The sequence below is a fragment of the Hyla sarda genome, chromosome 2, assembly GCF_029499605.1.
Source record: "Hyla sarda isolate aHylSar1 chromosome 2, aHylSar1.hap1, whole genome shotgun sequence".
In the NCBI taxonomy this organism is placed as follows: Eukaryota; Metazoa; Chordata; class Amphibia; order Anura; family Hylidae; genus Hyla; species Hyla sarda.
In genome coordinates this window covers 114,440,003-114,584,181 of record NC_079190.1, presented here as the reverse complement: position 1 = coordinate 114,584,181, position 144,179 = coordinate 114,440,003, and the positions used below count along the sequence as shown (strand labels likewise).

The window sequence follows — 144,179 nt, the reverse complement described above, 5'->3', positions numbered from 1 at the left end:
TTATTACATTCCGTGAGGGGTGTAGTTTCCAAAATGGGTTCACATGTGGGGGGGTCCACTGTTCTGGCACCACGGGGGGGCTTTGTAAATGCACATGGCCCCCAACTTCCATTCCAAACAAATTATCTCTCTAAAAGCTCAATGGCACTCCTTCTCTTCTGAGCATTGTAGTGCGCTCGCAGTGCACTTGACATCCAAACATGAGGTATTTCCATACTCAGAAGAGATGGGGTTACAAATTTTGGGGGGCATTTTCTCCTATTACCCTTTGTAAAAAAGTAAAATTTGGGGAAAAACCAGCATTTTAGTGGAAAAATATTTTTTTTTCATTTACACATCCGACTTTAACAAAAAGTTGTCAAACACCTGTGGGGTGTTAAGGCTCACCGTACCCCTTGTTACGTTCCTTGAGGGGTGTCGTTTCCATAATAGTGTGCGATGTGGTTTTTTTTGCTGTCCTGGCACCATAGGGGCTTCCTAAATGGGACATGCCCCCCAAAAACCATTTCAGAAAAACTCACTCTCCTAAATCCCATTGTTGCTCCTTCCCTTCTGAGCCCTCTACTGCGCCCGCCGAACACTTTACATACACATATGAGGTATTTTCTTACTCGAGAGAAATTGGGTTACAAATTTTGAGAGGATTTTTTTCCTTTTACCCCTTGTAAAAATTCAAAAACTGGGTCTACAAGAACATGCCAGTGTAAAAAATGAAGATTTTGAATTTTCTCCTTCACTTTGCTGCTATTCCTGTGAAACACCTAAAGGGTTAACACACTTACTGAATGTCCTTTTGAATACTTTGAGGGGTGCAGTTTTTATAATGGGGTCATTTATCGGGTATTTCTAACCAGAAGACCCTTCAAATCCACTTCAAACCTGAACTGGTCCCTGAAAAATTCCGATTTTGAAAATTTTGCGAAAAATTGGAAAATTGTTGCTGAACTTTGAAGCCCTCTGGTGTCTTCTAAAAGTAAAAACTCATCAATTTTATGATGCAAACATAAAGTAGACATATTGTATATGTGAATCAATACATAATTTATTTGGAATATTCATATTCCTTATAAGCAGAGAGCTTCAAAGATAGAAAAATGCTAAATTTTCAAATTTTTCATGAAATTTTCAAATTTTTCACCAAGAAAGGATGCAAGTATCACCGAAAATTTACCACTAACATAAAGTAGAATATGTCACAAAAAAACTATCTCGGAATCAAATTTATAATTAAAAGCATTCCAGAGTTATTAATGCTTAAAGTGACAGTGGTCAGATTTGCAAAAAATGCTCCCGTCCTTAGGGTCATAATGGGCTCTGTCCCCAAGGGGTTAAGAAGGTAATTGTTGCGCTGATCCACTGGATTTAGGCATTTACATTCGGTCCAGTAATCACGCTTGCTTTAGCGGGGATTGAGATTTTAACTCACGGTTTAGTTTCAGGCTGAGGCCGCAGGCTCTGGCCTAGCTTATCTTTCTAAATTGCGCAGATCCGTCCTAGTAGTCCGGCATCCACGAGAGCAGCAATCCAAGAGAGCAATCATTGGCTACAGCTCCCTTATATGGGCAGTGGCTGGACTTAAGCTCACTGGTCCATAAAAACTGTCAATCTCCTGTACAGAGAGTTACGGGTAAACATGTGATCCAAGGACCTCCAAAGGTCCTCCAGCATACCATAGAGGAATTAACATAGTCACATGACCGAAGGTCCTGCAATGCTACCAAGGTAAGCATACTAATATACATTATGTTAAATATATATACATTTAGACATTAGTGTTGAGCGGCATAGGCCATATTCGAATTCGCGAATATTCGCGAATATATGAACGAATGGTCGTCATATATTCGCGAATATTCGCATATTCGTAATATGCCGTTTTATTTTCGCATATGCGAAAATTAACATATAAAAAATTAACATGAGCAAAATATTTAGCATATGCGAAAATTAGCACACCAGTCTCACACTGTAGTATTAGAGACTCCTTTACACCAAACAAGCTGAAAGCAGAGAGGGATGATCAATGTGATGTGTACTGTGAAAAAAAAAAAAAAAAACGAATATTCATAATTACGAATATAAAGCGCTATATTCGCGAATATTCGTGAATTCGCGAATATGCGATATTCGCGAATAAAATTCGCATTGCGAATATTCGCGAGCAACACTATTAGACATTAGTGTTGCTCGCGAATATTCGCAATTCGAATATTATTCGCGAATATCGCATATTCGTGAATTCGCGAATTTCGCGAATATAGCGCTATATATTCGTAATTACGAATATTCGTTTTTTTTTTTTTCGTTTTTATTTCCACAGTACACATCACAGTGATCATCCCTCTCTGCTTCCAGCTTGTATGGTGTAAAGAAGGCTCTAATACTACTGTGTGAGACTGGCGTGCGAATGTTCGCATATGCGAACATTTGCATATGCTAATTTTCGCATATGCGAATTTCCGCTTATGTTAATTTTAGCGTATGCTAATTTCCCCATATGTACATTTTCGCATACGTGAAGTTTTCGCATTTGCGAAAATAAAACGAGAATATTACGAATATGCGAATATTCGCGAATATATGACGAATATTCGTCCATATATTCGCGAATATTCGCGAATTCGAATATGGCCTATGCCGCTCAACACTATTAGACATTACCACACTAGAAAGAAAAGGCGACTAGGAGCTGTCCCACCTGTGGGACCCTACCTGAACGTAGTAACTCTGACTTTGGGGACCAGCATACAAGGTACGGTATGCAATACGGTACTGGGACACCACAATATGTTCTCCTCATGCTGCAAACACCTCCACGCTGTGTCATTCAGCCACTATATGGTCTCCTCATGCTGCCAACACCTCCACGTTGTGCCATTCAGCCACTATATGGTCTCCTCATGCTGCCAACACCTCCACACTGTGTGATTCAGTCACTATATGGTCTCCTCATGCTGCCAACACTTCCACACTGTGTCATTCAGCCACTATATGGTCTCCTCATGCTTCAGCCTCAACCAAGCTGTGTCAATCAGCCACTATATGGTCTCCTCATGCTGCCAACACCTCCACGCTATGTCATTCAGCCACTGTATGGTCTCCTCATGCTTTAGCCTCATCCAAGCTGTGTCATTCAGCCACTATATGGTCTCCTCATGCTGCCAACACTTTCACGCTGTGTCATTCAGCCACTATATGGTGTCCTCATGCTGCCAACACCTCCACGCTGTGTCATTCAGCCACTATATGGTGTCCTCATGCTGCCAACACCTCCATGCTGTGTCATTCAGCCACTATATGGTCTCCTCATGCTGCCAACACCTCCACGCTGTGTCATTCAGCCACTATATGGTCTCCTCATGCTGCCAACACCTCCACGCTGTGTCATTCAGCCACTGTATGCTCTTCTCATGCTGCCAAAACCTCCACGCTGTGTCATTCAGCCAATATACTGATGCCACCTCCAGGCTCTGTCATTGTGCCGCTCTGCGGCAGTGATTCTAAAAGCGATGCTGGTAATCTGCATGTTATTCTGAATAACAGTATTATTTCACTACACTTCATATGCGTGTTAGGACACAGCAAAGTGTTCTACACTCCTATTGAGGCTCTCTGTAGGCCAGAAATAGCTGTTTTTAATATAGTTTTGCCGCAAATAAATTCGTATCGAACCAAATTTTTCGGAAAATTCGGCAAATTGGCCGAATCGAATATAATATATATATTATATATATAATGAAGAGGTGGAGACTCCGCAACACTCACCGGATGTATCGTATTCATCGCTGTATACTCTATGTCGCGTGTCTGTGTATACACACGCACTTTCTGTGACGTCAGCAGTCAGTACCAGGGGCCTTAATGCTCCTACGTCACCACGTCACTACACTTGTGATGTGCCGACGTATACAGAAATCACATCAATAAAACGAGAATATTACGAATATGCGAATATTCGCGAATATATGACGAATATTCGTCCATATATTCGCGAATATTCGCGAATTCGAATATGGCCTATGCCGCTCAACACTATTAGACATTACCACACTAGAAAGAAAAGGCGACTAGGAGCTGTCCCACCTGTGGGACCCTACCTGAACGTAGTAACTCTGACTTTGGGGACCAGCATACAAGGTACGGTATGCAATACGGTACTGGGACACCACAATATGTTCTCCTCATGCTGCAAACACCTCCACGCTGTGTCATTCAGCCACTATATGGTCTCCTCATGCTGCCAACACCTCCACGTTGTGCCATTCAGCCACTATATGGTCTCCTCATGCTGCCAACACCTCCACACTGTGTGATTCAGTCACTATATGGTCTCCTCATGCTGCCAACACTTCCACACTGTGTCATTCAGCCACTATATGGTCTCCTCATGCTTCAGCCTCAACCAAGCTGTGTCAATCAGCCACTATATGGTCTCCTCATGCTGCCAACACCTCCACGCTATGTCATTCAGCCACTGTATGGTCTCCTCATGCTTTAGCCTCATCCAAGCTGTGTCATTCAGCCACTATATGGTCTCCTCATGCTGCCAACACTTTCACGCTGTGTCATTCAGCCACTATATGGTGTCCTCATGCTGCCAACACCTCCACGCTGTGTCATTCAGCCACTATATGGTGTCCTCATGCTGCCAACACCTCCATGCTGTGTCATTCAGCCACTATATGGTCTCCTCATGCTGCCAACACCTCCACGCTATGTCATTCAGCCACTATATGGTCTCCTCATGCTGCCAACACCTCCACGCTGTGTCATTCAGCCACTGTATGCTCTTCTCATGCTGCCAAAACCTCCACGCTGTGTCATTCAGCCAATATACTGATGCCACCTCCAGGCTCTGTCATTGTGCCGCTCTGCGGCAGTGATTCTAAAAGCGATGCTGGTAATCTGCATGTTATTCTGAATAACAGTATTATTTCACTACACTTCATATGCGTGTTAGGACACAGCAAAGTGTTCTACACTCCTATTGAGGCTCTCTGTAGGCCAGAAATAGCTGTTTTTAATATAGTTTTGCCGCAAATAAATTCGTATCGAACCAAATTTTTCGGAAAATTAGGCAAATTGGCCGAATCGAATATAATATATATATTATATATATAATGAAGAGGTGGAGACTCCGCAACACTCACCGGATGTATCGTATTCATCGCTGTATACTCTATGTCGCGTGTCTGTGTATACACGTGCACTTTCTGTGACGTCAGCAGTCAGTACCAGGGGCCTTAATGCTCCTACGTCACCACGTCACTACACTTGTGATGTGCCGACGTATACAGAAATCACATCAATGCGTGGAGCATTCGCGCATGCGCACCGTTGTTACTGGGCTCAGCCACGCCATCTTGACTCAGGGAACCGTAATATTGCCCTTACTCTTGCTCCAATATGTTTTAGGGAACACATAAATCCAAACTTAGTACTGTAATGAACATTTCATCCCGTACTCTGGATAAAAAGCATATTGAGCTACTGAATAAGGGATTAAAGGGGTACTCCCGTGAAATATATATATTTTTTAAATCAACTGGTGCCAGAAAGTTAAACAGATTTGTAAATTACTTCTATTAAAAAAATTGTAATCCTTCCAGTACTTTTTAGGGGCTATATACTACAGAGGAAATGCTTTACTTTTAGATTTTTCCGATGTCATGAACACAGTGCTCTCTGCCGACCACTGCTGTCCATTTTAGGAACTGTCCTGAGCAGCATATGTTTGCTATGGGGATTTTTTCCTGCTCTGGACAGTTTCTAAAATGGACAGCAGAGGTCAGCAGAGAGCACTGTGGTTATGACATCAGAGAAATCTAAAAAGTAAAGCATTTCCTCTGTAGTATATAGCCCCTAAAAAGTACTGGAAGGATTAAGGTTTTTTAATAGAAGTAATTTACAAATCAGTTTAACTTTCTGGCACCAGTTGATTTAAAAAAAAAATTAAAAAAACTTTTTCCACGGGAGTACCCCTTTTAGCTTTTGCCCTAGTGTAGCCATGAATTGGTTTGAACTAGAATTGGATTTTGCACAGTTTTTGAGACGTTTGAGATTAAAAGTCTGGTTTTACAACAAGAATGATGATGCCACGGGAGTGGGAGGTGTTGTTGATACACAGACCGGTCTCATAATACAGGATTTGGGATTACAGAATACTAGTGATTTTTATCCTGCTGTAACATCTCATGTTATTGATACATTTGTTGAATGTGTAAGAAGAGAGTTTAATAAATTAAGACAGGAATCTGTAAAATTAAAACATCCCAATATGACACATAAAGGAATGAAAGTTTTATCTGAGCTCGTCCATGACCAGGGTTTGGTGATTAAACCAGCTGAAAAAGGTGGAGCAACCATGGTCATGGACCGAGCTTAGTATATTCAGGAAGCAGATAGACAGTTGAACAACGAACACGTCTATGTTTGTGTAACAAAGGATGCCATACAGCACATAGAGGTGAAAATCCGCAGAGCATTAGAGGAGGGTTGTGAGAAAGGATTTATTGATGATGACACAAAAACATTTTTGATTGTATTATTTCCAGTAACTCCCATCCTCTATTTGTTACTCAATGTCCACAAAGATCAGAATAATCCTCCGGGAAGGCCCATCGTGTCCGGCCGAAATTCAATATCTTCCCAAATTTTGATCTTCTTGGACAAGGTGCTATGCAGATTTGCGGCAGGTAGAAAATCATACCTAAGGGACACAAGTGATTTTCCTGAAAAAACAGCAAATATTGTTGTACCTGAAAATGCGATTATAGCATAATTTGATGTTGTGAGCCTCTACATCTCCATCCAGCACGATGGAGGTGTAGAGGCAGTGAGACAAGCCCTTAGCAAGGGGGACTTTGCCCCTGGTAAAACAGATTTTGTCACGTTGCTCCTCAGGTTGGAACTGGAAAATAATTATTTCATGTTCAATAATAAATATTACATCCAGAAACAAGGTACCACCATGGGGAGCAACATGGCGCCTACTTACGCAAACGTCTACATGGCGCGCATGGAGGAGGCAACAATCTACAGGTTGGGCCATTTATATGGATACACCTTAATAAAATGGGAATGGTTAGTGATACTAACTTCCTGCTTGTGGCACATTAATATATATGAGGGGGGGGACTTTCAAAATGGGTGGTGACTATGGCGCCCATTTTGAAGTCAGCCATTTTGAATACAACTTTAGTTTTTTCAATAGGAAGAGGGTCATGTGACACCTCAAACTTATTGGGAATTTCACAAGAAAAAACTATGATGTGCTTGGTTTTAACGTAACTTTATTCTTTCATGAGTTATTTACAAGTTTCTGACCACTTATAAAATGTGTTCAATATGCTGCCCATTGTGTTGGATTGTCAATGCAACCCTCTTCTCCCACTCTTCACACACTGATAGCAACACCACAGGAGAAATGCTAGTACAGACTTCCAGTATCCGTAGTTTCAGGTGCTGCACATCTCGTATCTTCACAGCATAGACAATTAATTGCCTTCAGATGACCCCAAAGATAAAAGTCTAAGGGGGTCAGATCGGGAGACCTTGGGGGCCATTCAACTGGCCCACGACGATCAATCCACTTTCCAGGAAACTATTCCTCTAGGAATGCTCGGACCTGACGCCCATAATGTGGTGGTGCACCATCTTGCTGGAAAAGTGCCAGCTTCAGTGCATAAAGAGGGAAACACATCATCATGTAGCAATTTCGCATATCCAGTGGCCTTGAGGTTTCCATTGATGAAGAATGGCCCCACTATCTTTGTACCCCATATACCACACCATACCATCAATTTTTGTGTTCCAACAGTCTTGGAGGGATCTATCCAATGTGGGTTAGTGTCAGACCAATAGCGGTGGTTTTGTTTGTTAACTTCACCATTCACATAAAGTTTGCCTCATCACTGAACAAAATCTTCTGCTTAAACTGAGGGTCCTGTTCCAATTTTTGTTTTTCCCATTCTGCAGCACCTGAAACTACAGATACTGGAAGTTTGTGCTAGCATTTCTCCTGCGGTGTTGCTATCAGTGTGTGAAGAGTGAGAGAAGAGGGTTGCATTGACAATCCAACACAATGGGCAGCACATTGAACACATTTTATAAGTGGTCAGAAACTTGTAAATAACTCATGAAAGCATAAAGTTACGTTAAAACCAAGCACATCATTGCTTTTCTTGTGAAATTCCCAATAAGTTTGATGTGTCACATGACCCTCTTCCTATTGAAAAAACAAAAGTTGAATTAAAAATGGCCAACTTAAAATGGCCTCCATGGTCACCACTCATCTTGAAAAGTTTTCCCCCTCACATATATTAATGTTCCACAAACAGGAAGTTAATATCACCAACCATTCCCATTTTATTAAGGTGTATCCATATAAATGGACCACCCTGTATTTATCCCACCACTTCAGGCTTGTCCTGAGGTGGTGGAAATACATAGATGATGTCTTCCTCATTTGGACTGGCAAAAGCGATGAATTACATGAATTCTATCAGTTCATGAATGAGCTAGATAATAACATCAAATTTACTCTGACATATTCAAAAGATACTTTTTAGATGTTAAAGTGTCTGTGCGCAACAGGAAGCTGACTACAGATTTACATACTAAAGAAACAGACTACAATACCCTCTTGGCCTACAATAACTGTCACCCGAGGGCGATGGTGGATAGTCTGCCATTTAGCCAAAGAGAATTGTGGAAGATGACAACAGACTAGATGTAGCCCTAGAAAACATGACAAAATATTTTAGAGAAAGGGGTTACCCGACGGACTTAATCCAGAGTCAGAAGGATAGGGTGCTTTAAAATCAGGAACACAAACTAAGAGAAAGATGGTCCACTAAACGCATTCCATTCGTGACTACTTATAATGACTTGTCAGGTGACATTACCAGAATAATCAGGAAGTACTGAAATTTGGTCCAGAATGGTTTTGATATTCTGGAGTTCAAGGAACCCCCATTGATGTCTTTAAAAAGAACTACGAATTTCAGAGACAGGTTGGTCAAGACTGATGTGTCCAGCAAACCGGTGGACACACAGCAGTATTTAACATTGGACAAAAAAGGATGTTTTCCATGCAGAGGCTATGTGAACTGTAGCCTAATGAAGAGGGGAGACAGTTTCACACATCCAAAAATGGGTCAGACGTGTCAAATTAAGTACTACACGACATGTGATACAAGTTATGTAGTATATGTCCTATGGTGCCCATGTGGTCTTCTCTATGTGGGGGAGACCACATGGGACTTAAGAACCCAGCTAAATCAACACAGATATTCAATAAGAAAGAAAAAAATGGATCTCCCTGTGTCTTACCATTTTACAGAGAAGGGAGATGGAGAAAGAGATTTGAAATTCTTGATATTGGATCATATCCTTATGAACAAAAGAGGAGGGGATAGGCAGGCAGCGTTCAAAAAAAGAGAGCTTAAATGGATTTTTTTGTTGAACATGTTGAAACCGAATTGACTCAATGTGGAGTTTCAAACATATACTAGAATATTGAATAGATAGTGGAGAATCAGGTACAGGTCCCATCATTTTTGGAAGTGATCATTGTTTGGTATATATGTGCACATTGATACTGTTACTAACATAATAACTTTTTCTCGTTTCTTTAGATACATCCGAAGAGGAGACCTAACAACTCGCATCTGGTGGAGCGTTACGGAGATATATTTATAATGCTCTGTTATAATAACCTTGATAAATAAATAATGTATTTTGTACACTTTTGTGTGTCGGTCAGTTAGTAGTCACCAATTATTTTCTAGTGAGGAACCATGGGCATCCTGCCATGATGAAAGGGAACCTGAAAATAGTCGTTTTGAAAAAGAAAATATCTATGTGAAATGGTGACTAGACCTATTTTGAGATAACTAGCAGTAGTATGAGGTGCAGTATGGTTCACAATAGACCCATGGCTGGCAACTAGAGTCATCTGCCGATAATGGATGGCTCTGCCTGCCTTTGCCAGGGGGAGGAGAATGTGACCTATCACTGTTGATAGCAGGATGGGTACACACCAGACACATAAGAATGTATGGATGCGATAATGTATGTTATTACGCTGCCTTGTGAGTACTAGAAGGCTGGACCACTCTAATGTAAGTGGGATCCCACTATAATATTATGGTCAGTCACTAAGTTTGGATTTATGTGTGCCCTAAAACATATTGGAGCAAGAGTAAGGGCAATATTATGGTTCCCTGAGTCAAGATGGCGTGGCTGAGCCCAGTAACAACGGTGCGCATGCGCGGCGCATTGATGTGATTTCTGTATATGTCGGCACGTCACAAGTGTAGTGACGTGGTGACGTAGGAGCGTTACGGCTCCTGGTACTGACTGATGACGTCTCAGAAAGTGCGCTTGTATACACAGACACGTGACATAGAGTATACAGCGATGAATATGATACATCCGGTGAGTGTTGTGGGGTCTCCACCTCTTCATTATAAGAAATCATATTTACAGATGTGTGTAGTTATACAATATATGTTACTATATCAGCAGTGAATGTTTTTATAAACACTGTAAGCACTTTTAATACTGTATGGTCACTATACACATGGAATGTCACTAATTTATAATGTTCTCATCTGTACACTTTTATTATACTATACACTTTGTTTTTAATTATATGATTAATGCACTTTATGTACCAGTTAATTGGTACCCTTATTTAAAGATGGTTGGAGTGGTATAATGTGCACTGCTTGATAATGACTGGGGGAGCCTAGTCGAAACTTCCCTTTGATTGCTGTGAGAAACACTTTTTAAGATGGAATAAAACACAAGTTTTTCTTCAAAATTGATCCTGAGTGCTACGGAGAGATTCTTTTTGCTGTATAAAGGGTGAGCCACTTACCTGGGCTTCAGAAACCGCGTGCACCACGTACTGAAAATTTACATCAGGTGTGCTGTTCATCTTCCTGGTATATATATATATATATATATATATATATATATATGTAAAAATATATCTGACAAGGCCCAATTAACCACTAGGGGATGCAAAAGCTAGTTCAATATACTGCATTATTAAAGGAGTGGTCCAGTCCTGAAAAACTTATCCCCTGGCTTTGCCATAGAGTTGCATTGAGGGGGGGTGCCAGCCACTGCTTCGGGAGGTGGTCGACACGCCCCCTTCCCGCAGGCTGCAGGGGCCCCATACAGGAGATTACCCAGGACTCCTTAAGATAGGGGATACATTTTTCAAGACTGGAGATCTCCTTTAAAGGAGTAGTCTCATGGATAAAAACTCCTGCGGATAATGGATACGTTTTAGATCACGGGGGGTACGAGTGTTAGGGCCCCTCACAATCTCCTTTATGGAGCCCCGTCTCTCCCTTGGCCACCACTCCCCCTCCATATATCTCTAGGGGAGAGCCAGGGCTCTATACAGGATATCGGGGTGGCCCAGCGCTCAGACCCCCTGTGATCTAAAACGTATCCCCTATCCGCAGGAGTTTTTATCCATATGACTACTCCTTTAATAATCCACTGCATCCCTTAGGGGTTAAATGGGTCTGTCAGATCCAAAAATGTTTTGTATGCCGTACATCTTGGCAAAACATTGGCAAAAATTGTATTTCCTTTCATAGAAATCATGGCTTATAAAATCATGGCTTTGTCCAAGCTGAAGCACAGGCATGGACAACGTCTAGTTAGTGAGGGTGGGCTAGCACTTCTCTGTGCTCTCTCTTGTCTGATAGTACTCCTCTGTGCTCTCTGCTGTCTGATAGTACGCCTCTGTGCTCTCTCCTGTCTGATAGTACTCCTCTGTGCTTTCCCCTGTCTGATGGGACTCCTCTGTGCTCTCTCGTGTCTGATAGTACTCCTCTGTGCTCTCTCCTGTTTGATAGGACTCCTCTGTGCTCTCTCCTGTCTGACAGTACTCCTCTGTGCTCTCTCCTGTCTGATAGTACTCCTCTGTACCCTCTCCTGTCTGAAAGCACTCCTCTGTGCTATCTCCTGTCTGATAGGACTCCTCTGTGCTATCTCGTGTCCTATCAGACAGAAGAGAGCACAGAGAAGTGCTAGCCCACCCTCACTTACTGGACTTTGTCCATGCCTTCGCTTCAGCTTGGATAAAGCCATGATATTATAAGCCATGATTTCTATAAAAAGGAAATAACATTTTCTTATGAAATAAAGAAATGGTTAATGTTTTGCCAAGATAGTACATATAAAAACTAACTATAACATATAAAAGTGGGACTAAAAAAATGCCAGCTAGCACCCAGGTCAGTGTTCAGGGTTGCCATTAGACGTTTTGGGGCCCCTTACACAGCTTTAGGCCTCTTTAGGAATAGCAGCAGCAGCTTCTTTAGGTAGTAGTAGCAGCAGTCCCTTTTGAGTAGAAGTAGTAGTAGCAGCCCCCTATAAGAAGTAATAGTAGCAGCAGCCACCTTTAGGAAGTAATAGTAGCAGCTTCCTTTAGATAGTAGAAGCAACAGTCCTCTTTAGGTAGTAGTAGTAGTAGAAGGAGCCTCCTTTAGATAGTAGTAGCAGCAGCCCTCTTTAGGTAGTAATAGCATCAGCCCCCTTTAGGAAGTAGTAGCAGCAGCCCCCTTTAGGTAAAAGTAGCAGCAGTCCCTTTTAGGTAGTAATAGTTGCATTCCCTTTAGTTAGTAAAAGTAGAAACCCCTTTAGGTACTATTAGCAACAGCCTCCTTTAGTAAGTAATATTTGCAGCCGCCTTAAGGTAGTAAAGTCAGAATCCCCTTAAAGGGGTACTCCGCCCCTAGACATCTTGTCCCCATCCAAAGAATAAGGGATAAGATAACAGACTTTAATGGTGGTCAAAGGAAAAAAAAAAATAGCCCTTAATGTCCGTTTGTAACGGAGCCTTTCACATAATGTAAAAGTAGCCTTAGCAGCAGCCACCTTTAGGTACTAACATAATAACATAGTTTGTAAGATTGAAATAAGACAAGGGTCCATCGAGTTCAATCTAAAATCCTACTGTGTTGTTTTTTTTGGCAGAGGAAGGCAAAAAAAATAAACTCGAGATGAGCGAACTTTTCAAAAATTTGATTCGGCCGATTTGCCGAATTTTCCAAAAAAGTTTGTTTTGATCCGAATTTTTTCGCGGCGAATCTATATTAACCTCTTCAGGACATAGGGCGTATGGATACGCCCTGCATCCCGAGTCCTTAAGGACCGAGGGCGTATCCATACGCCCGTGGGAATTCCGGCCCCCACCGCTAGCCGGTTGGGGACCGGAGCCGGATGCCTGCTGAAATCGTTCAGCAGGCATCCCGGCATATCGCCCAGGGGGGTCACTATGCCCCCCATGTCGGCGATCGCCGCAGATCGCTGGACAATTCAGTCCAGCGATCTGCGGCGATTCCGGGTCAATCGGGTCTCCAGTGACCCGATGACCCGGAATTACTGGCTGTTCGGGGCCGTCTCTGACGGCCCCGAACAGCCAGAGCCTGCAGGGGTGAGGTGGCACTGGTGCCACCTCACGATTGCCCTGATTCGTCAGCCGACCAATCAGGGCGCCTGCTGCGGGTGTCACTCCCGCACCCGCTCCGCCCCTCTTCCGGAGGGCGTGAGCGGGTGCGGGACGTGCACCCCGGGTGCTGGGGACCCCGATCTCCAGCGTCAATGTTGGGATCGGGGCCCCAGGAGCAGCGGCGGCGGCGGTGACGACGAGGGACTGACCTGTGCGGCAGGATCGTTGGAGGTGAGTGACAGCCTCCTGCTGTTGCTTAGCAACAGCTTCCAGCATGCAAAAAGGGCATGCTGGGAGCTGTAGTTATGCAACAGCAGGAGGCAGACCACCACAACTCCCAGCATTCCCTTATGGGCATGCTGGGACTTATGGTTTTGCAACAGCTGGAGGCACATTTTTTCTATGGAAAAGTGTACCTTCAGCTGTTGTATAACTACAACTCCCAGCTTGCACAAACAGCTAAAGTGCATGCTGGGAGTTGTAGTGGGGCATCTGCTGGTTGCATAACTACAACTCCCAGCATGCCCGTTGGCTGTCGGTGACTGCTGAGAGTTGTAGTTTTGCAACAGCTGAAGGCACACTGGTTGTGAAACTCAGAGTTTTTTTTTACCTAACTCAGTGTTTCACGACCGGTGTGCCTCCAGCTGTTGCAAACTACAACTCTCAGCAGTCACCGTACACCATGCACCGTACATGCTGGGAGTTGTAGTTTTGCAACAGCTGGAGGCACACTGGTTGTGAAACACTGAGTTAGGTCACAAACTCAGTGATACATAACCAGTGTGCCTACAGTTGTTGCAAAACTACAACTCTCAGCAGTCACCGACAGTCAACGGGCATGCTGGGAGTTGTAGTTATGCAACAGCTGGATGTCCCCCCCCCCCCCAATGTGAATGTACAGGGTACACTCACATGGGCGGAGGATTACAGTAAGTATCTGGCTGCAAGTTTGAGCTGCCGCAAACTTTCTGCTGCAGCTCAAACTGCCAGCGAGAAACTACTGTGAACCCCCGCCGTGAAACTGTACCCTAAAAACACTACACTACACTAACACACAATAAAATAAAAAGTAAAAAACACTACATATACACATACCCCTACACAGCCCCCCTCCCCTCCCCAATAAAAATGAAAAACGTCTGGTACACCACTGTTTCCAGAACGGAGCCTCCCGCTGTTGCAAAACAACTCCCAGTATTGTCGGACAGCCGTTGACTGTCCAGGCATGCTGGGAGTTTTGAAACAGCTGGAGGCACCCTGTTTGGGAATCACTGGCGTAGAATACCCCTATGTCCACCCCTATGCAAGTCCCTAATTTAGGCCTCAAATGCGCATGGCGCTCTCACTTTGGAGCCCTGTCATATTTCAAGGCAACAGTTTAGGGTCACATATGGGGTATCGCCGTACTCGGGAGAAATTGTGTTACAAATTTTGGGGGGTATTTTCTGCTTTTACCCTTTTAAAAAATGTAAAATTTTTGGGAAAACAAGCATTTTAGGTAAAATTTTATTTTTTTTTTTACATATGCAAAAGTCGTGAAACACCTGGGGGTATAAAGGTTCACTTAACCCCTTGTTACGTTCCCCAAGGGGTCTAGTTTCCAAAATGATATTCCATGTGGTTTTTTTTTTTGCTGTCCTGGCACCATAGGGGCTTCCTAATTGCGGCATGCCCCCAGAGCAAAATTTGCTTTCAAAAAGCCAAATGTGACTCCTTCTCTTCCGAGACCTGTAGTGCGCCAGCAGAGCACTTTTTCACCCCCATATGGGTAGTTTTCTGAATCGGGAGAAATTGGGCTTCAAATTTTTAGGGGTATTTTCTGCTATTACCCTTTTTAAAAATTAAAAAATTTTAGGAAAACAAGCATTTTAGGTAAAATTTTTTTTTTTTTTTTTACATTTGCAAAAGTCGTGAAACACCTGTGGGGTATTAAGGTTCACTTTATCCCATGTTACATTCCCCGAGGGGTCTAGTTTCCAAAATGGTATGCCATGTGTTTTTTTTTTTTGCTGTTCTGGCACCATAAGGGCTTCCTAAGGGTGACATGCCCCCCAAAAACCATTTCAGAAAAACTTACTCTCCAAAATCCCCTTGTCGCTCCTTCCCTTCTGAGCCCTCTACTGCGCCCGCCGAACACTTTAAATAGACATATGAGGTATGTGCTTACTCGAGAGAAATTGGGCTACAAATACAAGTAAAAATCTTGTCCTTTTACCCCTTGTAAAAATTCAAAAATTGGGTCTACAAGAACATGTAAGTGTAAAAAATGAAGATTGTGAATTTTCTCCTTCACTTTGCTGCTATTCGTGTGAAACACCTAAAGGGTTAAAATGCTGACTGAATGTCATTTTGAATACTTTGGGGGTGTAGTTTTTATAATGGGGTCATTTATGGAGTATTCCTAATATGAAGACCCTTCAAATCCACTTCAAACCTGAACTGGTCCCTGAAAAATACTGAGTTTGAAAATTTTGTGAAAAATGGGAAAATTGCTGCTGACCGTTGAAGCCCTCTGGTGTCTTCCAAAAGTAAAAACTCATCAATTTTATGATGCAAACATAAAGTAGACATATTGTATATGTGAACAAAAAAAAAATGTATTCGTAATATCCATTTTCCTTACAAGCAGAGAGCTTCAAAGTTAGAAAAATGCAAAATTTTTCATCAAATTTTTCATCAAATTTACGGATTTTTCACCAAGAAAGGATGCAAGTATCGACAAAAATTTACCACTATGTTAAAGTAGAATATGTCACGAAAAAACTATCTCGGAATCAGAATGATAACTAAATGCATTCCAGAGTTATTAATGTTTAAAGTGACAGTGGTCAGATGTGCAAAAAACGCTCCGGTCCTTAAGGCCAAAATGGGCTCCGTCCTGAAGGGGTTAAAAAAAGGCTATTTCTAGCCTACAGCCGCAATAGGGGTATAGAACATATTGCTGTGTTCTAACACGCATATGGGCCCTCATTTACTATTGCAAACCTGACATGTGTTTGTCGTGTTGGGCGCCAGATTCTGTAGCATTGCAGCAGATTCTGTCACATTGCGCCAGACATTCTACCTGCGCCAGATTTTGCACCAGAATTTGCGCCAGCATTGAAAAAAACCTGACTAACTCTCCATTTTGCTAAGAAAACCGGAAAAATGGGTGTGGTCACTGAAAAAAAGGGGTGCGGTCTCAGAAAAGGGGCGTTCCCGAAATTTTCACAAAAACCCAACATATTTACTAAGTTTTCCACATAAAATGTGGTGGATTTGAGCTGAGGAAAACCAGACAGATCAGAGCGTGTGTAAAAAAAAAAAACAAAGTGTAGGGAAAGTGGAAAATGTAGGGAAACCTTAGTAAAGACCATGGAAAATAAATTGTAGAGAATTAAAACCCACAAAGAAACCTACACTCCACTCTTAGTAAATTAGGGCCATATAGTGTGCAGGGGTAGTAAAATAATACAGTTATTCAGAATAACATGCAGATTACCGGCATCGCTTTTAAAATCACAGCCGCAGAGCGGCACAATGACACAGCGTGGAGGTGTTGGCAGCATGAGGAGACCATATAGTGGCTGAATGGCACAACGTGGAGGTGTTGGCAGCATGAGGACACCATATAGTGGCTGAATGACACAACGTGAAGATGTTGGCAGCATGAGGCGACCATATAGTGGCTGAATGACACAGCTTGGATGAGGCTGAAGCATGAGGACACCATAAAGTGGCTGAATGACACAGCTTGGATGAGGCTGGAGCCTGATTAGACCATATAGTGGCTGAATAACACAGCGTGGAGGTGTTGGCAGCATGAGGAGACCATATAGTGGCTGAATGGCACAGTGTGGAGGTGTTGGCAGCATGAAGACACCATATAGTGGATGAATGGCACAGCCCGGAGTTGCCAGCAGCATGAGTAGGCACTAGGCCTTCACAATGCCTAAGATTAAAAGATGAATTTAGAAATTTAAACCAATTTTTTTGGATAGCGGGTGCTACCTATGATAAAATTTAAATTCCCAGACCCAGGCCCAGCAGCGGCCACAGTAAACCATATATTGCCTGAATGACACAGCCTGGAGTTGGCTGAAGCATGAGGAGACCATTGAAATGTGTGATTTTTTTAATTAGAAATTTAAATCAAAGTTTGAGTGCCCCGGACCCCGGCGTGGAGGTACAAAGGACCAAATCTAACAAGCCCCCACAGGGCTCATGTGAGATGTAGGCACAACGTCTCCATTGGCCTGACCGGCCATTGTTTCCAACACTTTTCGCCGTGCCCTGCACACATGGTATGCTGAAGGGCCACTGAGGCAATGGTGGCTTAGGACACAGTGGAGGATGTGGAGGCAGAGTCGCACACTGTCCCAGGACCAACGGGCTGACAGAGTGGAGCAGGAGTCAGCATGAGTACACAAGAGGGGTTCACAACCCCCAAAATTAAAAGGTGAACATTGAAATCTCTATTGAATATGCATGTTAGCTAGTGCTAGCATCTAAAAATTTAAGGCCCAAGCCCAGAAGCATCAGTAAGCCAAGTAATTCCTGAAACACACATCCGGTGAGTACTATTGTTTGGACTTTCACAGTATGTAGGCCCTTGACAGATAAACAGGTACAAAATTGTACACCACTTGGATGTACGTATGCGGTATGCACTGATGAGGGCAGAAAAAAGCGCAACAATAAGCAGAAAAAATCTGTATTTTTGTAAAACACCAGCCGGTGAGTACTATTGTTTGGACTTTCACAGTATGTAGGCCCTTGACGGATTAACAGATACAAAATGGTACACTACTTGGATGTAAGTATGTGGTATGCACTGATGAAGGCAGAAAAATGCGCTTCAATGAGCCTAAAAACTATGTATTCTTTGTAAAACACCAGCCGATGAATACTCTTGTTTGGACTTTCACAGTATGTAGGCCCTTGACAGATAAACAGGTACAAAATAGTATACTACTTTGATGTACGTATGCGGTATGCATTCATGAGGGCAGAAAAATGCGCAACAATACGCAGAAGAAATCTGTATTTTTGTAAAACACCAGCCGGTGAGTACTATTGTTTGGACTTTCACAGTATGTAGGCCCTTGACAGATTAACAGGTACAAAATGGTACACTACTTGGATGTACGTATGCGGTATGCACTGATGAGGGCAGAAAAATGCGCTTCAATGAGCCTAAAAACTCTGTATTTTTTGTAAAACACCAGCCGGTGAATACTATTGTTTGTACTTTCACAGTATGTAGGCCCTTGACAGATAAACAGGTACAAAATGGTTCACTACTTAGATGTACGTATGCGGTATGCACTGATGAGGGCAGAAAAATGCGCTTCAATAAGCCTAAAAACTCTGTAATTTTTGTAAAACACCAGCCGGTTAGTACTATTGTTTGGACTTTCACAGTATGTAGGCCCTTGACAGATTAACAAGTACAAAATGGTAAACTACTTGGATGTACCTATGCGGTATGCACTGATGAGGGCAGAAAAATGCACAGCAACACGCAGAAAAACTCTGTATTTTTGTAAAACATCAGCCGGTGAGTACTATTGTTTGGACTTTCTCAGTATGTAGGCCCTTGAGAGATTAACAGGTACAAAATGGTACACTACTAGGATGTACGTATGCGGTATGCACTGATGAGGGCAGAAAAATACGCAACAATACGCAGAAGAAATCTGTATTTTTGTAAAACATCAGCCGGTGAGTACTATTGTTTGGACTTTCACAGTATGTAGGCCCTTGACAGATTAACAGGTACAAAATGGTAAACAACTTGGATGTACCTATGCGGTATGCACTGATGAGGGCAGAAAAATGCGCAACAATACGCAGAAAAACTCTGTATTTTTGTAAAACACCAGCTGGTGAGTACAATTGTTTGGACTTTCACAGTATATAGGCCCTTGACAGATCAACAGGTACAAAATGGTACACTACTTGGATGTACGTATGCGGTATGCACTGATGAGGGCAGAAAAATGTGCAACAATACGCAGAAAAAAAATCTGTATTTTTTTTTAAAACACCAGCCGGTGAGTACTATTGTTTGGACTTTCACAATATGTAGGCCCTTGACAGATTAACAGGTACAAAATGGTGCACTACTTGGATGTATTATGTGGTATGCACTGATGAGGGAAGAAATATGCCCAACAATACCCAGAAAAACTCTGTAATTTTTGTAAAACACCAGCCGGTGAATACTATTGTTTGGACTTTCACAGTATGTAGGGCCTTGACAGATTAACAGGTACAAAATGGTACACTACTTGGATGTACGTATGCGGTATGCACTGATGAGGGTAGAAAAATGTGCAACAATACACAGAAAAAATCTTTCTATTCGTGACGCCAGGGTGAGGGCTCCTCTGTAATGCTTGTCCTACCACCACCCTTCCCAAGAGCGATAGGGAAGTATAGTCTATTTGAATGTCCACAACCGGAGAGTTTGCTGAAAACAGTCGGAACTTTACTGAAGATTTTATGCAAGCTTCATAACCGGAACCGTCTCTATAAATGCAAAGTCTCTTAGAGATTGACAGTGGTTGGGACCTTAAGCTTTTTAGAGTCCTTAGACTGATATGCGCTGTTCCACTGGATTTTGGGAATTTAGTTGTGGTCCAGTAGTCACGCTAGCTTTAGCGGGGATTAGTTTAGAACTCACGGTTTAGTTTAGGCTGAGGCCGGTAGATTTTCTGGCCTAGCTTGTCTTTGAAAGTTGCGCAGATCCGTCCTGCTAATCCGGCATCCATGAAAGCAGCAACCCAAGAGCGCAATAATTGTCTACAGCTCCCTTATATGGGCAGGTGCTGGACTAGAGCTAATTGGTCCAATACTTCTGTCAATCACCTTTACATAGAATTATGGTTAAACATGTGACCCAAGGACCTCCAAAGGTCCTCTAACATACCATAGAGGAATTAACATAGTCATATGACCGAAGGTCCTGCGACGCTAACAAGGTAAGTATACTATACATTGTATTAAATATAGATTATTAAATATGTATATATAAACATTATAGAATTAGAGTAGAAGAGAGGCGACTAGGGGCTGTCCCACCTGGGGGACCCTACCTGAACGTAGTAACTCTGACTTTGGGGACCACCATACAAGGTACGGTGTGCAATACGGTACCGGGACACCACAAATACAATAGAGGAGTAATTTAGTAGATTGGCCTTTTCCTCATCCTCCTCCACCATTACTCCCATATTATTTCTTAAGGGGCCAACATTTTCAGTTTTAAATTTATTATTTATGTAGGTGAAAAATATTTGGGGGTTCTTTTTACTTTCTATGGCAATTCTTCTCTCTGCTGCACTTTTTGCTAGTTTTATTTCTTTTTTACAGATTTTATTTGTCTCCTTATAATTCTTTAATGTTTCCCTACTAACTTCTTGTTTTAGTAGTCTAAACGCTTTCCTATTATTGTTTATCGCTTTCTTAACTGTTTTGGTTAGCCAAATTAGTTTTCGCCTATTTCTAGCCTTTTTATTCCTATAGGGTGTATGTTGTTCACAATATCTATTTAGGATTCTCTTAAAAATGTCCCATTTGGCTTGTGTAATTTTATTACTGAGGGCACGGTCTCAATCTATGTCGCTGGGGTCCTCTCTTAGTCGTAGAAAATTAGCTTTTTTCATGTTTAATGTTTTTGTAGCCCCACAAGTAGATATCCTAAAAATCACTAAATTTTTTCTCTCACTCAGTTTGATAAATTTGGGCCATTATGTTGTGATCATGATTACCAAGATGACCCCCTACCTACCTTGGATACCATGTGTGGCCTATTGGTTTGAATAAGCTCCAGAAGCGACCCCCCTCTAGTTGGGTCCTCCACTAGTTGGGATAGATAATTGTCCTTTTGAATTGTCAAAAGTCTGTTTCCCTTGCTGGACCTTCAGCACCCCCTATTGCCAAGATTTAAAAAAAAGAAAAAAATAGACATACTCACCTAACTTCCACGTGGTCCATATTTGTTCTTCTATTCTTCTCTCCTCTGGTCTGTGCTTTGGCACATGATGATGATGTCACACTCATGTGTCAGACCAAAGAAGACCTCTTGTAGCTGTCTGCATAATGCGGGTGGCCACAAGAGTGATTGACAGGGTGAGGAGCCAATGGCTCTCTGCTTGTCAAATAATCGAGTGCTGAATTTAACTATAGGTGCGTCTTTAAGACATGCTTATAGTTTAATGTGTGCTGGACCTGCGGGCCCTAGAAGCAGGAGACCACTGTTAAAACAGCGGCCTTTTGCTTCTGTGTTGGGGCACTGATCTTCCCTGCTCTCCACCTGCTTATAAGAACTGACAGGAAGAAACCCCTCACAAGGAGACTGGCTGAAACTGTTTCTGTAGTGTGAGTTAGGGGACAGAATTTCTATGTCACTGATATATCACTTGCTGCAGTTAGGACTCAGAATAGGTGTAGTGATAACATTCCACCTTCTTTTTAAATCCAGATGCATCATGGCAAATATAGGATGCATTAGGAGAAAAATATCCCTTGGAAATAGGAATCAAGCTGGCAGGCAACCCCTGCATGCCACAGCAACTAAAATAGGCAAACAAACAGTAGTGTAGACATAGTGGATGTCTGAAACAGTTTCACAATGGTATACCCACAATGGTCAGTCAGGATGCAAGTGTATGTAGTATAGTAGTGTTTCTGCAGTGCCATCTTATAACGATGCCTATTTAAAGGGGCTATCATAAGATTTAAAGTTATCATCTATCCATAGGATTGGTAATAACTAGCTGTCCTAATGCCAACAGAACCGAAAGGCTGGTAGTTACTAGTAAACCTTGTCTATTGTCCTTCTCTAATCCCTCTAAAAAAAAGGGTAGGTTAAAAAAAATCTTACTGAAACTAATTAGTCCAGTAAAGCTATTGCTTAATTAACGACTGTGCTATCTCTGTGTTAACTTTTGACTTGGGGAGAAAATGGGATATTAAGCTTATTTCATGTTAAACCATTTTGTTTAGGTGTCATGGGTGGGTTAGGATAACATATTAGAGCAAGCATAATTATCATTTTATCATATTAGAAAAAACAACAAAATAGCAATCCAGTTTAGATCCACATGCAGTTTATTGAAGATAAAAAGAAAAGACAAGATGTGCAAGCCTGGAACTGAAAGATCCAGTAATGCATTAACCAGTATTTATATACAACAAACCTAGGATCCCTCACATGCATAACCAAGAAACAAAGAAAGCAAGAACTTACAAGACTGGCGCCAGCCATCGCCTAGCTCAGAAGTCTCAAACAAACTCACCTAGGTATGTTACAGGGATACACATTAGTGCAATTACATTCCTACACAGGGAATATAAGGACACATCACCCTCTACATGATATGGTCGTGATCCTTTGCTTTGACAAATACAGTGATGTTAACTTTTACAATACCTTAGAATAAACTTATCTATTCAACTGATGGTTGACTTATTTAAGATGTCAATGGGAAGTTTAAAAGATCTATGTTATAGTCAATTGTATCCCTAAGAACAGACAAGGTATGAGCCAGGATGATACAACTGAACATACTAGTGAAGCTTCTTGTATTTTAGCAAATTGACAAAAGTATAGGGAAGTTTGGAGTTGAAGGGTGGTGACCAGTGCTAAGGGCAAAAGAACATCTTAATATGTTCTCTTCACTGAGGATGATGATGTTTTTGAAACAGCGACTGTGCTTCTGCCTCCAGAACGGCTGGCACTGCTCCCTTGAGAGGCACCATGTTGCCCACTGCTTGACCCATAATGAGCACTGCTGGACCCATATTGAGCACCGCTGGACCCATGTTGAGCACCGCTGGACCCATATTGAGCACCGCTGGACCCATATTGACCACTGCTGGACCCATATTGACCACTGCTGGACCCATATTGAGCGCCGCTGCCTCCTCCAATGCCATATCCACTTCCTCCAGCAGAACCGAATCCTGCTGCTGCACCAGAACCGTATCCTCCAGCACCAGCACCATATCCTCCTGCACCAGCACCGTATCCTCCTGCTCCTCCAGCACCAGACATGGTTGAAGAACCTCCACTGACAACAGCTAGATTTAGAAATAAGAGATATTAGATATGTTTCAAACATTACTTACACAATAATGTCATGACTTTAATCACAATAGTGAGCTGTACTTACAGACAGTGACATTGTTCACTACTTGTCCGGACATTCTGAAAGCATAAAAAAATGGGAAGGTTAAGTTTTTTTTGCAGAATTGTTATATTATTATTACTACTTTACTAGCTGGTACTGATTTGGACTATCTTATTGATAGTGTGGGCCAATCTTTTGATGCAAAACATTGGAGTAAACTCAGTCAGTGAAGAGATAGCACAATTAAGTGAAAACTGTCTGACATGTTTAGTAAAATCTGTCAGATTTACTACACTGCCTATACCACTGTGACAAATTTGGCAAAGTTTCAACCTTTCTCATCTAGTTTTATGCTATTGAAAATTTGGAATAATTTTTTTACAAAGGAAGATTAGTGTTGTTCTAGGCCTTGGTCTTGATCAGGTTTACAAAAACAGATGTATCATATGAAACTAACCTTTCCTCTTCTCCCTCCAGCATGCACCTATAGGTGGCAATTTCAACATCAAGAGCAAGTTTCACATTCATGAGCTCCTGGTAGTCGCGCAGTTGACGGGCCAGGTCTTCTTTGGCCTTCTGCAAAGCAACTTCAAGTTCAACCAACTTCTCTTTAGCATCTTTCAGAGCAAGTTCACCACGTTCCTCAGCCTCAGCAATGTTGGACTGGAGAGATGCAATCTGTTAAAATAATTTTTGGTTATTCTTTGATGCCCAATGCAAATCTCCTTTGTTGTATTCCAAAAAATTCAGCCATTTTTTTTATATAAATCTAACCAGTTAGGCCTACCTGCTTCTTGACGCTTTCAATCTCAGCCCTCAGCCTCTGGATCATACGGTTAAGTTCTGAAATTTCGCTCTTTGTGTTCTTCAGGCTGTCACCTTGTTGTCCAGCGGCAGCTTGCAACTGCTTGTACTGATATAAAAGAGAACATGTTAACACCAGTAATATGTACACAAGCTGATCACATATTCTGTGTAGTGTTGAGCGGCATAGGCCATATTCGAATTCGCGAATATTCGCGAATATATGGACGAATATTCGTCATATATTCGCGAATATTCGCATATTCGTTATATCCGCGTTTTATTTTCGCATATGCGAAAATTCGCGTATGCGAAAATTTACAGATGTGAAAATTAGCATATACAAAATTAGCATAAGGTAAAATTCGCATATATGAAAATTCGCATATGCTAATTTTCGCATAAGCGAATTTTCGCATATGCGCATTTTCGCACGCCAGTCTCACACAGTAGTATTAGAGCCTTCTTTACACCACACAAGCTGGAAGCAGAGAGGGGTGATCACTGTGATGTGTACTGTGAAGAAAAAAACAAAAAAAAACAAAAAAAAAATGAATATTCGTAATTACGAATATATAGCGCTATATTCGCGAAATTCGCGAATTCGCGAATATGCGATATTCGCGAATAATATTCGAATTGCGAATATTCACGAGCAACACTAATTCTGTGTGCCTAATATAATACATGAAATTGTAAAGGTATTTTATTGAATAGATAGGCTTTGAGATTTATGACCTAATATACCGGGATGATCTGCAATAAAAGTATCTGTAAACAGCAAAAATAAGGATGGGAGTGAACATTAATATAATTGATATGTGTTTCCTAATACATTTCATAATACATTGCTTAGGTTTCGACTTACAATTGCAATCTATCTATAAGGAGTATAGGGTGGGGTCTAATTATATGTGTAGATAAGGGTTTGGATTTGCATGCATTAACAGGTGGATGACACTAACCTTGTTGTCATATAAGGCTTCTGCTTCAGCTCTACTTCTCTGTGCAATTTGTTCATATTGATTCTTAATCTCACTAATGATGTCGTTCAGGTTCAATTCCCGGTTGTTATCCATAGACAGAACAACAGAGGTGTCACCGGTTGATCCTTGTGTTTGTGAGAGCTCCTGCAAACCACAAAAAGTATCATTCATCCATCCAACAAAGTTTATAAAAAAATTAGTTTGAACCTTTTTTTTTCCCTTATATTCAACAATTTACATAAAAATAACTAAAAACCAAGACTCACAAGTTCATATAGAGTTCTCAGGAAGTTCAGCTCTTCTGTCAGGCTATCCACCTTGCACTCCAGATCCACCTTGGTCATATATGCTGCATCTACATCCTGCAATGATATAACGGTCAATCCATTTCTATAGAATTCAACTGCTATCTCATAATATTAACATTTCATAACTGGCTACATTTAAAAATAATAGTTTACTTAAACCCGACTGACCTTCTTAAGCACAACAAAGTCATTTTCTGCTGCAGTGCGCTTGTTAATTTCATCTTCATATCTGTAGAAAATACAAATATAATTAAAAATGGCCAATCCTTTTTGTGTATGTCTTGGCCTGTTTTACACAAGCCTATTGCTAAACATTTGTAAAAAAAAAAATTTTTTTTACATATTACAAAGGAACTTGTATCAGTTTATGATCAGTAATGCATCAGTATGGACTACAGAAGAAATGGAAGTAATATGGATAAAATACTGATGATATACTGGTGCAACACATATAAAAAAGAAATAGAAGAAAGTAGTCTCTGTCTCATCTGTAATATGTGTGCATTGTCTATATGAATAGACTTACATTTGCTCTGATTAAAGGCTAATTCATACTACTGCATAAAAGTATGGATCAAACACATCTATAATACAGATATTTGTTTTTTCAATTTGCTCCATTTTTGACATATTGTGTCCATGTTTTCCTTAATTTTTCACTCATATTTGTTCATATATATATATATATATATATATACTATGCAGAAACAGAAATAGTTTGAAAGTAATATTAAACTTATCACAATTGTAAACTACAATGCCATCATACTTTTTCTTGAAGTCCTCCACCATTTCTTGAATGTTTTTCAGCTCATTCTCTAGACGGCTTCTCTCGCTTGTTATAGTGTCAAGATGTTTCTTCAAATTGCTAATAAAGTTTTCAAAAAGGGGCTCTAAGTTGTTTCTTTTGGTACCACCCTTTGATCCTTGTTCTTGCAAGAGGCGCCATTTTGTTTCTAGGACTTGGTTTTGCTGTTCCAAGAATCTAACCTATAAATGAAATGGAAAGCATGCTAATACTCTGATACCACAGTTGTCACAAAAAATGGCTATGCACAATTTTATTCAAGCACATATAGTTGCATTTAACATTTACTAAAGTTAAATTGATCTTTATCTGTAGTCTTTTTCTTCTTATGTCTTACCTTGTCAATGAAAGATGCAAATTTGTTGTTGAGGGCTTTAATCTGTTCTCTTTCTTCAGTTTTTACTTTTTGAATGTTGGGATCTATGTCCACATTAAGTGGCTGTAAAAGGCTTTGGTTGATTGTGACTTCTTGGATTCCACCAGGTGGGCAAACAGGAAATCCAGCATCACCTCCAGGTCCGCCAAATCCTCCTGCTCCACCACCGAATCCTCCTGCACCACCGAATCCTCCTGCTCCACCCCCGAATCCTCCTGCTCCACCACCGAATCCTCCTGCACCACCGAATCCTCCTGCTCCACCACCGAATCCTCCTGCACCACCACCGAATCCTCCTGCTCCACCACCGAATCCTCCATGACCTCCACCAAAGCCTCCTGCACCACCACCAAAGCCTCCTGCTCCACCTCCATAGCCTCCCCCAACTCGAGTGCTGCCTGCGCTAATCGATATTCTTTTACTTCCACCAAGAAATAGACTTCTGGATCCAAAACCAGAGCTACGAGAGCCACTCGTTCTTCCTCCGCCAACTGAGCAGGAGCTAAAGCCCTTGCTTCCACCGCCACCACTTTGCTTTTGCATATAAGCAGCCATTATGGATTCTGGAAAATAAAGTTGAAAGGGAACAGGAAGAACAGATAAGGTGAAGGAGTGTGGGCCCCTCTGCACTCAGAGACAACAGTCTCCGTATTTATATGTTTGAAAAGTTGGGCTTGGTTGCATGGGTGTCAAAAGACCAGTTTAATGCAATAGTGGGTTTGGCAAGGCTGGCAACCGCCCATCAATCTGCTTAACTGATCACACCTATGGAAAATATTGCTTTGCTTGCACTGCTCAATCTCAGTAATCTATTTTTGGTATCTGACTATGTGAATGCTGATATCAAGACATTGTATATAAAATGAGCTTAATTTTCTTCTAATACATTAAATTAAAAGAATAAGCCTCTAGGGTTTTTGTTGGCTCATTCCCACGATCATTAAACATAATCTTCAGTGTGATTTTAACATACAGTTGTCTGCCATGATTAAAAGAATTCACCTGTCATAGGACACTCACATACTAATGAGGTTAGGGTTAATTATGCAGACGTTTATGTAATGACTGGCATTAATCTAACATGTCTACAGTAATTACATTGTGTTTTTACTCTTATACATTAACTTGTATAAGTATAAGTCAACAACATCCATAAAGACTAAGAAAACTATGTGTATTTAGAATGGCAATAACTTAACAAATCCAATACATTGGAGAAAATGTAGAAAGCCTGTGAGGGGCTGTGCAGTGGAGTCCCAGTATATACAATGTAAAACAAGTCAGTAGGCTATAGACAGAAACCAGTAAAACCAGAGAGCCTGAGTGTTGATGTGCAATAGGTCCAAGTACAAAAAGCCGGTGAAATATGTTGGAGAATGAGAGGCTGTGACAGCCCCTGCAGGGTCAGTGTGGGCTTTGGAAGAGTTCTAGCCCAGAGGAGCTGGCTGCCCTGAGACCCTTTATGTAGAAGATATTTGTCCCAGAAATAATGGATGGTAAGCTAATCCTTCACTGTAGACCAAAGGGTGTATGGTTGTGATGTTCCTGATTATTGAAACTGAGTTTATAACTGTATAGTCCTTTGTAAGGATGTAACTCTTTAGGTCTTAAGGGCGAAACAAATTTAAAAAAAAATGTTTATTCTACTGTATTGACACAGCCTTTTGAGGGCTTTTTGTGGAATGACTTATTTCAGTACCATTATTTTGAGTAACATACTGTGTAACATTTTGCTTAGTTTTTCTCAACTCTTTCTAAAGGGGTATGGGGAAAAAAGCAATTTCCCAATATGATGGCCTGAGGAAGTGCTGTGAGCACGCTACGGTCCGTTGCCACTCCCCCCGCATTTCTGTGTACCCGCTCTCTTACCTGCTGGCGTGCTTTTATCTTTCATGAATAAAGAAGACACTTTTGCTGGGTACCTGGTGAGTGCAGCGTATTATTCTTTTTGTACTAGTGTGGACAATTTCCCAAAAGTTTCTCAGCATTTATGCGCCATTCCCTGTGTTGTATAAATAAAACATTACTTTAACTCTGTGGGTTAGCACAATTATCAGTACCAAATTAATGCATTTTTTTAGGTTATGTACTTTTGCACAATATAGCATTTTTAAAAACATAATTTGTTTTTGTGTTGCTGTAATCTTAAAGCGTACCCGTCAGATCCAACAAAAAACATTTCTTTAAAGGGGTAGTCCAGTGGTGAAAAACTCATCCCCTATCCTAAGGATAGGGGATAAGTTTGAGATCGCGGGGGGTCCGACCGCTGGGGCCCCCTGCGATCTCTCTGTACGGGGCCCCGGCTCTCCGCCGAGATAGCGGGTGTCGACCCCCGCACGAGGCGGCGGCTGACACGCCCCCTCAATACATCTCTATGGCAGAGCCGGAGATTGCTGAAGGCAGCGCTTCGGCTCTGCCATAGAGTTGTATTGAGGGGGCGTGTCGGCCGCCGCCTCGTGCGGAGGTCGACACGCCCCCTTCCCGCGGGCTGTCGGGGCTCCGTACAGGAGATCGCAGGGGGCCCCAGCGGTCGGACCCCCCGCGATCTCAAATTTATCCCCTATCCTTAGGATAGGGGATAAGTTGCTCACCACTGAATCACCACTGGACTACTCCTTTAATATATCACTCAGTACCTAACCCTGACCATGTACATCTAATTTGTATGTGTCTAGCACCTTTATTTGTTTTTTATTACACTTTTAATTTAGCTCACTAGCCTGAATTCCTCTCAAAGGGAGGGGCGGGGCCTAACTGCAGGTCTCCGTCCCCTCCCTCAGTATGCTGTCTGCTCACATCTCCTCTAGCATTAGCAAAACTACAACTCCCAGAATCTTAAAATCTAAAAAAATAAGGGTCTGTCTAGCATGGTACTTAATTTGTGAAAAACCCTGGGATGGATGCCATCTGGGCCCAGTCATTCATGTGTTTTTATGTTACTAAGGCGGCACCACACTTTTTCTTGGTTTAAAAGGTGAGATTTGCAGAAGAATTTACTTTGTTCCCTCCCCTGTTATCTGACCTTGGATTTTCCTTTGTAAATACAGTAGAGGAGTAATTTAGTAGATTGGCCTTTTTCTCATCCTCCTCCACCATTACCCCCATATTAGGCTGGGTTCACATCACGTTTTCTCCCATACGGGAGCTCATACGGCAGAGGGGAGCTAAAACCTTGCGCTCCCATATGCCTTTCTATGCGCTCCCGTATGTAATTCATTTCAATGAGCCGACCGCAGTGAAACATTCATTTTTGCGCCATATGTGGTTTAATGTGCCGGGAAAAAGTGCATACGGCGCAAAAATTTGCCGACCGGACCGAACGTTTCACTCCGGCCAGCTCATTGAAATTAATTACATACATATGAAAGCATACGGGAGCGCGAGGTTTTAGCTCCCCCCTTGCTGTATGTGCTCCTGTATGGGAGAAAACGTGATGTGAACCTGCCCTTATTTCTTAAGTGGCCAATATTTTCAGTTTTAAATTTATTATTTATGTAGGTGAAAAATATTTTGGGGTTCTTTTTACTTTCTATGGCAATTCTTCTCTCTGCTGCAATTTTTCCTAGTTTTATTTATTTTTTACAGATTTTATTTGTCTCCTTATAATTCTTTAATGTTTCCCCACTAACTTCTTGTTTTAGTAGTCTAAACACATTTCTATTATTGTTTATCGCTTTCTAAACTGTTTTGGTTAGCCAAATTTGTTTTCGCCATTTTCTAGCCTTTTTATTCCTATAGGGTATATGTTGTTCACAATATCTATTTAGTATGCTCTAAAAATATCCCATTTAGCTTGTGTAATTTTATTACTGAGGGCACGGTCTCAATCTATGTGGCTGGGGTCCTCTCTTAGTTGTTGAAAATTGGCTTTTTTGAAGTTTAACCCCTTAAGGACCCAGTGTTTTTCCATTTTTATTTACACCGGCAATGTAAAGGTAACAACCTCCCCCTCTGACGCATTTCTGCCCTACCGGATCTTAATCATAGATACAGGAGATAGCATTGACAGATATTTAAGGAGCATATAGCTCCACCCAAAAAAGGGAGTGACTAAAGTAAAAAAAATAAAAAAAGACACAAAAATACAAAGGCAATACAATTATGAAAAAGAACTCAGAAAAAATACAACAATATTCATAACGCATAACTAAATCAAGCCTATGATTTATGCCCTTAGGGAATGAGATATCAAACATGAGTATCCAGTAACCTTTGCGATTCAACTTTTTAGAACGTCTATCTCCTCAAAGTAGTGGCTTAGTAACCCTTTCTATTCCTGTAAGGGTACTTACATCGCCTGCATGCACGTGTGAAAAATGTTTGGAGATGTTAGAAGGATTTCTGGTAATATGGGTGGCTCCATAGACATGTTTTCTAAGTCTATCCTTAATGTGTCTACTAGTGCAGCCCACATAACCTAAATTACAAATATTACAATTAGAGATGAGCGAATTGAAGTTGACGAACCCGAATTCGTTACAAATTTCATGAAAAATTAGATTTGCAGCGAATACGAATATCGCCGCGATTCTATAGCAAGAATCGCTTCATTAAACTCCATTTTACAGCGTTCCAGGCTATTGGAGACCTAACATGGTGGATCCACATGTGAGTACATGGGACGGGGGATTATGGGAGGGCGAGAAACAGCGGCGGGAATGAAGGTAGGTGGGCTGACCCTGAATCACATGTGAGATGCAGCCTATCAGTGTTCACTGACCCCTGTGATGTCACAGCCCCTATATAATCGGCGGCCATCTTGCCTCTTTTCATTTCATCTATGCACTCAGATGGAGAGGACAGGACTGCGTGTGTGTGAATAGCTCATACCACAGCGTTACACTGCAACTGCTAGTCACATCAGTATTAGGGAAAGGCAGGAGTGCAGAGTGCTGTGCTGTTACACTGAGAAGGATCATTGATAGCTAAACCTCCTATTCATGTTATTGAGCACTGCAGCAGAGAGGGGCAGATAGCTGTCAGCTGCCTCATACAGATCTCCAAGCTGGCTGAACTTTCTGAAGCATCTTTTCTCCTCATTTCTCAGTCCAATTGAGTTTTTTTTTTTTCTCCACAAATCTTCTGCTGCTCTGAATTGTGTGACAGAGTGCAATTTAGTGTTTAATCCCTGGATTTTTTTTTTTTTTTTTTGTGGTGCTGCACTGTTGGGTCCTGCTGCTGTTCAGAAATACATGATTGTTCAGTGGACTGTAGTGCATTTGTACCATTTTGTACCTATTAATCTGTCAAGGGGCTACATACTGTGCAAGTCCAAACAATACTATTCACCGGCTGTTTTTTTTTTTTTTTTAAATAGAGTTTTCTCCGTGTATAGTTACGCATATTACTGCCCTCATAAGTGCATACCCCATACGTACATCCAAGTATAGTACCATTTAGTACCTGTTAAGCTGTCAAGGTGCTCCATACTGTCAAAGTCCAAACAATAGTATTCACCGGCTGGTGTTTTACAAAAATACAGATTTTTTTCTGCGTATAGTTAGGCATATTACTGCCCTCATCAGTGCATACCGCATAGGTACATCCAAGTATTTTACCATTTAGTACCTGTTAAGCTGTCAAGGTGCTCCATACCATCAAAGTCCAAACAATAGTATCCACCGGCTGGTGTTTTACAAAAATACAGATTTTTTTCTGCATACAGTTAGGCATATTACTGCCCTCATCAGTGCATACCGCATAGGTACATCCAAGTATTGTACCATTTAGTACCTGTTAAGCTGTCTAGGTGCTCAAAACCGTCAAAGTCCAAACAATAGTATTCACCGGCGGGTGTTTTACAAAAATACAGAGTTTTTTCTGCGTATAGTTACGCATATTACTGCCCTCATCAGTGCATACCGCATAGGTACATCCAAGTATTGTACCATTTAGTACCTGTTAATCTGTCAAGGGCCTACATACTGTGAATGGACAGCCGTAAGTAATCACCTGCTGCTGTTCAAGGCAAATACTGTTTAAAGAGTAGTGTAGCGTATTGTAATACCCTCATAAACGCACTAAGTATGTCAGGCAGAGAAATGCCAAGACGTGCACAGAGGAGTGGCAGAGGCCTAAATACTTCAGGCAGAGTTGGCAGCAGACTTGGGGCGAGTGGCAGCAGGAGTCGCAGTGAAAGGCCTGAGATCCCGTTATCAGCCAGTGGTCGTGTCTCCAACAGCAACCTATCTGCCGTCGTCTAATAGAGGGCAGTCAGCAGCTACTGGACAGCCAAGAAGGGGAGGAGACATGCGCCGCTTGCTCCGCTAGGCGTTTAGTGCGGCTGGGGTCATAGTCACCCCAAGGCGAACTCCTCTGTCCACTAAAAATGTGGAGAGACTGACGTTTGTGAAGATGAATCAGGGATGGATCAGCCAGGATTTCCAGCCACCAATGCCAGATGCCTCAGAGTAGATTGACCATGCTGCTACACCAACATTTCCCAATTATGGTTGGTTATGAAACCCTCTTGGGTTATCAATTACGGTTATGAAACCCTCTTTGGTACTGCCATTGCCTGCTACTGGGTCATTCTGTGTCTTTCAGGAACTACTTGCCTCACTGATGCTTCTGGCCGTGGGCCTATCATCTATGGATGTTTAGCAGTAGCTAAAAATATGCTTAATGCACATGTCAACATTGATCTTTAAATGTAAGGGGTTGGTTATGAAACCCTCTTGGGTACTGCGAATGACTGCTCCTGACTCATTCTGTGTCTTTCAGAAAATAATTGCCTCCCTGATGCCTCAGGCCTTGGGCCTTCAATTTTTTGGAAGTTTAGCAGTAGTTAATACATGCTTAATGCAAATTTCAACAATGATCTTTAAATTCTCGGTGCTCTGCCGGGGCGAGGATCCGAGGACCTCACTAAACCATCCAATCGGTAGTAGAGACATGCGGTGTGTACAAAGGGCAGGGACTTAATGAACCCGAGCTTATGACCCGCACTTAGCTGTGATTCATCTTTCCTGGCAAATAATTGCAATCCCTGATCCCTATCGCGAACAGGGTTCAGCGGGTTACCCGCACCTGTCGGTGAAAGATAGACACACGCTGGTCCGTTCAGTGTAGTGCGCGTGCAGCCCCGGACATCTGAGGGCAGAACACACCTGTTATTGCTCGATCTCGCGAGTGATCGTGCAATGTAAGGGGTTATTAAAGCCTCTTGGGTACTGCTGATGCCTACTTCTGACTGTTCCTGTGTCTTTCAGGAACTACTTGACTTCATGATGCTTCTGGGCTTGGGCCTTTAATTTTAGGATTTTTGAAATACATACATACATGCTTAATTTAAATTTCAACATTTATGATGCAATGTATGAATAAACACTCTTGGGTAGTGTTTTTTTCCAATTTTCTGATAATTATCACAGTAATAAACTTGAATTTTCCACAATAATAACCATTACACCATTGAACGCTTGTTGCTTGTGATTTTTTTAAGTAAAGGATGAACTCTACCTCTTTATTTCATATAAAATGATTTTATAGAAGAATGTCTTTTGGTGGTCCCCCATCCTGCATTATAGAGTCTTCTGGACTCTTGGATATGCACTCTTGGAAACCAAAAATGGCTAGTCAGTGCTATGGAGACATTGCGCCTACATCTTACGGCCACATGAGCCCTGTGGGTGCTTGTGAGATTAGGTCCTTTGTACCCACACGGCGGGGTGTGGGACACAAATTTTGATTTAAATTTCAAATAAAAAAATCACACATTTCAATGGTCTCCTCATGCTGCAGCCAACTCCAGGCTGCATCATTCTGGTAATATATAGAGAGCACTCGCTGTCCAAAATTTTCGTTAACATTTTTCGTCAAAAATGTTTGTCTTTTTTATTAGGGATTGTGAAGCTTGGGTGAGTACTCATGCATCAGCCAACTCCAGCCTGTGTCATTCAGGCAATATATGGTTTACTGATGGTGCTGCTGGGCCTGGGTCTGGGAATTTCAAATTTTCTCATAGGTAGCACCTGCTATTCAAAAGTCTTCTTCATAAATTTCTACAATTGTTGTATTTTTTTGGAGGGATTGTGAAGCCCTAGTGTGTACTCATGCATCAGCCAACTCCAGGCTGTGTCATTCAGGCAATATATAGGTAGCACCCGCTGTCCAAAATATTCTTAATTTTTTTTAAAAAATGGTTGTTTTTTCTTTGGGATTCTGAAGCCCTGGTGTGTACTCAATGCTGCTTCCTGCTACACTCTGTCAGCCCGTTGGTCCTGTGACAGTGTGCTACTCCGCCTCCACATCCTCCACTGTGTCTTAAGCCTCCACTGCCCGGACAAGTCTCAGTGGCCCTTCAGCATACCATGTGTGCAGGTCACGGCGGTGTCACGCTGTTCTTCACATGGTTTGCCTTGGCGAGAAGTCTTGGAAACAATGGCCGGTCAGGGCAATGGAGACATTGTGCCTAAATCTTACGGCCACATGAGCCCTGTGGGGGCTTGTTGGATTTGGTCCTTTGTACCCACACGCTGGGATCCGGGACACGCAAAGGTTGTTTTAAATTTCAAATCAAAAAAGGATGGCGCTGCTGGGCCTGGGTCTGGGAATTTCAAATTTTCTCATAGGTAGCACCCGCTATCCAAAATCTTTTTCAAAAATTTCTAAAATTGTGGTGTTTTTTGGGGGGGGGGGGGTTGTGAAGCCCTGCTGTGTACTCGTGCATCAGCCAACTCCAGGCTGTGTCATTCAGGCAATATATGGGTTACTGATGCCGCTGTGGGGCCCGGGTCTGGGAATTTCAAATTTTCTCATGGGTAGCACCCGCTATCCAAAATCTTTTTCAAAAATTTCTAAAATTGTGGTGTTTTTTGGGGGGGGGGGGGGGATTGTGAAGCCCTGCTGTGTACTCCTGCATCTGCCAACTCCAGGCTCTGTCATTCAGGTAATATATGGGTTACTGATGTCGCTGTGGGGCCTGGGTCTGGGAATTTCAAATTTTATCATAGGTAGCACCCGCTATCCAAAATCTTTGGTTTAAATTTCTTAAGTCATCTTTTAATCTTAGGGATTGTGAAGGCCTAGTGCCTACCCATGCTGCTGGCAACTCCGGGCTGTGCCCTTCATCCACTATATGGTCTCCTCATGCTGCCAACACCTCCATGCTGTGTCATTCAGCCACTATATGGTGTCCTCATGCTTCAGCCTAATCCAAGCTGTGTCATTCAGCCACTATATGGTGTCCTCATGCTGCCAACACCTCCACGCTGTGCCATTCAGCCACTATATGGTCTCCTCATGCTGCCAACACCTCCACGCTGTGTCATTCAGCCACTATATGGTGTCCTCATGCTTCAGCCTTATCCAAGCTGTGTCATTCAGCCACTATATGGTGTCCTCATGCTGCCAACACCTCCACGCTGTGCCATTCAGCAACTATATGGTCTCCTCATGCTGCCAACACCTCCACACTGTGTCATTCAGCCACTATATGGTGTCCTCATGCTGCCAACACCTCCACGCTGTGTCATTCAGCCACTATATGGTCTCCTTATGCTTCAGCCTCATCCAAGCTGTGTTATTCAGCCACTATATGGTGTCCTCATGCTGCCAACACCTCCACACTGTGCCATTCAGCCACTATATGGTGTCCTCATGCTGCCAACACCTCCACGCTGTGCCATTCAGCCACTATATGGTCTCCTCATGCTGCCAACACCTCCACGCTGTGTCATTCAGCCACTATATGGTGTCCTCATACTTCAGCCTCATCCAAGCTGTGTCATTCAGCCACTATATGGTGTGCTCATGCTGCCAACACCTCCACACTGTGCCATTCAGCCACTATATGGTGTCCTCATGCTGCCAACACCTCCACGCTGTGCCATTCAGCCACTATATGGTCTTCTCATGCTGCCAACACCTCCACACTGTGTCATTCAGCCACTATATGGTGTCCTCATGCTGCCAACACCTCCACGCTGTGTCATTCAGCCACTATATGGTCTCCTCATGCTTCAGCCTCATCCAAGCTGTGTCATTCAGCCACTATATGGTGTCCTCATGCTGCCAACACCTCCACGCTGTGCCATTCAGCCACTATATGGTCTCCTCATGCTGCCAACACCTCCACGCTGTGTCATTCAGCCACTATATGGTGTCCTCATGCTGCCAACACCTCCACGCTGTGTCATTCAGCCACTATATGGTCTCCTTATGCTTCAGCCTCATCCAAGCTGTGTTATTCAGCCACTATATGGTGTCCTCATGCAGCCAACACCTCCACACTGTGCCATTCAGCCACTATATGGTGTCCTCATGCTGCCAACACCTCCACGCTGTGCCATTCAGCCACTATATGGTCTCCTCATGCTGCCAACACCTCCACGCTGTGTCATTCAGCCACTATATGGTGTTCTCATACTTCAGCCTCATCCAAGCTGTGTCATTCAGCCACTATATGGTGTGCTCATGCTGCCAACACCTCCACACTGTGCCATTCAGCCACTATATGGTGTCCTCATGCTGCCAACACCTCCACGCTGTGCCATTCAGCCACTATATGGTCTCCTCATGCTGCCAACACCTCCACACTGTGTCATTCAGCCACTATATGGTGTCCTCATGCTGTCAACACCTCCACGCTGTGTCATTCAGCCACTATATGGTCTCCTCATGCTTCAGCCTCATCCAAGCTGTGTCATTCAGCCACTATATGGTGTCCTCATGCTGCCAACACCTCCACGCTGTGCCATTCAGCCACTATATGGTCTCCTCATGCTGCCAACACCTCCAGGCTGTGTCATTCAGCCACTATATGGTATCCTCATGCTTCAGCCTCATCCAAGCTGTGTCATTCAGCCACTATATGGTGTCCTCCTGCTGCCAACGCCTCCACACTGTGCCATTCAGTCACTATATAGTTTCCTGAAATAAAAAGGATGGAAAAGCGCTCCACTGTGAAGGACAATAAGTAAAAGGAGGTGAGCCCCTATCAATGGAGAGACTCACCAGATGGTGTTGTGCTATAGAGGCAGAACGCTTTAGCAGGCACGTAATCCTTTCGGAAGTTTGGGATGGAAACTCCGCATGGACATCCACCTAGGACTGCAGCTTATCCCGCCCTCGGCTAGACATAGGGAACGTGAACTGATGATTGTGCACTTTTCTGGTGCACAGGTAATAGGGATATTTCAGCGCTGTCCACAACCAAGGTAAATAGTAAAAGTATTTGCAGTCTGAACTGTTACAACCACGAATGGCCGAACATCCTTTCGATGAGATCGTGGGCGATGTATGTGTTGCGGATAGACTGCGACTCCTCCGCGCGCTTCGGCCGTGTCTTTCGCAACAGGGGATGTTCGGCCATTCGTGGTTGTATGTAGGCTAGAAATAGCCTTTTTTAATATAGATTCGCTGCAAAAAAATTTGGATTGAAGCAAACTTTTTGGGAAAATTCGGCGAGTCGGACGAATCGAATTTTTGAAAAGTTCGCTCATCTCTAATTAAAATGTATATTTTAAATAGCCCAGGTGGTATTGAAATGTATAAAAGATGAAATAGTAAAAGATAGACCCGCAATAGTTTCATTCAATTCTTTGGTTTGTTTGAAAAACGCACAGCAACCGCAACGGTTACCGCCACATCTGAAACAGCCCTTGACATTAAGCCAAGTATTGTGGGAGCTGTTTGCTGTTATATGTGAGGATGCAAGTATGGTTTGTAAATTAGGTGGGCGTTTAGCTGAAAATCTGCAGCCCTTGTGTATGACATTTTTAAGAATGGTATCTTGTTCTAATATAGGAAGATATTTACCAACAATGTTTTTGATTTTATTATATTGTCGACTATATGTAGTTACAAAAGTGACTGTTTCTTTATGATTACTATTGGTAATGGTATCTTGGTGTTTATATTTATTGTGTCTAAAAAATTTGGGGGGGGGGGATTTTTTATCCTGTAGAAGGTCTACTCTTTTAATTACAAGAACTTTGTCGATGGCAGAATTTATCAGACCTTCAGGGTCATTTCTCTGTTTCAATCTATCAGACAGCTTAACATTTTCAGCCTCAAAATGATCTGAAGAACAGTTTCTTTTGCTTCTGACAAATTCTCCATACGGCAAGCTTCTGATGATATGTTTTGGATGACAAGAATTGGCATGAAGTACAGAGTTGCCTGCAGTAGGCTTTCTATATGTTGAGGTGAAATTTTTTGATCTGTGACTTTCAATTTAACATCAAGATAGTTAATTGTGACAGAGTGATTGCAGTTTAGGTACTGAACAAATTGTGGTACGGCCGCCACATCAGAAGTCCAGATGATGATAGATAATGTCATCTATGTAGCGGCCATACCACAATTTGTTCAGTACCTTAACTGCAATCCCTGTGCCTTGAAATTTATTTATGATTTCCACTCATCCAAAACATATTATCAGAAACTTAGTGTATGGAGAATTTGTCAGAAGCAAAAGAAACTGTTCTTCAGATCATCTTTTTGAGGCTGAAAGTGTTAAGCTGTCTGATAGATTGAAACAGAGAAATTACCCTGAAGGTCTGATAAATTCTACCATCAACAAAGTTCGTGTAATTAACCCCTTGGGGATGGAGCCCATTATGACCCTAAGGACGGGAGCATTTTTTGCAAATCTGACCACTGTCACTTTAAAGGGGTATTCCAGGCAAAACCTTTTTTTATATATATATATCAACTGGCTCCATAAAGTTAAACAGATTTGTAAATTACTTCTATTTAAAAATCTTAATCCTTCCAATAGTTATTAGCTTCTGAAGTTTTCTGTCTAACTGCTCAATGATGATGTCCCGTCCCGGGAGCTGTGCATGATGGGAGAATATCCCCATAGGAACTGCACAGCTCCCGGGATGTGAATCATCAGAGAGCAGTTAGACAGAAAACAACAACTCAACTTCAGAAGCTAATAACTATTGGAAGGATTAAGATTTTTTAATAGATGTTATTTACAAATCTGTTTTATTTCCGGAGCCAGTTGATATATATATATATATATATATATATATATATATATATATATATATATATATATAAAAAGTTTTGGCCTGGAATACCCCTTTAAGCATTAATAACTCCGGGATCCTTTTACTTATAAATTTGATTCCAAGATTGTTTTTTTCATGACATATTCTACTTTATGGTAGTGGTAAATTTTCGTTTATACTTGCATCATTTCTTGGTGAAAAATTAAAAAATTTGATGAAAAATTAGAAAATGTAGCATTTTTCTAACTTTGAAGCTCTCTGCTTGTAAGGAAAATTGACATTCCAAATAAATTATATATTGAATCACATATACAATATGTCTACTTTATATTTGCATCATAAAGTTGACATATTTTTACTTTTGGAAGACATCAGAGGGATTCAAAGTTCAGCAGCAATTTTCCAATTTGGAATTGGAATTGGAAATCAAAATTTTCTAATTTTCAAAATCAAAATTTTCTAAATTGGAATTTTTCAGGGACCAGTTCAGTTTTGAAATGGATTTGAAGGGCCTTCAAATTAGAAATACCCCACAAATGACCCAATTATAAAAACTGCACCTCTCAAAGTATCCAAAATGACATTCAGTAAGTTTGTTAACCCTTTAGGTGTTTCCCAGGAATAGCAGCAAAGTGAAGGAGAAAATTCAAAATCTTCATTTTTTACACTCGCATGTTCTTGTAGACCCAGTTTTTGAATTTTTACAAGTGGTATTAGGAGAAAAAGCCCCCCAAAATTTGTAACCCAATTTCTCTAAAGTAAGGAAATACCTCATATTTGTATGTCAAGTGTTCGGCAGGTGCAGTAGAGGGCTTAGAAGGGAAGGAGCAACAATGGGATTTTGGAGAGAGAATTTTTGCTGAAATAGTTTTTGGGGGGCATGTCACATTTAGAAAGCCCCTATGGTTCCAGAACAGCAGAAAACCCCACATGGCATACCATTTTGGAAACTACACCCCTCAAGGCACGTAAAAAGGGGTCCAGTGAGCCTTAACACCCCGCAGGTGTTTGACGACTTTTCGTTAAAATCAGATGTGTCAATGAAAAAAATAAAATTCCCCTAAAGTGCAGATTTTTCCCCAAATTTACCATTTTTACAAAGGGTAATGGGAGAAAATGCCCCCCAAAATTTGTAACCCCATCTCTTCTGTGTATGGAAATACCCCATGTGTGGACGTAAAATGCTCTGCAGGCGAACTACAATGCTCAGAAGAGAAGGAACGCCATTGAGCTTTTGGAAAGAGAATTTGTTTGGAATGATAGTCAGGGGACATGTGTGTTTACAAAGCCCCCTGTGGTGCCAGAACAGTGGACCCCCCACATGTGACCCCATTTTGGAAAAAACACCCCTCACAGAACTCAATAAGGGATGCAGTGAGTATTTACACCCCACTGGCGTTTGACAGATCTTTGGAACAGTGGACTGTGCAAATGAAAAATTTAATTTTTCATTTTCACGGACCACTGTTCCAAAAATCTGTCAGACACCTGTGGGGTGTAAATGCTCACTGCACCCCTTAATACATTACATAAGGGGTGTAGTTTCCAAAATGGGGTCACTTGTGGGGGGGTCCATTGTTCTGGTACTATGGGGTTTTTGTAAACACGCGTGGCCTTCAATTCCGGACAAATTTTCTCTTTAAAATCCCAATGGCGCTCCTTCTCTTCTGAGCATTATAGTGCGCCAGCAGAACACTTTACATCCACATATGGGGGTCTTTTTTTCCTATTTGCCCTTGTGTAACACCAGCATTTTAGTGAAAACATTTTATTTTTTTTCATTTTCCGATCCAAATTTAATGAAAATTCGTCAAACACCTGTGGGGTGTTAAGGCTCATTATACCCCTTGTTACATTCTGTGGGGGGTGTAGTTTCCAAAATGGGATCACATGTGGGTATTTATGTTTTTGCGTTTATTTCAGAACCGCTGTAAAATCAGCCACCCCTGTGCAAATCACCAATTTAGGCCTCAAATGTACATGGTGCGCTCTCACTCCTGAGCCTTGTGCGCATTTTACGACCACATATGGGGTATTTCCGTACTCAGGAGAAATTGTATTACACATTTTTTTTTCCTTTTACTGCTTGTGAAAATAAAAAGTATGGGGCAACACCAGCATGTTAGGCTGGTGTAGCCCCCAACTTTTCCATTTCATAAGGGTAAATGGATAAAAAGCCCCCAAATTTTGTAGTGCAATTTCTCCCGATTACGGAAATACCCCATATGTGGCCCTAAACTGTTTCCTTGAAATACGACAGGGCTTCGAAATTAGAGAGCGCCATGCGCATTTGAGGACTAAATTAGGGATTGCATAGGGGTGGACATAGGGGTATTCTACGCCAGTGATTCACAAACAGGGTGCCTCCAGCTGTTGCTAAACTCCCAGCATGCCTGGACAGTCAGTGGCTGTCCAGAAATGCTGGAAGTTGTTGTTTTTCAATAGCTGGAGACTCCATTTTGGAAACACTGCCATACAATACGTTTTTCATTTTTATTGGGGGGACAGTGTAAGGGGGTGTGTATGTGGTGTTTTACCCTTTTTTATGTGTTAGTGTAGTGTAGTGTTTTTAGGGTACATTCACACTGGCGTGTTACGGTGAGTTTCCTGCTAGGAGTTTGCGCTGCTGCGAAAAATTTTCCGCAGCCCAAACTTGAAGCAGGAAACTTACTGTAAACCTGCCTGTGTGAATGTACCCTGTACATTCACATGGGGGGGGGGCAAACCTCCAGCTGTTTCAAAACTACAACTCCCAGCATGTACTGACAGACCGTGCATGCTGGGAGTTGTACTTTTGCAACAGCTGGAGGCACACTGGTTGGAAAAAATTCAGTTAGGTTCTGTTACCTAACTCAGCATTTTCCAACCAGTGTGCCTCCAGCTGTTGCAAAACAACAACTCCCAGCATGTACTGACAGACCGTGCATGCTGGGAGTTGTACTTTTGCAACAGCTGGAGGCACACTGGTTGGAAAACCTTCAGTTAGGTTCTGTTACCTAACTCAGTATTTTCCAACCAGTGTGCCTCTAGCTGTTGCAAAACTTCAACTCCCAGCATGTACTGACAGACCGTGCATGCTGGGAGTTGTACTTTTGCAACAGCTGGGGGCACACTGGTTGGAAAACCTTCAGTTAGGTTCTGTTACCTAACTCAGTATTTTCCAACCAGTGTGCCTCCAGCTGTTGCAAAATTACAACTCCCAGCATGTACTGACAGACCGTGCATGCTGGGAGTTGTACTTTTGCAACAGCTGGAGGCACACTGGTTGGAAAACCTTCAGTTAGGTTCTGTTACCTAACTCAGTATTTTCCAACCAGTGTGCCTCCAGCTGTTGCAAAACTACAACTCCCAGCATGTACTGATCACTGAAGGGCATGCTGGGAGATGTAGTTATGCAACAGCTGGAGGTTATGCAACTACAACTCCCAGCATGCCGAGACAGCTGTTTGCTTTTTGGGCATGCTGGGATTTGCAGTTTTGCAACATCTGGAGGGATACAGATTATAGACCACTGCACAGTGATCTCCAAACTGTGACCCTCCAGCAAAGAGCTGTTTGGGCATGCTAAGAGTTGTAGTTTTGCAAGAGCTGGAGGGATACAGTTTAGAGACCACTGTATAGTGGTCTCAAACTGCAGCCCTCCGGCTGTTGCAAAACTACATATTCCAGCATGCACAAACAGCTGTCTGGGCATGCTGGGAGTTGTAGTTTTGCAACATCTGGAGGGCTACAGGTTAGAGACCACTGTATTGTGGTCTCAGACTTTAGCCCTCCAGATGTTGCTAGGCAACTTACCAGCTTCCGTAGGATCCAGGGAGCCGTCCTCTTCTGCCGCACGACATCGCTGCCCGTCGATCTCCGTCGCCCAAAGCCTCCGGATGGGTAAGTGGATATTCGGCGCCTGGTCCCCTTCAGTTCCTTGTTCTGCCCCGCCTATTGTGGGGGGGGGGGGGGGCAGTACGGGGAAAATGAAAGTTGACCCCCCCCCCCCCCGCCCCCGATCTGCTACTGGACGTCGCTTCTGGCGACCAATAACAGGGATGGGAGGGGTGGCACCCCTGCCACCTCACTCCTATCCCTTCAGGGGGATCGTAGGTGTCTTAGACAACCGCGATCCCCCTTATATTCCGGGTCACCATGGACCCGTATGACCCGGAATCGGCGCAAATCGCAAGTGTGAATTCACTTGCGATTTGCGCCGATCGCCGACATGGGGGGGTCTAATGACCCCCCTGGGCATTTGCGTGGGGTGCCTGCTGATCAATATCAGCAGTCACCCCTGTCCGGTCCCCGCCAGGCACGGGGCGGGGACCGAAATTCCCACGGGCGTATGGATACGCCCTTCGTCCTTAAGTACCAGGACGCAAGGGCATATGCATACGCCCTTCGTCCCCAACAGGTTAAAAGAGTAGACCTTCTACAGGATAAAAAATCAAAAAATGTTATACACAATAAATATAAACACCAAGATACCGTTACCAATAGTAATCATAAAGAATCGGTCACTTTGGTAACGACATATAGTCGACAATATAATAAAATCAAAAACATTGTTGGTAAACATCTTCCTATATTCGAACAAGATGCCATTCTTAAAAATTTCATACATAAGGGCTGCAGATTTTCAGCTAAACGCCCACCTAATTTACAAACTATACTTGCACCCTCACATATAACAGCAAACAGCTCCCACAATACTGGGCTTAATGTCAAGGGCTGTTTCAGATGTGGCGGTAACCGTTGCGGTTGCTGTGCATTTTTCAAACAAACCAAAGAATTTAATGAAACTATTGCGGTTATATCTTATTCTATTTCATCTTTTATAAATTGCAATACCACCTGGGCTATTTCTCGTGTAATTGTAATATTTGCAATTTTGGTTATGTGGGCTGCACTAGTAGACGCATTAAGGATAGACTTAGAGAACATGTCTATGGAGCCACCCATATTACCAGAAATCCTTCTAACATCTCCAAACATTTTACGTGCATGCAGGCGATGTTAGTGCCCTTACAGGAATAGAAAGGGTTACTAAGCCACTACGTTGAGGAGATAGACGTTTTAAATTGTTGAATCGCGAAGGTTACTGGATACTCATGTTTGATACCTAATTTCCTAAGGGCATGAATCATAGGCTTGATTTAGTTATGAGTTATTAATATTGTTGTATTTTTATTTTTTTTGGAGTTCTTTTTTATAATTGTATTGCCTTTGTATTTTTGTGTCTTTTTCTATTTTTTTACTTCAGTCACTCCCTTTTTTGGGTGGAGCTATATGCTCCTTAAATATCTGGCAATGCTATCCCCTGTATCTATGATTAAGATCCGGTAGGGCAGAAATGTGTCAGAGGGGGAGGTTGTTACCTTTACATTGCCGGTGTGCATCTGTTTGTATCGTATGGATTTTAACATGGATTTCCAATAAAGAAATGTTTTTACCAGTGCTGTGAATCTTTTGGATAATTAAAATGATACACTACTTATATAGGTTTGATTTTGTCGTACTTCTGGAAAAAATCATAACTACATGCAAGAAAATGTATACGTTTAAAATTGTCATCTTCTGACCCCTATAACTTTTTTATTTTTCTGCGTATGGGGCAGTATGATGGCTCATTTTTTGCGCCGTGATCTGAAGTTTTTAGCATGTCCATTTTTGGATTGATAGGACTTATTGAACTTTTTATTCATTTTTTCAAAAAGTGATCAAAAATGCACTATTTTGGACTTTGGAATTGTTTTGCGCGTACGCCATTGACCGTGCAGTTAAATTAATGAAATATTTTTATAATTTGGACATTTCCGCACGCGACAATACCACATGTTTATTTTTATTTACACTATTTTTTTTAAGGGAAAAGGGGGGTGATTCAAACTTTTATTGTGGAAAGGGTTAAATGATCTTTATTCACTTTTTTCTTTGCAATGTTATAGCTCCCATAGGGAGCTATAACACTGAACACACTGATCTTTTACATTGAGCAGTGGTTTCTCATAAGAAACCACTGATCGATGATTCTGCCGCTTGACTGCTCATGCCTGGATCTTACGCACTGAGCAGTCATTCGGCGATCGGACCGTCTGGAGGCAGGTAGGGATCCTCCGGCTGTCTTGTAAGCTTTTCAGGATGCCGCGATTTCGCAACGGTGATCCCGAACAGTTCCCTGAGCTAACCGGCATGGTTTTACTTTCACTTTAGACGCGGCGTTCAACTTTGAACGCTGTGTCTAAAGGGTTAATAGAGCGTGGCACCGCAATCAGTGCTGCGCGCTATTAGCCCCGGGTCCCGGCCGTTGTTAGAGGCCGGGCCCGACCACGCCGTAGCCCCGCGTTATAGAACGGGAGCAGACTCATGATGTACCTATATGTCATGGGTCCTTAAGGGGTTAATGTTTTTTGTAGCCCGGCTAGAAGACATCCTAAAAATCACTCAATTTTTTCTCTCACACAGTTTGACAAATCTGGGCCATTATGTTGTGATCACGATTACCAAGATGACCCCCTACCTCTACCTTGGATACCTTGTGTGGCCTATTGGTTAGTATAAGCTCCAGAAGCGACCCCCCTCTTGTTGGGTCCTGCACTAGTTGGGATAGGTAATTGTCCTTTATAATTGTCAAAAATCTCTTTCCCTTGCTGGACCTTCAAAAAAAAAGATAAAAAAAAAAAAAATAAAAAAAAATAAACATACTCACCTAACTTCCACGTAGTCCATATTGTTTCTTCTCTTCTTCTCTCCTCTGGTCTGTGCTTTGGCACATGATGATGATGTCACACTCATGTGTCAGACCAAAGAAGACCTCTTGTAGCTGTCTGCATAATGCGGACGGCCACAAGAGAGATTGACAGGGCGAGGAGCCAATGGCTCTCTGCTTGTCAAATAACCGAGTGCTGAATTTAACTATAGGTGCGTCTTTAAGACATGCTTATAGTTTAATTTGTGCTGGACCTAGAAGCAGGAGACCACTGTTAAAACAGCGGCCTTTTGCTTCTGTGTTGGGGCACTGATCTTCCCTGCTCTCCACCTGCACCTCAACCTGCTTATAAGAACTGACAGGAAGAAACCCCTCACAAGGAGGCTGGCTGAAACTTTTTCGGTAGTGTGAGTTAGGGGACAGAAGTTCTATGTCACTGATATATCACTTGCTGCAGTTAGGACTCAGAGTAGGTGTAGTGATGACACCCCACCTTCTTTTTAAAGCTGGATGCATCATGGCAAATATAGGATGCATTAAGAGAAAAATATCTTGGGGAAATAGGAATCAAGCTGGCAGGCAACCCCTGCATGCCACAGCAACTAAAATAGGTATACAAACAGCATACACAAAAACTTTTATGTTATGCTCTAATATAAGCCTCTACAATTTCTGCCACCTGACTACATTAATTCACATTTGGTAGAAGATCAGAAAACTGAACATTGGAGTAAACATAGTGGATGTCTGAAACTGTTTCACAATGGTATACCCACAATGGTCAGTCAGGATGCAAGTGTATGTAGTATAGTAGTGTTTCTGCAGTGCCATCTTATAAAGATGCCTATTTAAAGGGGCTATCATAACTTTTAAAGTTATCATCTATCCATAGGATTAGCTGTCCTAATGCCAACAGTACCGAAAGGCAGGTAGTTACCAGTAGACCTTGTCTATTGCCCTTCTATAATCCCTCTACAAAAAAGGGTAGGGTCCCAAAAAATCTTACCGAAACTAATTAGTCCTGTAAAGCTATTGCTCAATAATGACTGTGCTATTTCTGTGTTAACTTTTGACTTGGGGAGAAAATGGGATATGAAGCTTATTTCATGTAAAACCATTTTGTTTAGGTGTCATGGGCGGGTTAGGGTAACATATTAGGGCAAACATAATCATCATATTAGAAAAAACAACAAAATACCAATCCAGTTTAGATCCACATGCAGTTTATTGAAGATAAAAAGAAAAGACAAGATGTGCAAGCCTGGAGCTGAAAGATCCAGTAATGCATTAACCAGTATTTATATACAACAAACCTAGGATCCCTCACATGCATAACTAAGAAACAAAGAAAGCAAGAACTTACAAGACTGGCGCCAGCCATCGCCTAGCTCAGAAGTCTCAAACAAACTCACCTAGGTATGTTACAGGGATACACATTAGTGCAATTACATTCATACACAGGGAATATAAGGACACATCACCCTCTACATGATATGGTCGTGATCCTTTGCGTTGACAAATACAGTGGTGTTAACTTTTACAATACCTTAGAATATACTTATCTATTCAACTGATGGTTGACTTATTTAAGATGTCAATGGGAAGTTTAAAAGATCTATGTTATAGTCAATTGTATCCCTAAGAACAGACAAGGTATGAGCCAGGATGATACAACTGAACATACTAGTGAAGCTTCTTGTATTTTAGCAGATTGACAAAAGTATAGGGAAGTTTGGAGTTGAAGGGTGGTGACCAGTGCTAGGGCAAAAGAACATCTTAATATGTTCTCTTCACTGAGGATGATGATGTTTTTGAAACAGCGACTGTGCTTCTGCCTCCAGAACGGCTGGCACTGCTCCCTTGAGAGGCACCATGTTGCCCACTGCTTGACCCATAATGAGCACTGCTGGACCCATATTGAGCACCGCTGGACCCATATTGACCACTGCTGGACCCATATTGACCACTGCTGGACCCATATTGACCACTGCTGGACCCATATTGACCACTGCTGGACCCATATTGAGCGCCGCTGCCTCCTCCAATGCCATATCCACTTCCTCCAGCAGAACCGAATCCTGCTCCTGCACCAGCACCGTATCCTCCAGCACCAGCACCATATCCTCCTGCACCAGCACCGTATCCTCCTGCTCCTCCAGCACCAGACATGGTTGAAGAACCTCCACTGACAACAGCTAGATTTAGAAATAAGAGATATTAGATATGTTTCAAACATTACTTACACAATAATGTCATGACTTTAATCACAATAGTGAGCTGTACTTACAGACAGTGACATTGTTCACTACTTGTCCGGACATTCTGAAAGCATAAAAAAACGGGAAGGTTAAATTTTTTTTTACAGAATTGTTATATTATTATTACTACTTTACTATTTGGTACTGATTTGGACTATCTTATTGATAGTGTGTGCCAATCCTTTGATGCAAAACATTGGAGTAAACTCAGTCAGTGAAGAGATAGCATAATTAAGTGAAAACTGTCTGACGTGTTTAGTAAAATCTGTCAGATTTACTACACTGCCTATACCACTGTGACAAATTTGGCAACGTTTCAACCTTTCTCATCTAGTTTTATGCTATTGAAAATTTGGAATAATTTTTACAAAGGAAGATTAGTGTTGTTCTAGGCCTTGGTCTTGATCAGGTTTACAAAAACAGATGTATCATATGAAACTAACCTTTCCTCTTCTCCCTCCAGCATGCACCTATAGGTGGCAATTTCAACATCAAGAGCAAGTTTCACATTCATGAGCTCCTGGTAGTCGCGCAGTTGACGGGCCAGGTCTTCTTTGGCCTTCTGCAAAGCAACTTCAAGTTCAACCAACTTCTCTTTAGCATCTTTCAGAGCAAGTTCACCACGTTCCTCAGCCTCAGCAATGTTGGACTGGAGAGATGCAATCTGTTAAAATAATTTTTGGTTATTCTTTGATGCCCAAAGCAAATCTCCATTGTTGTATTCCAAAAAAATTCAGCCATTTTTTAAATAAATCTAACCAGTTAGGCCTACCTGCTTCTTGACGCTTTCAATCTCAGCCCTCAGCCTCTGGATCATACGGTTCAGTTCTGAAATTTCGCTCTTTGTGTTCTTCAGGCTGTCACCTTGTTGTCCAGCGGCAGCTTGCAACTGCTTGTACTGATATAAAAGAGAACATGTTAACACCAGTAATACATACACAAGCAGATCACATATTCTGTGTGCCTAATATAATACATGAAATTGTAAAGGTATTTTATTGAATAGATAGGCTTTGAGCTTTATGACCTAATATACCGTGATAATCTGCAATAAAAGTATCTGTAAACAGCAAAAATAAGGATGGGAGTGAATATTAATATCATTTATATGTATTTCCTAATATATGTCATAATACATTGCTTAGGTTTCGACTTGCAATTGCAATCTATCTATAAGGAGTATAGGGTGGGGTCTAATTATATGTGTAGATAAGGGTTTGGATTTGCATGCATTAACAGGTGGATGACACTAACCTTGTTGTCATATAAGGCTTCTGCTTCAGCTCTACTTCTCTGTGCGATTTGTTCATATTGATTCTTAATCTCACTAATGATGTCGTTCAGGTTCAATTCCCGGTTGTTATCCATAGACAGAACAACAGAGGTGTCACCGGTTGATCCTTGTGTTTGTGAGAGCTCCTGCAAACCACAAAAAGTATCATTCATCCATTCAACAAAGTTTATATAAAATTAGTTTGAACCTGTTTTCTTTTTTACTTATATTCAACCATTTACATGAAAATAACTAAAAACCAAGACTCACAAGTTCATATAGAGTTCTCAGGAAGTTCAGCTCTTCTGTCAGGCTATCCACCTTGCACTCCAGATCCACCTTGGTCATATATGCTGCATCTACATCCTGCAATGATATAATGGTCAATCCATTTCTATAGAGTTCAATTGCTATCTCATAATATTAACATTTCATAACTGGATACATTTAAAAATAATAGTTGACTTAAACCCGACTGACCTTCTTAAGCACAACAAAGTCATTTTCTGCTGCAGTGCGCTTGTTAATTTCATCTTCATATCTGTAGAAAATACAAATATAATGAAAAATGGCCAATCCTTTTTGTGTATGTCTTGGCCTGTTTTACACAAGCCTATTGCTAAACATTTGTAAAAAAAAAAAAAAATGACATATTACAGAGGAACTTGTATCAGTTTAAGATCAGTAATGCATCAGTTTGGACTACATAAGAAATGGAAGTAATATGGATAAAATACTGATGATATACTGGTGCAACACATATAAAAAAGAAATAGAAGAAAATAGTCTCTGTCTCATCTGTAACATATGTCTGCATTGTCTATATGAATAGACTCTTACATTTCCTTTGATTTAAGGCTAATTCATACTACTGCATAAAAGTATGGATCAAACACATATCTATAATACAGATATTAGTTTTTCAATTTGCTCCATTTTTGACATATTGTGTCCATGTTTTTGTAAATGTTTCACTCATATTTGTTCATATACAGGAACTATGCAGAAACAGAACTTGTAATATTAAAATTATCACAATTGTAAACTACAATGCCATCATACTTTTTCTTGAAGTCCTCCACCATTTCTTGCATGTTTTTCAGCTCATTCTCTAGACGGCTTCTCTCGCTTGTTATAGAGTCAAGATGTTTCTTCAAATTGCTAATAAAGTTTTCAAAAAGGGGCTCTAAGTTGTTTCTTTTGGTACCACCCTTTGATCCTTGTTCTTGCAAGAGGCGCCATTTTGTTTCTAGGACTTGGTTTTGCTGTTCCAAGAATCTAACCTATAAATGAAATAGAAAGCATGCTAAAACTCTGATACCACAGTTGTCACCAAAAAATGGTTATTCACAATTTTATTCAAGCACATATGGTTACATTTAACTTTTACTAAAGATAAATTGATCTTTATCTGTAGTCTTTTTCTTCTTATGTCTTACCTTGTCAATGAAAGATGCAAATTTGTTGTTGAGGGCTTTAATCTGTTCTCTTTCTTCAGTTTTTACTTTTTGAATGTTGGGATCTATGTCCACATTAAGTGGCTGCAAAAGGCTTTGGTTGATTGTGACTTCTTGGATTCCACCAGGTGGGCAAACAGGAAATCCAGCATCACCTCCAGGTCCGCCAAATCCTCCTGCTCCACCACCGAATCCTCCTGCACCACCGAATCCTCCTGCTCCACCACCGAATCCTCCTGCTCCACCACCGAATCCTCCTGCTCCACCACCGAATCCTCCTGCACCACCACCGAATCCTCCTGCACCACCACCGAATCCTCCTGCTCCACCACCGAATCCTCCATGACCTCCACCAAAGCCTCCTGCACCACCACCAAAGCCTCCTGCTCCACCTCCATAGCCTCCCCCAACTCGAGTGCTGCCTGCGCTAATCGATATTCTTTTACTTCCACCAAGAAATAGACTTCTGGATCCAAAACCAGAGCTACGAGAGCCACTCGTTCTTCCTCCGCCAACTGAGCAGGAGCTAAAGCCCTTGCTTCCACCGCCACCACTTTGCTTTTGCATATAAGCAGCCATTATGGATTCTGGAAAATGAAGTTGAAAGGGAACAAGAAGAACAGATAAGGTGAAGGAGTGTGGGCCCCTCTGCACTCAGGGACAACAGTCTTCCTTTTTATCTGTTTGAAAAGTTGGGCTTGGTTGCATGGGTGTCAAAAGACCAGTTTAATGCAATAGTGGGTTTGGCAAGGCTGGCAACCGCCCATCAATCTGCTTAACTGATCACACCTATGGAAAATATTGCTTTGCTTGCACTGCTCAATCTCAGTAATCTATTTTCGGTATCTGACTATGTGAATGCTGATATCAAGATATTGTATATAAAATGAGCTTCATTTTCTTCTAATGCATTAAATTAAAAGAATAAGCCTCTAGGGTTTTTGTTGCCTCATTCCCACGATCATTAAACATAATCTTCAGTGTGATTTTAACATATAGTTGTCTGCCATGATTAAAAGAATCCACCTGTCATAGGACACTCACATACTAATGAGGTTAGGGTTAATTATGCAGACGTTTATGTAATAACTGGCATTAATCTAACATGTCTACAGTAATTACATGATTTTTTTTACTCTTATACATTTACTTGTATTAGTCTAAGTCAACAACATCCATAAAGACTAAAAAAAAACTGTGTATTTAGAATGGCAATAACTTAACAAATCCAATACATTGGAGGAAATGTAGAAAGCCTGTGAGGTGCTGAGCAGTGGAGTCCCAGTATATACAATGTAAAACAAGTCAGTAGGCTATAGACAGAAACCAGTAAAACCAGAGAGCCTGAGTGTTGATGTGCAATAGGGCCAAGTACAACAAGCCGGTGAGATATGTTGGAGAATGAGAGGCTGTGACAGCCCCAGACGGGTCAGTGTAGGCTGTGGGAGAGTTCTAGCCTAGAGGAGATGGCTGCCCTGAGACCCTTTATGTAGAAGGTCTTTGTCCCAGAAATAATGGATAGTAAGCCAATCCTTCCCTGTAGACCAAAGGGTATATGGGCTACATAAAAATCTGTAACCTGTGGAAGTATTGACAAGTGAAAATTGTGATGTTCCTGCTTATTGAAACTGAGTTTATAACTGTATAGTCCTTTGAAAGGATGTAACTCTTTAGGTCTTAGGGGCAAAACACATTTTCTAAAAATGAAAGCCTTTTGAGGGCTTTTTAGTGGAATGACTTATTTCAGTACCATTATTTCGAGTAACATACTGTATAACATTTTGTTTAGTTTTTATCAACTCTTTCTAAAGGGGTATGGGGAAAAAAGAAACTTCCCAATTGTTTTTAAGCATTTATGCGTCATTCACTGTGTTGTATAAATAAAACATTACTTTAACTCTGTGGGTTAGCACAATCATCAGTACCAAATTAATTCATTTTCTTAGGTTTTGCACTTTTGCACAATATAACACTTTTAAAAACATAATTTGTTTTTGTGTTGCTGTAATCTTAAAGCGTACCCGTCAGATCCAACAATTTTTTTTAATATATCACTCAGTACCTAATCCCGACCATGTACATCTAATATTTATGTGTCTAGCACCTTTTTTTTATTACACTTTAAATTTAGCTCACTAGTCTGAATTGCTCTCAAATGGATGGGGCGTGGCCTCACTGTGCAGGTCTCCGCCGCCTCCCTCAGTATGCTGTCTGCTCACATCTCCCTTAGCATTAGCAAAACTTCAACTCCCAGCTTGTCCTCACTGACAGTAGTGGCACACAAGCTGACAGTGGGAGGATTTTTCCTCCAGCTGTGAGCCCTGCGATCACAGCTGTCAATCAAGCAAGTGTGTCCATGACATAGGTGATGACGCATGGACACAGCAGGATTAGTATGTGTCCAAGCAGGCAGGGGGGGCAGTTGTTTGATTGGCTTTTCAGTATGAAATACTGAAAATTTTCTAATGAAAGCAATTGCAAAACCTATAGGTTTGCATGCTTTACAACATATTAAAAGTTTTTGTATCTGACAGTGCCCATTTAAAACATATATATTTTTTTTTTACAAAACTGTAAGAGATTGTTTATTATGAGATTCATCATGGTTTTTTCTAATACCATATTGGAGTACAAACAAGTACACACATGCATTTCAATCCCAAACAACACAAATTCAGACCCAAAACTAGACCCTTGAATTAAATCAGACCCTAGACCCCCAGTATTGTCCTCTTTATCCCTCCTACCCCACTAGCAGCAAAATTATGCCTACTGTTCCAAACTCACACTTCGGAATTTGTGAAGCGAAATTTGTGAACGGAAAATCCGCATGGAAATTTTTGCCTGAAGAATGGCGTTGCTCATTCTTCAGGCGGAAATACTCGCGGAACACATTGCAGTCTATTGGAGACTGCAATGTCCGCATGGTCCTAGCACTGACTGATTCACTCGGAATCTCCGGGCGGAAATTTTCTGCCCGGAGATTCCGTAGTGTGATCCTAGCCTTAGGGTCTTTTTACACGGGCAGAATTTCTGCTGGCGGAGTCCGCCAGCAGAATTCTGCCTGAAATGAAAACCCCATAAACTTCTATGGGTTTTTGCACTCCCGTTGACGGAATTCTGCAAGCGAAAATTCAGAAGTATCAACGGGAGTGTGGAAACCCATAGAAGTGTATTGGGCTTTCATTTCAGGCGGAATTCCGCCGGTGGAAATTCCGCTCATGTGAATAGACCCTTATCCTTCCTCTTCTCATAACTTCCCCTTAGCCAGTAGCATTATTCCTCTTCCCAGGCCTCTCCTACTGGCAGCAGCATGTTCCCCTTTCCACCACTCTCACAGGCAGATGCGCAAGCATTACTTTTCAAAGCTTTCAATTTTTGTAATGCATTTTTTCTGTTTGTTAATTAAAATAGTTGCCTGTGATTATTTGTCCAGAAAAAAAGAAATGTTCAGGTTGGCAAACCTGCACTCCACCCATTCCCACCCTTGCTTTATGGACAGTAGAAAACTTAAACCACCTTTACCAACTAGTAGGAATATTTTTCCCAGCCTTCCTAGGTTGGCAGCAGCATCCTCACCCCCAGCAGAGGGCAGAGATTGAATGATGCTGGCTACAAAAAGAAAAAAAAAAGAAAAGGATGAAGGGAGGATAAGTGTCGGGAGAGCTTTCCTGGTGCCTCCTATCTCCTCTGCAGTTCATTTGTATCCATGATGTCACAGGACTGGCAGATTCTTTGAAGATTGCTTGCCTTTTCCCCACGCTACCAATGAGCCAAATACAGTATGTGGCATTTTAGAGCAAATGTAGTTCTAAAACCAACCTAAGATAACGGACACAAGTCAGTAATTTTTTTACCATTATTCATTTTGATTCATGTTCAGCTATATTAGGAACATATGGAGAGAAGACATTGACTTTCATTTTGGGTCAACAGCTTTAATGTATTTGATTCATTTCCACACATATATTGCATTATTATTCTTCCAACTATTTAGACTCATCTGTGTATTGTGTTGTTGCTTTTTTTTCTTATTCTTTTTTTTTTTTTTTTTTTTTATAATTTGGCGTTTGCATTGCACAATGGACACCAAAGTGACCTAAAGAATTCCATTGACTTAGTAGGATTAATAAAATTGATCAATATTTTCTTTTTAAATTTTTTTTTTTTTTTATAGAAAAGTGGAGCTATTTTTCCATATAATATGACAAAACCTGCAACAAAGCTTTCTATGATCACTCATAATTCTGTAATGATCAGTAATATAACTGCTGGGCTGATCATTTGTATGATAATAAGGAGACATTTTTGGCAAATAGCTATTGAACAATCATCTTTAGTATGTTAAGCCCATTTGAGGGTAGTTGCTTGCACAACCGTTTGAGGAGTAACACAGTGGGGGAGATTTATCAAAACCTGTCCAGAGGAAATGTTGCCCAGTTGCCCATAGCAACCAATCAGGTTGCTTCTTTCATTTTTAACAAGGCCTCTGCAAAATGAAAGAAGTGATCTGATTGGTTGATATGGGAAACTGGGCAACTTTTCCTCTGGACAGGTTTTGATAAATCTCCCCCAGTATGTTTCATAAATTCCAAAACTACTCCAACCTCCGCAGAGGATAATAGGCACTGCCAATAAGGTGATCCAGAAGGGATATACGTGTTGTGCCGGAATTTGCACAACCGTGTTAGGTGAGTTGAACCTCGGCTCACTTATTTTAATCTTTACGTTGAAGGTGTCACACCACGGAGCGCTTTTTTGTCTTTTGTATTACACTATGTTTCATGGTATGTTTTAACAGCCAGATGTTACATGAAAGCCATTGTGGAAATATAAAAAGGCACTACAAACAATGAATCTTTTGTGGCATGTGTGTTTGGATCTGTGGCGTCCGAGGCAAGATGTCAGAGCAGGACCTGCCAGCTTAGCCAATCACTGGCCAGCTCAGGAAAACTGCTGCAGCTAGTGGTTGGCTGAGCAGGCAGGTCCTTCTATCCAACATCTCATTTTAAAAGCAGGGAGAAAAGATGAGCAGTGGGGATATAGAATAAAACAGAAACAGGAGCTCTGGGGTCCTGACTATGTAACTATCACTTTTCTTTTTAAACCCAGGCCCAGAAGTATGTCATTTTTTTAAATTGAAATACCCCTTTAATAGATTGCAAGATATTGCAGATATTCATAACCCTGATAAAATACACTATGCTGCAATACCCTATCTGAATATTGCACCTTCTAAATAAAAATAAAAATGTAATACAATAGAAAGTATTGGAGTCATCGCTCTGCAGCCTATATATTACTATAAGTGCACAAATTCTTATGCATGGAATGAAACATGGGAAATGTATGCTATAAGTTTTTGGGGGTCAAACTGTTGGCTCTTTACTAAAACTTTTGGTTTGTCAAAACAGGTCTTACGAAAATGTGATTAATTAGAAATAATAATGTTCCCTAGCCTGATCCTATTAGCATTTATTAGATGGGAGGCATTGTGAAACCTCATTAGAAAATCTGCTGAGAACAAACAGCTAAAATGCTTAGAGGAGAATATTTAAAAGTATTTGTTGCCGAGATGAGAAATTCTATCAGAAGAAAACTAAAAGTAGTTTCAGTGGGACAACTGCCAATAAAACAAAACTCACATATTAAAGGGGTACTCCGGTAGAAAACAATCTTTTTCAAATCAACTGGTGCCAGAAAGTTAAACAGGTTTATAAATGATTTCTATAAAAAAAATCTTAATTCTTTCAGGACTTATTAGCTGCTGTATACTACAGAGGAAGTTGAGTAGTTATTTTCAGTCTGACCACAGTGCTCTCTGCTGACACCTCTGTCCATGTCAGGAACTGTCCAGAGCAAAAGAGGTTTTCTATAGGGATTTGCTCCTACTCTGGACAGTTCCTGACATGGACAGAGGTGTCAGCAGAGAGAACTGTGGTTAGACTGAAAAGAACAACTCAACTTTTTCTGTAGTATACAGCAGCTGATAAGTACTAGGATGATTATGATTTTTTTAATAGAAGTAATTTACAAATCTGTTTAACTTTCTGGAGCCAGTTGATATGAAAAGCATTGTTTTTCACTGGAGAACCCCTTTAATATTCAAATGGTGAACACTTTGGACACTTGAAGTATGAACTTTATATTGCAAGTGCAAAACTTTTAGGGGGGAATATGAATAGGTTTAGAGCCTTCTTAATGTAGAAAAGTAGCAGAATTTTGTGCAACGCCTCCTGCCCAAAAAATTTTTTGATTTTTTTATGGCTCTAGATCTGAAGCGATTTTTAGAAAAAGCGGCATGTTTGAACACTTTTTTCTTTCTACTTTGCAGTAGTTGCTATTTATGGAGTTCAACTTTTCTATATTTAAAAGCCACAATTTTTTTTGCACAATGTCCTTAAATAAACTATACATAACTTCCCAGAAAAAAAACTGAATAAAATGATAAATATTGATCAATATGTCTTATCTGAACCAAAATGGTGTTTATAAAAAACTGTAGATCATAGCACAAAAATGAGCGCTCTAACAGCCACATAGACAAAAAATTAAATGAGTTATAGGGGTCAGAATAGGGTGATATAATAATACTTATTTTGTTAAAATCAGGGGCGTAGGAACCAGGGGCGTGTCGGCCACCGCTTCATGTCGTGGTCGACACCGGCTATCTGGCCGGAGAACATGGCTCCCGTATAGAGAGAACTTATCCCTTATCCTTAGGATAGAGGATAAGTTTTTCACCACTGGACTACCCCATTAACTGCAGTTAAAGGGAACCTGTCATCAGTTAAATCACTGGTAATATAAAACTGGTGCAGTCATTGCATTTGTGGGACACTATGAATAACACTGAGACACCCAGGTGTTTCAGAGTAATCATAATTTAAAAGTGCCGCCGTGAAAAAAAATCCTATTTTTCCTAACTTCCTAGATTCAAAAGAAATTTGTTAAAGGAGAACTCCAATACTTTACTTCTTGTTCCCTATCCATGGCATCCTGGCTCTCTTCAAACATGGAGTTAGGGTCGACAATGTCTCTTCATTTATCTCTTTGGGAGAGCCGTAAGTACACAAGTACAGCGCTCATGTATCTCTGGCTCTCCCATAGAGATGAATGCACTAGGAGAATGCCATGCAAGAAATTGCAGGGGGTTCCAGTGGTCGGACCCTTCGTGATCAGACACTTATCCCCTATCCTGTGGATAGGAAATAAGAAGTAAAGTAGCAGAAAGTACCACTTTAAGCTTTGCAGTATTCAGGATTTGATCAGTAACAGTATGATGGTAATATGTATGGTGATAATATTCCTCCTTGTATACTGGTATTATTGGTAATATTGGTCTCAGTATACAGGATTTGGTCAGTAGCAGTTTGATGGTAATATGTTTGGTGATAATATTTAGAGATGAGCGAATCAAAGTTGATGAACCTGAATTCATTACGAATTTCATGAAATATTTGATTCGCAATGAATGCAAATATTGCCACAATTCTATTGCGCAAATCGCTTTATTGAACTCCATTTACTGCGGTCCAGGATCCAGGGCATCTAAAATGGCAGATCCACATGTCAGTACAAGGGGCAAGGAATGCTGGGAAGGCAAGGTGGGAAGGGAAGTAGGCGGGATGACCCTGAATCACATGCAGGATGCAGCCTATCAGCATCCAGTCACCCCTGGGATGTCACATCCCTACGTATTCGGCAGCCATTTTGCGGCTCATCATATCATTCTTTACACTGCATAGAGATAGGATGGACATCGCTGTGTGTGTTACACAGAAAAGCTTGTTGCAGCAGCGTTTCACCTCAGCCTTCTGTAGGACATAGAGCACAGCGTATTTGCACAGAAATGTATTCTTACTGTATACTTACTGCAACGTTTAACCCCCCTTAGTCACTGTGAATAGCATTGTATTACAGAGAGGGAAGGAGAGCTGTGTTTTCTCTGCTGCAGAAATGTTTTCACAGGAGGGAGACATCATTTTTTTAGGCAAATCTGTGTCTTTGTTCCACAGCAACTGGCCTGCTGGTTATACTAGTCGGTAGACAGTATAATCCACACCCAGCAGTCCATTCCTAATAGTATTTGAGAAAGAGTATTTGTGTAATTTTGGGTTTAGTACATGGTGACTGTGTGCTGTAGCACTGCTGGTGCTGTGGGAATTTTTTTTTTTGCGTACTGTAGTGCATTTTTCTGCCCTCATAAGTGCATACCACATACATACATCTTAGTAGTGTACTATTTTGTACCCGTTAATCTGTCAAGGGCCTACATACTGTGAAAGGACAGCCAAAAGTATTCACCGGCTGGTGTTTTATTCCAATACGTTTATTAAGCGTACTGTAGCACATTTTTATGCCCTCATAAGTGCATACCTACATCTAAGTAGTGTACCATTTTAAACATGTTAATATCTCAAGGGCCTACATACTGTGAAAGCCCTGGCAAAAGTACTCACCGGCTGGTGTACTTACTCAGATACTTTCTTACTGTAGAGATGTCGCGAATTGTTTGCCAGCGAACAGTTCCCGGCGAACTTAGCATGGTCGCGTTCGCATCGCCGGGCGAACATATGTGAAGTTCGATTCGCCCCCTATACTTTAACATTGTGGTAAACTTTGACCCTGTGAGTCAGTCAGCAGGCACATTACAGCCAATCAGCAGCAGTTCCTCCCTTCCAGACCCTCCTACCTCCTGCACGGACGCCATTTTACCTTCATTCGGCATGCTGCAGGCTTAGAAAGTGGAGGGACAGAGCTATCGCTTTCCCCGCTGTAATAGGGAAAGCGATAGCTAGGTTGCTGCTAGTTGGTGTATTCAGGGTCCACTTTACTCCTAAAGCACTAGTCTAACATCTGCTTTAAGGACAGCACCCAAAAAAGCCCTTTTTAGGGCTCAAATATCAGTCCGTGTGTCTGGAAACAGCTGGAGGCACCCTGGTTGGGAGGGAACCGCTGGTTAAAAGGGGTACTCCAGTGTAAAACTTAAGTTCCTTCAAGCACCTAAATACAGTATTAAAAGGGCTATAAGTTCAGTCCGTGTGTCTTGCAACAGCTGGAGGCACCCTGGTTGGGAGGGGACCGCTGGTTAAAAGGGGTACTCCAGTGTAAAACTCAAGTTCCTTCAAGCAACTAACTACAGTATTAAAAGGGCTATAAGTTCAGTCCGTGTGTCTTGTAACAGCTGGAGGCACCCTGGTTGGGAGGGAACCGCTGGTTAAAAGGGGTACTCCAGTGTTAAACTTAATTTCCTTCAAGCAACTAACTACACTATTAAAAGGGCTATAAGTTCAGTTCGTGTGTCTTGCAACTGCTGGAGGCACCCTGGTTGGGGACCTCTGCTTAAAAGGGGAACTCCGCTGGCAACCTTTTTTGCTCATTGTCACACTAGTGCAAATCCCATTTGGTGTGACAGTTGTTCAAATAAAAAAAAAATACATTTTTTGGCTGTGAAATAAAACCAGTGCTGCCTAAAGGGGGGCTCTAACTATGTGCTGCCTAATATGGGGGAATCTATGTGCTGCCTAAAGGGGGAATCTAAATATGTTCTGCCTAAATGGGGCTCTATGTGCTGCCTAAAGGGAGGCTCTAACTATGTGCTGCCTAATATGGGGGAATCTATGTGCTGCCTAAAGGGGGGCTTTAACTATGTGCTGCCTAAAGGGGGATCTAACTATGTACTGCCTAAAGGGGGGATCTAACTATGTGCTGCCTAAAGGGGGCTCTATGTGCTGCCTAAAGGGAGGCTCTACCTATGTTCTGCCTAAAGGGGGGCTCTAACTATGTGCTGCCTAAAGGGGGCTCTATGTGCTGCCTAAAGGGAGGCTCTACCTATGTGCTGCCTAAAGGGGGGCTCTAACTATGTGCTGCCTAATATGGGGAATCTATGTGCTGTCTAAAGGGGGGGGGGGGGATCTAACTGTGTGATGCCTAAAGGGGGGCTCTATGTGCTGCCTAAAAGGGGCTAAAGCCCGTTATTCCAAAGAATTTAGGAATAATAGGTGATTTATGCCCTTTATGGATTAAAACCAGACTCTGCATCAACTATGTAATTTTCCATGGGAGTTTTGCCATGGATCCCCCTCCAGCACGCCACAGTCCAGGTATTAGTCCCCTTGAAACAACTTTTAAATCACTATTGTGGCCAGAAAGAGTCCCTGTGGGTTTTCAAATTTGCCTGCCCATTGAAGTCAATGGCGGTTCGCCCGGTTCGCGAACCTTTGCGGAAGTTCGCGTTCGCCAACCGAAAATTTTATGTTTGCGACATCACTAGTGTACTGTAGTGCATTTTTCTGCCCTCATAAGTGTATACCACATACCTACACCTAAGTAGTGTACTATTTTGTACTTGTTAATCTGTCAAGGGCCTAGATACTGTGAAAGGACAGCCAAAAGTAATCACCGTAATGTATTACTTCAATACGTTTATTGAGCATACTGTAGCGCATTTTTCTGCCCTCATAAGTGCATACCACATGCCTACATCTAAGTATTGCACTATTTTAAACCTGTTAATCTGTCAAGGGCCTACATACTGTCAAACTCCAGGCAAAAGTACTCACCGGCTGGTGTTGTACTCAGATACCTTTTTTAAGTGTACTGTAGTGCATTTTTCTGCCCTCATAAGCGCATACCACAGACATACGTCTAAGTAGTGTACCATTTTTCACCTGTTAATCTGTCAAGGGCCTAGATACTGTGAAAGGACAGTCAAAAGTACACACCTGCTGCTGTTCTAGACAAATACTGTTTTAAGCATAGCGAAGCATATTATACTCCCTTCATATACGCATTACATATATCAGGCAGAGAAGTGCCAGGAGGTGCACAGAGGAGTAGCAGAGGCCTAAATTCATCAGGCAGAGTTCGCTACAGACTAAGGCAGAGTGGCAGCAGGAGTTGCAGTGACAGGCGTGAGCTCCTGATATCAGCTAGCGGTCGTGTCTCGACCAGCAACCCATCTGCCGTCATCAATTGGTTAACACGGTCATCCACTTCATCACAAGTGACATCTGATACCCCAGTCAACAGTCGGTGGGTTCCTCAGACACAACCCTCAGTTGGCATGGCCCGGGAGCAGTCCCTGTCCTCCCATTGCCTCCGTCCTATGCTGTTCCTTCCCCTAAAGAAGTATCTTATGCTGTGGGTTCAGCTCCACTATTCAGTGAGGACGATCTAATAGAGGACAGTCAGCAGTTACTGACCAGCCAAGAAGTGGAGGAGACATGCGCTGCTTCCCCTGCTAGGCGGGCAAATAGTGATGAGGAGAGTGATGTGGGAGGTGGTGTTGCCAGGGTTGAGGAACACTGTTGAGGAACCTGAGCAGGACATCAGTGACGTGCAGACACTTGTTGATGATGATGAAGCCGATCACAATTGGGAGCTGGGTGCAGAAGGGGCTTCATCATCATCAGGAGAAGATAGATGCAGGTTGCCCGTGAGGCAGCAGCTGAGCTACTCAGCGGTGTGGCAGTTTTTCATCAGGCATCCGGAGGAGGTTCACATAGCCACATGCAAGATATGTTGGCAGAAGGTGAAGCTTGGCCAGGGTCCCAATGTTCGCACCACAGCCCTGATTCAATATATGCTTTTCCACCATAAAGCGGCCTGGGAGAACGTGGCTCCGATGTAGTGGTCCAGCCTGCTGCATCATCCAGTAGCCAAGGTTCCACCACCTCAGCCAAAGGGAGCTGTGGGTCATACCCTCCTTCTGTCGCTCCAGATGCTCCTGCTCCTCCTACTTTTAGTCAGCCATTCTGCCAACAATCCATCAACGAAGCTATGTCCAAGAGACAACAGTATGCGCCCACTCATCCAATGGCGCAGAAGCTGAGTGTGCTCCTGTCCAAGTTGCTGTTGCTACAGTCCTTCCCTTTTCAAGTGGTGGACTCTGCACCTTTCAGAGAACTGATGGCTTTTGCTGAGCTGAGGTGGAAAGTGCCAAACTGTCACTTCTTTGCGAAGAAGGCAGTACCAGCCCTGCACAATTTTGTGGAAGAGAAGTCCTTGAGCCTGTCGGTGTGTACCAAAGTGCACGGCAGCGCTGACGCCTGGAGCTGTAATTATGGTCAGGGACAATACATGTCCTTTACGACTCACTGGGTGAATGCGTTCCTGCACAGCCAAAACACCAACTTGGACAGGTCACGCCGCTTACTCCTCCACGATCTCAGGCCGTTGGTCCTGTGACAGTGTGCGTTTCTGCCTCCTCATCCTCCACCGTTTCCTCAGCCTTCACTGCCCAGACAAGTCTCAGTGGCCCTTCAGTCTACCATGTGTGCAGGGCACAGCGGTGTCACGCTGTTCTTCACATGGTTTGCCTTTGCGAACTGAGTCACACAGGGGCGGAACTGCTAAAAGTCATTCATAAAGAAATCGGAGTATGGCTTAGTCCAGGAAAACTGGAAATGGGAACCATGGTGACTGACAACGGGAAGAACATCTTGCATGCGCTGTGACTGGGAAAACTGAGCCATGTGCCCAATATGGCACACGTGTTCAATCTGGTTGTGAAGCAGTTCCTGAAGTGTTCCCACCATTTGCAAGACATCCTAACAATGGGAAGGAAACTTTGCATGCACTTCAGCCACTCGTACACCACAAAGCACACCCTCCTTGAGCTGCAGCGTCAGAATGGTATCCGCCAACATAGTCCACCCTCCATATGTTGGACCGACTGTACGAACAGAAAAAAGCCATCACCGATTTCCAAGCAGATAGGGGTACTCCCCTGTTTAACTTCAATGTGAACCAGTGGCAGCTCATATGTGACACCTGACGTTTACTCAGGCCCTTTGAGGAAGCCACATTATTAGTAAGTCGCTAGGATTATGGGATGAGCGACGTTATTCTGCTTCATTTCTTACAACATGTGTTGGAAACAATGGCTGGTCAGGGCACTGGCAATGTGGCGCTTATATCTCACGGCCACTTGAGAAACTGTGGGGGCTGAACTGGAGGAGGAGGAGGGGGAGGGGCACACTGGAGCATAGTTTAGGTTATGGGCAGTTTTTCTTGTAATCTGACAGGAGAGGAGGAGCAGGAGCAGCCTGAGGAGCTACAGGGTTATGAGGAAGGCGAGACAGAGGACCTCACACCATGGCAGTATGCAGTTGAGATGGAGGCAGGAGTCCCTCTGAGTCCCTTGCACAAATGGCATGATACATGCTCAATTGCTTGCGTTGTGACAGCCGAATTGTCATTCGGCAGCTGGATGACTTCTGGATCTCCCCCTTATTGGACCCTCGCTACTGTCACAAAATAGGGGCCTTTTTTACATCCACTGAGAGGGAGGACAAAGTGACCTACCACAGAGGCATCCTATGTAGTCAGTCGGCCGATGCCATCGGGCATCCTCTCACAGGTCTGAATCGGGGGGGCCACTGCGCTCACCTTCCACTGCCATGGCTGCTGGGGAGGGGTGGAGTGGCAGGAGCAGTACCATCTCCATCAGCAGCAGCCTGAGTCTACAGTCGCTGATGAGTAGCTTTCTTCACCCACATAGTGAAGCAACTCATTAGCAGCAGGTACACCTGGAGCAGGACCTGAACCAGCAGGTGTTGGTATACCTTGACAAGCCCATGCCAACACACCTTGAAGATTCGCTGGACTTCTGGGAAGCCAAACTTTATCTGTGGCCGCAACTAGCAGAGTTTTCCCTGGAAAAGCTATCCTGCCTGGCCAGTAGTGTGCCATCAGAGTGGGTGTTTGGTGCGGCGGGGGCCATAGTCACCCCAAGGAAAACTCGTCGGTCCATGAAAAATGTGGGGAGACTCGCCTTTGTGAAGATGATTCAGGCATGGATCAGCCAGGATTTAAAACCACCAATGCCTGATGCATCAGAGTAGATTGACCATGGTGCCACACCAACACTTCACAAATATGGATAGTGCCAAACAGATTTAAGGCGCTGCTCCCCAGTTACAAACATTCCTCTGCATCAGACCTTTTTTCACCCACATTCGTCACCGGGTACTGGTATTGCCACCCACCACACCACTCTGTCACTGGGTAACTTTCAGGACTCCTGATACTGCTGCTGCCACCTCCAGGCTGTCTCATTCAGCCACTATATGGTCTATTTTCATTCTTCAGCCAACTCCAGGCTGTGCCATTCAGCCACTATATGGTCTCCTCATGCTTCAGCCACCCCCAGACTGTGCCATTTAGCCACTACATGGTATCTCCATGCTGCCACAAACTCCAGGCTGTGCCATTCAGCCACTATATGGTCTTCTTATGCTATAGCCACCTCTAGGCTGTGCTATTCAGACCCTATATGGTCTCCTCATGCTTCAGCCACCTCCAGGCTGTGCCATTCAACCACTATATGGTCTCCCCATGCTGCCACAAACTCCAGGCAGTCATTCAGCCACTATATGGTCTCCTCATACTTCAGCCACCTCCAGGCTGTGCCATTCAGCCACTATATGGTCTCCTCATGCTTCACCATCTCCTTTCTGTAACATTCAGCCACTATATGGACTCCTCATGCTTCAGCCAACTCCAGGCTGTGCCATTCAGACACTTTATGGTCTCCCCATGCTGCCACAAACTTCAGGCAGTCATTCAGCCACTATATGGTCTTCTCATACTGATGCCATCTCCAGGCTCTGTCATTGTGCCGCCGTGTGACATGTGATTCCTTATAAATTTGGTCCTTTGTACCCACACGCCAGGGCCCGGAGCACTAAAACTTGTGAGTTAAAATTTCAATTTCAAAATGCTCAATTTCAATATCTTAAATTTTAATTTAAAAATCTTTAATTTCAATTGTCTCCTCATGCTTCTGCCAACTCTTTCATTCAGACACTATATGGTATCCTTCTGCTTCAGCCACATCCAGGCTGTGCCTTTCTGCCACTATATAATCTCCTCATGCTTCAGCCACCTCTAGGCTGCACCATTCTGCCACTATAGGGTCTCCTCATGATTCAGCCACCTCCAGGCTGTGTTATTCAGCCAATATATGGTTTACTGATACTGCTGGGCCTTGGCCTGGGCCTAAAAATTTTATGGTAGCACTAGCTACTATAAATCTTCAATTTAAATTTCAAAATTCATCATTTAATCTTAGGGATTGTGAAGCCCTAGTGTCTATCCATGCTGCTGCGAGCTCCAGGCTGTGCCATTCAGACACTATATGGTCTCCCCATGCTGCCACAAACTCCAGACAGTCATTCAGCCACTATATGGTCTCCTCATACTGATGCCACCTCCAGGCTCTGTCATTGTGCTGCCATGTGACATGTGACTCCTTGTTAGATTTGGTCCTTTATACCCACACGCGGGGCCTTGGACACTAAAGCTTGGGAGTTATAATTTCTATTTCATAATCCTCAATTTCAATTTCACTAGCTACCATAAATCTTCAATTTAAATTTCAAAAATAATTTTTTAATCTTAGGGATTGTGAAGCCTACTCATGCTGCTGCCAACTCCAGGCTGTGCCATTCAGACACTATATGGTCTCCTCATGTTTCAGCCAACTCCAGTGTAACACCTGCCCTCTGGCCGGACACACCGGCCGTGAGCACTCTCTGCTTATGTCCCCGCTGCCCGCTAGGCTGGGATTCACATAGTGGGGAGCTCCCACATGTGAATCCCAGCCCTTCACTCACCTCCCTTAACTTCCGCCTCTCCGTGTCCTCGCAGACCCGGTGTGCATGCCCCCGCCTCCTAGGGCTAGCGCCAGAGCTCTTTCACTTAAAGGACCAGTGTTCTATTAATCAAGTGTCTACACCTGTCCCGTCCTTAAATATCCGCTCCTCCCTTGTTTCCCTGCCGGATCTTTGGTTGCCTAGTGCCACAATGAAAGTCCTGTGTCCCTGTTACCATGTTTCTGTTCCTTGCTACCTTACCTACCCTGCACCTGGGTTTCCTGCCCTGACCTACTGCCATCTTGCCAGTCTCTCTCTGTGACATGCCACCTCCCAGCTACCTGTGTGGACGAGTCACCTTAGACTCAGCTCCCTGGCATGGCTCACGTCATCATCCACTCAGGCCCAGAGGATCCACCACCTGCCGTGACCCGTTACATCCAGGCTGTGCCATTCAGACACTATATGGTCTCCCCATGCTGCCTCAAACTCCAGGCAGTAATTCAGCCACTATATGGTCTCCTCATACTGATGCCACCTCCAGGCTCTGTCATTGTGCTGCCATGTGACTCCTTGTTATATTTGGTCCTTTGTACCCATACGCCGGGGCCCGGGAAACTAAAATTTGGGAGTTAAAATTTCAGTTTCAAAATCTTCAATTTCAAAATCTTACATTTCTATTTAAAAATCTTCAATTTCAATGGCCTCCACGCTGTGTCATTCAGCCAATATATGGTTTACTTATGCTGCTGGGCCTGTGGCAAAAAATGTTTTATGGTAGCACTAGCTACCATAAATCTTCAATTTTAATTTCAAAATTCACCTTTTAATCTTAGGGATTGTGAAGCCCTAGTGTCTACTCATGCTGCTGCCAACTCCAGGCTGTGCCATTCAGACACTATTTGGTCTTCCCATGCTGCCACAAACTCCAGACAGTCATTCCGCCACTAAATGGTCTCCTCATATTGATGCCACCTCCAGGCTCTGCCATTGTGCTGACATGTGACTCCTTACTATATTTGGTCCTTTGTACCCACACGCCTGGTCTCCTCATGCTTCAACCAATTTCAGGCTGTGCCATTCAGACACTATATGGTCTCCTCATGCTTCAGCCAACTCCAGGCTGTGTCATTCAGCCACTATAAAGTTTACTCATGCTTCAGTCACCTCCAGGCTGTGTTATTCAGCCAATATATGGTTTACTGATGCTGCTGGGCCTGGGCCTAAAATGTTTTATGGTAGCACTAGCTACCATAAATCCTCAATTGAAATTTCAAAATGTATCTTTTAATCTTAGGGATTGTGAAGCCCTAGTGTCTATTCATGCTTCTGCCAGCTCCAGGCTGTGTCATTCAGCCACTATATGGTCTCCTCATGCTGCCAACACCTCCACGCTGTGTCATTCAGCCACTATATGGTCTCCTAATACTTATGCCACCTCCAGGCTCTGTCATTGTGCCACTCTGCGGCAGTGATTCTAAAAGCATATAACAGTATTATTTCACTACCCCAGCACACTCCATATGCATGTTAGAACAAAGCAAAGTGTTCTACACCCCTATTGAGGCTCTCTGTAGGCCAGAAATAGCCATTTTTAATATAGATTCACCGCAAATAAATTCGGATCAAACCACAGTTTTTTCGGAAAATTCGGCAAATCGGTCGAATCAAATTTTTCAAAACTTTGCTCATCTCTTATAATATTCCTCATTGTATACAGATATTATTGGTAATATTGGTCTCAGTATGCAGGATTTGGTCAGTAGCAGTTTGATGGTAATATGTTTGGTGATAATGGGGATGATTCATCAAAACTTGTGCAGAGGAAAAGTCGACCAGTTGCCCATAGCAACCAATCAGATTACTTCTTTCATTTTTGAAAAGGCCTCTGAAAAATGAAAGAAGCAAGCTGATTGGTTGCTATGGGCAACTGGTGGACTTTTTCTCTGCACAAGTTTCGATGAATCTCCCCCAATATTCCTCCTTATATACCTTATGTAATGTTTTATTTAGTAACTGTATGACTTATTTAAAGGTATGCAGTATAAGTGTGCATGGAAAATGTACTTTATTACATCAAATGTGTACAGGCAACGTTTCTCCTGGAGAAAAGTCCTAGAGAGAGCTGAAACCTTTCCTGTACATGTTGATGTAATATGTATACCTTGTTTTCTGGTTTTACCTGGAGTGCTGCAGTGGATTTGCTCTTGTATCCTTATTGGGACTTGGTCTCTCACAGACTGCCTGAAGCCGCTTTTGCTTGGTGGCTTCTACTTTAAAGGGGAACTCCGGTGGAAAACATTTTTTTTTTTTTTTTATCTACTGGTGCCAGAAAGTTAAACAGATTTGTGAATTACTTCTATTAAAAAATCTTTACACTTCCAGTACTTTTAAGCAGCTGTATGCTACAGAGGAAATTATTTGCTTTTTGAATTTCTTTTTTGTCTTGTCCACGGTGCTCTCTGCTGTCACCTCTGTCCGTGTCAGGAACTGTCCAGAGCATAGGTTTGCAATTGGGATTTTTTTCTCCTGCTCTGGACAGTTCCTGATACGGGCATCAGGTGTCAGCAGAGAGTACTGTGGACAAGACAAAAAAGAAATTCAAAAAGAAAAGAATTTCCTCTGTAGCATACAGCTGCTAAAAAGTACTGGAAGGGTAAAGATTTTTTAACAGAAGTCATTTCCAAATCTGTTTAACTTTCTGGCACCAGTTGAATAAAAAAAAAAAAAAAAAAATTCCACCGGAGTACCCCATTAACCCCTTCCCGACCTATGACATACCTGTACGTCATGAGTGGGAAGGTGTTCCCGACCAATGACATACAGGTACGTCATGAACATTTTTGCCGCTACTCGCGGCACCCCACAGCGCCCGGAAAGATGGTGGCTATCACTGATAGCCAGCCATCTTACCGTGCGACCACGGGGGGTTTCATCCCCCCCCCAGCGATCGCTGCTATCAGCTGGTCAAATCTGACTAGCTGATAGCAGCGCGGTGTGTGAGTCCGGATCACGGGGATCGGGACACACACCGCTCTGCTAAGTGTCCCTGACCCGTCCCCCGGCGTCACTTACCCGTCCATGCGGTGTCCCGAGCGGTCCCGGCGGCGAGCGACGTCCTCCAGGCGGTCCCGGCGGCGCTGCGTCCCGGCGGTGAGTTTCCGGCAGCAGTGCGGCATCTTCATTGGCAGCAGTGAGATCGCCGTAAAGCGATCTCACTGCTGCCTCTGGGAGTTTCAAAACTGCAACTCCCAGCATGCCCAGACAGCCTTTGGCTTTCTGGGCATGCTGGGAGTTGTAGTTTTGCAACATCTGGAGGTCCTCAGTTTGGAGACCACTGTATAATGGTCTCCAATCTGTACTCTTCCAGATGTTGCAAAACTACAAATCTCAGCATGCTCAGTCTGTCCAGGCATGCTGGGAGTTGTAGTTCTCTAACATTTGGAAGAGCACAGATTGGAGACCATTATACAGTGGTCTCCAAACTGTGGACATCCAGATGTTGCAAAACTACAACTCCCAGCATGCCCAGACTGCCCAAGCATGCTGGAAGTTGTAGTTCGGCAACATATGATCCTTCAGATATTGCCGAACTACAACTTCCAGCATGCCTGGGCAGTCTGGGCATGCTGGGAGTTGTAGTTTTGCAACAACTGGAGGCACACTAGTTGGGAAACATTGTCCGTTTCCTACCTCAGTGCCTCCAGCTGTTGCAATTGTTGCAAAACTAGAACTCCCAGCATGCACTGACAGACAATGCATGCTGGGAGTTGTAGTTTTGCAACAGCTGGAGGCACACTGGTTTGGAAACACTAAGTTTGGTTGCAAAACACTTGAAAGTTTATTACTTAACTTAGTGTTTCCAAACCAGTGTTCCTCCAGCTGTTGCAAAACTACAACTCCCAGCATGCACGGACAGCCAAAGGGCATGCTCGTAGTTTGCAACAGCTGGATGTTTGCCCCCTCCCCCCAATGTGAATGTACAGGGTACACTCACATGGGCGGAGGTTTACAGTGAGTGCTGCAAGTTTGAGATGGCGCAAATTTTGCGCTGCAGCTCAAACTTCCAGCGGCAAACTTGCTGTGAACCTCTGCCCATGTGACTGTACCTTAAAAACACTACACTACACTAACACTAACCTAAAATAAAAATTAAAAAACACTACATATACACATATTCCTACACAGCCCCCCCTCCCCAAAAAAATGAAAAACGTTTGGTACGCCACTGTTTCCAAAACGGAGCCTCCAGCTGTTGCAAAATAATAACTCCCAGTATTGCCGGACAGCCATTGACTGTCCAGGCATGCTGGGAGTTTTGCAACAGCTGGAGGCACCCTGTTTGGGAATCATTGGCATAGAATACCCCTATGTCCACCCCTATTCAAATCCCTAATTCAGGCCTCAAATGCGCATGGCGCTCTCTCACTTTGGAGCCCTGTCGTATTTCAGGGCAACAGTTTTGGGACACATATGGGGTATCGCCGTACTCGGGAGAAATTGCCTTACAAATTTTTTTTTTTTCTTCTTTAACCCCTTATGAAAAGGTGAAGTTGGGGTCTACACCAGCATGTTAGTGTAAAAAAAAAAAATTTTTACACTGACATGCTGGTGTTGCCCTATACTTTTCATTTTCACAAGAGGTAAAAGGGGAAAAAGACCCTCTAAATTTGTAATGCAATTTCTCCGAGTACGGAGATACCCCATATGTGGGCGCAAAGTGCTCTGGGGGCGCACAACAAGGCCCAGAAGGGAGAGTGCGCCATGTACATTTGAGGCGATCTGTCAAACGCCAGTGGGGTGTAAATGCTCACTGCACCCCTTATTAAATTCCATAAGGGGTATAGTTTCCAAAATGGGGTCACATGTGGGGGGGTCCACTGTTCTGGCACCATAGGGGCTTCCTAAATGGGACATGCCCCCCAAAAACCCTTTCAGAAAAACTCACTCTCCAAAATCGTTTTGTCGCTCCTTCCCTTCTGAGCCCTCTACTGCGCCCGCCGAACACTTTACATACGCATATGAGGTATTTCCGTACTCGAGAGAAATTGGGTTACAAATTTTAGGGTGATTTCTCTCCTTTTACCCCTTGTAAAAATTCAAAAATTGGGTCTACAAGAAAATGCGGGTGTAAAAAATGAAGATTTAGAATTTTCTCCTTCACTTTGCTGCTATTCCTGTGAAACACTTAAAGGGTTAAAACACTTACTGAATGTCATTTTGAATACTTTGGGGGGTGCAGTTTTTATAATGGGGTCATTTATGGGGTATTTCTAATATGAAGACCCTTAAAATCCACTTCCAACCTGAACTGGGCCCTGAAAAATTACGATTTTGAAAATCTTGAGAAAAATTGGAAAATTGCTGCGGAACTTTGAAGCCCTCTGGTGTCTTTCAAAAGTAAAAACTTGTCAATTTTTTTATGCAAACACAAAGTAGACATATTGTTTATGTGAATCTATATGTAATTTATTTGGAATATCCATTTTCCTTTCAAGCAGAGACTTTCAAAGTTAGAAAAATGCTAAATTTTCAAAATTTTCATGAAATTTTTAGATTTTTTACCAAGAAAGGATGCAAATATCAGTGAAATTTTACCAATAACATAAGGTAGAATATGTCACGAAAAAACATTCTCGGAATCAGAATGATAAGTAAAAGCATTCCAGAGTTATTAATGTTTAAAGTGACAGTGGTCAGATTTTCAAAAAATGCCCAGGTCATGAAGGTGAAAATGGGCTGGGTCATGAAGGGGTTAAATGTGCTGCTGCTATTGTTTGTTTTGTGTATATATATATATATATATATATATATATATATATATATATATATAAATTATTATTTAAGGGAATCTGTCATCCGTGTTACCTGTTGGTAGTCGCCAGAGTAAGCAAGATATTAGATGAACGGGACCACGGATCTGGGGCAGGTAATGGTAGGGATGGCACTGATGACAGGTTCCCTTTAAGTCTGCCATGTTGCGCACTTGATACAGCCCACAACATAAGGAAACAGAAGCCTGGCAAAACAAATGCCAGGCTTCATTGTCCCTTTCCTGCGACCTGCGGCTGCCTGAGCCTCCGAAGCCGTTTTTCCGGCACCTCAGTGACGATCAACCATCATGGCCGACACAGGTGAGTAAGCCGAGGATGTGCGAGGGGGGTGTTCTGTTGGTATAGGTATTGGGTTGTAATGGTTTGGAAGGAGGAATGGCTGGGGGGGTTTGTATGTATGGTGTGTGTATATGCATGATGTGTGTATGTAATGTATGATAGGGGGCGGGTGTATGTATGATATATGTATGCATAATGTGTGTGTGTGTGTGTGTGTGTGTATGTATGATGTGTGCATGTAGATATGCTGTATGTTTGTAGGATGTGTGTATGTATGATGTGTGTATGTATATAATGAATATATAAGGCTTCTTTCACTCTGCCGCTGCACTCCATCATGAACGGCCATCAAACTGTCTTTTTTTGCAAGTTTGACAGCTTTCATTTTGACAGGGTGCAGCGGGCAACAGGGTGTCCTGATGAACCCCATTATAGTCAATAGGGTCTGTCAGGCTCTGCTGTTTTTCAGCAGAAGCAGTGGGAGGAAAAAACATTGCATGATGTATTTTTCCTGCTGCTATTTTCCCAGGCAGCCCTGACGGCCATCACACTACATGTGACAATGGCAGTGTGAAAGGGGCCTAATAGATGCGTGTATGTAAGGTGTGTGAGCTAGATGTATGTATGATGTGTGCATGTATGTATTATTTGTGTATATGTATGATGTGTGTGTGTGTATGATAGATGTGCTTATGTATGATGTGTGGGGGGGGGGCTGCATTTATGTACTGGGGACTTCAACTTAATAAAGGCAACCATCTACAATGGGACCTACCTACAGGGAGTAACCTGCTACTGCCTACAGGGAGTAAATGGCTGCTACTGCCTACAGGGAGTAAATACTAACCGGTATCTACATGGGGACCTACTTAACCCCTTAAGGACCAAGCATTTTTCTGTTTTTGCACTTTCGTTTTACCTCCTTACCTTTTAAAAATCATAACCCTTTCATTTTGCACCTAAAAATCCATATGAGGGCTTATTTTTTGTGCCACCAATTCTACTTTGTAATGACATCAGTCATTTTACCCAAAAATTTATGGCGAAACAGGGAAAAAAATCATTGTGCGACAAAATTGAAGAAAAAACACAATTTTGTAAATTTTGGGGGCTTCTGTTTCTACGTCGTACTTTTTTGGTAAAAATTACACTTTATCTTTATTCTGTAGGTCTATACAATTAAAATGATACCTACTTATATAGGTTGGATTTTGTCGTACTTTTGGAAAAAATCATAACTACATGCAGGAAAAGTAATACATTTAAAATTGTCCTCTTCTGACCCCTATAACTTTTGTATTTTTCGGCGTACAGGGTGGTATGAGGGCTCATTTTTTGCATTGTGATCTGAAGTTTTAAATGGTACCATTTTTGTTTTGATTGGACTTTTTAATCGCACTTTATTTGTTTTTATATGATATGAAAAGTGACCAAAAATACACTATTTTGGACTTTGGAATTTTTTCACGTGTACGCCATTGACCATGCAGTTTAATTTATAATTATATATTATAGTTCGGACATTTACGCACGCTGCGATATCATATATGTTTATTTTTATTATGTTTATATATTTTTATATGGAATTTGGGAAAAGGGGGGTGATTTAAACTTTTAATAAGGAAGGGGTTAATGTATGTGTTTTTAAACTTGTTTTTAAACTTTTTCTTTTTGCACTTTTAGGGCCCTTAGGGGAATTTTAGGAGGAATCATTTGATTCCTCATACAGATCAATGGGATTACATACAATCCCATTCATCTGTGTGCTCTGCGCTCGAATGATAAAGCCTGGCCCTGCCAGGCTGCATCATTCAGAGAGCCGGAGCTGACACGGAAGTAGAGGTAAGCCCTCAGGCTACCTCAGCAGATCACGCTGCGGGGGGGGGGCGATCCACCCCACTGGACCATCAGGGACTGAATTTAGGAACCTTTAGACGCCACTGTCAACTTTGACAGTGGCGATCTAAAGGGTTAATAGCCGGCCGCGGCATGTCGGCTATTAACGCTGGCCCCCAGCTACAGGAATCAGCTTTGGCCGGCTGGTATGACGCGGGCTCGAGTCAGGAGCCCGCGTCATACCCGGTTAAGGGCCATTGGACGAGTATACACGTCCATGGTCCTTAAGAGCTTAAAGGCACTTACCTACTGTGGGTACCTCGGTAATGTGGAAACCATGTGAAGGGATCTACTTAATGGTGGAACCTACCTACTCTTTCCCCAATCCCCATTTCTACTTATTCTACTGTGTGAGAATCCAAGGGTTTATTATTACTGTATGAAGCACTATAGGTGCTTAAAAAGTACAGATCCTAAAATGTTTGTCTGGCAGGTTCTGTGGAGACGAACTGTGGAGGGAAGAATCGGCATTACAGTCTGTGCCTGATGGAGAAAAAAAGCAAAAGTGAATGACTCCAATCACAGACGACGTCACCTGGTGTAACTGTATGTAATCACTTATATGGTCTGTAGAGCCGAGGTCACTACTATATGGTCATTGATGTATGGGGGATATTAGTCTGTGTACAGTGGTTTTATTCAGTATCAATATGGTAATATTATCCCGTCATTACATGGTGGTAATGGTAGTGGTCATATTGTGACGGTATTATTTGTCCCTAGTATAGTGGTATTCTAAGCGTTACTGGTCTGTGTAAAGTGGTTTTATTGGTGATTATGGTCTGTGTACAGTGATTATATTTATATCAGTATGGTAGGATTATCTCCTCACTACATGGTGGTAATGATAGTGGTCATGGTGTGATGCAAGTATTTGTCCCTTGTATAGTGGTGATAGTGGTCTCTGTTAGAGTTGCTCGCGAATATTCGCTATTCCAATTTTATTCGCGAATATCGCATATTCGCGAATTTGCGAATATTCGCGAATATAGCGCTATATATTCGTAATTACGAATATTCGTTTTTTTTTTTTTTTTCACAGTACACATCACAGTGATCATCCCTCTCTGCTTCCAGTTTATGTGGTGTAAGAAGGCTCTAATACTACTGTGTGAGACTGGCGTGCGAATTTTCGTATATGCGAATTTCCGCTTATGTTAATTTATTGTATATGCAAATTTTCGCATATGTTAATTTTCGCACCCGCGAATATTCGCATATGCGAGAATATTACGAATATGCGAATATTCGCGAATATGACGAATATTCGTCCATATATTCGCGAATATTCGCGAATTCGAATATGGCCTATGCCGCTCAACACTAGTCTCTGTATAGTGCTTTATATTCATATTATCCTGTCATTATATGGTGGTAATGGTCATAGTGTCGAGGTATTATCTGCCCCTTGTATAGTAGTGTAATTGGGGAAAGTAGTATGTGTACGGTGATAGTAGTGGTGTTAATGGTGATATTGGTATAACATCTTGTCCCCTATCCTTTGGATAGGGGACAGGATGTGTGCATCCTTTAAAGAGGCAGGGATTTTTCATTTTTGCTCTTTAGTTTTTTCCTCCTAGCCTTCTAATGTTTTGAATCTCCCACCTACTTATATGGGGCTTTTTTTTTCCACCAACAATTGTACTTTGTGATGACTTCACTCGTTTTAGCACAAACTGTTAAAAATAACATTTTGTGAGGCCAAATAAAAAAAAAAATAATAATAATAATAAAGAAAAAGCTATTTTTACAGAAAAGTGCACTGTGTGGAAACATAAGCCCCTAAATGTTTCACACAGTAAAAATATACATAGACCTTAGATGCATAAAGGACACACTGCCTTAAAGGGGTACTCCAGTTGAAAAAAATGTTTCATATGAACTCGCTCCTGAAGGTAAAACAGATTTGCAAATGACTTCTATTAAAAAATCATAATCCTTCCAGTACTTATCATCTGCAAAGACCTACACAACTTCCTGTGTAGCATACAGCAGCTGATAAGTACTGTAAGGATTATGATTTTTAAATATAAGTCATTTACAAATCTGCTTAACTTTCTGGCACCAGTAGATAAAAAAAAAAAAAGTCTTCCACTGGAGTAACCATTTAAGGTGTTAAGGTGCCTACAGGTTATAGAGCCACACCCGATTAGAATGCTATTCCCCCCCCCCCCCCCCCCCAGATTTCTTAGAGTTCCTACGCCTCTAGTTAAAGCTATGTACATATGGGTATAATTTTAATCACATCTATCCACAGAATAAAAGATACTGAGTCAGTATTATCCTAAAGTGCACTGGATAAAAACAAAACCAATATTCCCCCCAAATTTTTCTTTTTGTTGTGCCGTACATTTTACGGTAAAATGAAAGAAGTCATTACAAAGTAAATTGTCTGTTCAAAAAAAAAAACAAGCCCTTATGTTGTTCAGTGGATGCAAAGGTGTTATATCTCTCAAAGGGCAAGGAGGAAAAAATACAAAAATTAAAATTGCCTGTACCCCAGTTTTACCATAAAGTGCATTTTATGATAAAACAAAGGATGTCATTACAAAGTGCAATTGATCCTGAAAAACAAACAAGCTTTGGCAGGGCTCTATAGATGGAAAAATAAAAGAGCTATGGCTCTTAGAAGTAAAAAAAAAAATGTAAATTAAAACATAACATTTATCTAATTTCTTAAAAAGGGTCACAAACACCATCATCATTAAAGTAATCCTAGATTTGTGGATTTCACTTTGTTCGATCACCAGGGCAAAGAGAGATCTAAAAGTCTAAGATTAATATTTTTAGGAGGTTATCATATAGGAATGTTTGGTATGTTTGATCTGTATTTTGCTGGTTGTATTACAAGTTAGACCCTCCATGACCCGGTTTTATTGGTCTTCATGTACTGATCAAAAATATGTCATATTTGAAGATTCTTTACATCCGAAGATCACTCTTAATCTATCACTGAAATAATAATAATTATTTTATTTATATAGCACCTACAGATTCTGCAGCACATTACAACTTTATGGGTACAAATAAAGAAGTATCAGACTTATAAATATTACACATGTGAGCTTACAGACTATGAGGAGTGGGGTTGAGACAGAAAGCATAAAGGGAGTTATTGATACAATGGTTGAGCCATATTTTATAAATAAAAAGGCTACATACAGGAGAGGGAACCAGTCACTAGCTAATCTCTGAAGATGTGAAATACCTAAAAAAAAAATTCAATCACTTCCCAAAAACTATTTTGCAGATGTGATGTGATATACAGTGTGGCATAAAAGTATTTAGTCATCCACCAATTGTGCAAGTTCTCCTACTTTAAAAGATGAGAGAGGCCTGACATTTTCATCATAGGTATACCTCAACTGTGAGACATAATGACAAAAAAATTATCCATAAAATCCCATTGTCTGATTTTTTAAGAATTTATTTGCAAATTATGGTAGAAAATAAGTATTTGTTCAATAACAAAAGTTAATCTCAATACTTTGTTACATGTTGGCAATGACAGAGGTCAAACGTTTTCTGTAAGTCTTCACAAGGTTTTCACACACTATTGCTGGTATTTTGGCCCATTCCTCCATGCAGATCTCCTCTAGAGCAGTGATGTTTTTGGGCTGGCGCTGAGCAACATAGACTTTCAACTCCCTCCAAAGGTTTTCTATGGGATTGAGATCTGGAGACTGGCTAGGCCACTCCAGGACCTTGAAATGCTTCTTACGAAGCCACTCCTTCGTTGCCCGGGCAGTGTGTTTAGGATCATTGTCATGCTGAAAAACCCAGCCACGTTTCATCTTCAATGCTCTTGCTGATGGAAGAAGGTTTTCACTCAAAATCTCATGATACATGGCCCAATTCATTCTTTCCTTTACACGGATCAGTCGTCCTGGTTCCTTAGCAGAAATACAGCCCCAAAGTATGATGTTTCCACCCCCATGCTTCACAGTAGGTATGGTGTTCTTTGGATGCAACTCAGCATTCTTTCTCCTCCAAAGACAACGAGTAGAATTTTTACCAAAAAGTTCTACTTTGGTTTCATATGACCATATGACATTCCTCCAATGTTCTTCTGGATCATCCAAATGCTCTCTAGCAAACTTCAGATGGGCCCGGACATGCATTGGCTTAAGCAAGGGGACATGTCTGGTTGCGTAGTGTGTTACTGATGGTAGCCTTTGTTACTTTGGTCCCAGCTCTCTGCAGGTCATTCACTAGGTTCCCCTGTGTGGTTCTGGGATTTTTGCTCTCCGTTCTTGTGATCATTTTGACACCACGGGGTGAGATCTTACGTGGAGCCCCAGATCGAGGGAGATCATCAGTGGTCTTGTATGTCTTCCATATTCTAATAATTGCTCCCATAGTTGATTTCTTCACACAAAGCCACTTGCCTATTGCAGATTCAGTCTTCCCATCCTGTTGCAGGTCTACTATTTTGTTTCTGGTGTCCTTCGACAGCTCTTTGGTCTTGGCCACAGTGGAGTTTGGAGTTTGACTGTTTGAGGTTGTGGACAGGTGTCTTCTATACTGATAACATGTTCAAACAGGTGCCATTAATACAGGTAACGAGTGGAGGACAGAATAGACTCTTAAGAAGAAGTTATAGGTCTGTGAGAGCCAGAAATCTTACTTGTTTGTAGGTGACCAAATACTTATTTTCCACCATAATTTGCAAATAAATTATTTAAAAATCAGACAATGTGATTTTATGGATTTTTTTTTCTCATTATGTCTCTCGAAGTTGAGATATACCTATGATGAAAATTACAGGCCTCTCTCATATTTTTAAGTGGGAGAACTTGCACAATTGGTGGCTGGCTAAATACTTTTTGGCCCCGCTGTAAGTTACATGATTTAAAGTCTTAAACAGGAGTCAGGACCCCAAACTATTAAAACTTTATTTGCAGGAATTATTTTTTCTTAGATTGTAAAGGAATCTCTGCAGCCCTATGCTACTTCTTTTTTGGCTAACACTCTTTCTTCTGTATGCACAATAAACTGTGGAATAAATCCATGTGGAGCTATAAACCTTTTAGACTTTCTGGTTTATACTATGCTACGGTTTACTTTAACACTCATGCTGAGCAGTCATAAACTAATATCATGCCGTAAAATAAGATTTAATGAGTTACAGACTATAATTTTTCTCACTTTACTGTCATTTTTATTGTAAAAATATTATTATACCAACATAACATGTGTAACTGTACAAAAGGTTTTGTTTTTAAAAATAAAGACAGTTTTGTAGTAAAAACTTGTATAAATAAAAAAAGATGTTAAATATTTTCTTTGCAATGTGTTACATTGGAAGACAATTGACGCTAACTAGCAGCCAGTTCTTCCCGGTTCTGAAAAACCAGTTGCTAAAATTACGGGCAGTTTTAAAACTTGGTAGAGGCAAGAGGTTGAACAGAACCTCCTTTCCTAGGGTGGACTGTATCTGGTTTCCTATAAGGAGGATACAACTGAATTTTGTAGCAGCCACTACAGAATGCCTTGCAAATCTCCTGCTCTGCCATTCCGCACCTCCTATGTAGTGCCACGATGACTTTGCAATGCCACAGGAGATTGGTCAAAAGAAGGCAGAGGTAATTTAGGGGCAAGTTGTAGCAATAGACCTGATGAAAAAAGTGGTGTTGCTTTCAAAAAGCGCTGTCTATTGCATACTTTAAGATCAATAAAGGCTTTACTGTACACCTTCACAAGAGTATTATTTAGATATACCACTGCCTGGTGAATCCTCCCATGAGGACCTCATTGGTCTGTGCCATCCGAACCTGTTAATTTCAAGGGCATGGAGATACACTGTCCAATCATCCCATTGTTCCAACTGAGCAATGGCAGAAGCAACTGGATAAAACCTACAAAGAAATATCTTAGTGTTGTAGAACAGAAAACGTGTTGGCACTGCTAACCTCGTATTAAAGACACTCCTTGCTGTGGCTTATTGCGGAGTAAAGGGCAAGTATTCGGGTGGTGCTCATGTGTGATAAGTTGCAGTCCATATGATAAAATCAAATATGAAGAAAACACAGGCAACCAGGTAGACATGACTTCTTTTTATTCTTTGTTGTGATGCAGGTAAAGCGGCTACACGCCATACCAGTTCGCTAGACGCTAGCGTCTAGCGAACCGATGCAGTGTGTAGCAGCTTTACCTGGATCACAACAAAGAATAAAAAGAAGTCATGTCTACTTGGTGAGTTTCCTGTGTTTTCTTCATATTTGATTCAACAAAGAAATATATTTTATCATTCTGGTTTTACAGTATTTACATAGCTTTTATATTGGGTACAGAGAGAAAAGTATGTGGCAGAGGTTTTCCTGACTACCACCATCCACACCAATGAAAAATGTCAGGGGGGAAAGAAGGACCAGACATGATTGATCCTTTTAGTGATAAGCTAATGCCTGAAGCACCTAAAAAAGGTTTTATTCCCCACTCCCTATTGGAAGCATAAGCATACTTGGCTGAGTGTGTGCAAGTGTAGGCGGGAGTCAAGAAGAATATCTGCCCATTGATACACTGTTCAACTACCAGCAATTGTAAGCAAATAGGTCTTTATTTTGGGAACATTATATCACAGTATAATTGTCTTCCTGTAATGGAATGCCAAACATTCTAATAGCTGGCATTATGGTTGGCACACTGTCTGATGTCTGGTACTGTACATTTAATGGATTTGTCTCAAGTATCTGTATCATACTGCCTTACCTTAGTAAACAAGCCTGCATTACTGGTATGACATAGAGTATGGCAACAGAAGATCTTCAGGAACATAATATGTAAAAAAAAATGCCCACATGTGCCAATGAGGCTACTGGCTTCACTGATCTAAGTCCTAGAAAGTTGTTCACCAATAACAATAAGCTGCTGATTGTTTTCTGTGCTTTTGGATTTCAAGTCTAGGATTTAGGACTGACCAAAGAGTTTGGGTGAGAAGGGTGCTCCATACTCCATCCAGGATGACAGAGCACAGTGGTGCAGAGTGTGCGTGGACTTCAGCTTGGAACGGACCACTGAACAGGTTGCGTGTTTTTATCTAAACTGGACAAGCTCTGCAGATTTTGAACCACAGGATAGGGGATAAGTGTCTCATTGCTCTGCGCCTTGGCTATCCCCATGCACGAAGCGCACCCTCTCTATGCATCTCCATGGAAGAGCTGGAGATACAGCGCTCATCTATCTCTAATCTCCCATAAGTAACAATGTTCTTTGAGCAGCACTTCCCAAACCAAGGTTGATAAAAAAAGGTAGGTGCAAGCAGATCACAGGGACCCCGGTCTCGGGTCCAATTCAAGGCAAAAAATAAAGGGAAGGCAGCAGCACTCAAGTGTGGTATCAAAAGAAATTAGTGATTTATATTCCATGAACAGGCAGTGTGACGTTTCGGTGTCCTCACAACACCATTTTCAAGCCAACTCTTAGTGATCACAACACAGTATAAATAGCATGTGGTACATCAAAATCAATTACATACATGTCAAACAATTATTATAAAATAAAGTGCAAGTGCAATCAGTGCATATTATAAATATATAGGGGATGTACATAAGTCATCCAAGTACCAGTGAGTGAAGGTTAAAAACATATTCATGTACATCACAGTACATAAAAAGATATAAAAGCTAAATGGCATTGTCTATAACATAATTATATCAGGTGAAAGATATAAATCATAAGGGGGCCGGGCGGATGTGTGGCTTGACTCACCGGTATAGCAGATCCCAAGCGTGCATGTGTAATGGCGACAAACGCCAACTGTATACAACTACCGGAGAATGGACCAATCAGCATGCACAATTCCTTCTCATGTGATTGTGATGTTTCCATCACGTGACTCGGCCCGCGTGATGCGCAGGCGCACAAGGCATGAAGTCTACTGAATCGGCTATTATAGATGCGGGAAATATGTATTAAGATCTTACCATGTCTGCGCACGCGCATACAGACAGAGGATTTAAATTTGGCCATATAAATTCAGGGTAAAAACCTATAGGTAGAATATAACTCAAAGGAAATAGGATAAATATAGTAACTATTGAAGTGAGGTCTGTCATTGTGTCTAATAGCCCACAATTTGTTAGATCTCAGGGAGGATCTCTGTTTGTAGCGGATCGTTATAACCCCTCCATTCATAGAAGAACAAACATATCGGGCACATTACCCCACCCACCAGGGAACTCCTACGTCAGTCCCGAGCCTATCAAGTTCAGGACACAACACCCCAACACAGTGCACGGGATCAACTGATCAGTCCCAAGCAAATTAGTCAGGGGGAGTCCCTGGTACCTGGGTTTTCCAATTGTTTGGACGGGGGTGCCACTCACTCAATATATTCATCCACACCGGGGGTATCTTTTCAAGATCCATGTGATAATATGTCTCGTTTGATACATTTGTGGTATATGCATGTATACACATGACAGATCCTCATCTCCAATATGGTATCAGAAATAATCTTAAATATCAAAAAAAATGATAATGATAGATAATAAATAAATAATAAGGAAGTATTAAAAAAAACATTACTAATGTGTTAGAAGCGTGTAACGTAAATTGAATGCGAGAATCAACAGAATGTAAGTACTCAACAAACTTAAATAAATCATCCATAGTGCCGGTCCAAATCAAAAAAACGTCATCTATGTATCTCCACCACCCCAGCAAAAAGCTGGAGTGGTGGGACACATAGACAAACGTTTCCTCCAGCACCGCCATGTACACATGTGAAACGTTTGCGGCCCCATTTTGGAAACTTCACCTCCAAAAGTATTCACCCAGACCAAATGTGTGTACTTTGAGTCCTTTTTGTGTGGCTGGAATGGTAACAAAGTGGAAGAATTTTAATTTGCTTTTTTTTCACAAATGCATTATTTATGGGACATATTTTTTGTACATTGCATCTGAAAAGTAGGAAATGAACCCCATATTTTATTACGCTGTTCGTTCCATGTTCGGTGATACCACCGCTTAGCCCTTATTTGGTTGCATGGCCATATGGTGGGACCCAAAAGGAGAGGAGCACCATTGGGCTTTCAGGATATCATTATACAAATTATAGGCCACACTTCATCTTGCAAAGCATTGTAGCTTTCAGAACAATACTGCACCCCCAGAAGTGACCCCATTTTTGAAACTAGGCCCCCCTAAAGTATTCACCTAGGGCAAAAGTGAGTACGTTGAGCCCTTATTGTGTGGCTAGAATTATTTCAGTCTTTATTGTTTCAATTCTTTATTTGTGGGACATCATTTTGGTAAGTAACATTTGAAATGGAGGAAATGCACCCATATTTTATCACCATGTTCGTCACGGGCTGGGCAGTACCCCCACTTAGGCCATATCTGGTTGCCTGACCGCTTGGTAGGACCAAGAAGGAGAGGAGCCCCCTTTGACTTTCAGGGCATAATTATATGAATTATAGACCCCACTCCACGCCTGCAAAGGATCAGAGCTGTCAGAACAATACCGCACCCCTACAAGTGTATTGGCTGGACCAGGGACCGCTCTCATTGGTCCTTGGTCGGCTAGCAGTGACGCGCAGCTGTCTGTGACAATTAAAGTTTCTAATGGATATATTCATCATGTTGTGGGAATAAGCACCCACTCATGGCCTATATATCCATCACTGGGCGATAAAAAAAAAAATCTTGAAAAAACTGTTTTATTTTGTTGGGGGGGGGGGTTGTTGGGTGATAGTCCCCATGCATACTGCATTTCTGCAGTATAGGTGTCATGTCATGTCAAAAAAGCATGGCAATGTATACTGTAGTAGTCTCATTCAGAAATGAATGGAGCTGTTACAGTATGCATCAGAAACACTGCAGCATATTTCACACCACGATTGCCCCCCCCCCCCCGCATTCACATGGGCAAGATCACTGCTGCTGCTGGGTAGCTCAGCGTGTCTGCAGGCGGGAAATACGCCGCTATTAGTGGAAAAGCAAAGCTACCCAGTTGCAGCAGGGAGCTCATTAATGTGACTTCTGGCTGCATATTACATGCTGCGGATGTGCGCCGTGTGATCTTACACATTATGCATTTTTATTTTTCATTATATTTTTTAACCAATGTATTTTTATTTTAAAAAAATGTACACTTTTTTTACACTTTCATTTATTTTATATATATTTTTTTACATTTTTTTTAATGCTTTGGAATACTTAGTATTCCAAAGCATTGCAGTTATATGCTGCCTGCCAGTTTTACATTGGCACGTCCTGACATGCAATAACCGGGGCAGACCTGGGGGTCCTTGTAAGACCCCCAGCTGCCCAGGTAACTAACAGCACCCCGTGATTGTTGCAGAGTGCTACAGGTGAGAAACAGAGGGAGCACCCCTCTGCCAAACTCCTTACAGCTCGCGGTCGCTTCCTACCGCGGCTGTAAATGTTAAACTGCTGGGACCGAATTTTACTTTGGTCCGGGCAGTGCGGCAGCTCCCTCCCTCTGTCAAAACACTTACAGCCTACAGTCACTCTCGACCATGGCTGTAAGAGTTAAACTTCCGGGACCGAAGTTTACTTTGGTCCCGGCAGTGCAGCAGGGTCCTGGCTGTGTGTTACAGCCGAGTCCCTGCCGTGATCTGCCCAGTGTGCCCACGAGAACCATGAACGTATATACTCGTCCAGGTGCAGGAACGTGCATCCCCCCCTGGACGTGTATACACGTCAATGGTCGTTAACGTGTCATTTCAAAAGATTTTTTTAAAACCTACCACATTTTGTTTCGTTAACTATTTAGAGTAACAACAAGGTGATTTTGATGCTTTCACTGCTGGTCTTGAGCCTCTCTGAGTCTACTCCATAGAGTATAACTATTTCAAATTTTCTCCATTTTTGGAGCTGTGGGGGCCCAGTATGTTAATGCCAATAGTATATACAAAGTTACTTACTCTCTTGGTTGTATGGCCAATCACAGCACAGCACTTACTCCTTAAAGAAAGTTATACTATGGCATAGTGAGGGTGAACGTGCACTGGACTGAAAAGTCTGCATTGTGCTGGGGGAAAGTGTATAGTACACTGCTATGGATGGCATATTGGGGGAGAATGGGGCATTATTTATTTTTATTCTTTCAATTGACAGCAAACAAAAAGTTATACAGCAGACAATAACTGTACAGAAAATCTGTCATAATTTTTCAATTTTAGAACATTCAGGAACAACACACATTTCAAAATTCCCCACTGAGAAGGGGTTATTGATGTGCCAGCTTTGCAAAGGCACTATGTGAGCAGAAATTAAAGAAAAAATAGGGCAGCAAGGAAAGGGTTAAATAAGATCTGAAGTGCTGTTGTCACTCCTGCTCTTGACATTAAAGGGAGGCCTTGATATACCTTTCAGGGACAGTGTGAATCCTCTGAAGTATGGAGAAAGGCTAACAAATTGCAAGTACACAGTCCAGTCACCAGCAGAGATGTATCTCCCCTAACAACGGGCAGTGAACAACAGGGGGCAGGTTTACGCTGTGATTACCCCTTTAGAGAAATTGGGCAGATAGCAGTGTAAAAGGGGTATGGACCAGGGATTTTACTAGGATTTATGCAAGTGAGCTAATATAAATCTTAGCTTAAATCTACAATAGCTCAGTGATGGCATATATTTGACTGCGAATGGGCAGCCCCTGCAGAGTCCTTCATCTCTTATAAAAAAAAAAACTTCTAAATCTAAAAACAGCATGAGTTTACTGAAGACTAGCAAGTAAAGGGCCAATGATAAAAAAAAAAATTCCCCCCTAGTAGCCAACACTTTTGGGCTTTTTTCTGGGATAAAGAGTCATTTTTGGTATCAGAGCACATAGGCATCAAACAGGATGTAAACAGGATGTAAAATATGTCCCAAAATATTGTAAAGTAAAGTTGAGGCTCTTAGAGCACTTTCTGATCAAAATGTGTCCCCTATTTACCATGTGGAAATTGACTTTTTTGGATGGGACCCTAACATTGGATTGACTCATCTCTCCTAGGCTTAAGACCTACAAAATGGATGCAAGCAGGATTCAGCTATCTGATTAGAACTCCCATGTGGATGGGAAGGAGTAAAAACGAGGCCCCCTCGTTGTGGTGTATGGGGGACACAAATTGGAGCCCCAAATTTAGATTTATTGTTAATATAGCAGTAATGCAATTTGAAATATTCCATATCTACAGTGCTCATGTGCCTAAGTGTTTGCGGAGTTCTACGGCAACCTTTTTATTTGTTTGTTTTGCAATAGGCATAGCAGCGTGCATCTACAAATTTAACAAAAAAAGAATATTATTCCATGTTCCTTGTGTACAATTTCGAAAACAAGCCCAGAAATGCTAGCATTACCCAGCAAAAGCAGTCTATTACTTTTTTATACCTTCATGCTTTTGAAGAAGAGGCAATAAAGAAAGGTTCTCTTATCTGAATGCTAGAAAAGCTTTTTAGAACTTTTAGAATGGCTATGTTAATTATTTATTTATTTATGTTAGAAATGGCTGCATGAATCAACTTTTTGTTGAATGTATTTGGACATACCTTACTGATACCAGGTTGGTACATATCCCCTTATTCTGAAGATATTTTTTATTATACTAAACAACAAGGGTTCCCAGAACTCCCTCATATTAATTATAGTGACTTTAAAGGTGGATTGTCCTACAAACACTATACAATTATATATCTTCCTGTATACATATATTCACTGTCCATGTTCGATAAATGGCAGAATTATTTAATTTAGGGATTAGATACACAGTATGATTGATTGTATGCGAAGTCTAAATTATATATGGCGGCATCTTTTATCCAGAAACAGTAAATAATAATTTGAATGTCAATTAAATATCAATTAACTTCATGATTCATTAATATATGTATCTCCAGATATAGGGAAGTCATATATACACTGTAGACAACACCTAACAACCAAAAAAAAGTATCTACTGTTATGGTATGGTAACTTGCACTACTTACTAAAATCCTAGTCAGCGTCCATTCATAAGGTATGTTTACACATATGTTTTCTGCATATTTTTTGCAGATAATTTTGCTACCCAGTGATTTAAAAAAAAATCCACTTCAGAAAATTCACTTCAGAAAATCTGCATCACAATATACAGCAATAGGCCTTAAGCACATGGCAGAGGCTATACAGAGTTTGTATGGAGCTACTATGGTATATAACTTACATTATTTTTATGCATCACAAACTGTAAATGAGGCAATAAACCCTGTTTCATTGTGTCAAGAAGTGTAATTTTACATAATTATATAGAACTATCCTTTTTGTTAGCTTGTAAATTTCAACATTTGCTTCCTAATGAAACAATTACCGTGCGTAAAAATTTTTGCACCGATCTGTTTTGTTGTACTTAATAATTGAAAATATTTATGTTACATGTGGATTCTGCTTAACATAATTTTTATTTAGTTTTGCAACTGCGTGTAGCAAGAGCTTAATAACTCTTTTGAAAAGGACCTAAATGTAATCCCAGCATTAGGGAAAACGGCCTCAGAAGCATTTATAAAAGAAACAATACTACTTTTACAAAAATAACTTCACAAAAGAAATAAATTAGGAATCTGAAGTGCATTTGCTATAGATTTTACTCTTTTTACTGGATTTTCAGCTTAAGTTTTTGTGCTATACATTACTATGAATTTGTGTAGTGGAAAATATGTGTGCCACATATGATCACTGTATACATCGATCCAATCACTGTATACATCAATCCGACACCAAGATGGCCTAGAAGAAGTTTTTTCAAATGTCAGATTTTCAAATGAATGTAGGTGAGTTCATCATTGAATTACTTCACTTTTTCCAGTCAATTTACCTCCAATTGCAAGGGACCGCTAGGGGGGTAGCCTATGCTAATCTCTTCTTAGGGGTGTGGGAAATACTTTTGGACAATACTTTAATTGATAGGGTCTACATATGGGTACATCGATGACATTATTTTTATTTGGAAAGGATGAACTGCAGACCTTCATCGGTTATTCTTAATCAGAACAACCATAACATCTGCCTGACATACAAGTGTAGCAGAGAGAAAATTGAATTTCTGGAAATCCAATTTCAGGTAGACCATCATGGGCTTCTACATTTTGATCTGTTTCGGAAACAGACATCCAGCAATGCATTGTTGCATGCTAGGTTAACCCATCCCAAACCATTAAGTAATAATATGCCCACAGGTCAGTTTTTGTGCATTTGTCGCATCTGTTCTATAGTGGAGATGTTTGAACAACAGGCTCACAAACTGAGCAATAGATTCTGCGAACAAGGCTATGACGCACAATGTACCCGGAGGGTCCACAAAAGAGCAAGATATACTAACAGAGATGCCCTTCTGAAAACCAAATCACCCCAAGAGAGTGACAACCAGGTAAGGTTTATTACAACTTACCATGCTCAGATCAACATTGTTCGATAAATATTGGATAAACACTGGGATGTATTGTTATTGGATCCCACACTTCAACTATATTTACAAAAACATCCATCAATTACATATAGGAGATCTCAAAATCTTCGTGATACACTTGCACATAGCCATCATACAGGGAACCAGCCCACAAAAATATTTGGATCCAAGGGACCCACATGGGGCTATCGGTCATGCGATTCTTGTGTAGCCTGCTGCAATGTCGCTACAGATACTCATATCTTAGCCTCTAGTGGTTGTAATCAATACAAGATAACTCATACCATCACCTGTAAAACTATTGGTGTTATTTATCATGCCACTTGCCCTTGTGGTTTGATGTATGTAGGTCTCATCACGAGGGAAGTGAAAAGAAGAATCAGAGAATGTCCTTGGAATCAGAGCCATCCATAACCAAGAAGATGACACCAGACTTACCACTATTCCACGCCATTTTAAAATCTATCATTCATGCGATCCTTCTGGATTAAAGGTGAGAGGGATCGATAGGGTTTTTTTTGAGCCCAAGATGTGGTAACTGGGACAAACTATTGGCACAACAGGAAGTGAAGTGGATTTATAGATTAAAAACAATGCATTCATTGGATCTGAATTGCTATCTTACTTTTGCCCCTTTCATTTAAATTGACTTTTGTAACTTCATTTTCCTCTCCCATTAGTTATGAATATATATATCACTTTTTTTAAATTAATTTTAGTTTTTTTATTTGATCTAAGTTTCTGACCATTTGTTTTTTTTTTCTTCACTTTTTTAATCTCTATGTGATTTTAATTTGTTAGTAATTGTTTCTTATCTTTTCATTCTTTCATTGTTGTCTATTTCATTTCTATAGTCTGTTGTTGGTGCCCATTTTTTTTCGATTTTTGGTATTACATGCTATATCTTGCTAAGTAGTGGACGCTGTCTGAGGAAGGAATCCCAGGGTCACCATAGAAACTACTGACAGTAAGCTAGGGATGCATATAGATATGTTTAACCACATATAAACTTGGCACTCATGAGATGACACACAACCAAAAACCCAGCAGGAATCCAGAGGGACACTGCTTCATTTGAAGATTAAGCAGGAAAAACACATTAAGCTATTGTTATACCCATTAAAATGCTTCTATGTATCGGGGAATAGAAATAAATAGGTGGACAAATATATGGTATATATGCTTTGAGGGTTTTAATTTATTCTACTAAAGGCTTTGGACACTTTTGAATGTTATTATTTAATATGTAACTGAAGTGGGTTATTATGTGCAGTAAATGCTAAAGCTGATGCCAAGTAGTGACAACAACAGGCATTGGTACTTCTTCTCCTGGAGTGCATTAGACTACAGTTCCCAGCACTTCTGCATGCTCTTTCACTCTGATACAAGAGATGCAAAGAAAAAGACAGAGAGGCTGTGTCTCTGTCACGAAACCTCGCAGGACTAAAACAGCCCCATAGGATGTTGTGTGGTGAGGGTGTGATGGAGGGCAAATGTTATAACCCAGAGGCAGATAGCATTAACCTCTTATGTTTGTGATGCCAGGGCATGGTTACCCTCTACACCAACCAAGGTATGGCCGCTGGTTCCTGGGTCAGGCGTGGGGCAAATAATCACTCCAATGCAAGGTTACTGAACAACGGCAGCTTTATTGAAGCAGACAGATAGTATAGTCTTTACAGCTCAGTTAGGCCCAAAGAGTTGACCAGTGACTTTAGGAGACTTGCGGACTTGCTGGGACATGTAGTGGACTTTGGCTGAATTATGCAGACCCACACAGACTTGACTATGACTGACTAGACTTCACCCCTGTGGTTGCTTACCAGGCTTAGAAATTCACCTGAAGGGGTACACGGTTGATGGAAGCGTGGCTGCGTGGTTAGGCCTAGGTCTCTCTCAGGACACCAGACACTCTCAGGTCTTGACTGTACTGTAGCTCGGCAGAGAATAGAATGGCTAAATTAGCTCCGCCCTACTTTATAAGGGAGCAATTTGGAGGGGTCCTATAAGTCACCCACAAGTCACCTGGCCACTGACACCTTCCTTGATTACATAGGACTTGACAACATTTAAAGGCATATGAACATTAGGAAGACAAATCAATAAATAACATTGGACACGGTTAACCACTTAAGGTACATAGCATGGAGGTGGACCCAGGGGACACTGAAATAGAGTCCGCCACACAGGACAGAAAGGGTACAGGAGGCAACTAAAGTACTGGGCCACCACAGTTGTATATGCCACAATTGAAGCGTTATTGTCATTAAAATGAATTTTGATATGTCTTACAGACATGCAAAAAGTTATGATGGGTGGGGACCTCAGTGCGGATATTCCCTTTGATCACTAGTTAGAGCCTGGTGTAGCAGGGGGTAGCTCCGTGGCTCAACGCCCAGTTCAGCGGATGCGCTCCATGGACTATAATAGAGTGCATTAGTTGGAATAAGCACAGAGCCAGGAAATTAATCATGCTAGCGATTAGAGGGGATCCAGCACTGAGACTCTGACCAATCTAAACTTTAAATTTTAAGGACAGTATTGCTTTAAGCTTCATTTTTTTCATATTAAATAATGCTTCTAATCTAGACACTACTCTTCATATATCTGATCTTCTTGCTTATCTGCTCTTCAGTATGTATGAGCCAGTGTCTGGCATTGCTCTAAAAATAAGTAAACCAATAGAATTTGTAATATCGCACAATCTGTCCTAATCCTAAAATTAATTGTCAGTTTCCAGAACAATTAAAAATGTATGAGATGCAGACACTGCCGAAAACCTCCCTTGGCAATTTAAATGTAATCATTTTACTGAGTGACACCCTTCTACTAATCCGCCAGCATATATTAGTGACCTTTACAAGGATGCCTTTGTACTATGACTTACTTGGCTAATTAATTTTAAGAGAGGCATCACCTAATGAAAGATTTAAAGGGAAACTAAAATTAAAATTAAACTTTACCATTATAAGAATAGCCTTATATTCTGACAATGTTTGCATAACAAGCAAGCAATACATCCATATCAATCTGCTCTATTAATTGCAATGCTATCTCCCGGAATGCAATGTAGATCAATCCTAAAGAATACACCTCATTCAAATTGTTCCCAAAACCACACAAGTTTCTGGAGAACTCATGTATACCTCATAAAAAAAGAAAAGGATCCACAGAGTGTACATTGTGATTGGGAATACAGATCAGATACCTACATATGCAAACGTCATACAATTATTACATAGGCACTCAACACTTTATGGTTCCGTCCATAAAACCTAGTCTGTGTTTCATAACTTAGCATTTTAAAGTTATTCATCTGTGACCATGCTTTTCATTAGACCCTTTTTCAAGGGCTGATTATTAAGCGAAAGAATGTTGCTAGAAATACAAATTTTCCAATAATCTCTTGTATGAAAGAACCAGAAATTAGACAGCAAAGAAGCATTTTTGCCATTGAAGTAGGTTAACAAATTTAATTGTACTTCACGTCATTCTTTACATAAGTATGGGTGTAGCCATAATGATATGATAGGCCCAAGTAACTGGGCATGGAGTTACTACTGGCACTTGAGATATATCCTTACTGGTAATTTTCTTACAAGAATAAGAAAATAATTATGTCCCCTTAAAATGAGACAATACCAGGCCAACGTAATTGAAACTGGATATGTTTAACATTTCTGCACATACAATGGCACAGCAGTGTACACAGTCAAAATGTCCCTTTTGCTTAAAAAAAATAAAATTTTTGATATTTCATAGAGACATGTTCAAAGTTTTCATCGAACAAGGCCTGGTTGTTCGGACCCTCATTATTAGCAGCAGCAGGCTAAGTGCTGTTCTCCGTCTTCTGCATCTCCATAGACTTTCTAGAGAGTCCGCCTCGTGTGGCAAGTTAGGAAGCAGGAAGAGAAGCACTTTTGACTTTATATTTATGACAGTGACAATTCAAAATTCAGAATTTAAACACACAAGCTAAGTGATACTTACACTAGGTGCCACTATTACCAGAACATTTCTAGAAGTACAATATTAATTGTAATAATGTATAACACTAATCAATAGTCTGTAATCAGGTCTCTATTGGCCTCTCCTAGTGTTTCTTCATACAAGTCCACACCCATCTCTCACTTCCAAGAATCTATCTGGCAACTTCCTTCATCTTTCAGATACTGCTCTTAATGGCTGTGTTCTCAGCATGTTTTTTCTACCAAAAAAACACTTCTTCCAAGTAGTCTCTACTACTCCCACAAGGCCTCCTAAGACTTGCCACTAAAGATAAGCAAATTTTTCAAAAATTCGATTTGGCCGATTTGCCGAAATTTCTGAAAATTTGGTTTGATACAAATTTATTTGCAGCAAATTTCTATTCAAAACAGCTATTTTGGGGCTACAGAGAGCCTCAATAGGGGTGTTGAACACTTTGCTTTGCTGTAACATGCATAGAGTGTGTGCTGGGTTAGTGAAATAATACTGTTATTCAGTATGACATGCAGAATACAGGCATCGCTATTAGAATGACTTCCGCAGAGCGTCTGGATGTGGCAGCAGGGTCGGGAGACCATATGGCATCACAATTGCAGAGATTGAAGAGATTTTATAATTACATTTTTAATTAATTTAATAAAATTTTGATTTATTTTAATTCTTTTAAATCTTTTTTTGATGACCCATTGGAGGGCAAGTTTGATGAGCATCATCTATTAAGTCCATTAAGCCATGCACGTGTAAGTAAACACAGCTGGTACTGTGAAACTGCGAATGTGTCACTTAATTAGTTACAGTGGGGATCAAAAGTTTGGGCACCCCAGGTAAAAATGTGTATTACTGTGCATAAAGAAGGCAAGGAAAGATGGAAAAATCTCCAAAAAGGTATAAAATTACAGATTGGACATTCCTATAATATGTCAACAAAAGTTAGATTTTATTTCCATCATTTACACTTTCAAAATATAAGAAAACAAATAAATGGTGTCTGCAAAAGTTTGGGCACCCTGCAGAGTTAATATCTTGTACTGCCCCCTTTGGCAAGTATCACAGCTTGTAAACGCTTTTTGTAGCCAGCCAAGAGTCTTTCAAATTATGTTTGAGGTATCCTTGCCCATTCTTCCTTACAAGTCTTCCAGTTCTTTGAGATTTCTGGGCTGCTCTTTTAAGGTCTATCCATAGATTATGAATTATGTTGAGGTCAGGAGATTGTGAAGGCCATGGCAAAACCTTCAGTTTACGCCTCTTGATGTAATCCCCCGTGGATTTCGAGGTGTGTTTAGGATCATTATCCATTTGTAAAAGCCATCCTCTCTTTAACTTCAGCTTTTTCACAGATGGCATCAAGTTAGCATCCAAAATTTGATGAAATTTTATTGAATCCATTTTTCCTTCTACTCATGAGATGTTTCATGTGCCACTGGCTGCAATACAACCCCAAAGCAGGATTGATTCACCCCCATGCTTAACAGTTGGACAGAGGTTCTTCTCATTAAATTCTGTTCCCCTTCTTCTCCAAACGTACCTTTGCTCATTCCGACCAAAAAGTTAAATTTTAACCTCATCGGTCCACAGAACTTGTTTCCAAATGCATCAGGCTTGTCTACATGTTCATTTGCAAAGTTCAAACGCTGATTTTTGTGGTGAGGATGTAGAAGAGGTTTTCTTCTGATGACTCTTCCATGAAGACCATATTTGTACAAGTATCTCTTTATAGTGGAATAGTGTACCACAACTCTAGTGTCTGCCAGATCTTTCTGGAGGGATTGTGCAGTCAAACGTGGGTTTTGAATTGTTTTTCTCACAATCCTGCGAGCTGTTCTGTCTAATATTTTTCTTGGTCTTCCAGATCTTGCTTTCACTTCCACTGTTCCTGATGACTGCCATTTCTTAATTACATTCTGAACAAAGGATATTGACATCTAAAAATGTTTTGCTATCTTCGTATAGCCTTCTCCAGCTTTGTGAGCGTCAAATATTTTCAGTTTCAGATTTCTAGACAACTGCTTAGAAGAACCCATGGTGCTGGTTGTTGGGGCAAGGTCAGATGAGTCTGGGCATTTGAAACCTTTGAGATTGACATCACCTGGTCTTCCCAGATGATGATTGAGAACAATCCATGACACTGGCAGGTCTCAGCTTTGCAAAGGGGCAGTGCATGCTATAAATTCTGCAGGGTGCCCAAACTTTTGCACACACCATTTTTTTTTCTGTTATTTTGAAAGTGTAAATGATGGAAATAAAATCTAACTTTTGTTGACATATTATAAGAATGTCTAATCTGTAATTTGATGCCTTTTGGAGATTTTTCCATCTTTCCTTGGCTTCTTTATGCACATTAATACAAATTTTTACCTGGTATGCCCAAACTTTTTATCCCCACTGTATGGTTTATTTATTTTTTGCTCCAACCTGTTTCCTTTGATTCTTTTGGTAATTCCAGAGCTAATATATGACGATGACCATAGGGCCTCACAATTAAAAAGATTAAAGAGATTTAAAAAAATTTTAATTGAAGATTTTGAATAGATTAACAAGTTTTATGTAATGAGAATGAGCAAACTTTAAATCCTTTTTTGAGGACCCATTGGAAGGCAAGTCTGGTGCCAGCAGCCACAGTAATTCCAGCTTCAATAGTGCATAAGTTGCTGCAGTGAAAAAGCTCGTACTTGTACCTTAAAATCGAGCTGGCGGTCCGCCGCGAAGCATGCCTGTTCCAGCCCTGCCTCTTAGCCCCCCGATGTTCATGATTGAGTGCCCCAGGTTCCCTATAGTGTTTACTTTGAAAAATACTGTATGGCAACCAAAGAAATATAACAATGAGATCACATGATCGCACAATGACAGAGCCTGGAGGTGGCAACAGCATGAGGAGACCATATGGCGGCACAATGACACAGTCTGGAGGTGTCTATGTAGTGTGTAGTAGTATTGTGTCAGTTTGACCTCCCTCTCAGTGGTGCAGACCTGACCCGGGAAGGCTACTGGGTAGATACTGCCAGTTTCATATGCTTGTCTAATATATTAAAAGGGGTATTCCGGGCAAAAACATTGCAAAAACATATTCCCGACGCTGGGACCCCCCGCAATCTCCCTGCAGCAGCCCGCATTCTATGCATAGCTGCAGCTGAAGTTTCAGAAACCTCTGGGCTTCCGAGACGGGGACGTGATGTCACGCTACGCCCCCTCCATTCATTTCTATGGGGGGGGGGGGGGGGTGGCGTGACGTCCCCGTCTCAGAAGGCCTGAGGTTTCCGAAACTTCAGACGCAGCTACACATAGAATGTGGGCTGCTGCAGGGAGATCGCGGGGGTCCCAGCGGCGAGTCCTCTGCGATCAGACAACTTATCCCCAATCCTTTCAATAGGGGATAAGATGTTTTTGCCCGTAATACCCCTTTAAGCCATACACGTGTAAGCAAACACGGCTGGTACTGCGAAACTGCATATGAAACTGCAAATGTGTAATTTAATCAGTTATGGTTTAATTATATCGCTCCGACCTGTTTCCTTGGATTCTTGTGGTAATTCCAGAGCTAATATATGCCGACTAGAGATGAGTGAATTTTTAAAAAATTTGATTCGTCCAATTTGATGAATTTTCACCAAAAAATTGGTGCGATCAGAATTAATTCATGTTGAATCGCTATTAACCCCTTAAGGACCAAGGGCGTACTCCCTGGTACTTAAGGACCAAGGGCGTACCTGTACGCCCGTGGGAATTTCGATCCCCACTGCACACCGGGCGGGGACCGGACCGGGGTGACTGCTGATATCGATCAGTAGTCACCCCGCGCAAATGCCCAGGGGGGTCATCAGACCCCCCCATATCGGCGATCGGCACAAATCGCAAGTGAATTCACACTTGCGATTTGCACGATTCCGGGTAATTACGGGTCTATGGTGACCCGGTGACCCGAATATAAGGGGAATCGCGGTTGTCCAAGACACCCATGATCCCCCTGAAGGGATAGGAGTGAGGTGGCAAGGGTGCCACCCCTCCTATCCCTGCTATTGGTGGTCTAGACACGACCACCAATAGCAGATCGGGGGCGGGGGGTTAACTTTCGCTTTCCCCGTTCTGCCCACCCACAATAGGCGGGGCAGAATGGGGAACCAAAGGGGAGCGGCGCCGGAGTCCACTTACCCTGCAGGCGAGGCTGCGGGCGACGATCGGTGGCGATCGGCAGGCGGCGATGTCGTGCAGCAGGCTCCCTGTATCCAGCGGAAGCCGGTAAGTTGCCTAGCAACATCTGGAGGGCTACAGTCCGAGACCACTATACAGTGGTCTCTATACTGTAGCACTCCAGATGTTGCAAAACTACAACTCCCAGCATGCCCAGACAGCTGTTTGGGCATGCTGGGATTTGTAGTTTTGCAACAGCTGGAGGGCTACAGTTTGAGACCACTATATGGTAGTCTCTGAACTATAGCCCTCCAGATGTTGCAAAACTACAACTCCTAGCATGCCCACACAACTGTTTGCTGTCTGGGCATGCTGGGATTTGTAGTTTTGCAACATCTGGAGGGCCACAGTTTGCAGTGGTCTCTATACTGTAGCTCTCCAGATGTTGCAAAACATCTGGGAGTTGTAGTTGCGATCCCTCCATCTGTTGCATAACTACATCTCCCAGCATGCCCTTCGGCGATCAGTACATGCTGAGAGTTGTAGTTTTGCAACAGCTGGAGGCACACTGGTTGGAAAATATTGAGTTAGATAACATAACCTAACTGAAGGTTTTCCAACCAGTGTGCCTCCAGCTGTTGCATAAGTACAACTCCCAGCATGCACGGCCTGTCAGTACATGCTGGGAGTTGTAGTTTTGAAACAGCTGGAGGTTTGCCCCCCCATGTGAACGTACAGGGTACATTCACACAGGCAAGTTTACAGTAAGTTTTCTGCTTCAAGTATGAGCTGCGTCAAATTTTTCGCTGCAGTGAAAACTCCAAGCAGGGAACTCACTGTAAACCTCCGCCAGTCCGAATGAACCCTAAAAACACTACACTACACTAACACATAATAAAGGGTAAAACACTACATATACACCCCTTACACTGTCCCCCCCCCCCCCCCCCCCCCCCAATAAAAATGTAAAAAGTCTTGTACGGCAGTGTTTCCAAAACGGAGCCTCGAGCTGTTGCAAAACAACAACTCCCAGCATTTCTGGACAGCCACTGACTGTCCAGGCATGCTGGGAGTTTAGCAACAGCTGGAGGCACCCTGTTGGGGTATCACTGGCGTAGAATACCCCTATGTCCACCCCTATGCAATCCCTAATTTAGTCCTCAAATGTGCATGGCGCTCTCTCACTTCAGAGCCCTGTTGTATTTCAAGGAAAAAGTTTAGGGCCACATATGGGGTATTTCCGTACTTGGGAGAAATTACACTATACATTTTGGGGGGCTTTTTCTCCTTTTACCCCTTATGAAAAGGAAAAGTTGGGGTCTACATCAACCTGTTAGTGTAAAAAAGAAAAATGTTTTACACTAACATGCTGGTGTTGTCCTTAACTTTTTATTTTCACAAGAGGTAAAAGGAAAAAGACCCCCAAAATGTGTAACGCAATTTCTCCTGAGTGCGTAAATACCCCATATGTGGGCGTAAAATGATCTGCGGACGCATAACAAGGCTCAAGAGTGAGAGCGCACTATGTACATTTGAGGCCTAAATTGGTGATTTGCACAGGGGTGGCTAATTTTACAGCGGTTCCGACATAAACGCAAAAAAATAAATACCAACATGTGACCCCATTTTGGAAACTACATCCCTCACGGAATGTAACAAGGGGTATAGTGAGCCCTAACACCCCACAGGTGTTTGACAAATTTTCGTTAAAGTTGGATGGGAAAATGAAAAAAAAAATGTATTTCTCTAAAATGCTGGTGTTACCCTAAATTTTGCATTTTCACAAGGGAAAATAGGAAAAAAGCCCCCCAAAATTTGTAACCCCATTTCTTCTGAGTAAGAACATACCCCATATGTGGATGTAAAGTGCTCTGCTGGCGCACTACAATGCTCAGAAGAGAAGGAGCGCCATTGGGATTTTGAAGAGAAAATGTGTCCGGAATGGAAGGCCACGTGTGTTTACAAAAGCCCCCATAGTGCCAGAACAATGGACCCCCCAACATGTGACCCCATTTTGGAAACTACACCCCTCACGTAATGTAATAAGGGGTACAGTGAGCATTTACGCCCCACAGGTGTCTGACAGATTTTTAGAACAGTGGTCTGTGAAAATGAAAAATTTTATTTTTCATTTGTTCAGCCCACTGTTCCAAAGATCTGTCAAATGCCAGTGGGGAGTAAATGCTCACTGAACCCCTTATTAAATTCTGTGAGGGGTGTAGTTTCCAAGAAGGGGGTCACATGTGGGGAGGTCCACAGTTCTGGCACCATGGGGGGCTTTGTAAATGTGGTGTCCCAGTACCGCATTCTATACGGTACTTGTTTATTTATGGGTCCCCACAGCCAGAGTCACTAGAACGTAGGGATCCCTGTTAGCCAGTCTACCCCTAGTCGCCTCTATTCTAGTGTATAGATCTCTAATTTATTCATAGGTTAATGTAAATTGAATAACATATGTAAATAAATGGTTAATTACTTGTTTCCATTATCGTTGCAGGACCTGCGGGTCATGTGACAAGGTGAACTCTATGGTATTTAGCTTGGGGACCTTTGGAGGCCCTGTGACATAAGCAATCCCATCACCATGTAATGGTGAATGGCAGACGTTCGGACCAATCAGATTCGCCACGCCCCCTGCCCATATAAGGGAGTGGCGGCCATCTTTTCTCTCTCTTGTTCCTGGTTAAGCAAGCAAGCAAGACCTGTACAGCAGTAATCACAGTGAGTTAGGCCTGAGCCTTGCGGCAACGGCTGAACAATTATAACTAGAGTGTATCAATTCCCAAACACTCTGCAGCATCACCGGACCTAATAACTCCCCTAAATCCGGACAGATCTGCAAATCTCTTCCTAAATTCAGAGACTTTATGTCTAACTCAAGGTCCGCAACTACTACCAGTCACTAAGCAACCTAATGACTGTTTGTATGAGACTGTTACTGTGCCGTGGTTATTGCAAGAACTTCAGTAAAAGTTATTCAAGTTCAAGTTTAAATCTCCTTCTGGACCTTCAGTTATTTTATGTACCTATCGTTACTGGGAATGGCGGCGATAGGCCGGAACACTGATTCAGCATACCAGCCCTCAGCCTGGCGTCACAAACTCTAGGGTTAACATTAACCCCTTGTATACCTATACCATACCACCACTACCATACACCCCCCAAGGGCTACCACATAAACGCACATGGCCCCTGACTTCCATTCTAAACAAATTCACTCTTCAAAAGCTCAATGGCGCTCCTCCTCTTCTAAGTATTGTAGTTCGACCGCAGAGCACTTGACGTCCACACATGGGGTATTTCCATACTCAGAAGAAATGGGGGTAATTTACAAATTTTCTATTACTAGAGATGAGCGAACTTACAGTAAATTCGATTTGTCGCGAACTTCTCGGCTCGGCAGTTGATGACTTTTCCTGCGTAAATTAGTTCAGTCTTCAGGTGCTCCAGTGGGCTGGAAAAGGTGGATACATTCCTAGGAAAGAGTCTCCTAGGACTGTATCCACCTTTTCCAGCCCACCGGAGCACCGGAAAGCTGCACTAATTTATGCAGGAAAAGGCATCAACTGCCGAGCCGAGAAGTTCGTGACAAATCAAATTTACTGTAAGTTCACTCATCTCTATCTATTATCCCTTGTAAAAATGTAAAATATGGGGAAAAACCAGCATTTTAGTGAAAAAAAGTTTTTTCATTTACACATGCAACTTTAACAAAAAGTTGTGAAATACCTGTGAGGTGTTAAGGCTCACTGTACCGCTTGATATGTTCCTTGAGGGGTGTAGTTTCCAAAACAGTATACCATGTGGGTATTTTTGCTGTTCTGACACCATATGGGCTTCCTAAATGCGACATGCCTCCCCCCCCCCCCCTCAAAACCATTTCATCAAAATTTGCTTTCCAAAAGCCGAATGTGACTCCTTCTCTTCTGAGCATTGTAGTTCGCCCGCAGAGCATTTTATGTCCTAACATGGGGTATTTCCATACTCAGAAGAGATGGGGTTACAAATTTTGGGGGGCATTTTCTCCCATTACCCTTTATAAAAATGGTAAATTTGGGAAAAAACTGCACTTTAGTGAATATTTTTTTTTTCATTTACACATCCGAATTTAACGAAAAGTTGTCAAACAACTGTGGGGTATTAAGGCTCACTGGACCCCTTGTTATGTTCCTTGGGGGGTTTAGTTTCCAAAATAGTATGCCATGTGGGTATTTTTGCTCTTCTGGCACCATAGGGGCTTCCTAAATGTGACATGCCCCCAAAAAACTCACTCTCCCAAATCCCACTGTCGCTCCTTCCTTTCTGTGCCCTCTACTGCGCCTGCCGAACACTTGAAATACACATGAGGTATTTCCTTACTTGAGAGAAGTACAAGAACATGCGAGTGTAAAAAATGAAGATTTTGAATTTTCTTCTTCACTTTGCTGCTATTCCTGTGAAACATCTAAAGGGTTAACACACTTACTGAATGTCATTTTGAATACTTTGAGGGGTGCAGTTTTTATAATGGGGTAATTTTTGGGGTATTTCTAATAAGAAAGCCCTTCAAATCCACTTCAAACCTGAACTGGTCCATGAAAAATTCGGATTTTAAAAATTGTGTGAAAAATTGGAAAATTGCTGCTGAACTTTGAAGCCCTCTGATGTCTTCCAAAAGTAAAAACATGTCAACTTTATGAGGCAAACATAAAGTAGACATATTGTATTTGTGAATCAATGTATAATTTATTTGGAATGTTTATTTTCCTTACAAGCAAAGAGCTTCAAAGTTAGAAAAATGCTAAATTTTTTATTTTTTCATCAAATTTTGGAATTTTTCACCAAGAAATGATGCAAGTATCGACAAAATTTTACCACTAACATAAAGTAGAATATGTCACGAAAAACACTCTCGGAATCAGAATGAAAAGGTAAAAGCATCCCAGAGTTATTAATGCTTAAATTGAAAGTGGTCAGATGTGCAAAAAACGCTCTGGACCTACAGTGAAAAATGGCCTGGTCCTTAAGGGGTTAAAAAGGCTATTTCCGGGCTACATAGAGCCTCAATAGGGGGTGTAGAACACTTGCCGTAACACGCATAGGGAGTAGTAATGAGCTGCATATGCCATATTCGAAATTTGCAATATTTCACGAATATATGGACGAATATTTGTCCTATATTCGCAAAATTTGCATATTCGATATATTCGTGGTTATTTTAGCTTTGTGTAAATTTTCATGTGCGTGCGCGCATATGCGCATGCGGATAACTATCTACCTATCTATATTATCTATCTATCTATATTATCTATCATCTTCTAATTTTCTTGGTCTATACAGAAGTGATAATGGGTCTATGACATTTTTCACTTTTGTCATGTCATATTCGTGAATATCGTCACTATCTATCTACCTATCTAGTTTTAGTGACGATATTCTCATATTTGTGAATATTCGCTCTCCAGTCTAACACAGTAAATAGTATAGGTGCCTTCTTTAGCCCACAAGCTGGAAGCAGGGATCACTGTGTTCTGTGGGCCAAAAAAATTACTAATATTCGCAATTGTGAAGATATTGCTATATTTGCCATATTCGCGAATATGCAAAATTCGCTATAAATATTTGAATTGCGAATATTCGCGCTCAACACTAATAGGGAGTGTGCCTGGGTAGTGATATACTACTGTTACTCAGTATGACATGCAGATTAGAGGCGTCACTATTAGAATCACTGCCGCAGAATGTCTGAATGTGGCAGCAGGGTGGGGAGACCATATGGCATCACAATTGAAAAGATTGAAGATATTTTTTTTATTTTTTTTTATTTAACCCCTTCATGACCCAGCCCATTTTCACCTTCAGGACCTCGGCATTTTTTGAAAGTCTGACCACTGTTACTTTAAACATTAATAACTCTGGGATGCTTTTACCTTTCATTCTGATTCCAAGATTTTTTTTCGTGACATATTCTACTTTATGTTATTGGTAAAATTTCACTGATATTTGCATCCTTTCTTGGTAAAAAATCTAAAAATGTCATGAAAATTTTTAAAATTTTGCATTTTTTTAACTTTGAAAGTCTCTGCTTGTAAGGAAAATGGATATTCCAAATAAATTACATATTGATTCACATATACAATATGTCTACTTTATGTTTGCATCATAAAATTGATTGCTTCAAAGTTCCATAGCAATTTTACAATTTTTCTCAAGATTTTCAAAATCTGACTTTTTCAGGGACCAGTTCAGGTTGGAAGTGGATTTTAAGGGTCTTCATGTTAGAAATATGTTATAAATTACCCCATTATAAAAACTGCACCCCCCAAAGTATTCAAAATGACACTCAGTAAGTGTTTTAACCCTTTAGGTGTTTCACAGGAATAGCAGCAAAGTGAAGGAGAAAATTCAAAATCTTCATTTTTTACACTCGCATGTTCTTGTAGACCCAATTTTTGAATTTTTACAAGGGGTAAAAGGAGAGAAATCACCCTAAAATTTGTACCCCAATTTCTCTTGAGTAAGTAAACACCTCATATGTGTATGTAAAGTGTTCGGCGGGCGCAGTAGAGGGCTCAGAAGCGAAGGAGCGACAATGGGATTTTGGAGAGTGAGTTTTTCTGAAAGGTTTTTTTTGGGGGCATGTCCCATTTAGGAAGCCCCTATGGTTCCAGAATAGTGGACCCCCCCACATGTGACCCCCATTTTGGAAACTACATCCCTCATGGAATTTAATAAGGGGTGCAGTGAGCATTTACACCCCACTGGTGTTTGACAGATATTTGAAACAGTGGACTGTGCAAATGAAAAATTGTATTTTTCATTTTCACAGACCACTGTTCCAAAAATCTATCATACACCTGTGGGGTGTAAATGCTCACTGCACCCCTTATTAAATTCCTTGAGGGGTTTAGTTTCCAAAATGGGGTCACATATGGATATTTATTGTTTTGCGTTTATGTCAGAACTGCTGTAACAATCAGCCACCCCTGTGCAAATCACCTCAAATGTACATGGTGCACTCTCCCTTCTGGGCCTTGTTGTGCGCCCCCAGAGCACTTTGCGCCCACATATGGGGTATCTCCGTAGTCGGGAGAAATTGCATTACAAATTTTGAGGGTCTTTTTTCCCCTTTTACCTCTTGTTAAAATGAAAAGTATAGGGCAACACCAGCATGTCAGTGTAAAAAATAAAATTTTTATACACTAACATACTGGTGTAGACCCCCAACTTCACCTTTTCATAAGGGGTTAAAGAAGAAAAAGCCCCCCAAAATTTGTAAGGCAATTTCTCCCGAGTACAGAGATATGTATGTGACCCAAAACTGTTGCCCTGAAATACGACAGGGCTCCAAAGTGAGAGAGCGCCATGCGCATTTGAGACCTAAATTAGGGATTTGCATAGAGGTATTCTATGCCAATGATTCCCAAACAGGGTGCCTCCAGCTGTTGCAAAACTCCCAGCATGCCTGGACAGTCAATGGCTGTCCGGCAATACTGGGAGTTGTTGTTTTGCAACAGCTGGAGGCTCCATTTTGGAAACAGTAGCGTACCAGATGTTTTTCATTTTTTTTCAGGAGGGGGGCTGTGTAGGGGTATATGTATATGTAGTGTTTTTTTACTTTTTATTTTAGGTTAGTGTTAGTGTAGTGTATTGTTTTTAGGGTACAGTCACATGGGCAGAGGTTCACAGCAAGTTTGCAGCTGGGAGTTTGAACTTCAGCGCAAAATTTGCGCCATCTCAAACTTGCAGCACTCAATGTAAACCTCCGCCCATGTGAGTGTACCCTGTACATTCACATTGGGGGGAGGGGGCAAACATCCAGCTGTTGCAAACTCCGAGCATGCCCTTTGGCTGTCCGTGCATGCTGGGAGTTGTAGTTTTGCAACAGCTGGAGGCACACTGGTTTGGAAACACTAAGTTAAGTAATAAACTTTCAAGTGTTTTGCAACCAAACTTAGTGTTTCCAAACCAGTGTGCCTCCAGCTGTTGCAAAACTACAACTCCCAGCATGCATGGTCTGTCAGTGCATGCTGGGAGTTATAGTTTTGCAACAATTGCAACAACTGGAGGCACTGAGGTAGGAAACGGACAATGTTTCCCAACTAGTGTGCCTCCAGATGTTGCAAAACTACAACTCCCAGCATGCCCAGACTGCCCAGGCATGCTGGAAGTTGTAGTTCGGCAATATCTGAAGGATCTGATGTTGCCGAACTACAACTTCCAGCATGCTTGGGCAGTCTGGTATGCTGGGAGTTGTAGTTTTGCAACATCTGGAGGTCCACAGTTTGGAGACCACTGTATAATGGTCTCCAATCTGTGCTCTTCCAGATGTTACAGAACTACAACTCCCAGCATGCCTGGACAGACTGAGCATGCTAAGATTTGTAGTTTTGCAACATCTGGAAGAGCACAGATTGGAGACCATTATACAGTGGTCTCCAAACTGTGGACCTCCAGATGTTGCAAAACTACAACTCCCAGCATGCACAGAAAGCCAAAGGCTGTCTGGGAATGCTGGGAGTTGCAGTTGTGAAACTCCCAGAGGCAGCGGTGAGATCGCTTTACGGCGATCTCACTGCTGCCAATGAAGATGCCGCCCTGCTGCTGCAAACTCACTGCCGGGACGCACCACCACCGGGACCGCCTGGAGGACACCGCTCGCGCCGGGACAGCTCAGGACACAACATGGCCGGGTAAGTGACCCTGGTGGACGGGTAAGGGACACTTAGCAGAGCGGTGTGTGTCCCGATCCCCGTGATCGGGACTCACACACCGCGCTGCTAAGTATTCTGATAGCAAAACGCTGCTATCAGCTAGTCAGATTTGACCAGCTGATAGCAGCGATCGCTGGGGGTGGGGGGGTGGGGGATGAAACCCCCAGTGGTCGCATGGTAAGATGGCTGGCTATCAGTGATAGCCACCATCTTACCGGGCGCTGCGGGATGCCGCGAGCAGCGGCAAAAATGTTCATGACGTACCTGAAGGTCATGGGTCGGGAACACCTTCCCACTCATGACGTACAGGTATGTCATAGGTCGGGAAGGGGTTAATTTAATTTTAATTTATATTAAAAAAAAATTATGCTTTTTTGAGAACCCATTGGAGGTAATGACCATCATCTATTAAGTCTATTAAGCCATGCATGTGTAAGTAAACATGGCTGGTACTGTGAAACTGCATATGAAACTGCGAATGTGTCATTTAATCAGTTATGTTTTTTTTGTTTTTTTGTTTTTTTTTCATCGCTCCAACCTGTTTCCTTTGAATCTTGTGGTAATTTCAGAGCTAATATATATGACGACGACGATAGGGCCTCACAATATAAAAGATTAAAGAGATTTTTTTTTTTTTATTTAAATTGAAGATTTTGAATAGTTTAACAAGTTTAATGCACTAGCAGCATAAGGAGATCACATGGCAGCATAATGACAGAGCCTGTTAATTGGAATGAGCAAACTTTAAATCCATTTTTGAGGACTCTTTGGAGGGCAAGTCTGGTGCCAGAAGCCACGGTAATTCCAGCTCCGATAGTGTATAATTGCTGCAGTGAAAAAACTCATACTTGTGTGGTGTCCCGGTACGGTATCCTATCCGGTACCTCTGTATGCGGGTCCCCTTAGCCAGAGTCCCTAGGACGTCGGGGTACCCATTGTCTAGTTCACCCTTGGTCACCTCTCGTCCAGATAGTTATTGCACTAATAGCTTACTTAGGAAGCATGTAAATATTATATCCATGCCTATATATATAGTTAATTACCTGTCCATAGCGTATCAGGGCCTGCGGGTCACGTGGTTAGGAGAACTCTATGGTATTTCTGATTGAGGACCTTTGGAGGTCCTTGTGACGTAGTCAATCTCATCACGTTGTCTAACGGTGAGTGACAGATTTTCTGACCAATCAGATTCGCCCCGCCCCTGCCCATGTAAGGGAGCGGCGGCCATTGTTCTCGCTCTTGTTCCCGGGCTGTCAAACGAGCAGGATCTGCGCAGCTGTCTATCGCAGTGAGTTAGGCTTGAGCCTTGCGGCAACGGCTGATATATTCAGGATCGCGAGTGTATCAATCCCTAAGCACTCTGCAGGATCACCGGATCCTTATTTATCCCCTAAATCCGGACGGATCTGCAATAATTACCCTAAATTCAGAGACTTTAATTTATTTCAAGGTCCGCAACAATTGTCAGTCATTGAGGTATATGGAGACTGTTTGATTGAGACTGTTACTACTCTATGGATGTACCGCAAGCTGTTAAGTAAAATTTATGCAAGTTCAAATTTATCTACCTTGTGGACCTTCAGTCTTTATTTTTATGCACCTATCATTACTGGGAAGGGCGGCGATAGGCCGGAGAATCATCTCAGCATACTAGCCCTCAGCCTGGCGTCACGAACTATAGGGTTAACATTAACCCCTCAATTACTGAAACAATACCCCAACTACCAATACCCCCCAAGGGCTACCACACTTGTATGGTAACATCGAGCTGGCAGTCTGCCGCGAGGCCAGCTACCGTCTGTCCCAGCCCCTGCTTCTCAGCACCCCTCCCCACTCCCCATCCCCCATGCTCGTGACTAAGTGTCCCGGGTGCCTGATGATTTTACTATGAAAAAATACTGTCAAACTACAAGATCAATAAAAATACTGTAGATTACTGTAAACTACAAGATTAATATAACAAGGAGATCACATGAATAGATTAACAAGTTTAATGTAATGTCGCAGCAGCAAGAGGAGATCACATGGCGGCACAATGACACAGCCTGGAGGTGGCAGCAGCCTGACTAGATTATAGGGCCTCACAATTGAAAAGATTAAAGAGATTTTTTATATTTTAAATTGAAGATTTTGAATAGAAGCATGAGGAAATCACATGGCGCACAATGACACATCCTGGAAGTGGCGGCAGCTTATGTAGGCTGCAGAGCGGCACAATGACAGAGCCTGGAGGTGGCGGCAGGGTCAGGAGACCATATGGCATCCCAATTGAATAGATTAAAGAGATGTTTGATATGTCATTGGAAGATTTTGAAGAAATTAAAGGGGTACTCCGGTGGAAAACATTTTTTTAAAATAAACTGGTACCAAAAAGATTTGTAAATTACTTCTATTAAAAAATCTTAAAGGGGTACTTCACTGGAAAACATTTTCTTTAAAATCAACTGGTGCCAGAAAGTGAAAAATATTTATAAATTACTTATAATACACAGGAAGTACTCCAGTACTCCAGTGTATAATACACAGGAAGTTCATTTTTCTTCCTTTCTGCCGGACGACAAGTGCTCTCTGCTGACACCTCTGTTAATTTTAGGGACTGTCCAGAGTAGGAGCAAATTCCCATAGCAAACCTCTCTTGCTCTGGACAGTTCCTGACATAGACAGAGGTGTCAGCATAGAGCACTTGAGGTCAGGCAGAATGGAAATTCAAAAAGAAAAGAACTTCCTGTTGAGCATACAGCAGCTGACAAGTACTGGAAGGATTGGGATTTTTTAATAGAGGTAATTTACAAATCTGTTTAACTTTCTGGCACCAGTTGATTTAAAAGAAAATAGTTTCCAGTGGAGTACCCCTTTAATCCTTCCAGTACGTATAAGCAGCTGTAATTCTTTTCTTTTTGAATTTCTTTTCTGTCTGTCCACAGTGCTCTCTGCTGACACCTCTGTCCATGTCAGGAACTGTCCAGAGCAACATAGGTTTGCTATGGAAATTTTCTCCTGCTCTGGATAGTTCCTGACACGGACATAGGTGTCAGCAGAGAGCACTGTGGACAAACAGAAAAGAAATCCAAAAAGAAAATAATTTCCTCTGTAGTATACAACAGCTGATAAGTACTGGAAGGATTCAGATTTTTAATAGTTATTTACAAATCTGTTTAACTTTCTTGCACCAGTTGACTTAAAAAGACCCCAAAAATGTTTTCCACGGGAGTACCCCTTTAACCCCTTAAGGACTCAGCCCATTTTGGCCTTAAGGATTCAGACAATTTAATTTTTATGTTTTCATTTTTTCCTCCTCGCCTTCTAAAAATCATAACTCTTTTATATTTTCATCCACAGACTAGTATGAGGGCTTGTTTTTTGCGCGACCAGTTGTCCTTTGTAATGACATAACTCATTATATCATAAAATGTATGACGCAACCAAAAAACACTATTTTTGTGGGGAAATTAAAACGAAAAACGCAATTTTGCTAATTTTGGAAGGTTTTGTTTTCACACCGTACAATTTATGGTAAAAATGACGTGTGTTCTTTATTCTGAGGGTCAATACAATTAAAATGATACCCATTATTACGTACTTTTATATTATTGTTGCGCTTAAAAAAAAATCACAAACTTTTTAACCAAATTAGTACGTTTATAATCCCTTTATTTTGATGACCTCTAACTTTTTTATTTTTCCGTATAAGTGGCGGTATGGGGGCTCATTTTTTGCGCCATGATCTGTACTTTTTTTTGATACCACATTTGCATATAAAAAACTTTTAATACATTTTTTATAATTATTTTTTTTAATAAAATGTATTAAAAAAGTAGGAATTTTGGACTTTTTTTTTTTTTTTTCGTTCACGCCGTTCACCGTACGGGATCATTAAAATTTTATTTTAATAGTTTGGACATTTACGCACGCGGCGATACCAAATATGTCTATAAAAAATGTTTTTTACGCTTTTTGGGGGTAAAATAGGAAAAAACGGACGTTTTACTTTTTTATTGGGGGAGGGGATTTTTCACTTTTTTTTTCACTTTTACATTTTTTTACATTTTTTTTTACACTTGAATAGTCCCCATAGGGGACTATTCATAGCAATACCATGATTGCTAATACTGATCTGTTCTATGTATAGGACATAGAACAGATCAGTACTATCGGTCATCTCCTGCTCTGGTCTGCTCGATCTCAGACCAGAGCAGGAGATGCCGGGAGCCGCACGGAGGAAGGTGAGGGGACCTCCGTGCGGCGTTATGAATGATCGGATCCCCGCAGCAGCGCTGCGGCCGATCCGATCGTTCATTTAAATCGCGAACTGCCGCAGATGCCGGGATCTGTATTGATCCCGGCACCTGAGGGGTTAATGGCGTACGCCCGCGAGATCGCGGGCGTCGGCCATTGCCGGCGGGTCCCTGGCTGCGATCAGCAGCCGGGATCAGCCGCGCATGACACGGGCATCGCTCCGATGCCCGCGGTTATGCTTAGGACGTAAATGTACGTCCTGGTGCGTTAAGTACCACCTCACCAGGACGTACATTTACGTCCTGCGTCCTTAAGGGGTTAACAAGTTTAATGTGCCACAGCATGAGGAGATCACATGGCGACAGAATGACACAGCCTGGAGGTGGCGGGAGCCTATCTAGGTGGCAGAGCAGCATAATAACAGAGCCTGGAGGTGGCAGCAGAAGCATGAGGAGACCATATGGCAGCACAATAACAGAGCCTGGAGATGGCACCATCAGCATGAGGAGACCATATGGCTGCACAATGAGAGAGCCTGGAGGTGGCAGCATCAGCATGAAGAGACCATATGATGGCACAATGAGCGAGCCTGGAGGTGGCAGCATCAGGAGACCACCATATGGCAGCACAATGAAAGAGCCTGGAGGTGGCAGCATCAGGAGACCATATGGCGGCACAATCAGAGAGCCTGGGGGTGGCAACAGCAGCTTGAGGGCCTTGCCAACTGAGGGTTGATTCTGAGGAACCGACTGTTGACTGGGGTGCCAAATATCACTTGGGATAAAGGGGATGACTGAGTGAACCAATCAATCATGGGTCGAGACACGACCGCTAGCTGACACGGGAGCTCAGACCTCTCGCTGCAACTCCTGCTGCCACGCGCCCCTACTCTGCTGCGACCTCTGCTTGAGCCTGATAAATTTAGGCCTCTGCCACTCCTCTGTGAATGTCCTGGCACTTCTCTGCCTGACATACTTGTACAACAGCTGAGTGTGTATATATTACACTTATGATAGGAAAATATGCCCCAGTTTGGTTACACCTGAATTAGGCATTAAAAGCAGGTGTGTAGGTATTTCTGGCCTTTAACAATAATTGGCCCCTATGAGGTTAACAGGAGAAAACGTAAAAGCGCTGAGTGCCTGTATATTACACTTATGATAGGAAAATACACCCCAGTACGGTTACTCTGAGATTTAGGCATTAAAGGGTAGCTCCCACCATCCTATTTTTTTTTTGCTAGCCTGTTTCCCCCCCCCCCCCCTCGCCACGGCACTAGCCTGTTCCCTCCTCCCCCCCGCCCCGCATACCCCGTTCCCTCATTACACTTGCAGTTACTGCAGAGTCCGGCAGCGGGTGTGCAGGGACAACGGCGGCAACGAGGCGGCGGCGATGTGCGGGAGGAGTGGCCTCCCAGCCAGTGGCCGGGGTGCCAATGCGCTCACTCCCGCCTGTCTGATTGACATGCAGGGAGCGAGTGCAGCCTAACTGAAAAAGGACTGATTGCCACTCCAAAATCAGTCCTTTTTCAGTGGCCGGTTTTTAAATGTAAATTAAACCTTTTTAATGAAAAAATAATAATAAATGTATATTAGAGATATGTTGTAGTACATAAGTACTACAACATATCAAAAAATAAAGTTGGTGACAGTGCCCATTTAAAAGCAGTTGACTAGGTCTTTTAGTGCTCACACTAATTGGCCCCTATTAGCTTTAGAGTAATACACCCCAGTACAGTTGCAGCATAAAGTTTACTCTCTCTCCCTCCCTCCCTACTGTCCCTGTCTATCTGCCTGCCTGCAGTGATGGGGGCTTCAGGTGAATGGATTCACTGCAAAGATCTGTTCTGTATTGAACACACAGTGTCTGCTCTCTGAAAAAAAAGTCCCAGAAATGCCTGTGTTTAGCAGGGGCTGCCGAATATATACGGCTGTGACATCACAGGGGTGGCTGCTGCTGATAGGCTGCATGCCGCATGTGATTCAGGGTGATCCCGCCTACCCGCCTTCCCAGAATTCCTTGCCCCCATGTCCTCACATGTATAGCTGCCATTTTAGATTCCCTGGACCGCACTAATTGGAGTTTAATGAAGCGATTCTTTTTATGCAATCGTGGCGATATTTGGATTTGTTACAAATCAAATTTTTTCAGGAAATTCGTAGCTAATTCAGATTCGTCCGAATCGATTTGCTCATCTCTACTTGCCACAAGATCTCCTCTTAGCATTTCCAGGTGGTTACTTTTGTTCCTAAAGACCACACTCTCAGGAACCTAACTTCACTTTCCCCTCCCACTGTCTATGTGGCCCAGCCCAACTGTCCTAACATCTCAGGCCCCACTAGCAAGCCCACATTAAAGTAACTATCCAGGGTACTTCACCAGAAGAGAAGCTGAACCTCTTCCTTCCCTTTTGCCACATCTTCCAGAATTCAGTCCACCAACTTCTCAGTAGAAAGAAAAGCTTGTGTCCAGTTTTCAGGCCTCAGGCCAGCAACCCATTTTGTTTGCACTCAACCTTTGTACCTCACCAAGGTTACTCCAGCTCACTGTGATCTTTCAGAGCTGATGACAATTTTGGCAGTCAGACAAGGAGAATGACTTCTGTACACCAAACACACTCACGTTTACACATGTGGTCAACTTAACTGACACAAATACATTCAATCAGGGGCAGACACAGACAGCAGAGGGCCCCTGTGCAAAGAATGTGCCTGCCCCCCCCCCCCCCCCTCATACGTCAACTGTCCAGGACCCTTCCCCTTCATAGTCACTTACTCAGGTGGACCCACATATGTCACATGCTTAGGGGGGTTCCCACCCATATCTGATGCTCAGAAGGACCCCCCTCCTAATATCAGTTGTTAATTATTTATTAAGGCTCCCCATATGCCGCAGCTTATTCAGGCCCCCACATTAAGTAACATAGTTTCCCCACATTAGGTAGCATAGTTTACCCACATTAGGTAGCATAGCCCCCCCCCCCCCCCCCCCAAACACAGACAGACACACACACACACACACACAGAGACACTTACCTGGCCTGCGCAGCGCTTCTCTTCTCCGGCGGCGGCCTGATGAGTGACGTCACTGAAGTCCTCCTGCACGGGTCTGTGGACATACGTCACTTGCGCGATGTCCCTCGTCAGACCCGGGTCGGCCAGCTGCAGACTCACTGTCTAAAGCAGTGTTTCCCAACCTTTTCCGGCTCTGGGCACCGCTCAGAAGTTGACAAGCAAAAAAAATTATATTAAAAAAAAGTTGCAATGCACAATATCTATTTATTTGTGGGTATGTAGATTACAGTCCTCCTTTATACAGAAACTCACAAATTAAGTCTTCTCTAATCAGCGTTGTTCCCCTTTCTTCTCCGTCTGGTCCAGGCTGTCATCACCATTTCTTCCAGCCACAATTCTTCACTGTTAAACTGCAAAACAAACCTATTAGGCTCCGCACTTTACAAAGCATCAGCTTGCAGATTCTCCTTTTACAATTGAAGAATAATACAGGGGTTTATAGGTGTAAAGGGTGATGGAGGGGTGTACAAAGGTGTACATGGGTGTGAAGGTGTGAAGAGGAGTGTACATGGGTGGCAGAAGGGTGTACATTGGTGGCAGAGGGGTGTAGAGGAGTGTACATGGGTGACAGGGGGCGTAAGGGGTGACAGGTGTGTAGGGGGTGATAGACTGGTTTACATGGGTGACAGAGGGGTGTTTGGGGAGTAGAGTAGTGTACATGGTGACATGGGTGTAGAGGAGTGTACATGGGTGACAGAGCAGTGTAGAGGACTGTACATGGGTGACAGGGCAGTGTAGAGGAGTGTACATGGGTGACAGGGGGCGTAAGGGGTGACAGAGGTGTGTAGGGGGTGATAGACTGGTTTACATGGGTGACAGAGGGGTGTTTGGGGAGTAGAGGAGTGTACATGGTGACATGGGTGTAGAGGAGTGTACATGGGTGACAGAGCAGTGTAGAGGACTGTACATGGGTGACAGAGGGGTGCACATCGGTGACAGGGGTGATGGGGGAGTAGAGGAGTGTACATGGTGACATGGGTGTAGAGGAGTGTACATGGGTGACAGAGTAGTGTAGAGGACTGTACATGGGTGACAGAGGGGTGTACATGAGTGACAGAGGGGTATAGAAGAGTGTACATGGGTGACAGGGGGCGACTGAGGTGTGTAGGGGTGATAGACGGGTGTACATGGATGACAGAGGGGTGTTGAGGGAGTAGAGGAGTGTACATGGTGACATGGTTGTAGAGGAGTGTACATGGGTGACAGGGGGGGGGTAGAGGGGTGTACATGGGTGACAGAGGGGTGTAGAAGAGTGTACATGGGTGACAGAGGGGTGTAGAGGAGTGTACATGGGTGACAGAGGGGTGTAGAGGAGAGTATATGGGTGATAGAGGGGTGTACATGGGTGACAGGGGGATGGACAGGGGTGACAGAGGGGTGGCCAAGGTGGACATGAATGACAGTAGGGTGGACACAGGAGACAGGGGGGTGGACATGTGAGACAGGGGCAGGTGAACAGGGGGTGGACAAGAATGACAATGGGAAGAAAAGAGGGGTGACAAGGGTGACAAAGGGACAGAGGGGTGAATAGGGGGGTTGACATAGGTGACAGGGGGTAAACTGGGGGTGGACGGGGGGGTGAACATGGGTGACAGGGATGGACAAGGGGGACATGGATGACAGGAGGATAAACATGGGTGACAGGGATGGACAAGGGGGTGGACAATGTGGACATGAATGACCGGAGGATGGACATGGGTGCCGGGGGGGGGGGGGGGGTGGACATGGGTGATGGGGGGGGTGGACATGGGTGATGGGAGGTGGGGTGGACATGGGTGATGGGAGGTGGGGTGGACATGGGTTGAAAAGGGGTAACAGAGGGGTGGAAAGGGTACAGTACTTACCTTAAGCAAGCCATTTTTCTTAACTCCACCAGCATGGGAATCCAGCGCAGCTTCCATGTTCTTCCCCTCTCGGGCAGGACACCGACAGGGCGCTCATGCCCTGCGCCGCAGGGAGGAGGGGGACACTGGGAGACGCTGGGGGACTCTGTGTGCGCACGCACAGTAAAGCGTACACAGGCTTCCCCTGTGCCGCCGTGGGTCACAGGCGGGGCGAGAAATTTGAAAACACTGGTTGGGAATCACTGGAGTCTAAAGTGCCTGCTGCGATATTATGCACCTCGGACACTTTAGAACAGTGAACAGAGGCGGCGCATCGCCACTACTAACGTGTGTGGTGTGTGTGGTGTGAGGGGGCCCGCCGTCCTTGATGCACCCTTCTCTAATACTTGGTTGCACAAGCTTTGGAAACAATGATAGCATCCAAATGTTTTTTGTACCCTCTTGGGAGCTTATTGGACCTGTGTTTTAGTAGTTTTTCCCCCTCTGTTATTCTCTCAAGACCTTGAATGTATACAAGGGTCCTTATCACAATAGTATACTCCAGTGCTCAATAGAGTTTTAAATTATATTGCTGTAGGACCCATTTTGTTTGCCTCAAACCTAGCTTTTTTTACACTTAGAGCACATTTTACTCTAAAATGTTCCAGTAAAACTTTCAAGGCCTTCAGCCCCAAAGCAGCCCAGCAGCATCATGGTGCACTTTTATTTATGGGCTTCATTTCCTCAAATATAAACATAGAACTTGTATAAAATGACAGAGAGTTCTAGTTTGGTTTTTGTCTATATAACTTTTGGCAAAGTTATGTCACCCTTTTCAGTCACTCTTGCTTTCAATCTTTTTGTTTGCTGTGACTACGACATTTGGTAGATTCATCAGGCTGATATTTTTGTTCCTTTACTAGTATATTTTATCTTACAGTGTGATACAGTAATAACTCCAGGTGCACCAACCTGTAATATGTCACAGATAGCTCAGGCCAAAGGCCTGTAACTTTAGCTGCTCCATACATTGTAGGAGATCATAAGAATTTATAAGTAGTTAGATATTGTTTTTTTTATTTTTTTTTATTTTTTTTGGAGGGGGCACTTTAACCATTAAGACACTAAGGTCCACTTTAACTATGTGTGGGGTACTAGGGGAACTAAGTGGAAGCTATGCCACTAAATAAATGCAGTAAGAGGGCATTATCAATGTAAGCAGGGCTCTAATGGGGTACTTTTACTGTGAGGGGGGAACTATTACTTCCTACAGGCACAAAGGAAGGCACTGTTTCTGTATAGGACACTTAAAGGGGTATTCCAGGAATGTTATTTACTTGACTATGCTACAGGGGCTGTAAAGTTAGTGTAGTTCATAATATAGTGTCTGTACCTGTGTGTGACGGTTTTCTCACAATTCTTATGCGATTTTCACCCATATATTAATTTTTTACAGCATACAAAACGACTTGTTTCAGATTTTTCCCAGGTTGCAAAGCAGCCAAGACTTGAGTCACTAGTCAGCTGATGACAGGGAGCCTGTCTGCTTCAATGGGTGGAGGGATCACTTGGTGGGAGAGAGATCAGTCTGTAACTAATGCAACAACTGTTGGTACCCTGAATGAAAACCACAGGTCTTTTGAATGGATGACGCTCATTTATGTTTCAATGGGTGGGGTGGCTGATGTGTGGGAGGGAGGAAAATGGAATTATGGGATTTGTAGGCAAAAAAGAAAAATTCAAACAGGAAATACCAGTTCACAAAAAGCTAGCCACAGTGTTATGGTAATCTCACAACATAGCCATTTAGCCCCAAGACAAGCGCAAATCCTTCCTAAGCATGTCCATTACTGCCTGGTACGTATTAAAATCCCCTTATGGTGGATAACCCCTTTAAAGGTTGCTATTACAAGAACAATAATAAGAGCACTATCACTTTGTTGATGCCCCTAAGGTACTACACAAAGAGGGATACTATAGCTGTGTTGGGTGCAAAGAGAGGCCCTATTACTGAGTACAATACAAATAGAGGCACTATTACGTGTATGGAGGCCCATCTGAGTGGCACTGTTTTTTGGGGGTACCTGATTATTAAAAAGCAAGGGGGAAAGTTTTTTGGTTTTATAAATAAATAATATACTGTATAATTTTTAAATGTGATCCATCCCCATGCTTTTTCATAAACAGTCAGCAACAATGAGCAGCAGCCTAGTATTACATGTGTGGGAAGGTCATTGGATTTTGGGCCTTTCCAAACCAATCAATTCCAGTCTGAAGCTACCTCATAGCCATAGGATCATTTTAGAGGCTCCAGGCTTGATGGTATTTGTCATTTCTCAGTACCCCTAATAGCAGAAAAAGCAGTATTACCTCATTTTGATTTCTTGAGTTAATCACAGAAGAACTAGCACAGTTCTAGGACTTTTAGTCCTATAGTAGGTTTTCAGCTACCTATGGTTTGACTTGACTACCAGGCTTATAACATCCAATAGTTTCTCAACGTAGGGAACATCAACCAGTTGGAAGTCTGTCGCTTTGGGTGGATTGTGAAGTAGGCAGGGAAAGTGGCTGTGGGCGAGCTCGGGGCTGCACTATTCCCTGTGCTTTATGAAAAACAGGCACACATAAACATGGATAAAATAGCCCCCATGAATTTTCCATGATTTGAATGAAAATGGTGTGTTTTTTGCAAATCTTAGGAAAATGCAGACATGTCTCTACACTATTCAGGAGCCCAATTTCCCTGTGGGCCAGACAAAAGCTGCTAATACAGCTGAAAGAAGAAGGCATGTGTGAAATAGGAGGTCTACAGATGTAAACTGCGTCTCCATAGTATGTGTGCAGTGATAGAGATTCATGCAATCTACATATTGCAATTAACCATAATTCATCTACCGTATGTCCATGAGATTTTACGTCACATTTACATGTATACTGGATATGTTACTGCGTTACTTTACTATAGAAGCCAGGCCACTATTTTTATATTTTCTATCTACAGGCTTACACAATACATATTTTGTTTCCCTTTAGGTATAGGTGTGTAACAGTTTACTAGTCATGGTGCCACTTGTAGTTCCTCAAGAGAAGAAGACAGAAATAAATGGTCTGAGACTGCACCTAGTGGCCTATTCTCAGTTTCTAACTTTGCTGCAATAGGTTTAATAAGACTTAAGCCTATAAAATTCTGTTATGAAAAGTCACCTTCATAACTTCTTTACTGCATGTATCACCATGTCCTGTGGTGCTTGTTTGCCTGCAATAAAACAAGTCTAAAGCCTGACATGGGATAGGTCTCCATGGAGAATAATATTTTTGGTAGTTTTTTCCTTATATGCGACTAGATGTTTCATATAAGCTTACTAGCTAAACCCCATTTAGAAGTGGAGACAGAATGAGACATTCCAAAAGAATTGACTGTTACTACTTTCCTATTCTAGTCAAACATAACTTAGACGTTCCAGATGTTACATAATATTCGTAAACAATATAAGTCCTTTTACGACCTCTGGCAAAAATTATGAAATAGTGACAGTCAGAAGGAGCTCTCCTAGCTATTTTTACTTTGTAGAAAATACCCAAAACAATTTATTTTGTGCTGGGTTCAAACACAGCAGAATTGTGCTATGCCGCAAACTTTTATTGCAATTTGCTACTGTTTTGTTGAAAAATCACATGGCCAAAAACCCAACCACAAAACTCTGGTTCTTCATGGTTAGACAAATGTAGCTTTGCTGTGCAGTAATTAGCCCATTGGCACTAAATATGCATGAACCCAACCTAATACTTGAATATTCTGGCTTCGTGACACATGCCTCAAGCTAATTAAATTATTTTAATGAATTAATTAATGGCATGATTGGAGAATAAACCCACTGGGTTGCTGCAGATATATTTTGAGGCTAAACTGAGGCATTGTAAATTCTTTAACCCCTTAACGACCAAGGACGTATATTTACGTCCTTGGCCGGCTCCCGTAATATAACGCGGGGTCACGCGGTGACCCTGTGTCATATCGGGTCGGTCTCGGCATATAACTGAATCCGGGACCCGGGGCAGATGGCGTGCAGCAGCGATCGCTGTGCTGCACGCTATTAACCCTTTAGACGTTGCATTCGTTGAATGCCGCATCTAAAACAAAACCAAAAGCTTCCCAGCTGCTCAGTGGGGCTGATCGGGACCACCACAGTGAAAATGAGGTGTCCCGATCAGCTAGGATGTGAGCGGAGGTCCTCTTACCTTCCTCCGGTGCGTCGGGTTGGCGATTGATTGCTCCAAGCCTGAGATGCAGGCTTGAGCAATTGACCGCCGATGACACTGATCAATGCAAAGTTATAAATGTCATTTAACCCTTTCGCTAATAAAAATCCAAATCCCCCCCCTTTTCCCTTCAAAAAAAAAAAAAAACATATATATAAAAAAACATGTATATAAAAATATATATGAACATGTGTGGTATCGCCGTGTGTATAAATGTCTGAACTATAAAAATATATCATTAATTAAACCGCACAGTCAATGACGTACAGGCAAAAAAATTCAAAAGTCCAAAATAACGTCTTTTTGGTCACTTTTTATAGCATGAAAAAAGGAATTAAAAGCGATCAAAAAGTCCGACCAATACCAAAATGGTACCACTAAAAACTTCAGATCACGGCGCAAAAAATAAGCCCTCACACTGCCCAATGTGCATTAAAATAAAAAAAAGTTATAGGGGTCAGAAGATGACAATTTTAAACGTATACATTTTCCTGCATGTAGTTATGATTTTTTCCAGAAGTACGACAAAATCAAACCTATATAAGTAGGGTATCATTTTAACCGTATGGACCTACAGAATAAAGATAAGGTGTCATTTTTACTGAAAAAATTACTACGTAGAAAGCCTCCAAAATTTACAAAATGGCGTTTTTTCTTCAATTTCATTGCACAATGATTTTTTTTTCTGTTTCGCCGTAGATTTTTGGGTAAAATGACTGATGTCATTACAAAGTAGAATTGGTGGCGCAAACAATAAGCCATCATATGGATTTTTAGGTGCACAATTGAAAGGGTTATGATTTTTAAAAGGTGAGGAGGAGAAAATGAAAGTGCAAAAACGGAAAAACCTGTGGCCCTTAAGGAGTTAAAAGGGTATTCTGGGATTTATTAAGTTTTAACTATTCTGCCCATTATGCATAGTTATGTCAGTTATCCATTTACTTGTTGGATGGCTGTGCGGCGGATCGCCCGCTTTTTGTTCATTACACTTTTTGTTCTGCACTACACCTCATAATGAAGGTATTCTCCACTAAGAACATTTCTTCTAGGGAAGGCATTTCATGGAGTATGCCACTGTTTCATTTTATATTGGATTTTTGCATATAAAGGGACAGTAGGGTCCCAAGAAAGAATAAATTGGTTAATGGGTTAATGTTACCTGTTTCAAGTATATTTCCGGGATAAGCTGTCGTGTGTGAACAAATTACAGTATATCATTTTTATGTGGCATTTTTCATTAGATTTCTTCTCTTCAGGTTTCATTCTTAATGTTCAGTAGTTACATAGTTTGTAAAACTGAAAAAAAAAATATATACATACTATAGATATATATATATATATATATATATATATATATATATATATATATATAGATAGATAGATAGATAGATAGATATATATATATATATATATATATATATATATATACACACACACATACACAGGGTGGGCCATTTATATGGATACACCTTCATAAAATGGGAATGGTTGGTGATATTAACTTCCTGTTTGTGGCACATTAGTATATGTGAGGGGGGGGGGAAACTTCTCAAGACGGATGGTGACCATGGCGGGCATTTTGAAGTCGGCCATTTTCAATCCAACATTTGTTTTTTCAATAGGAAGAGGGTCATGTGACACATCAAACTTATTGGGAATTTCACAAGAAAAACAATGATGTGCTTGGTTTTAATGTATCTTTATTCTTTCATGAGTTATTTACAAGTTTTTGACCACTTATAAAATGTGTTCAATGTGCTGCCCATTGTGTTGGATTGTCAATGCAACCCTCTTCTCCCACTCTTCACACACTGATAGCAACACCGCAGGAGAAATGCTAGCACAGGCTTCCAGTATCCGTAGGTTCAGGTGCTGCTGAGTGGGCAAAACAAAAATTAGAACAGGACCCTCAGTTTACGCAGAAGATTTTGTTCAGTGATGAAGCAAACTTTTGTGTGAATGATGAAGTTAACAAACAAAACCACCGCTATTGGTCTGACACAAACCCACATTGGATAGATCCCTCCAAGACTGTTGGAACACAAAAATTGATGATATGGTGTGGTATATGGGGTACAAAGATAGTGGGGCCATTCTTCATCAATGGAAACCTCAAGGCCACTGGATATGCGAAATTACTACATGATGATGTGTTTCCCTCTTTATGCACTGAAGCTGGCACGTTCCCTGAGTTTTTCCAGCAAGATGGTGCACCACCCCATTATGGGTGTCAGGTCCGAGCATTCCTAGATGAACAGTTTCCTGGAAAGTGGATTGGTCGTCGTGTGCCAGTTGAATGGCCCCCAAGGTCTCCCGATCTGACCCCCTTAGACTTTTATCTTTGGGGTCATCTGAAGGCAATTGTCTATGCTGTGAAGATACAAGATGTGCAGCACCTGAAACTACGGATACTGCAAGCCTGTGCTAGCATTTCTCCTGCGGTGTTGCTATCAGTGTGTGAAGAGTGGGAGAAGAGGGTTGCATTGACAATCCAAGACAATAGGCAGCACATTGAACACATTTTATAAGTGGTCAGAAACTTATAAATAACTCATGAAATAATAAAGTTACATTAAAACCAAGCACTTAAATTGTTTTTCTTGTGAAATTCCCAATAAGTTTGATGTGTCACGTGACCCTCTTCCTATTGAAAAAACAAAAGTTGGATTCAAAATGGCCGACTTCAAAATGGCCGCCATGGTCACTACCCATCTTAAAAAGTTTCCCCCCCTCACATATACTAATGTGCCACAAACAGGAAGTTAATATCACCAACCATTCTCATTTTACAAAGGTGTATCCATATAAATGGCCCACCCTGTATATGTATCCAGTTCCGCCTGTTACCCTATAGTGTTCCTGAGATAGAACCCACTATGATGGCTCCTCTATATCTCTAAAGTACACCTTCAGAAGCAGCAGCATGGAGCATATTATAGAGAACTATTGAGCAGTATAAGGTGTTAACAATAGGGCCCTTATGTTTTTATTTATAGGAGGACTTGTAGTTTTAATGGCATTTCAATTTCTTTTTAGCACATTTTTAGAAGGCAATATATGTACAAAAAAAAAAGCATTTCCACCATAGTTTTGTTTTTTTCCTTAACATTAATAATGTGCAGTAAAATAAAACTATAATTTTGTTGGTTCATCAAGATTACAGCACAATAAATTATTTATTTATTTTTGTTGTTTTTTTGTTAACCTCTTCAGGACATAGGGCGTATGGATACGCCCTGCATTCCGAGTCCTTAAGGACCGAGGGCGTATCCATACGCCCGCAACCCGCTCCGCCCCTCTTCCGGAGGATGTGATTGGGACGTGGACCCCGGGAGCTGGGGACCCCGATCCCCGGCGTCAATGTTGGGATTGGGGCCCCAGGAGCGGCGGCGGCGGGACTGACCTGTTCCCTGAGCAGCAGCAGGTGGTGAGTGACAGCCTCCTGCTGTTGCTTAGCAACAGCTCCCAGCATGCAAAAAGGGCATGCTGGGAGCTGTAGTTATGCAACAGCAGGAGGCAGTCAACCACAACTCCCAGCATTCCCTTATGGGCATGCTGGGACTTATGGTTTTGCAACAGCTGGAGGTAAATTTTTTCTATGGAAAAGTGTACCTTCAGCTGTTGTATAACTACAACTCCCAGTTGTAGTTTTGCAACAGCTGAAGGCACAATGGTTGTGAAACTCAGAGTTTTTTTTTTACCTAACTCAGTGTTTCACGACCGGTGTGCCTCCAGCTGTTGCAAACTACAACTCTCAGCAGTCATGCTGGGAGTTGTAGTTTTGCAACAGCTGGAGGCACACTGGTTGTGAAACACTGAGTTAGGTCACAAACTCAGTGATATATAACCAGTGTGCTTACAGCTGTTGCAAAACTAAAACTCTCAGCATGTACAGTCTGTTAGCGCATGCTGGGAGTTGTAGTTTTGCAACAGCTGGATGTTACCCCCCTCCCCCCCAATGTGAAAGTACAGGGTACACTCACATGGGCGGAGGTTTACAGCAAGTATCCGGCTGCAAGTTTGAGCTGCGGCAAACTGCCAGCGAGAAACTACTGTGAACCCCTGCCCGTGCGACTGTACCCTAAAAACACTACACTAACAAAAAATAAAATAAAAGTAAAAAACACTACATATACACATACCCCTACACAGCCCCCCTCCCCTCCCCAATAAAAATGAAAAACGTCTGGTACGCCACTGTTTCCTCCAGCTGTTGCAAAACAACAACTCCCAGTATTGTCGGACAGCCGTTGACTGTCCAGGCATGCTGGGAGTTTTGCAACAGCTGGAGGCACCCTGTTTGGGAATCACTGGCGTAGAATTCCCCTATGTCCACCCCTATGCAAGTCCCTAATTTAGGCCTCAAATGCGCATGGCGCTCTCACTTTGGAGCCCTGTCGTATTTCAAGGCAACAGTTTAGGGCCACATATGGGGTATCGCCATACTCGGGAGAAATTGTGTTAAAAATTTTGGGGGGTATTTTCTGCTTTTACCCTTTTTAAAAATGTAAAATTATTGGGAAAACAAGCATTTTAGGTAAAACAAAAAATTTTTTTTTTTACATATGAAAAAGTCGTGAAACACCTGTGGGGTATAAAGGTTCACTTAACCCCTTGTTACGTTCCCCGAGGGGTCTAGTTTCCAAAATGGTATGCCATGTGTTTTTTTTTTTGCTGTCCTGGCACCATAGAGGCTTCCTAAATGCGGCATGCCCCCAGAGCAAAATTTGCTTCCAAAAAGCCAAATGTGACTACTCCTCTTCTGAGACCTGTAGTGCGCCAGCAGAGCACTTTTCACCCCCTTATGGGGTGTTTTCTGAATCGGGAGAAATTGGGCTTCAAATTTTGAGGGGTATTTTCTGCTATTACCCTTTTTAAAAATGTAAAATTTTTGAGAAAACAAGCATTTTAGTAAATTTTTTTTTTTTTTTATATTTGCAAAAGTCATGAAACACCTGTGGGGTATTAAGGCTCACTTTATCACATGTTACATTCCCCGAGGGGGTCTAGTTTCCAAAATGGTATGCCATGTGCTTTTTTTTGCTGTTCTGGCACCATAGGGGCTTCCTAAATGCAACATGCCCCCCAAAAACCATTTCAGAAAAACGTACTCTCCAAAATCCCCTTGTCGCTCCTTCCCTTCTGAGCCCTCTACTGCACCCGCCGAACACTTTACATAGACATATGACGTATGTGCTTACTCGAGAGAAATTGGGCTACAAATACAATTAAAAATTTTCTCCTTTTACCACTTGCAAAAATTCAAAAATTGAGTCTACAAGAACATGTGAGTGTAAAAAATGAAGATTTTGAATTTTCTCCTTCACTTTGCTGCTATTCCTGTGAAACACCTAAAGGGTTAAAACACTGACTGAATGTCATTTTGAATACTTTGAGGGTTGTAGTTTTTATAATGGGGTCATTTATGGGGTATTTCTAATATGAAGACCCTTCAAATCCACTTCAAAACTGAACTGGTCCCTGAAAAATATTGAATTTGAAAATTTTTTGAAAAATTGGAAAATTGCTGCTGAACTTTGAAGCCAAAAGTCAGCAGCCAAAAGTAAAAACTTGTCAATTTTATGATGCAAACATAAAGTAGACATATTGTATATGTGAATCAAAAAAATTATTTGTAATATCCATTTTCCTTACAAGCAGAAAGCTTCAAAGTTAGAAAAATGCTAAATTTTCAAATATTTCATCAAATTTACGGATTTTTCACCAAGAAAGGATGCAAGTTCCCACAAAAATTTACCACTATGTTAAAGTAGAATATGTCACAAAAAAAAAATCTCGGAATCAGAATGATAACTAAAAGCATTCCAGAGTTATAATTGTTTAAAGTGACAGTGGTCAGATGTGCAAAAAACGCTCTGGTCCTTAAGGCCAAAATGGGCTTGGTCCTGAATGGGTTAAAGGAGAACTCCAGGATTGAAAAATTATTTAAATCTTGTTAGTTGAAAAGTTATATAACAACTCAATGTACTTACATTACTGATATGGAAGGTAAACATCCCTTTTTTACTTTGTTCTGCCAGACCGGAAGTCCCATAGAGTGTTATATAGAATTATGACACTCGACCACAGCATTGTGAGCGTCCGCGGCCATTTTGTGGTCAGCACGTGATGAATTTGAGCCCAGACACCTGCCCTGCCACCGCTGTGGCCATGCCCATGTAATCAATATTCATCCTCCCCCTTCGGCTGTTATCTGCCCCCTGTGTCTGGGGACGATGATCTGCTATTGGCCCTTTGTTGCTGCCGCATGTAGCCAATCGGTCTGTGGGCTACACGCAAGCGCCGTGATTCCCCTGTCACAGCGCATAAGACTTTCGGCTGCTCGCGCATGCGCAGTGTGTCCAACCAGTGAGTACAGCTCGTTGGACACAGAGTGAAACCAGCAAGTGCAGCCGATTGGTGCACGATCTCTGGGGGGAGGATGTGTGGGGAAGATGTGGGTGTGCTTATTCAGTGTGTGGCTGCAGGGGGAGGGTAATATTGTAATGAGGAGGCACGGGCTGGGAGGCAGAGCAAGATGGTGGAAGCAGGAAGCTCATGCTAGGAAACATGGGAGAATGAGTGCCCAGAACCAGGAAGTAAGAGGTTTTTACCAAGCCATAACAGGAGAACTGAATGGCGCTCGCAAACGGGACTTAGTGCTATGGAAAGGTGAGCACATTCACAACAAAATGATGCAAAGTTTTTTTGTTTTTTTCCCGGATCCCCTATATGTCCTTTAAGACTTACTACTTTTGTACAATAAAAACATTAGAAAATAATGTTTGTATTTGTACGATGATCTGTAGCTTTTATTAGTAGAATTTGGCAGAAATACAATATTTTTACCGTGTGTTTTTATAGTTAAGGTCATTATTGATATAGCAATACCAAGGATAAGTTTGTACAGTTTATTTTTCATGTGTAAAATATTGTTAGAGCAAAACAAATGTATTTTTTTATTTTTATTTTCATTCATTTAAACACGGAATTCTATAATAAATATTAGTATAAAAAAAAAAAAAAAAAGGGATAAGTATCCTATTAGGACCTGCACTGGAAGTACAAACATGGCAGACCCAAGGCCATGAAAGTCAATCAGCACCCCATTATAAGTGTTGTGTATGAGGATTCTTAGGAACTGCCAAAAATTTCAAAAAAAACACTAATTGGTCTTTAGCTACACTGTAGGAAAATAGTGATAATTCTGAGTATCATAATTTCATGTTAACTTGATAGGTTTTATTCTTGCATATAATTAAGATTTAGGAATGCAGAAACTGGGCCTGATATAACACAAGTCAGTAATGCCTCAGCCAATAGTCGCTATATAATAATGGCAATGATTGCAATAATTTAAGAGAAAATTCCAAATGAAATAAGAATCACCTAACAAGCCCATCCTTGGTCAGTACAAATGAATCTGCATGGGACATAACAGGTTATTACAAAGATCAGCAGTGTGTCACCATAAAAAATCTGTTATTAGCAGAGCCTCACCCCTCTCCAAAGCTTTTTAAAACCTGCAATTTGCTATTAGTCAGTATAAGTATTTTATTGCATTTTCTCATCATTTTATATTCTTTCTCAACAGATATAAATAGGTATGTCCACATCACGAAATTTATAGTTGTCACCGCCTCAGTCTGGATAACATACCAAATCCTTAGTGCCCCCTATCTGTCAGCTACGTTTCAGCATAAACCTTTGAACCATACCTCTGAAAATCCCAGAATACAACATCTAAATCTTTACTGTTTTCTTATTACTTCATTTAACCTTTCCAACTGACTCATATTGGCATAGAAATACACAATTCATTTCAAGCAAGAAAAGAAGCTACAGCTCAAAAAATAAAATAAAAAAGACTTCTGTTTACAGTGATCTATCAAGAATGTCTGGACAGATATTTATTAAAAAGGCTGTATGAAGGCTTAAAGGCGGGGTGGGGGTGTCTGGCCTGCCCACTCTCTTGCCTCTGCTGTTTCATTGATCTCCAGGTGGCTGCTGCTCACCACTTCCTGGTTTCCATCTCAACCCACAGGAAATGCTTAATTCCTACTGCCTTAATGATTAGCAATGAGGGTGTGGTAGCCATGGGAGTGTTAGGAGGAATACCTTATCACTTGACGCCGTGACGCCAGCGCACCGTGACGCCAACGCACCGTTATCCTATACACGGTCCGAGGTTAAAGACAGCTTCTCCTGGGCCAGACCCAAGTAAATGAACACACCGACGTCAGGTTACGGATAACTGTCTTTACTGAGCTAGGTGCAGATGGCATCACACAGACAGTTGGTTTTGCAGCGTAACCCCTTGTTGCCTTGCGGGGACTTGTGGTGCTTTCACCAAACGGATTAATACTGACTTGTAAGATGGGTAGATGAATTATTCCTCCTAAAATTCCCCTAAGGGGACGAAAAAAAATAAAAAAGGGTCAAAACAGTTTAAAAACACACACATTAACCGCTTCCTTATTAAAAGTTTAAATCACCCCCTTTTCCCAAATTCCATATTAAAAAATATATAAACATGATAAAAATAAACATATGTGGTATCGCTGCGTGCGTAAATGTCCAAGCTATAAAAATTTTTTGTTGTTTAAACCATGTAGTTAATGGCGTACGCGCTAAAAAATTCAAAATTCCAAAATAGCGTATTTTTGGTCACTTTTTATACCATTAAAAATGAATAAAAATCGATCAAAAAGTCCGACCAAAACAAAAATGGTACTGATAAAAACTTCAGATCACAGCGCAAAATATGAGCCCTCATACATCCCCGTATACAAAAAATAAAAAAAAAGTTATAGGGACAGAAGTGGACAATTTTAAATGTATAAATTTTCGTGCATGTAGTTATGATTTTTTCCAGAAGTACAACAAAATCAAACCTACATAATTAGGGTATCAATTTAATTGTATGGACCTATAGAATCAAGATAAAGTGTCATTTTTACAAAAAAAATTTACTGCGTAGAAACAGAAGCCCCCAAAATTTACAAAATGGCGTTATTTCTTAAATTTTGCCGTACAATGTTTTTTTTTTTTCCATTTTGCCGTAGATTTTTGGGTAAAATGACTGATGTCATTACAAAGTAGAATTGGTGGTGCAAAAAAAAAAAAGCTACCATATGGTTTTTAGGTGCAAAATTTAAAGGGTTATGATTTTTAAAAGGTAAGGAGGAAAAAACAAAAGTGCAAAAACAAAAAAATGCTTGGTCTTAGTCTGCGAGGTGAAGAAGGAGGTACGGTAATGGGATACAACGGTGGCGCATGTGTGAGATCTGAGAGGCAGAGAAGGAGGTATGGTAATAGGATACAAGGGCGGGACAGACGGGTGAAAGAGGATGTACCGCTCTGATAGTCTTGGAGATAGGGAGGGCTGGGCAGGCAGGGAGAGCTGACCAATCCAAGCAGGCTTTGTGTACAACAACCAGCCAATCACTGGTAAGGTACCGTACATTGCGGTAGAGGGGTAGTCTTATACGGAAAGTATATCCCAAACTCTATATTTTAACTGTAAAAGTTGTATGCCGAAAAATATGGTAGTGGAGTTGACAAACTTCTTTCTAACATTTGCCTTGAGTTCGTTGTATGGTACTGCCACTGTTGAGAAAGGAACATCAATGTTTCCCTAGGTGCCTCTGCCAACTTTGGTCTGGCCCTGAATGCAGACAGAGTTTAACCAGCCATGTAGTGAACTGGTCCTACTGGCAGACTAGATTTTTGTATCTTTGTGGGAAAAAAATTGATTAATGGGCTCCAGCTAAAGCTTATGTGAGGTTTTAGGACAAAACAAAATGATGGATTGATGGATATCCCTAGGATAGACCATCAACAGCTGCTCCCTTCCTCCAAGGTCAACCCCCAACCATTCAGTTGTTCATTGTAATGTCCAGGTGGCCGAGGCATTGAAGAAAGTGAGAGCTTCACTGCAATAACACACTTGGCTACTTCACAGTGTACAGAGCCAAAACTTTGTTTACAGCTCACCGAAACAGCTGAAGGTTGGAGGATGCCAAACTTCAGTACCCTGCAAATCTAGTATTGATGGCCTATCTTAAGAACAGGCCATCACTGAATTTTGCCTGGAAAACCCCCTTTAATCTTTAGGGTTTGGTTGGATATGATCTTCAATGCAGCTTTCATCTATTATTACATTTTATTATTTCCAATGACTTTGCCCCCAGTATTAGATGTAGACATGGATGATATACAGTTCAGATTACATCTTTTACGCAAGTTCTGCAGCAGCTGTCATCCCAGGTATAATTTATGATCACAAGCTTTAGAACACATTAAGATGTCTTACACGTAAATATTCTGGAGAATAGCTTTTACATTTTTATATGATAAAAAGAAAACTCAAAAGAATGCAGCCTGTAACCAAGACAAGTGTGAAAGCCTCCGGGAAATGAAGAGCAGCCAATGGCAGCAAGGTGAGATTACAAATACTACAGAGAGTTGTAGAGTGGTAGTGACACACCTATTCCCAGCATCGCTGCACGCTACAGGGCTTTGTACACACAGGCATAGAACGGTGGAGCACTTCAATGCATGGCTACGCCCTGAAATCTATGAAACGTCTAATGAGCCGAAAGGGGATTACCTAAGCAGAAAGATCCGATGGCCCTTTTCTGCAACTTGAAGAATTTCTCGCCATTTACTTAAAGCTACATTCAATAAACAGAAACAAAATTAGTTGAAGTGCATATATTGTTGTTTTTGGAACTATCACTTGATCTTTCTTTAGGCTGAGTCTACACAGCAACTCATTTTTAATGTGCTCACCATCAACTGCAGGTCGCAATATAGCCCTAACCTAAATGATATCTGCTATCCTCTACAAATACAGGCATATTTGAACATATGGCCATATTAATGATTAGTGCAAAGCAGAAGAACCCATTACTTCTATGGGAAAGTATCAGTATCGTAGAGCAGCACATGAAGCCATTGTTGATCAATATGCAATGCATCTCGGTGGAAAAACCTCTGCATACAGTATCCAAAGAGATCTGCCATGACATTTTTGCAGGAAATAAACCTGTATGAAATCAAAAGCATATGGAGGTACAGTAAAGGCACCTAGCACAACTATTGCTTCCCTAGTATGGTTCAGTACAAAACATTATTCAAATTGCTGCTCACCTTGGTAATATAGGCGGGGGTATAGCTATAGTGGGTAAGGCACTAGCTGTACCCAAGCCCAAAGAACACCCTACTATGAATTAGAAGACCCCAGTAATAGGACTAGCACATAGTAGGTAGGAGACACCTAAAGGGGTACTCCGCTGCTCAGCATTTAGAACAAACTGTTCCAAATGCTGGAGCCGGCGACGGGGGCTCGTGACACCATAGCCCCCTCCCATAGACTTGCATTGAGGGGGCAGGATGTAACAACGTGAGGGGGCAGGGCTATGATGTCACGAGCTCCCAGCACTGGCTCCAGCGTTCGGAACAGTTTGTTCCAAACACTGAGCAGCAGAGTACCCCTTTAAGCTACATGTTTACATGCATGAAAGTTCACATCAGTGTTGTGCTCCATCCTGCTGAGGTCCTGAATGGGTCTAAGCATTACCGACACTACCAAGTCCCAAAGGATCCCACTGACTTTGAATGGGGTCCTTCGAGTTTTCGCTAGGTGTCAGTTGTTTCACAGGAGTTTAGCGGAGAAAAAATGACCACTTGCAGTATTTTTTTCTCTGACTAAGTCCCGTAATTTAGACAAGGCTTAAGAAGGAACTTGGGGTCCCCATTCTACTGAGATGTTCCATGGTGGGACCCACAGTGATCAAACATTTCTCAACTAACTTTTGCATATATAGATTTGGTGTGAAAATATGTTAAATAAAGACCAGCAGATTTATTTTCTTGCTGCTGTCACTATGATATTATTGGCTGCACTACAAGATGATTTATCCCCAATGGCTGCAAGTAATACTGGAAACAGAAGAATAAAAGTTGAATAATGGAAACATAAAAGGTGCACAGAGCCTCTGACTTTAGTTTAAAGAAGCCTACAAAGCACAGCAGTGTGCATTCAGTTATACAACAAAGCAAGTCATTTTCCTAGGTAAACATAGCACCTCTAAAAGCTTTATTTCATTGACTTACTAATCCAGGCTGGCAGTAAAGCAGCACTGTCCTACAACTGACCTGTAACATAAGCAGAAGGATCAAGAACTCTGTATTCTTGCCCTGCAGCTCCCCCTCAAGGAAGAACTGCACAGAAAACCTTGGTAGATTGACTTGTCACTGTCCTTCCCTTTTGACAGCTGGAATGAGAACACAACATGGATATACCACACCTGCAAAATAAGATCTGCAACGAGACCACAACATTATGTACCGTTTTCTTCTTTAATTCAGGAAATCTTATGAAAATATTTAAAAAGCATTATGTTTTTTCCAAAAATGTTCAGGAGGACACATTAAAAATGTCAATCATTAAGATGTCAAAACATCAAGAAATCCCTTAACAGCCATATTGCATAAAGTAATAAAACAATTGGTGGTATATTGGTGGTAGGCAGTCTATGGTTCACCCATATGGGCACATGTTAAGGCTGCTAAAGGGACAGATCTATGATACCTAAGTGAGCCCACGAATGTCCATGTGGAAAATTTCCATGGAGTGTTTATATACCTGGACATTCCCCTGATAGTGGAGTGCTGGCAGAAAATGCCAGCACTAGGACTGCTTGGAAATGCCCCTTCTCACAGACGGCAATTAATTCCTGTGCCGACTTGGAATTGGAAATTCCTCCATGTGCACAGTGCAGCAGAATCTTATTGAATTTAATGGGACTCTTCTGCGGAATTTTGCACGGAAATTCCATCGTGTGAACATGGCCTAATGAATACTTTAGTGCAGGAACACTTATCTCCTATTCAAAGGGGGACCCCATGCGATCTCCTGCACGGCACCCAGGCTCTCCTCAAGAAGAGAATGTGTCAACCCCACACAAAGCGGTGGCCAACACATGTATCTCTGTGGGGGAGTCGGGGATACTTTTAGCACTTTGGGGAAATGAAAGTGACATTTGAGTTTGGGGGACTTATGGGGACAGACATCTGTTGCATAGATACAGAGGGAGATTTATCAAAACCCGTGCAAAAGTTGACCAGTTGCCCATAGCAACCAATACGATTGCTTCTTTCATTTTGCAGAGGCCTTGTTAAATATGAAAGAAGCGAGCTGATTGGTTGCTATGGGCAACTGGGCAACTTTTCCTCTGGACATGTTTTGATATATCTCCCCCACAGTGTTGTAAGTGTAACTATAGCTTAGACCAGTGATCTTCAAACTGTGGGCCTTCAGATGTTGCAAAATTACAACCTGGTTTAGACCGTATTACAAAGGGAAAAAATGTCTTTCAAACAGGCTGATATCGCCCTGTGTATTAGAGCAGAAAAAAACTGTGATTTCCAGCCACATATCTTCCTGTGTAATAGGTGACATGCAGCCAAATGCAGACATTCTGCAGAGAGTGAGCGCCAGCAGGACATGCTGGTGCTAGGACCGCTGGGAAATAAGCCGTCTCCATGGACGGCAATGCATTTCCGAGCAGATTCCGCGGAAAGAATTGACATATCAGATCTTTCTGTGGAAACTGGATCTAGAATTTCTGCGCGGATGTTTCTGCTGTATAAATTTCGCAGTAGGACTTTGCAGAATTTTTATGCAGGATATATCTCAGAAATTCCACTGTGTGAACGAGGTTGTTGCAAAACCATAACTCCCAGCATGCCCAGACAGCCTTTGGCTGTCCGGGCATGCTGGGAGTTGTAGTTTTGCAACAGCTGGGGGCACACTTGCGGTAGAGGGTGTTGGAAGGGCAGATGTTCCTAACCCTTAGGGCAGATGTTGTTAACCCTAAGTGTTTGTCACGCCAGGGCGTGGTTATCCTCTACACCACCCGAGGTATGGCCGCTGGTTCCCGGGCCAGGCGTGGAGCAAATAATCACTCCGATGCAAGGTTATGGAACAATGGCAGCTTTACTGAGGCAGACAGATTAACATAATCAAAAAGATGGGGGGATACAGAGTTCTGACCCAGTGACACGGTCCTGTGGTATTTAGAACACAAATGAATAAAATAGCCACTCTAAAGAGGACCACTTGTGAAAGCAAATATATTTTATTAAGCAATATAAGTACACATAGAATGTTAAAAAGACAAAAGAAGACATGGACACAGAAAATTGGTGGGACCCCCACCCCCCCCTGTGTATTCCACAGTCACCCACCACACCTCTGACGCATTTTGCCCAAGCGGGGCTTTGTCCAGGAGTCAGGACAAAGCCCCACTTGGGCAAAATGCATCGGAGGTGTGGTGGGTGACTGGGGAATACACAGGTATACACACTTGGTATATTCTGTTACTATGCAGTTTCATGCACATATGCACCTTATATAAAGACACCATTGATTACTGCTACTATATTTGTGCTCTTAATTTACTTTGTTACCATCTGATAGACATCTTTGCACTGGACCTGCATTTGCTTTTTCTCTCCCCCTTCCCTGGTCCCCAACAATGTTCTGTGTCCATGTCTTTTTGTGTCTTTTTAACATTCTTTATATATAAAATGTAGCGAGAAAGAATACAAGAGCACTCACCACGTTAGTTGCTCTTCGGTTGGAATTTATTCCGTATCACAAACCATGTGCAGGGAGACAGAGGTAGGGGAGTGTTCTTGGGCTACGGACCCGTCTCGCACTACAAGCGCTTCATAAGGCCCCGTGTCTTTATGTATACTTATATTGCTTGATAAAATATATTTACTTTTACAAGTGGTCCTCTTTAGAGTGGTCTTTCTAGATAGGTTATTCATTTGAGGCCGACAGATGTTAAAGTCTTTACAGCCCAGTGTAAGCCCAAGGAGATGACCAGTGAACTTCAGGAGGCTTGTGGGCTCGCTGGGACTTGTAGTGGACTGGGACTCAATTATGCAACCCACACTTCCTTTAGACTTGACTATGCTGACTAGATGTCTCCCCTGTATTTGTGCTTACCAGGCTTTGACTTTCACCTGTAGGGGTTACTGGTAGTGTCTGTGTGGTCTTCACTTGACTGTATCTCAGCATGCACTAAGACTGCTCTAGGCTAGCTAGCTCCTCCCAGTTATATATGGGAGCAATTTGGAGGGGTCCCATAGGTCACCAACAAGTCACCTGGTCACTTACACCTTCCATGGTTACACAGGGCTTAACAACAGGATTTAAAGGTACCAACACTTATGAACACATTAATGCAATACATTAACTCTTTATGGGCAAAGAGAGGGGTGTGGGGGGCCAGGGGACTGGAACTGAGTCCACCTGATAGGACCAATAGTGTACAGAAGAGCCACAACACACTGTTTTGAAAACACTGCTCGATACTTTTAGACTACTGAATGATTCAGGCCCTTTAAAAAGAGGTTCCATGCACTATATAGTCATGTGCATTAGGGGGAGATTTGTCAAAACCTGTTCAGAGGAAAAAGTTGACCAGTTGCCCATAGCAACCAATCAGATTGCTTCTTTCATTTTTAAAGAGGCCTGTGAAAAATGAAAGAAGAGATCTGATTGGTTGCTATAGGCAACTACACCATTCTACACAGGTTTTGATAAATCTTCCCCTTAAAGTATTTTAGATGTTGCAGGTCTCTAAAAAGGTCTCTTTCTGTAATATACTGTATTATAATTACCTCTAACAATCAACACTATATAATTGCAAAAATGATTTAAAAAAATACAGTAAAATATACTTCAATCATTTACACTCAGTCCGATGAAAACTAAGCAAAGATCTAACAGTGGAAAAACATCTTCAATAGCCCCTTAGGGCAGTTCAGGTCTATGACAAGCCCGACATACCACACGTTTGTGCCCTTTCTCTACTTTTACCTTTCGTCCCCCTCCAGTTTGTAAGACCCTTTTCCTTCAAAAGAATGAATCACACGTTTGGCTTTCTCGCCTGTAGGGACTTGTAGCTGTGTAAAGTTACCTGTAGCATTTTGATGGGGGGGAAGAATCCAGATTTTTTTTCTCAAATTTATTATTACTACCATTAAGAAACAAGCATAAACACATAATGCATTCCAATGTCAGCTCATGGGAGGATCCCTGCTCTCTTCAGAAATCCACAGGGCGTTGCCCCATACAAGTACATGTATGCAGACTATTGCTCTGCTAAATTCACTGCTGCAGAGCCCTCATTCATTCTCAAATGGCTGCAGAATATTCATTTACACACCCAAATAAAGATAAAATAAAGTGTTTTATTGGTCTTTTCTGATGGTTCAATACATAAAAGGTCACTAAGACCCATTTCCAGTTGACTTTACTGTCCCAATAATGTATTGGATAACTTTTTAAAGTGGATAATTGAGTTTTGGGTGAACATAAGACTCATGACCAAATTTTATAAAGCCACAGTATGGCACCGACCAGCCACTCTTCTATGGTTCCCTGCCCTGACATATATTTACACTTTTTCATACTTCCCACAGGGACCATAGAAGGGACCATAGAAGAGTGCCGGCCGCATCCATACATTATACAGTAGGACCACAGCGGGTGTCAGGAGGAGTGACATCCGCCGTGATCTTTCCATAGCTGCAGCTACTACTACTCCCAACATGGAGCACACTCTGCCTCATGCTGGGAGCTGTAGTATCTGCATTAATATACAGATCGCAACAAGTGTCAGAAGTTACACTCGCTGTGATCTGTCTATTAATGCAGGTACTACAGCTCCCAGCATGGAGCAGAGTGTGCTCCATGTTGGGAGTAGTAGTACTTGCAGATAAGAACAGATCGCAGCGGGTATCACTACTGACACCCGATGTGATTATCCTGTCTATAGCAGAGATGGAGCGGCTGTATACATCACTCACATCCCTGCTCTGCACTGTACTCCGGCCGGCCACTCATTCATTCATCTTTTCCTCAGAGCTGTGACTGGCTGCAACCATCCGGCCAATCACAGCTCTGGGCGGAAAATATGAATGAGTGATATGAATTTCTATTGACATCACTGGTCGGAGTATAGTGCGGAAAGGCGAGCACTGTATAGATCCGCTCGCTTCTCTGCTATATTATGGACGATCGCATCTAGTGTCCGGACTGATACCCGGGGCGATATGTCTATAGTACAGGTACTACCTCTCCCATCATGGAACAGTCTGTTTCATGCTGGGAGTAGTAGTACTACGTTAAAAAAATGTAAAATTGAGAACATAAAGTGAAACACACATACTTTATTAAAAAATAATAAAAATTGGTTTATAAAATATATACATTGCATTTAATAAAAAATTTCCATCACTGCTGCATTCTTTTTTTTTTTTTTTGGTACCCAACAAATTTTGGGTACCAAAAAAAAAAAACGCCAAGGTGCAATTTCCACAGAAATGAAAAAAATACCGGAAAAAACACCAGAAAAAACGCATGATGACGTACATTGCACTGGCGATTTTTCTGGCATTTTTTTTAATCCCTAAAAACACAGGACAAAAAAACAAGTAGAGACTTAGCCTTACAGTGTGTCACCCCAGTAGTAAGGTGGGGCATGTTAAAGAGCGTCATGGGGGGGGGGGGGGGGAATTAGCTTTTGCCTAGGGTGGCAAAAATCCTTGCAGCACCCCTGGACACCCCTGCCTCCATGTCACCTCTGTTGAGGTCTGCACAGTGCCCACTACAGAACATCCACTACCGAAATTTCATTACCAAAGAATAAACTTTTTTTTTTTTTTTTTTAGGTTGAATGCATTCTGAAGGGACAGCAATGTCTGTGTGGTCCTAGCGCCAACCGATTCATTCTCTCCCGCTGGAGATTCTGCAGCGTGAACCCAGCCTAACAATGTAAGAGGACAGGCTGAAAGATTTTCTAACACAAAATATCTTGTATTATATATGCAGCGATACAATGGTAATATCTGCCCATATAATTCTACAACCTCTCATATTTTCACTTATTTGGGAACATGAATGGGAGAAACAGTACAATACTTCATATTTAATTATAATCATGCTATGTAAAAAAAAGTGTAAAATGAACATTCAGTATAAAAGGAGCAAAGATTTGGATATGTATTAACAATTGATCACTAAATGATCACTGAAACCCTGATTTAGCACCCACTAATGATTAGAGTACCTAAAATATAACTTTTATTTGTGCCAAACAAGTTAAAATTAAATGGGCATATCTCCAGCCAATATTTGTCTTTTGTACTGCACGTCACTACATGCTTGTATTTGTGTATTGTTGTGTCTGCAGTCCACAAGCAATAGCTGGAGTGTCCACTAACAATTAAAACCTAACACACATCGCCCGACCCCCCCCCCCCCCCCGACGTTTCACCACATGCAGTGGCTTTATCAAGGGCTAAAGGGACCTTGACCCTTTAGCCCTTGATAAAGCCACTGCTTGTGGTGAAACGTCGGGGGGGGGGGGGGACGACGACAATGTGTGTTAGGTTTTAATTGTTAGTGGACACTCCAGCTATTGCTTGTGGACTGCAGACACAACAATACACAAATACAAGCATGTAGTGACGTGCAGTACAAAAGACAAATATTGGCTGGAGATATGCCCATTTAATTTTAACTTGTTTGGCACAAATAAAAGTTATATTTTAGGTACTCTAATCATTAGTGGGTGCTAAATCAGGGTTTCAGTGATCATTTAGTGATCAATTATTAATAAATATTTGTAGAATTTCACCCTCCACCCATAGGTCCAGTTTCTTGAACTAAGATTCGGATATGTTGACACACTTATGGATCAGATTTTGTTTATCTTAATCTGGCAATAAGAAAAAACAAGAGAAGCAGCATAAAGTGGATCAGGGCACAGGAAGGCCTTCACACAACAGAATCAGCAATCACCATCCTATTGGAATCCTGCCACAGATTCCATTAAGAAATTAATCATGTTCAATCTTCCACGGGAATCCAATTTCTTCTTCTGAAGTTCTGCTACATTGAAGTCAATGGGAGGTTGATGCAAGCGGATTTCAGGCTAAATTTCTTTGTAGAATCTCTATAGTGTGAATGGAGCCATATATCCATTCACTGCTGACCTTGGTTAGCGTTATAAGACTGGGTTTACATGCTGTATTTTATGAGGTTTTAAAAAAATATTTTTATTGTGATGTTTATGTGCTCAAATACAGGAAAAAAGTTTTTTCACAAAGCACTTAAAAAAATAAAATAAAATACATATAGGAGCAGGAAGAATGTTTTATAGATTTTCATTCAAGCTTTAAGCCCAGTAACTTCAAAGTGCGCCTTCAAATGACATTTGGTGGCCATGGAACGGATTGTGCATTGGTGCAACAGGGCCAAAGTATACAGGTGAGACATAAACCCATATATGTTCCTTTGTGCAATAAACCATCTTCTGTAATCTCTATCTGGAAATATTTACAATAGTCTATATAAATTGATTTTTTATTTTTTTTGCAGTCTAAAGATTTTCAGAGATGAGAGCTATGAAGCAGATGCTGAAGGATGTGTACTATGTGCTGCTACAACAGGAACTCTCAGCAATGATTCAGAGTTTACACCCTATAATTTGGAGCTGCACACCAAGCAATACCATGTGCCTCTTAAATACTTCTAATAAAAAGTCAACTTCCTTATGATCTCCAAGCTATTGTAGATTTACAGTCTTGCCTTCAGCAGCATTCAAGATTTCAGCCTCAACAAGCATTTTACCTTTTTACCAAATTCACACTGAATAACAAGCTGTGGGCAAAATGATACAATTGTGTTTTCATGTCTTGTGCGCAAAAAAAAACCCTCATGTCACCTTCTCACGCATAGCACTGTGTATCAATTTGCAAAATACATTGAAAATGTATCTAAACCCATCTGTAGTTTAACTTACGTTATTCACTTGTACCAATAACAATTACAAATTCACTAAAATTCGGGATTACCCAATGATCTAAAGTATCTTGTGCAGATTGATGCAGACCTATTGAATGATGTGAGCAAGCACAAGACAAACATGTTCATTTGGGTCCAGTGGCTTAAATAAATAAGTTCTTTCATCTGTGCATTAGTTTATTTTGAGCAATACAACACATAATGTCAAGCTTACTTTTTAAAGAGAACCGGTCATTAGATTTTACCATGTATAATGTATTTCAATGCATTATGCATGGTAAAATCTTTTTCCTCACCATCCCCAGGCGACGATCCTGCCCTCAGGAATGGTGAGGATATATAGTTGGAAAGTGTCTCGTGACGGCCCATAGGTAGTCCCCTGGACAGGAGCTTTACTCACTAAGTCCGGCTGTTCCCGTTGTAATAACGCCTCTCTGTGTGATAGCCACACGTTATATGTGAGAAAATCTCACAACAAGTTCCTTTTAAGGTGCGTTCACACGCTATTACTAGCAGTGGGTTTCACGCTGCGGGAAACCTACTGCAATTTACACTACCATTGATTTGAATGGGTCCACAGACAGTCCGCAATAGTGTCAGATTGGTGGACTGTCCGCAGACCCATTCAAATGAATGGTAGCGTAACTCGCAACGGGTTTCCCGCAGTGGGAAACCAATTGCTAGTTACTAGCGTGTGAACGCACCCTAAGACTATGTTCACACGGCAAAAGCTTACTTAACAGAATTGCAGAATTCTCCTAGAATTGTGGCTGAATTTCAGCAGAATTCTGTGTTCTCTAAACACCGAATGCGGAATCAATGGGGACAGCAGAATCCCATTGAACACAATATGCATGGAACTTCCGCTGTGTGAACATGGCCTAAAGGGCTGCCTTTAGTTTTATATATTTTTTTGCTTTCTACCTTGATATTCTTCTGTGTCTTCTGCTCACTGAGTTCCACAAACTGGGAAGGGGGGGTTCCTTGGTAGGCATGAAATCATCTGAAGCCCTGCTGGGGAGAACTTCCTCCCTCATTCTGCTACACACAAACAAGAGCTGTGTAGTGTGAGATAAGCTGTAATTGGCTGAGACCGCACCCCTTCCCCCTCAGCTCCCAGCACTTAACTTTACAGTATGTCAGCTCGGCCCAGCAGCTTCCAAAGGGAGCAGAAATATTTAGCACAATATGCAGCACTATGCACTGAAGGCATCATGACTGCAGTCTAGCTCAGCTCAAAGGGAAAGTGAGATGAAACATTCAGCTCTATACACTGTATACACTGGGCTGAGCTAAGGTACCACCTGCATTTTCTGACTTTTGTCTCCGACAGGCTGCTGCAGGACACAATCTGCAAGGACTGCAGGCAAGACCAGAAGGAGGACCTCTGGTGGCCAAACTTTTAGGGGTTAACTTAACACATACAGTTATAACATTTTATTGAAAAGTATATTAGAAAAGTAATTCAAATAGTCTAATCTATAACATTAAAAATGTTATTACTAATGACAGGTACTATTTAAAGAAGCAATGCGGTGCAAAACTTTTACCTTTCCTTGTGCCCGGGCTACAAAAACTAAAAAAAAAAAACACTTTAGCTCACCTTCCTACATTGCCCTGTTGCACTGATATTAACGTCCCGTTCTTCAGCTACTTAGGCTCGGTACGTCACACTGTGGTCAGCGTATCGCCGGCCGCAGCGATGTCCTGCCTCAGCCGGTGATAGGCTGAGCGCACTGTCATGTAAGGAGCCTGGACAGTAGGGAGAAGGCGGGGCCCGAGCCCCTTAAATGACATTGCGCTCAGCCTATCACCGGCCGAGGCAGGACATCGTTGGCAATATGCTGATTGCAATGTGACGTTCCGAGCCTAAGGGATAGGGAGCCGAGCAGCAGCGGAGGAACAATATGCCGATATCAGTGCAACAGAGGAACGTAGGAAGGTTGTTTTTTTAGTTTTTGCAGGCCAGGCACAAGGAAAGGTAAACGTTTTGAGACACATATCTCCTGTAATGTTCTAAATATTGACACGATGAAGAAGATAAACTCTCCTTTGAAACGCATTGTCCGTTTTAATCTTTTGTCTGGTATCTGTTTCTCAAACACTATCAGAACCAAGGTTTGCTATATCTTGGCCTCAGTTATTTGATTTATGACACAAACATCATCTGGATTTTTGGTTTGGTAAAGGCAACATCCCTACAGCATATACCTTCTGTACAGCTCCGCCATGTTCATGAGGCCTACCTGTGTTACTTTCATCTAATATATTGCTTTATGTTAGGGGACTGTAGCATTAGAGATAGGAAAATGTCCAATGACGGCTAATAACGGGTCTATCTTTGGAACTAGACAGCGGATCCTGGTAAGTTATACCTCATTTTAATCCAGTTCGTCTGCACTATAACTCTGAGTATTGGGTTTAATAAGTGGGTGAACCAGCTGCAGTTTTCCTTTAACCTTGATAGAAGGCTTCAGAGGACAGGTGAGCTATAGACATGAGATTGTCATCAGGTCATGCTATTATTACTGAAGTCATACATCTAAAGCCAGCTTGAGTTTTAAAATAGACATCGGCAGAGACAGTTAAACTATTACTGGAAATAATTCAACTCAGGTTGTATTTGTGAGGATTGGTCAATGGGCCACCTTGTCATCTTTTTGTTACCACCTATTGTAGAATAAGGTTCAGGAATAATGACAACTTAAGAACCATTACTGTGGGCATCAAATCCCCATTGCCTGATTGGGAAATCAATGTTTGTAGCTCTGCTGTAATAACGTGATGTCAATCATTGTGAGTTATACAGATTGCATGTTGGCATGCTTTGCCATTGAAAAAGCAAGCCACAAGTTGTACTATGAATAATCTCTCAGAGATCAACCCTCCTGCCAGGGTATACAACCGTTGAATAGCTGTATAAAGTGTGGTCGTGGCTATCCAGCAACTTGGCATCTTCAAGATGAATAATATTCACTTATACAAAGCACTGACTCACCCATCTGCAGACTGGCATAGACACACGGACAGGCAGAAACACACACATACAGGTTACTCAAATAAAGACACGAAAAACACAAAGGAGCACTGATCTGTGAAGGATAGGAGTGGCACATTAATACAGAAAAATGACAGAAGGGTACTGATAGAATAAAGGCTGGAGGTATACTAATATACCCTGACTTCCATTTTTACACATTTTCGTTCATTTTTACATTGTTTTTACTTTAGGCTTACATTAAAAACTAAAGGAATTAAATAAAATGCAGTTAAACCTCTCCAAAAGACCAACTCTTTAAGAAGACCACTACCATAAAAGAATACTTTGTACTGCAATTTTAGGTGTGCTTTTCAAAGAGGTCTTCTCAAAAGAGGTTTCACTGTAGTATGTTATTACCAAGAAACCATAAGCAAGTTGCTGTATTTAGATTTGTTATTCTTATTAGAATGTTTCTCTCTTTACTAGATTGAGTGTATTACAGTGTCTTGCTATGAATGAGCTGTGGGTATGAATTACAAATAGCTTAAAGGGGTATTGCAGTTTGCTTTAAAACCACACTGCAGCCTGCTGTGTGTGCAAAATAACTACAACAGACTCACCTCGCCCGGTCCGGCACAGATGAAAAGGTCTGCATGAATGCCTGTGTTTACTTATTCTGGTGATGTGCTCTCCTGGTTCAGCTGATGATGCTCTAAACCTTGTGCAACCAATCAATAGGGCTCAATGAGAACATTACCAGCAGAACCAGGAGAGGGCATCATCAGGGGAATAATCACAGGTATGGGCACAGACTGGAGCATTGGACCTGGACAGGGGTGAGGTGAGTATGATTTACAGCACACATCAAGCTGCAGTGTGGTTTCATACAAATTGAAATACCCATATTATTACCCCCTGGATTCATAAGAATATCCTTGATCAGAATATAGTCTTCTTTGGGACAAAAAAATATGCAAACAAATTTTCAGGGGAAAAAAAGAGATGCAATATACATGTGCTTGATTTTATCATTTCCTAAGGCATGTTGTTGTTAAGGCCTACCCGTGTTACTTTCATCTAAGACCCATAATATATTGTATCAACACTGAGCTAGAAAAATAGTCCGGCACCGCTGGTAATGTCCAGACTAATAAACTACGGACTGGATTGTCCGTGTAACTACCATAAATTACCTGTATCTAATGTTTAGATTCATGGTGGTCACATCCAAAAGAGATTTAGATATGCACAATGCCAATCTAACAAGACAGTAATGACGAAGCACTCACTGCTGCAAAACGTATAGCTTTATTCTGGACACACAAGGCGTTCATGGGGGCGGCAACATGTTTCATGCTCTACAGCACTTTGTCTGGCCAGACATTAAAAAGTACAGCTTGTCCTGCAAAAAATTAGCCCTCACACAATGGCGTTGGACGAAAAATAAAAAAGCTATGACTGTCAGCACTGTTACGCCGAGCGCTCCGGGTCCCCGCTCCTCCCCGGAGCGCTCGCTTCACTCTCCCCGCGGCAGCGCTCCGGTCACGTCCTCTGACCCGGGGCGCTGCGATTCCGC

General features: G+C 41.9%; 2 protein-coding genes and 1 long non-coding RNA gene across 8 annotated transcripts; 1 reads left to right on the top strand and 2 right to left on the bottom strand.

Annotated features, from left to right (window-relative positions):
• Positions 1 to 22,570: 22,570 nt before the first annotated feature.
• On the bottom strand, positions 22,571 to 121,023 carry LOC130355322 (keratin, type II cytoskeletal I-like). Its single transcript, XM_056555345.1, has 11 exons — positions 120,889 to 121,023; positions 28,803 to 28,882; positions 26,842 to 27,443; positions 26,466 to 26,686; positions 25,865 to 25,925; positions 25,655 to 25,750; positions 25,368 to 25,532; positions 24,386 to 24,511; positions 24,056 to 24,276; positions 23,641 to 23,675; positions 22,571 to 23,548 (listed from the first exon to the last, which is right to left on the bottom strand). Exons 3-11 carry the CDS (start codon positions 27,433 to 27,435, stop codon positions 23,130 to 23,132), a joined length of 1,938 nt encoding a protein of 645 aa, XP_056411320.1. The 5' UTR covers positions 27,436 to 27,443; positions 28,803 to 28,882; positions 120,889 to 121,023; the 3' UTR covers positions 22,571 to 23,129.
• On the bottom strand, positions 47,757 to 127,967 carry LOC130355319 (keratin, type II cytoskeletal 6C-like). 6 transcript variants are annotated; one of them, XM_056555339.1, is made up of 11 exons: positions 127,848 to 127,967; positions 120,889 to 121,025; positions 51,510 to 52,114; positions 51,133 to 51,353; positions 50,551 to 50,611; positions 50,341 to 50,436; positions 50,052 to 50,216; positions 49,570 to 49,695; positions 49,241 to 49,461; positions 48,827 to 48,861; positions 47,757 to 48,734 (listed from the first exon to the last, which is right to left on the bottom strand). In XM_056555339.1, the coding sequence occupies exons 3-11, from the start codon at positions 52,104 to 52,106 to the stop codon at positions 48,316 to 48,318; spliced, it is 1,941 nt and encodes a 646-aa protein (XP_056411314.1). In that variant the 5' UTR covers positions 52,107 to 52,114; positions 120,889 to 121,025; positions 127,848 to 127,967; the 3' UTR covers positions 47,757 to 48,315. The 6 variants fall into 6 exon arrangements, with proteins under 6 accessions (XP_056411314.1, XP_056411313.1, XP_056411316.1 ...); XM_056555338.1 differs by lacking the exon at positions 120,889 to 121,025; XM_056555341.1 differs by lacking the exons at positions 120,889 to 121,025; positions 127,848 to 127,967 and adding an exon at positions 113,608 to 113,711.
• Positions 127,968 to 134,801: 6,834 nt separating this feature from the next.
• Positions 134,802 to 139,756, top strand: LOC130355323 (uncharacterized). Its single transcript, XR_008888477.1, has 3 exons — positions 134,802 to 134,966; positions 137,487 to 137,589; positions 139,198 to 139,756. It is a non-coding gene; the product is annotated as an uncharacterized LOC130355323 (long non-coding RNA).
• The last annotated feature ends 4,423 nt before the right edge of the window (positions 139,757 to 144,179 follow it).

What these genes read in the sequence shown, in the direction of transcription:
- LOC130355322 (XM_056555345.1), bottom strand. Translation starts at nt 27,435, where the DNA reads ATGGCTGCTTATATGCAAAAGCAAAGTGGTGGCGGTGGAAGCAAGGGC. An exon ending in GTGGAGGACTTCAAGAAAAA is followed by an intron (nt 25,926 to 26,465) that starts GTATGATGGCAT and finishes TATTTTCTACAG; the next exon opens with ATATGAAGATGAAATTAACA. An exon ending in AGTGAACAATGTCACTGTCT is followed by an intron (nt 23,549 to 23,640) that starts GTAAGTACAGCT and finishes TTCTAAATCTAG; the next exon opens with CTGTTGTCAGTGGAGGTTCT.
- LOC130355319 (XM_056555339.1), bottom strand. Translation starts at nt 52,106, where the DNA reads ATGGCTGCTTATATGCAAAAGCAAAGTGGTGGCGGTGGAAGCAAGGGC. An exon ending in AAGCCTTATATGACAACAAG is followed by an intron (nt 49,696 to 50,051) that starts GTTAGTGTCATC and finishes CTTTTATATCAG; the next exon opens with TACAAGCAGTTGCAAGCTGC. An exon ending in TTGAAAGCGTCAAGAAGCAG is followed by an intron (nt 49,462 to 49,569) that starts GTAGGCCTAACT and finishes TTATTTTAACAG; the next exon opens with ATTGCATCTCTCCAGTCCAA.